The 121,896-nt window shown below is 43.2% G+C and overlaps 4 protein-coding genes across 6 annotated transcripts; 2 read left to right on the top strand and 2 right to left on the bottom strand.

Moving 5' to 3' along the window:
* Positions 1-322: 322 nt before the first annotated feature.
* On the bottom strand, positions 323-8,376 carry LOC141940027 (high affinity choline transporter 1-like). Its single transcript, XM_074860798.1, has 8 exons — positions 7,741-8,376; positions 6,555-6,668; positions 4,821-4,976; positions 4,184-4,332; positions 3,530-3,673; positions 2,380-2,533; positions 1,293-1,510; positions 323-844 (listed from the first exon to the last, which is right to left on the bottom strand). Exons 1-8 carry the CDS (start codon positions 7,916-7,918, stop codon positions 323-325), a joined length of 1,635 nt encoding a protein of 544 aa, XP_074716899.1. The 5' UTR covers positions 7,919-8,376.
* Positions 8,377-12,688: 4,312 nt separating this feature from the next.
* Positions 12,689-28,494, bottom strand: LOC141939802 (transmembrane 4 L6 family member 1-like). Of its 3 annotated transcripts, none has more exons than XM_074860289.1 (6): positions 28,378-28,494; positions 25,214-25,396; positions 21,706-21,771; positions 16,222-16,367; positions 15,257-15,443; positions 12,689-14,742 (listed from the first exon to the last, which is right to left on the bottom strand). In XM_074860289.1, the coding sequence occupies exons 2-6, from the start codon at positions 25,382-25,384 to the stop codon at positions 14,722-14,724; spliced, it is 591 nt and encodes a 196-aa protein (XP_074716390.1). In that variant the 5' UTR covers positions 25,385-25,396; positions 28,378-28,494; the 3' UTR covers positions 12,689-14,721. The 3 variants fall into 3 exon arrangements, with proteins under 3 accessions (XP_074716390.1, XP_074716392.1, XP_074716391.1); XM_074860291.1 differs by having other exon boundaries at positions 25,214-25,393; positions 28,378-28,453; XM_074860290.1 differs by having other exon boundaries at positions 28,368-28,407.
* A 15,327-nt stretch (positions 28,495-43,821) lies between these two features.
* HEPHL1 (hephaestin like 1) lies at positions 43,822-81,597 on the top strand. The gene is made up of 20 exons (XM_074861049.1): positions 43,822-43,991; positions 53,297-53,541; positions 54,327-54,539; positions 56,333-56,512; positions 57,991-58,245; positions 59,270-59,438; positions 60,159-60,298; positions 60,468-60,599; positions 63,354-63,565; positions 63,987-64,137; positions 65,350-65,562; positions 71,457-71,670; positions 73,291-73,430; positions 74,238-74,378; positions 77,521-77,627; positions 78,071-78,293; positions 79,023-79,162; positions 79,761-79,920; positions 81,235-81,315; positions 81,395-81,597. The coding sequence occupies exons 1-20, from the start codon at positions 43,822-43,824 to the stop codon at positions 81,595-81,597; spliced, it is 3,489 nt and encodes a 1,162-aa protein (XP_074717150.1).
* A 3,637-nt stretch (positions 81,598-85,234) lies between these two features.
* Positions 85,235-115,911, top strand: PANX1 (pannexin 1). The gene is made up of 5 exons (XM_074860261.1): positions 85,235-85,481; positions 96,317-96,456; positions 109,513-109,736; positions 110,864-111,534; positions 113,548-115,911. The coding sequence occupies exons 1-5, from the start codon at positions 85,301-85,303 to the stop codon at positions 113,631-113,633; spliced, it is 1,302 nt and encodes a 433-aa protein (XP_074716362.1). The 5' UTR covers positions 85,235-85,300; the 3' UTR covers positions 113,634-115,911.
* The last annotated feature ends 5,985 nt before the right edge of the window (positions 115,912-121,896 follow it).

Here is a 121,896-nt window from a genome sequence, read left to right as displayed (position 1 = left end):
GACTTAAGAATGCCATCAATGTTGAAGTGTGATTTGTAGCCTTGCTTTCGGGTGGGGTACCAGGGGCACCCCGAGGAAAACACTGCTGGGGCCCAAGGTGCCCTGTGGTCACCATCACAAGATCGTGCTCCATCACCATACGCCTTTAATCACTGCAGACTTCAAGCTCACACATTCTCCTTGGATGAACAAAGTGAGCCTTTATTACTCTGCCAGGACTTTAAATAATTCATTACTGGAGAAAGCAAAGGGAAGAGCGATGCTGTTTGTACCATACTCTAATTGTTGAATGCACTATGACTTTTCAAATGACGCCCCACATCTAATCGCGATTCTCTTCTAGTGCAACTGTTGGTGAACCCATCTGTGTCTCCATCTGCTGCAGGGGGATGCAGGTGCTGGTTCCCCCCATGATATTGCAAACATCCCACCTGCAGGGAAGGAGTTTTCTCTGAAACAAAACCACAGCCAGGTGCGACACAGCAATGATCGTCCCCAAGGTGAGAAGCATGGTGAATGTTTTAAAGGGGAAGAGCTGACTGTAGGTCCCATTCACCAGGGAGCAGGCTGGGTAGCAGATGACAGGGGGAATGCTCAGGGCAGGCTCCCCTGCCAGCAGCCTCATGAGGAGCCCAACCAAGAAGCCGGCAGCCGAGCCATAGGTGTTGGTGCTGGGAGCGAAGAGGGCGCAGCAGAGCTGGGGGAAGAGCAGGGCGTACACCAGCTCCCCACTGAGGAACCAGAGGTCATAGACAGAGCTGGAGTAAAAAGCCAGACTGGCTGCCCCAGCCCCGAACACCAGCATGGAGGTCCTCATGGCCCATAAGACCTCTCTCTCTGTAGCCTGTAAAACAGAGATTGTAACGTTACAGACGTGGTGTTTACTTGTGGGGGTGACCAGCACTGCTCTGCCCTAGGCTGGTTCTCACCAAGCCCTCACTGCTTTCAGGCAGTGCTTGTCACCAGCAGCCACCCAAGGTAGGACTCTTGGAGAGGGAGCTGCCCTCTGTAATTTTAAAGGTCATGGTTTTATGCTGTTTGCTTTAATATTCTAGTCCAGATTTGACACCAGTCATTTTATAAATAGCAAAGCTCACCAGTGTAGGTATTTGTATCCCTACCAAGGATATGAACACCCCTGACCTATGTTTGAAGCTCTGGCTCCAGAACACAGTTCAGCAGCTGAAGGACAGATGCCTCTATTTGCAGACCACAGAGAATGTGTTTGAAATGGTCTTGAAACAAAAGCATCTTTCTTGACACCAAAACTACTGAATGCTGTAACCAAGTACCTTTTTCCTCAGGATTTTCCTGTATATATTGTGAGCAAACATGGAGCTGGCAGAGAGAAGAGCTGAATCTGCAGAAGACATTGCAGCAGCAGCGATGGCTCCCAAACCAGCAATGGAGATGTATGCTGGGCAGAGATAATGTAAAACAAGTGGCAGTATCATTGCTGATTCCCCTCTCTCGAGTGGACTTGGAAGACCATAGCTTGTCTGGTTCCAGTCTTTAAAACAGAACAAGAAAAAGTCACAAAAAATCTTTCACTGACATCTGTGCTGTCTTTGAAGCTGCCTTTCCACAGGGACCAGTCACAGCAGGGCTAAGGACTGAGACCCACTGGGTATTTTAGGACTTGCATTAATTTTCTGGATTCTCTTATGTTCTCTTGTGATTTCCCTTAGCATGCTGGAGCTCTCACTAGATCAAAGCTTTTCCTTCTCCCCAGTAACATCTATAGAAATAGCTGTGCTTTGTGTTTCCAGAACTGGGACAGTCAACCTTCTAGACCCTGCTCGTGAGGAGAAGGGAGTTTTGCTCTGATGACCCTAGTGACAGATGAATTAATGAGTTCAACTGATTTCTTTAAATGTTCAGTGATCTGTCTGCTCTTTAATTTTTGCTCACAGCCAACACAGGACTGATCCTCTAGGCAGGGGCTGTGAGTTTACAGGACTGAACTTCTTGATTCCTTCAGTCAGGTTTTCTTCAGAACCTTATTAACAATCTGTAGTAATATCACTGGGTCTTACATGTAGAAGGCATGCATATTTCTTGGAAAATAGGATTGTACAGGGTTTTACAGGGTCTGCCTTCATCTTTCCTTGACAGAAGATCCATGAAAAGACATTTCATCTTAATGAAATAGCTTTAAACAGGTCTTGGGGCCGTTTAAATGTCCCTAGGTAGTTGTGCACTGATCCTCAGAGGTGTCCACACTTCTGGTACAGACCACCTAGCTTGGCAACCAGGGCTACACTTTTAGGTACACAGGGTTAGATAATTTGAAGTCTAAATCAGGACTTCTTTGGATCCTGTTTTAATCACCTTTGACAAAAACATGTTCATTATTCAGAGACAAACAATTATTTTTACCTGTTGATGCTGCAACTGCACCAATGAGCACTGAGGGGATGGCCATTGAAAAGCACCCAAGTCCAGAGAGGTAGGAGATGAGCCTTGCCTGTCCCCGAGAGGCAGTGGAAAGCACTCTTTGGAAGTAAGTTTGCCATGGAATGCTCCCAAACACCTGTAACATTCAGATGTTACCAGTGGTACCCGGCAGGCTGCTGGCTGCTGTAGGGTATCATCCATCCATTCAGATGGATGATAATCTTTATTGTCACAAAACTCATTTCAAATGCATAAACGTTGCCCAGCTTTAACTATTGAGGATGATATTTCTGATGGTTGAGGGTGCCCTTTTCCTTTGTTTTCATTGTGATGGATGTGAAATTTTGATCAAAACAGGTTAATGGTTTGGCAGACTAAGAAAACTGAAAAATAGGTTGCTTGGCATAATGAAACAGGCACAGAGGAAAGAAAAGAGAAGATAAGTTTTTCAGGAATACAACTTTTGTAAAAAATCTACTCAAACTTAGCTAGACTATAGTCTAAAATTAAAAATAAAATCACCATTTTAACTTTCTTAGCAGACAAATTTCATCAGATAATATCTGAAGATTCTGTTGTCACCAAACAAGCTCAAGCTTTTGTGTGTTCCTATTACCAGTCTAGCAAGAGCATAACAACCTTCTGTAGTCTTGGCTATATTGGTAGCTCAAAAGTTGAGTTGTACAGTGGAGCCAATGGCACCATGCTTGCTGATGACCTTCAGCTGTGTAATTTTACTATTTTTTTTCAAATAGAGGGAATTTTACATAGTTATGTTAAAAACACACTATTGAGGCTGTAAGACCAACCTCTTGAAAGGTAGGAAATGCCTCATTTAGGTGCCAGGAGTGGAACTAGTTGCCTGGATGGTCTTACTCAAGAGGTACATTCCTTCACATGGGTTAAAGGATGGAGTGTCTCTACTGCTTCTTTCCTTCCCACAGCTGAGTCCTGGATCTCCCCAGTTCATTCAGTGTGCTGCGGAGTGGCTGAGACATGGTTTTACACACCACCCTGCTCCTGCCAACTGTGCAACACAGGGCTCCTGGCTGGAAGAACCCACAAGTTTTCCAGACAGAAAGTCCCCATGCAATCCCTTCTCCCAACCACCTGTCCAAGAAATACTCCATACCAGGTAGAAGAAGTCATCCAGCCACCTTCCAAGATACTGTTTTTCTATCTTCCCAATCCAAGGGTCTTGGTAAGATTGATGAGTTGCAGTGTAAGAAATACTTTCCGTTACAGAGTTCACCAGGGCAAAGGGGATACAGACCCACTAGGATAGAAACAGACATAGTTAACCATTTCCCCAGGGTCCTTGTTCTTGGAGAATCTATTCAGATATTGAAATTAAGGTAGATGTAGAACATAAAGTTACATAAGATTAAACCCAGACTAAGAGTCTTCCTTTCTCCCCTTCCTTACTCTAAATCTACATGTTTCTGGTTCATGGCATCATCAGGAACATGAGTCTGTAATTCAGGTCAATTTGTGCTTTCAGTAGACAGATCTCTCTCCTTTGCAGCTAAGATTGTTCTGGACAGGTTCTGCAGACCTTACATGTGAGCAGCTTAATTTACCCAGCAAGGCCAATAGATTGTGTGAGCACTGTCTGAAGTGCATAAGGACTGTAAGACATTTCAGGAGACCTGTTCTCCTGAAGAGGAACTGTAGGGTGAAGGCCAGTATTGGTGGAGTTATTTTTGGTCTGAGACATACTGAAAACAAGAGCAGGATTTTTTTCCTTAGTTAGGAAACAGGTAGCAAAGAAATGCACAGGACTTGCCAGGCTGAGGGTAATGAAAACCAGCTGGATGACATCTGTGTATGCAACAGAGTAGAGGCCTCCCAGTAGAGTATAGAGTATGACAGTGCATGCTGAGATGATGATAGCCAGTGAGCCTCCAATATCCAAGATTACCCTCATTGTTGCTCCTGCAGACAAGGACAGCAGTTAAGTTATTTAAGACAGATTTCATACATGCAGAATACAGAATAAATAAGGATATGTTATTCCCTTGATGCCAGCACACCACATTGTATGAGAAGCGCATGGTCTACAGACAGCGGACAGAGTGAGGACTCAGGAGAGCCCATATCTCTTTCTGCTCTTGCTGCTACCTTGCTGCATGGCCTTTGCTGAGGCACTTTTCTTTTTACATCCACTCTCCCACAGGCAAGAGGAAGGCACTAACTCATATTGCCAGACCTCTCTGTTATAATATCATGAATATATACTACTGTCATTTGTTTTAAACCTAAAAATGTATTTTCCAGAAATGAGAAATGATTGTGTTCCTCTCACAAAAGGATACATGAAGCACAAATTTCTACAGCTTAGTCCAACACAATTCCCAAATGTGTATTATACTCTGACAGTTGTGCCATGTAGCCTCTAACAAATATAACAGCAAAGTATTTACCCAGGGATGCCAGGATAGCTGCAAACCAGAACACCTCTCCTAGCAGTGGTGGAATGAAGAGTAAGCTTCCCATCACGTTCCCATAAGTTTCTTGAAGGGGATCCATCACTGTCACATAATTCTTGGATCTCATTGGTTTTACAAAGAAGAAACCACCTATCAGAAGTGATGACATTTTGCTAGAATTTTGCATGTATTATATTCCAGGAAAAAATGTAAGAATACTATGCCATTTGGGTATCAGACCAGTATAGTGAGTGTGGAATTCATACATAATGGACCCTAGAGAATGATGCAGCCAACCACACACTGAAGCCTCAATTCGCTTGCCTAAATGTGGGGTTTCACCCATGTGAGATGTCCCAGGTTATAAAAGACATCTCCTTACAGCTGACAGATATGACCCTTCAATTTTGGCAGACATACCTCTTTCTGGAGTGGCTACTGGAGACTAGGTAGGAGTCCCTAGGGCACCCCAAATGGCATAAGATACCTGTGTGTCTAACAGGGAATCAGCTCAGAGGACACCCACATATAGTCTCCTCTCCATCTCCAATGACCTACCAACCTGAGATACAAAGTTTTCTGAAATGTTTATTGTGGAAAATGTCAGTAGGCAGAGTGAGGCATAGAGGACTCATATTTGGCTAAAAAAGAGACAAACTTTTGTCCTTGACCATGTGATGCAACATGTTGATATATGTTCCTTTTCTGGTTACATTTTCATTTTGGTGGCTTCATTGTGTCTTCCCAGAACTATATTGTTTTAATCTGTACATTGAGCTGAGTCCCACCCGCCTTCATCTAAATATTAGACTTCAGACATACAACCATCTCATTAAAACCAAAGAATACGTATTGTGCCTAACCCCGAAGCCAACAGGACTGCTTGTCTGGGCACTACTGACCTGAGTAAAGATTGCAGGATCAGACCTGCACTCCTCAATTTCATTAGTAAGAATTACTCACATAAGAAATGCTGGCAGTATATTTCCAAGCCTGATTCATATTCACGTCAGTTGGACTCTTTTCTCTGACTTAAGAATAAAGGTTATTGTTCTTTCAGAAATTCCTGTGTAAGGTCTGCACAGGTGTCCTTGCTTTAATCATCCTGTGTCCCCAGACACTTATGGTATAACTCAATGTGGACTGGAAGAAACTTTGGTCTTGGCAAGACAGGTGAACCTCAGCATGAGTCCAATAATTCTTGGAGTTAGAAATGGCAATTTAGGTATAGGACACTACAAACTTAGCTTAGTTTCAAGAAAATAGTGAAGAACTGTAACGTGGGGTAAGCTGGATGCACTACAAATTCATCCTCAGATAAGACTACTCAGGAGAATGCATTTTAGTGGAAAAATCAAGATAGTATTATTTCATCACACAGAAATTTCAAACAAAAATTTAAAATTATACCAATACTCTCAACAGTCTGTGAATAAGAGACCTTGATAAAAAAGCAATATACAATAGCCACATGCTTCTAAAGTTCTCAGATAAGATTATTGTCCTATAAATTGCTCCAAGCAGGCAAAACTGTACACTAGCTCCAAGCTACCCCAGTTTCTTATGTTTCAGTTTAGAGGATAGCATTCTAAATGCTTATTCTGGATCTATGGAAGACTAAAGAAAGAAAATCACCTTTAAAATGTACTCTATACTCTGTCAGGAATCTTAATATACTCATATAATTTTTTTTAAAGCTTATGTGTCCTGATTATGTGAGTTATTTACCAATAACAAGGGACAAGGCAAATCCCACAGGTGCCTGGACCCACAATAGTCCTTTTGAAGGCAGGTAGACGATTTCAGCTGTGCCATTGATATATGCTCCTCCAACCCAGGTGGCTGTAAACATGGAAGATGGTAAGGTAAGAATTGTGAAACATATTCTCATCTAGTCTTGTAGAACACTCTAAGAGCTTGTAAACCTTTTTCTCATACAAATATTTAATCACACTTCTATTTTCTTTACAAAGTTTTCTCCCATACTGAGATGTGCTGCTGTGTACAGGTAACAGTATTAGAATATCACCCTAAATAATTTCCCAGGTTCAAGACTGAAAATCTATGTGTGCATGGAAAAGCTCTTGGATGCTTTGGAAAGGCAACTTGAATATACTAATTCAAGCATAAATTCAAGCAACTTGAATATACTTTTTTTTTTTTTTTTTTTTTCCCCCAGTGGAAGACTTTTGCTAGAGCAAACAGAATTGCCTTTGTTATTCTGCCATGACTGATAGACCATCCTTCATGAGCATCACTTACACAGTCTAAGAAAATAGATATTAGGGAACAAAATGCAAGCAGACATTGCAGTCAGAATGCAAACCTACAACATGGACTTAAGTGTCTTAGCTAGGCAAATATGACTTGGGAGAGCCTTCACAAAAAATGGGTCAGGGAAGCAAATTTCAGATGACGCCAGGCAGCAAGGAGAGAAAAGGGAAGTGGAGGGCACCAGTCAGTGGGGAGAACATTCTCTCTTTAGGAGAGAGCCCAATGTGCACCATGAGTAGCAATTTATTCTGCACAGAACTGGATTGTTCCAGGAGTAAAATTCTTCTGTTATGCTGGATAACAGAAACTGGTTCAAGATTAAGACCACAGTCTTCCTTAATGAAAAGTGTCATATTCTTCAGTCACTCTTAAATTAAACTCTTTAACTCTTAACTAACCTCTTAAATTAATCTCTTTAATTTAAAAGAATCTACATAAACATTAGGTTCTGCTCAGTGTGAAGAGGTTTGGAAGAATCCATCCCAAAATGATTCATGAAACCATAGTCCTTTAAAGCCACACTTAGGTAAAATCTGCCCTGACATTAAAGGAGTTCACTTGCTTTGAAAGAAAAGTCCCCCAGATCTATGTAATGCATGGTTTTAAGAAGAATTTTTAAAAGTCCTTTAAGAAAACTTACCTGTTGCAGTAAACAGTCCAATGAAAACATTTATATTCCTGCCTCCAACTATGGCCATTTCAGTTGGATTTCTGTTCTGCTGGTCCTTTTTGCTTTTCCAAGAAGCCCAAATTCCAGTAGCTAAAGTTAGCATAAAAAACACACTCAAAGATACTAAGCCTGGTATATTTAGAGACATTTTCTGTTGCTCAATTTAGATCATAGAGAGAAATAACGGCTTGATGATATATTCTTTGATTGAGTCCAAAATCAGAAAAAAATAGAAAAAAATCGGGAAAAAAAATCAGAAAAAATAGTGCTGTCTTGTAAAAAAACCTGCAAAGTATTAGTTTGCTGTACTTTGCAAGGAAAGATGCTGTACAAAACAGTCATAAACCCAAAAGTCTGGAGAACTGGATGCAAAGTCTCTGTCTTTGGAAGACTACTGGCAATTCTTCTGTCTTCCCCTTTCTTCAGAAGATATCCAATCTTATTTTTCTGAGGAGCAGAGAATAAGAGGATAGGAATTAGTGTTAATAAGAGCAATGGAGCACTGATGTGAGGGGTAATACTAGCTTGGCTTAAAGGAGGGGAAATGTTATATTTTGTCTGATATGCAATGGTATGAATATAATCTGTATTTCTCTAGGTTCTAGGCACAAGGCTAACACAGAAGATAGGGCTAAGAGTTTGTATGTTTAAAGTTGACTGAACTAAACCCACAATAATCATCAAAATAAACCTAGGAAACAGTAAAAGAAGATTTACCACTGACCAACTGAAGGAGCTGCGCCCTGATATTCCAATCGTGTATATCATTTCACTGCTGGAAATGGGCAGGAGAGCAAGGTGTTGTTACAGTCTGCAATAAAACTACAGAAAAGATACAGAATTTTTTAAACTATTTTGTGAAGCTCCCTTTAAACATGCATAATTCTGAGGAAAACTCATATATGCATTAAGAAATTCAGTTAGTTACATTTAATATAGAGTTGCAATACCAATATCTTTTTAGTTGCCCTGTGAATCTCTTTCATCTGTCTGGGTATGATTCTTCATAACCAATTCTATGCAAAAACTGCCCAATTTGGGGCACTTGTTTGGCTTTCCTGGACACTCACGTTCATCTGTGGAGCAGATAGCACCTTTCCATGTGGAAATCAGAGATTTCTTTATCACATATGAACTGAACTGGAGTTTGAAAACTTAAATATTTAGGAAGGTTTTCTGCAGTGTGCCATCTCCTGCAGACATCCAGGAGCAGCTGTGCATGGAAATGACAGTGGCACAGGTTAAGCATGTTCCAGGGACAGGGCATGGTGGGAACACATGAGCATGCAGGCGGTGGCTGCAGCAAGAAGGAGGGAGAAGTGCAGGAACCCCATGTTTTCTCTGACACCTCTCAGTACAAGGGAAAATAAGGTTTTTTGGTAAGTGATCTGCAGTGATCTGGTGGGAAGACTCTATAAGGATTGTTTAAAAATAGTGAAAATTTTAAAAAGTTGAAAGAGCCCAAGCACCACATGATTATCCTACCTTAGGAGAATTATTTATTTATATTTGTACTCAAATCCTATTTTGACTGAGTGAGGGGGTTTAACTTTGTCCCAATAATTTATGTACAAAAAGGGACACTGCATTTTAAAGGCACGTTTTCTGGGTGGTAATTAGAAACACTCCCTTTCATCTTAATTGCACCTGCTACAAAGTTGTAGAAATTGCAGCTGACAGTGGCAATGGAGACACTGGCTTCTCTGGTCTGTCTTTCTTGCACAAAACAGGATGTTTCAAAAATTTTTAAAACCCTATTTACACACAGACACACACTAAGTTTTTTTCTATGAACAAATGTTTTGCAGCGTATTTCCTAGGCAGGAACAAAAATGGGTTGAAGGTGTATGCAGAGTCAGCCCACTCTGCAGCCAGGCACTCCTGGGAGGAAATACCTGGCATTGCATACTTCATGTGGGGGTCAACTAAATTAAACGTGTCCAAAGCAAGATTTGAATTTGTTCTTTTATATCTGTAGACAATGTCTGAACTGACTGATTATTACCATCTCTTGAAAAAAAAAATGGTGACAGGCATAAAAATCTGCCGGGAAACTTCATTCAAAGATCCAGAGGGGTAGAAGACAGTAGGACAAAATGTAGGTGAAAACGTTACATGATGGGATGAATGACACTTAGAGAAAAAGTATGTGTAAGGTAGTTCATCTGAAGCTGGAGCAGTTTTGATGATATACAATGCATGGAAGAAGGATTGCAAAAGCATGAGGTTATACCAAGAAGCCCAATTCCTCACTGAATCTATTGTGCTCTTTTGCCACTAGACAACTGTCAGCTAATGCATCTATTATACCAAAAAAGAGAAAATCTTACTAATGGAGAGGTGTTTGAGTTGGGCTTCGCTTCCCCAGTCATGATGGAGGACTGCAGCTTTGGGTGCCAGCTGCTGTGCTGCTCATTTCAAGCTCCCTGCATAACCCGTGGGGAGAAATATGCAGTTTTAAGATGTGATGCACTGACCTATTTTAGGTCCTGTGAGGCATGACATGGCAAGGGAGTCTGCTGGACTCAGGGCTGCTTTTAAGAGCAGTGTCACTGTACCCAGTAGATGATTCAGAGCTTGATTTGGTTGCTCATGTAAAGATGACTGGTGTCACCTGAGGTCTGAGGCTCTAAAGTGTCTGAGATATCTACATGGGCAAGCAGATGTTACAGAGCCCCTGTGGGAGACACATGCCCTTCTGGAGCAGCAGCCAGGGTATTCTGTGTATCTCCAATGGTTCTGAGTATCTACTTGGGGGATACTCAGCTGAGCTTTTACTCTCTCTTTATCGCTTCACCTTGATGGAACAGACTCTGACATGGGTGGTTGATAAAAATAGGGGAGTGACTGAAAGAAAGTGAGGTGTGCTGTGTGCCAGGGAAGATTTCTATCTATGGTGGAAATGATCTGCACTGTGGTGAGCACTTACAGCTACTCAGCTTCGAAGCTAGCCAACTGGAAGAAATAAAGATGGACAAAACAGTGGCCTCTGTGTCTTTGATAAAGCCCTTGCCCTACCTTTCTGGGTTAAATGGGCTACATTATTGACAATGAGTTTTAGATGGCCCTCTGTGACCCAGGGGCTCAGAAGAAAAAGGGTGTTGTGGGGTGAGAGAGGTCCTACAGGGAAGGACATTTCTGAAGGGTGGCTGTTCCTTGTCACTCCTCTGGAAAGGGACAAGCCCAATATGCTGGTGCTCTGTAGAAAATGAAATAAAGTACTCTGAGAATGTGGAAAGGACTTTTTTTTTTTTTTTAATTTCTGTTGAGATATTTTTTAAGTTTGCAAAGAAGTGGTTCCTGTGAGGAGCTCCCTGTGAGGAGAGACACAGGGCTGGGGCAGTAGAGCAGAGGCTGTGGCACAGGGAGGTCTGCGGGGACCAACCGCTATGCTGGTTTGCTTTGCTCTGTGCACCAAGAAAAACCAAGCACTGGGGCCTGAGGTGTCTGAGCTATTTGCATCAAAATGATCTGACAGTTCCTCTTGAAATGAGAGTTTCCAACCCAGGTATTTGAATCATGTCCTTGTTCCTGGCAGCTGAAACACTGGGCCATTGGTCTCCAAACACTTACAATTTTTCAGATGGTGTCCTTGGTCTAAAGTTTTATTTCTATCTCAAGTCAACCCCAGGAACAATTTCTTCTCTTCCAACCAACACAGATTTGCATGTGGCTGATCTCCTGCATGAGTTTCAAATGCAGAAGCGAGAGGGATAATTTGATTAGAAAGTAACATGTTTTAACTCCTTGTATAAGAGCCTGTGTGGTGAGACTGCACAGTGAGTAATAAATATAAAAACTAAACAAATATTTTGTCATTATGCCGTGTGAGTTTTTGACCATTAATTATTTAAGATTGATACAAATATAGAAGACATTGATAGACAGGTAGGTAGGTAGGTAGGTAGATAGATAGATAGATAGATAGATAGATAGATAGATAGATAGATAGATAGATAGAAGATGAATAGAGATAAAAGTTAGATATAGAATAATATTATGAGTTCCTTAATTTTACTAAATTCTTCATGTGTACAATACATAAAACATTTCAGAGAAAAAATACCTCTTTTCCTTCAATAGGAGATTTCACTGAAATAATTCTTCCCATTTTGAAGAAAAAACAAACTAAAATCTGTAGTGATCCCAATTCTGTAAAGTGATATTTTATCTTTAGTGAAGCCAACTCTGTCCAAACCAAAATTATTATTATTGGTAGTATGTAGCCATTTTCTTACAGGTCTCTGCAGTGCTCAGTGCGAGGAGCCACCCCTGTTGTGATGTACCCACTGGCTCCCGGAGAAGGCTCTGGTGACACTTCTGAGACCTCAGACTTTGACAGGTGTAAAAGGCAGTTTGGGGATCTGAAAAGCTATGAGCTGAAATAATTTCACCAAATTTTAGCCACCTTTAGGTATCTTGGTTAAACTAATTTTTAACATCCTTGTCTTTGCAAGAGATTGGTGTTTGCTTTGGTCACCCACCCCTCTGTCTTGCTAGCTCCAGCTGAGACACTTGGGTCTCTCTCTAGAGATCTGAGAGTGGCTCTCAGGTGTGACACAGGATACTCAGGAGACCCTTGTCACCTCAAGTAGCATCTGGAGACTGAGCAGGATGCTTTGCTGCACTTCAGATGGCACCTGATGCTCCTGTCTAGGGTGAACAACTGAATCATGGCTGGAGAGGCAATTCCTCCTGCCTGCTTTAGACATGTCTCTCAGTATGGGCTGGGGGAAGGCTGAATCTCTCCATGGACTACATGGCTTGAAGTCTACCCCAGAAAAGACTCCTTTTCAGTGGTTCAAGTTAGACAAAATGAATTTAACTCTACTTTCTGTGTTATTCCATATCTCTTCCTACCAGAGCTAGTTTGAAGTCACAAGTCCTTTAGGTCACACAAATCAAGCCAGAAAATAACTTCAGAATAACAATCTTTAATATTTACATATATCAGTGAGGCCAGTGATTGCACAGTTGGCAAGATAGAGGGTGTCCCCATTAGCACACAGACATGACATAAACATCCCCAGGGCAGGACAGCTTGGGACAAGCAGAAGGCAGCAGTACAGTGCATTTACTTTCCTGTGCTGGAGGTGGTGTGTGCCAGTAGGTACCTCTCCCTCTCCTGGTGCTGGCCTAGCCCAAACTGGCTTTATCATAGAGATGAGAGTCAGGGAGACAAAACTAAAGGATGAGGGCAGGGCTGATATTTACGGGCTGTGAGGAGCTCATAGAGCCCCTCTGCTGATGAAGGAGTTTCTCTCGGTCTAGCTGCATGCTGAATATCCTTACTTCTAGCTGCCTCCTCGATTCTTTCCTGGTTGAAAGTGTTGGCTTTGTTTTGATGTCCACTTTCTATGGTAACACTGTCCAAGCTTCACTGCTGACAATGAACATGAGCTTTTTCAGCCACCTGGTAGGTTTGGATGTACCTAGTCATGACTGCAAACTTCAACAAGTCTTATGATCTTTTTACAGAAGGTACGTTTAAGTTTTATGGTCAAATTTCCTGCTTCTAGCAGTGAAGCTATGCTCCAAGGAAGTGTACGTGTGCTCCTCATCTAATCACAGCTGGCATTTTCTTCCCCATTTTGTACAAAGGGGTTTATGTGCTGCATTAGAGGACAACACAACCAACCAGGTGTGTCTGCAATAACTGTGTTCAGATAACTTGCTCACATGCTACAATGCAGAAATATGAACATTTGACTGAGAAAACATAAATGTCTCTCTTTGAAAAATAGACTCTAAGTGCTTTAAATATATTCAGATTTTCATTACAGCATATATGCCTTCAGGATGAATAAAGATTATCTTGCAGTTTGGCTGACTCAGGGAAGTCAGTGGCATGTCCAAGAATTAACCTTTGAGGAAGTCACTGAAATGATGGGGTTTCTGAAATTTGCTAGTCATGGACTTTAGCGTCAAGGGCTTGATCTTGAGTGATGATAGGGCATGACGCAGTTCCTGGTTGGAATTACTGTTTCTGTAACACTAAGACTGATGCAATTTTTTGCCTTTCAGATTATATCTTATTTGTTACTAAGCTGCACATAATTACTACCTGTATCAATTTAATGTTTATCTTTACCAGTTAATTGCTTGTCTGTGTGATCTATTCTAGAACAGCCCTATAGCCGTGTGTGGAAATTAGAGAGACTCCTATGCAGTCTCGTGAGGGCAAAACTGGTGCTGAGGTTCTCCTTCTTTTAGTTAAACTGGACATTGTTAAACTCTTGTTCCAACCCTACTGTCTATATTGACCCAAACGCCCCTCCAGGGCTACCATATCTCTCAGTTGCTCTTGAAGAACTGGTATAGAAATGCACTGGACTTTACTGAGCAAGATAGCAAGCTGCCAAATGAGCACAAGGGGCTTGGCTCCAGGGTGGCTGAGGGAGGCTGAAAACCACGTGCTTCAACTGCATCTGCGGTGTCACAAATGCTACTCTGTGCATCCTAATTTAAATCTGGGAGTGCCTGGATAGCAAGTTAATAGGAACAGACAGGTGAGCTCAAGGTGGGATTTAGAGGGGATGGGAGGTTATTTACATCCAGCCAGAGAGTACCTGCTTCGTGCAGCTGATAAATGCATACATTAACAAGGGTTTAGTTTCCCATATACACAAGAGGGCAGGCTGTGAACTTTGATCTGGGGACCTTTGTGTTTTATGCACAAGTACAGCAGTCAGGACCAGACATATTAGTGTTTTTGCCAATACCTGAGATTTAGCAGGAATATTTAGAGAGATGAAAATTTGGAGTCTCAGATCTAAATGATCTAGTTTTTTTCCACACTGACTTCTTTATAAAAAATTCATCTTGCCCCATGAAATTCCTGAACATTTTGGGCTTTCTTTGTCATCCTCCCATAAATACAGCACAGTTTGCTATCCTTATTGTATGTGAATCGGCAGCTCGGGGCTTGTCCTGGCACACCCTGTAGATCATTCACATTCCAGAAATATTTGTCTGAAAGGCAATGAACAAAAGATGATTAATTAATATTCCAGAGGGATATCAGACTTACTGCAAGCATTAAGTACAATGAAAATAAACAATGAAAAGAAAGCAGTGGTGATAAATTAAACTTGAAAGATGTTTTCTTCCATTTTGTAAAATGACATTTTTACTACTGTTGACCAACTAAAAACACCTTTACTTCTCATCTCTCTCACTTACAGATGCTGGCATGTCATAACACTTTATCAAAAAGGCTTCCTGAATAGGAACACAACTGTGCACCTGAGTATGTCAATACATCACACTGCTCCGCTGTTTTGAAATATCGTGGACCAGGTTATCCCTGACTACAATGTGACTACAATAAGAAACAGTGTGCAAATTCATCTGTACTTCCTCAGCCCCAAAGAGGAGCTCATTCAGGGGCTGTGCAAATCTCTCTGATCGTGTGCCATTCCCAGATCCTGAAAAACAGAAGTGGTAAGAACATAAAGCACTCTGGTATCTTTTACTGCATACCAACCTTTCTTTTCCTCATACATGTGCCACATATGAAGCCAGTAAGTCCACTGATGACTTGAATGAAACAGAGAATAGCTTCAATCACACCAATGGCCAGCAGAATAGAGAAAAGGACAATATTCCAAAGGATGATGTTTTCAGGTTCTTTGCAAATGCTCCATGTTGTCTGGTTGAACAAATAACATTCTCTGTGATAGAGAAAAATAATCGGTAATGTATTAGAAAATGAAAACGGGAGGATGCTTGCTGTGTTTCCTGGCATTACATTTTCTGAACTTGATTGCACAAAGTGAGTTTCAAATTTTACTATAATTGGTAAAAGATGCTGATTCTCTTCAGAATTGCCTTTGCAGAGGTGCAACTGATGACTAGGGAAGAGAGCAACATTTGTACTTTTTTTGCATGCACAAGAATCTTCCTGTTGTTTTATGGCAGTGCTAGTAACTAAAGGGAAAGTCCCTAATGGTTTTAAAATGTGTTTCCATATATTCCATTCTTGCTGTGTTATCTCAGCCCAGTCCATCCATCATCTCTAGCTCTGGCTTGAAGAGCATGGCTGCCAAGGTTAACTTTAAATAGTTAGAAAAGATTTTTGCTTTTCCTGTCAGAAGCAGGTCAAGTAGACTCAATTCATGATGATTTAACAGATTGATGTGTCATACTTATCGAACATTTCCTTCTGACTCTGGTGGGAGTCACAGCTCAGCAGCCTTTTGAAAGCATTGTGCAACTTGCATAAGGGGCTGTTGACAAACACAGCAGAAGAAACTTGGGCAGTTTGCCCAGAGATGATCCTTGGTCAAAGAGATGGCCAGCTGGAACATGCTGGCTAAGAGAAATGTGAATTTATTTGTAGACTGGGTGGACCATCGGTTCACTTTGGAAAAATTCATAGTTGCTATAAAAGGATGTGTGTGTGAGAGATTAGGGAAAGTAAAGTTGGAGGAGCCTCTAAGTCATACTCACTCCAGAGTGTCATTCCTGAAAGGGTAGACGTATTCTCCATCACCTGTGTCGCACAGAGGGCCCCCAATCAGCCCCAGTGAGGAGATGACTGCACAATATACTCCTCCTGCGAATCCCAGCACAGCCAGGACCACTGACAGCAGCATCTGAAAGGGAAAAGTTCTTCAACATCACCTGCACAGATGCATTGAACAGCATGGAAATCTTACACTGAGTGGAAAGGAAACGATCTTTATGTGTTTCTTACTATATGCTGAAACTCGTAATAATAGTATGATATTTGTGGTGAAAAAAAATAGCTGACTTCTTCTGACTAGTGCAGCTATCCTAGATGCGAAAGGATTTCAGACTGTAATTGTTTCACTTTTAAAAGTGGATAAACCCAGAGCTTTAATTATTGAGTTTTATACTTGACCAATCAATTATGAAAAATCTGGTGGTCTTCTTTCAAAAAGCCAATATGAAGCCAGTACTGGCTTGATGTGGTCCACATCATGTGCCTTGGCATTTCCACCTCTTCAAGAGCACCTTCCTCAGCCCTTGTACCGACAAACTAACAAGCAACTACCGAACCAGGTATGAAAGCAACAGAAGATGCATTAGTTGTTTTTGCTAACTGATGAGGAATGCAAAAGACCCTTTCGTATTGCTGCTTTTCTTCATTTTGCAACATGACATGTGGTTACTACTACCTGTGTTGAGAAATCTAATTGTGCTTTGTGTGGCAATGAACCAGCAGTGACTTCAAATTATATGTAATGCACCTGTATGTTTTACACTGGCCACTCCCACAGAAACATTACCTTCACTCTGTTTTGGGGTAGTTTTCTATTAGTGGATGGAATGTATCTGGTTGCTGTTTGTATATAGAAACAAGAATCTCAGGTGGGTGCTACTGGTCTTGTCTCTGGGACAGGCTTCCCACTAGTCTTGTTAAGAGTCCCCGCCTGCGGTTGTTCACAACTCTGCCAAGAAGAAGAAGAGAAAAGGAAACTCTGGAGCAGACTGACAGAGCCAGGGGAAGACCTGAACTAGGGCCAAGGCAGTAAGACTGCCTCAGAGTCAGGGCAGAGGCACGGCTGAGGAAGCACATGGGAAACACTCCTGTCCATGACTTGGGTTTGAAGCCAAACACCTCTGGCAACATTTCCCTGTTGCCAGCAAATACCAGTGAAATCTAAAAGCCCACAAGGAAGGTAGAAACCTTTTCCTAATGCCAGCTGCTCCACAGAGTGCTGCATTACAGAGTCAAGTGGAAATAACCACCATCCACATTGCAGATTTGTGACATAGTCTTGAAAACTATTCACTATCCAAACGTGTTCAAACTGGTGAATGCAGTTTCCAACTTGTCAGCTGATGACATTACTGCTTTCTATACAACTTTGCATGCTGCCTGTGTGTGAATTGACTCATTTTGTGTGCACTTTTGCCTCTAAAGCAATCCTTGAGTTGGAAGTTGCTGGGATTTCTCATGCGATTTATTTCATCATAACTGATTAATAACTGTCTTTTTTTGCAAAGCTGGACACTCTTTTTGTCTTTATCTGCATGTGGGCTGAGTTGCCTCTTAGCAGAGCTTCATTGTCAGCAAAATGTAGGTAATTTAGTATATTGTCCCAGACCAAAGCAGTGCTGGGATGTAGCTGATGCACTGTCTCTCATAATAAGATCACCAGCCATGCCTCGCGGTGAAGGTGAGTGACTGATACTCTGTCTGAAACTCCTACATATGCTGAACCACTTCTCCCCACCTATTTTCTCATTTACTTCAACTGTGCATTCTGAATCTTGGTTGAAGGATTTTAATTATGCTAATGATTAGTTTTAGCACAGCATAGCAGTATGGGCATCCTAAAGACAATTATGATAGAAAATGTCAAATGGTCTTTTGCTAATACTATGTTTTATGATACTGATTAGTACTAGTACTACTCATCAGTGCTATCTTTGATGACTATGACACAAGATTTTCTCATTTGAAATCTGTTGGCTGTATGGCTCTCCATCTCACCAGTTTCAGTCACTGTGCATGTTTATATAGACAAAGACTAGTCATCACTGAAAGAGGAGTCTGAAGTTGCTGCAGCTGTTAAATTGGTTCTCCTGGGCAGCTTTTAGACACACAGTGGCATTTCCTCATTATATGCACTCCTCTGGAGGCTTGTCCCATATTCTATGGAAATCCAACAATTTTATTAACTATTGCATCACCTCAACCTTTCAGCACTTTCTCTAGTTGCACCATCCTCATTTATCACTTTTTTTTTGAAAATATTTCCTCATTTGTGTCTTCAGTTGCAACATGGGGTCTAAGCTGGGATGCTTGAGTTTGTTGAAATTAATTTCCCATGGTGTTGGCCTGTTCTCTACCTCTTGCAAAGGTTTAGCTGATCATTTTTACTGATTTTCTTTTAATGTTATCCCTGCTTTATCCCTCACACAACTGGATTGTCTCTGACGAGCTGATGAAGACTTTTAACATTCATTCTTTGAGCATTTGCATCAGCTGCTTTGGTGAAGTTACCAAGTTCCTCCTGCCCCAGCTTGTGCTGCCCTTTATTGCCCTTGTTCTTGTTTCATGCACATTTCTTTCTTCTCTGTTTCTTTCTCTGGAGGTGTTTTTTTTGTGGAATTAATATCCTGTCTGGTTATCCAGATAGCTTTGCTTATCTAGGTTTGTTTGTCTGGAAAGCTGCTATGGCTATTCTTGTTCTACTAGTAACTCTTAAGGAAGACTTAGAGAGAAATACTGGAGTATGTTTGCTGATGCAATGACAGAAGCTGTATTTTGGGGCCCTTCTTTTCTTATTGTGCCAGTGCAGTGTATCCTTTCAGATGTGTACACACTAAGCTGCAAGATGTGGAATCTTTCTAAATCTGTCACTTTCCAAAATCATTACTCCATAATGTAAAGACAAGAAGCCATCTTGGTATGTTTGCAGGCAACCATTTAAAATGGATTAATGAAAAAACTTACTCAATGCAGCACATAATTACTGTGAACTGGAGAAGTCACTAAGGTGAATAAAAGGATGAGAAATTTAGTAATTATTATTACTGTTGTTGATACTTCAGCAGTGTGTAAAGGTTGTGATGAAACTATTAAAACAGGGATTGCACAAAATATAATAGGATAGAGTCCCTACCCTGAGGAAAACGGTTATGTTCAGATTGAATAATAATTCAGATCAGAATTAGTTCTTTAGCCTTTTTTTTTTCCCCTATGAAAAGCAATGCTGAGTATTCAGTGGAAATTCTAACTTTATACCTAAGATCCCCAAAGCAGAAAGGTTTGGAATACAGAGGCTCCTGAGTAGCTCCAGTGTGGGCTATTTTTCTGCCAGTGGGTAGAAGTTGGTGGACAAGCCACCAAGAGCTGGGGACCCCACAAGGAATTCTGGCATCTTGGTAAGTCACCACCATGATGCATGTTTGAACCAGTTCAAGGGCTCCTCTGCTCTCCAGTGCCTGATGATTCACACCATATCCTGCCTTGGGTATACAGCCCATACGGTCAGGGCACCTGAGCAACCCTGCTGTGGGTGTCCGAAGCAAGGTTTCCCTGAGGTTTCTCCTGAAGCAGCACATCATTAGCCTTCAGATCTCCCTGCAATACTCACCTCTTTTTTCATGCTCAGAAATCACTCTTCCCCAGCAGCTGTGCAGGGGAAATTGTTGTTTTTAATGCCATTCATAGACACTCGCTCCTTGTTCATGTCCCCATCTCATCTCTATATTGAGCCACGTTCTGTTTAAACCATAGAGTGACTTCTAGAGCTTCACCCCTTTCCACCTCAAAGAGGTGGGCAATTCCCACAGTCCCAGAAGACAGCATTTTCAAAGATACACTGTCCTCACCAAGTCTATTCTGTGGTTTGACTAGATTCATCACCTGGCCATCAGCTAGCTCTCTTTATACAAATATCGTAGTGCATAATCAAACTATTTTCTCAACAATGTCTGTTGTATTCCTCTATAACAGCAAATAAGGAAGAGGAGGAACAGCTTGTAGGTAACTGATCAGTGCTGGGAAGGTGAAGACAGGATACCTGACATCCATGTGCTGCTGCTAGGAATGGCTCAGAGAGCAAAAGGGTGGTGGAGGGGAATGGAGGAGCATGGGGGACCTGTGGATGTGGGCTGCTGAGTGGCACTGCGTCAGTGGGCTGAGGGAGTCTGGGGAAGTTTGACTCTTGGGTCTGTAATACTTAGTGCAGTGATGAGGGACGGAGAAGGGAGACCTGAGATGCTCTGTGAACCGAGTCCAATTCAGCTGGATTTCCCATGACTTACCACGTTCAGCAGAGCGTGGGAACACGGACGGTACAGCTGTTTTTCACCACCGCTTTCTACATTACTCAAAATAGGAGAAGCAGCTGGCTCAGGCACTGGGTTCAGGGTGCCTAGGCTAACATCTCAGCTCTGCAACTGGCCTACTTGGTCATCATTAGCATCCTTTCTATGCATATGACACTTAGTAAAATCAATGTAATGACATTTCCCTTGAGATGTGCTTGCTGACATCCTAATGAAGAATGTTATTTTGACATTATGAATAATGAATTAAGTAAAACATCCTGAAGAGGTAAAGTCTTCTTATGGATCAAACTAAATATTAATTGAAGAGTACAAAAGAGGCATGCTTTATTGTATAGAATCTCTCATTCCAGGCTGCAGACTAAAAAAAATTTCTAAGTCAGTTTATTCTTGCTAATAATGATAGCCACACATAAGTCTATGCCCAGAGTTTGAGGATTAATAGAGATGCCTGTATAACATGTTGCTTTATAGTATTATTAATTATCAAGGGAAAAAGTCTCTCTGGCCTTTCTCTGGATGACAGAGAGCCCAAATTGCATTTGCACCTTTCATGTGTATAATGCTTGGGCAAACACGTGCTATGGGTCAAAGCATGGGGACCAGCCTCCAGGAAGCGGTGCTGGATCCTTAGTGCCAGCTGCAGCAGCTCAGGCTTTTAGCATGGGCCTGCAAAGTAGGGGACCTATCTGCCCCTACAGAGGTAAGCAGGGATGAACCTGTGGAAAACTAAATGGCCATGGAAGAGCATGGAGGAAACAGGGCCAGGTAGAAGCAGAAGGAATAGGCAGATGTCTCAATCTTTAGGACTGCCTAGAGCAGGAGGAAGCTAGAGCCATGTTTTACTTTACATGGGGTGGAGTGAAGTAGCTTTGTACCCCTCTGCCCTCAGTGTTGTGCCTAAATGCTTCAGCACCTTTCCTGACTGAGGATGATTTCCTTCATGTCAGTGGCTGTAACATTATAACATTCTTGTTGGCTAACTGAGCTCTCAGCCCCAGCCCACTGACGCTGTAGATCAAGATACACTTCTGCATTTCCCTGACATGGCTGCTGATGGTAGTGTGATGGTTTGTCATTGTACATTTCCACCTGATGAGCCGCCATTTAAGAACTATTGCACAAACCCTACAGTGCCATTTCAACACATAAATATCCACTTACCCCACATCGGTTAGTGCAACATCCTGCTCCACCTGCTCCCAGCATCATGAATGCCAGCAAAATAACCTGTGAGAAAAGCACAAGCTGAATTGGTATGCAGTACTTCTGCTGGGATGGTTTTTAAAGTCTAGGAGCTGGGGCATCATGTTCCTCAAATGCAAACCACCTGCTGCCTCTTCTCTGTGAGTTACACCTGCTTAGATGTTGGTGCTTGCTGAAGAGTAACTCAGGAAGAAGTGTGGGGTTATGGCTAGAGCTGGCTGGCAAGTTTCTGGTAGAGTACTTCTGATTGCTGAAGTTATACTGCTTCTTTTCAGCAGGGTTTTGTTGTTTTTTTCAGGAACAGATGTGTTAGTTTTGAGAAAATGGAATTTCTGCTCAGAAAAGATGCATCACTAGAGTAAGAATTATGTCAGTTTAAATCTTCTGAGAATCCTGCTCTGGATTATAATTGAGAAATCAGTCTTAAACTTCCTGAAACGCATCTGACTTTGGTTCTTTGTGCTAAACTTCTGGAAAACCTACAAAATGGATTTCACTCAACAGGGAACTCCCAGTTGACATCACATTTCTCTACAGTAATTATCAGGTGGAGCTGGACTGATACAATGAAGCCAGTAAACATTTGTGTCTCAGGATATAATTCCACTTTACAGAAGCATTCTGGAGATAGGAAAAGCTGCATTTAGTTTAGTAGCCAGAGGGTAAGAAAGCTTTTGTGGGTCTAGCTGTGCAACCAGAGCACTCCTGCAGCCTTGCCTCTGCCCACCACTGCTTGTGTAGGCATCTCAAAGAGCAACGCAAGAAAATGAGTATTTGAGAAAGTAGGAAATGGTCCCTATAAAGTTGATGAAAGAAGGACAACCTGCCAAAGAAACAAACAAAAAAAGTGAAAGGTATAAAAACAGTCTGACTAGATGTTAGAGAGGTGTTGGCCCCTTTAGGGTCAGAAGAACAGAATGTCCATGGTGAATGAAGGCTCAGGAATTTATATGTGTAGTGTGAATATCTCTGTTAGACTATGTAGGAAAGTGTTATGAAATTTGCTTAGATTTGCAGGCCCCCAAATATTTTTCAAAGAATTTGCTTTCCATTGCTTTTTATGCACACTCCAGAGGCAGCCTCCAGAACCTGCAGTGGTCACTGGATCACAGCTGGAGGCCTGCAGAAGTAGAGCATTGAGGTTAAAAAAGTGTTTCTCTTCCTGGGAAGAAGTCAGCTCTTAAATAATCATGGGTGGTCCCCAAGGCAGTGTCTGTCCCAGCATGCCACTGTCTGGCACTCAGAAGGAGAGCTAATACCTCTGCCCATCAAACCAACACTCCCTTTCCTCCAGGGCTGTCTTTCTTCTATGGAGGTTTTGCATCTAAACTGCGAACACCGTTGTGTCATTTCTTAGCCTGGCTCAGGATGAAGGGTTTACTTGGCAGCTTTATTCTTTTGCAGTGTCTGATTATAAACACCTGCTTTTTGACATGGGAATGAGAATTTGCTAGATTTGGCGGTTGTCAGTAAAATGAAGGCTGCGTGTGAGCCATGGCTCAGTCAGGCATTTCAGGGCGTTGCACACAGGCTTTCTATCAGGAAAGACATTACTATGACACATGGAACCAGTCGTCCTCTCTTTACACCCTAAACTTTTGAAATAAGGAAATGGTGAGGTTTTCACGTCATATAAATTTCCATTAGAGAAGCAGCATAGAGGAGGAAAGGGTGGGGCTGGCTGCTCGATCTGTGTATCAGTCTGCAGATGAAGTTCCAGGTGGAGGCAGGTTTTCTGGCTCACAGAGCCAGGCCAGACTGTTATGAAGTTTCCCCCACAGTCCTGGCTCTGAGGCTGTGTCCTGGTTACAGGGAGATTCTCTAAGATCGGGCAACCTGTTGGTGTAACTTTCCTGAGTTTCCTTTGGAGAGAAGCTGGGTGCATGGGGGAATGTACTGCAGCCTGGTCTGTCCTCACTGTGGAGTCAGGGTATGGATCAGGCTCCAGTCATGGGGCATTCTGCTCCTTGCTTAGCTCCCTAGGAGGCCCAGAAGCCAGGCTTCATTTTTCCATGCTTCCAGCACCTGGAAAATGGAGCTGATGATAATGTTTTCTTTACCCTTCTCTTTACCTGTGGGCATTTGTCCTGCTGTTTTCTGGAAAACAGGTACACTCAACAGCATTGTTTGTGGATCAATAATTACCCCTAATGCTGTGTTTTGAAGGTCAATGCAAATGTTTCCTCCCCTCTCACTTGCTGTTCTCATTTTTGATGTATGTGGTGCTGGCCACAGGCAAGTCTGTGTGGAAGCCTTAAAAGAGGCACATTTTCAATGAGCCTGTGATGCTCTCATGCCTAACATCTGCCTTTCCTTTCATTGGACGCCAATGACTCCTGGGCTTGCAGTGATACGAATTTTCCACAGGTCTCTCATGTAGTTCCACTTCTTTTAGGCTTCCTTCCACAAACTCATGCTTACGTTCAAGCTCAGCATGAGTAATAGGCCCAAGTGGTACCTGTAAGAAGAAGCAGGCAAGCCGCTGGTGGAGAACAATTTATTGAGTGATGTTATACCATGTTTCTGGTTTGTGAAGTAGGAGTCTGAACCACATCCATTGTAGCTTTTCCACAGATGTAAGTGGTAGCTGCATCATAGCCTGACTGTGAATGAGTTTTCCTTTTTTCTGAGTTAATTATTCTTAAACATTCATTTTTTTGACACACAGCTAGTCAGCTCTGTGGCAGTTTACTATCTGCCTAGGCTGTGTAACAGCCAGTACTTGTCATAAGCATGTTATTCACTCAGCTTTTTATCTGCACTTGGATGGATAATTGGAAGAGCATAAAGGAAGCAGGCTTTCTAATGAACTGGAAAAATCAGTATTTGCAAAATGTTCCCTTCTAGTTATGGATATTCACAGAAAAGCGATCTTTCCTGAGTGGTGGAATGGAGAACTGGTTATAGAAGAGCACATACAAACTAGTTCAAACCCAAAAGGAGGTAGGTGGGTGTGTGGGAACGCAGGGGGCATTTGGGATTTAAGCCATTTGCAGTTCCACATTCGAGTGTTGGCTGGGTCTCTAACAAACACTTACTGAAACGTGTTTCAGTTTTGCCCTTAATGTTTTTTGTGAATTATGTGAGCATAAAATCAGTTAGAGGAGTAATGAGGGGGTGCAGACAATAGTAAAAACTCATCACCTCCCGAGCTTAGGACCTCAGCTTTGCTTTGACTCATGGAGGATGACCACCCATGTCACTCTTCTCAACAGCAAGAAGTCAGTCCTATTGCTTCCTCCTGATGGAGTCCTGGTATTTTTTTCAGGAATACCTTGTATTCCTGTGATGAAGGACTTTTTCAGTCTTGAATGCACTTTCTCAGTCCCATACCCAACTTCCCACTTAAGCTGCTCACATGTTTATGCGAAACACAAATGTTTTTTTTGTTAACTGAGGTTTTCTTAGCGCTGAATTTAAAACAAAACAAAATGCATAAGAAACAGTAGCAACACTTCTCTCTTACCAGTATCCCAGCTCCCACAATGCCATGGAAAAACCAGACCAGATCAGTTATCTCACTGAGCTGCAGAACTTGTCCGTTGGGGAAGTACAGGAGGATGTTGGAGACTATGGCACATGCTGCCAGTGGGAACAGAGTGATCGCAATGCACTTTGAACACTTCCTCGTGCACATAGTAGCTCTCTGCTGAAGAAAGGTGCAGGGAGGTTTGGGTTACTGTGGTGCAGGGAACATGGGATTTCAACAGTTTTCTTCTTTAATGAAAGAAGAATCAGTTTTGAAGCAAGAAATGTTACAGTTAAGACTTACACAGGTAATCCTGTTCTACAGAACATGTTCCCTTCAGAGATTCTATTTAAAATAGAATTATTAAAAACTGGAATGATTAATTGAATTTATTTAAAATTGCCAGGACTAAACATGTGTGGTATGAAATGAATGGAGAGTTTAATTTTAGTTGTTAATACACAATTGTCTGTCCATTGGAAACATCATTACCAAAACCATGGCCGCACAAACTGATACCCTGGCTGGAGGACTTCATGGTGGGGCTAAGGCCTTGGGTAGAAGGGGAGGTTGTTGCACTGGGTTGTCTGGGACCACTGTCTTGGGAAGCTATTTGAAATCTCCTGAGCTGAGGGTCTAGAAGAGCAGGAAATGTCTGCCAGGAATACCATAGAAGTGTTCAACCCTGCCTTGGTGCTGGGGCAGATGGGGGAGCCTCACCAGGGCCCCTACCAGCTGCATTTTCTCTACTTCAGACAAGAATACACAGTCAGCAAGAACTGGAGAAATTTCATTACTGTTTTCTGTGATGTGCTTATTTTGCAGATAAGGGTAGATAAGACTGTGGGTTACAGGGCTGTTTGGCACCCACCCTAAAATATCCAAAAATCTGGAAACATGTCTAATCCTGTGTCTATTTACTAAGGGCAGGTCACAAAGCCATCGCACCTCATTTTCAGAGATCTGCCATAGCGTGTAAAACAGCAGCTTAATATTTCACGGCGGTCAGGTTCTTCTTTTAAAATCAAAGAATCATCTTTTAAAATCAAAGAATCAGCATAAATGAAGCACTGATTCCTCCTGAAAGCAGGACCACCACCAACACTAGGTCTTTGTGTCAGCCATGGCTTTGTGTAGCTGAGCTTTGAAACCCTGCCAAGGATGGAGCTACCACCACCTCTCTGGGCGACCTGTTGCAGGGCTGCCCCAGCATCTTGGTGAAAAAGTCTTTTCTGATGTCCAACCTGAATCTCCCAAGCTGTAAACGTGGCTGTTGCTCCTCATCATATCCTCTCTTACCACTCCATCACCTCTGTCACTCCCTTCCAAGTTTGTTGTAGGCTGCTATTAGATCCCTCTTCACCAAAGTGAACTACCTCAGCTCATACGGCACCCATGCTGTGATCTATAGCCAAAGAGAAAAGGCCGATCTGTATAAAAGTGGATCCACAGATATTTCTCCATGCCAGGTTGGAAATTTTGGAGTGCTGGGTCAGAGACTATTAAACTTTCACACTACCATTATCTTTATGGCACAAACTGATCACAACTTCTTCATGATGTTTTATCATAGCTTCACTCCAGCTCAAGTCTTTCAAATGCATAAAAATGCAAAATATCAATCTGATGGTTTCTGTCATCAGAGAAAGCTGACAGTTTATGCTCAAGATGGCTTTGCTCTCCCGTAAGAAAGTTACAAAATGTAGGAGAAGGAAGAGGATCTGGACACACACCATTTCAGTACACACACCTGTGTTACACACGCACATGCGCAGCCATGCATGTGTGTATGCCTACACTTGCTACTTGCAAATAGTTTTTGTAATAGCTGAGGCAGTAAACAGTGAAATGTCCCTCAATTTAGTCATGTGCGTTGGCTAATACTCTGTTTTGTGACAGAAGTTGGTGTTGAGAAGGTATTAAGCAGGTTAGGAGTACAGAAATCAATCAAGGTTGTGTTCCCAAGCAAAAAAAAGCCCAGGTGAAAGACAGAATGAAGATACTTGAGAAAGTCAGAGACAGGCTGAAACCAGCTTCGTTGACAGAACGAAGACGGCAAAGAAGTGAGGTAAGGCATGAAGACAGATCAATGTCCTCAGACCTCTGTAACAGAAAACAAAGACTTTATGGGATGCCATGTATTGCTGAGAAGTAGCTAAGACTGTCAGAGACTTCTTCTGAGTTTGCATTTCTATAGCAAAAAAATTGCATTGTTCTCTGCTGCTATGAGTTTAATAAGAGAACTGTGCTTATATGCCTTTTCTTCTGAGCACTTTTATGCTCTTTAATCCAGCTTTAAAACAAGTTAACTGGCATTAAACTACTCCAGAATGGGAAAGTTTTTCACAGAAATACTTCTTGGTTTACAGTCATTACCTATTGTTTATATAGTGATCAGAATTTGGCAGGGCATTTTGCAAGCCTCTGGAAAAAGCCCCAGCTAAAAGAGTGAAAAATCTAAGCAAACCATCAATGTGCAAATGAAAGATGAAGTGGGGTAAGAGTGAAGGGAAATGGAAAGAATAGCGGATATTTCACTCATCTTTCTCTCAAATACCCAATGCATTTGCTACTTTTTTTTACACTGACTTTTGTCTGTCTGCTTTCTTGTCTCATTCCAACTTTTGCTTTTCCATGTGTTTGCCCAACCTCACCTACTTCCCTTCCCCAGAGAGAAGCAAACAAGCACAGACACAGCCTGGCCTCCTTCTCTAAAACCTAAGTCTTGTAGGCGAGTTATAAATTCTCTTCTGCATCTTTCGTACATAGCCAGAGGGCCCTATTCTCACTCAGTGCGACGCTGCTTTGGCTGGAAGAACAGGGGTTTACAGCCCATTCTCTCTGACCTATCTCAATACCACTTCAAACTGCAAGAAGAACTTACCTAAACATCAATCACTAGACCTGGAGAGAGCCTTTACCACCAAAATCAAGGCCGCTTTGCTACCTGTGTACATCAGAGGATCTGACCATGTTATTACAGCTTAGGAAAACACTCTGGATTGCCAGAAGCACTCAAAATGCTTTGTTAATTCAGCAAACAAAAGCACTTTCTACAGCTTCGTTAAGCAGGGCAGCTAGAGTAAGCTTCTAATTTTTAACTAGGGTTTTAGAAAGTTCTGCTTTTTAATGCTGAGGGAAGCAGGTATACCTTTGCTTACCTTCTACACGGGCTAAGATGGCCTCCAGGCTCCAGAGTTCCCTGCAGCCGGCTTCAGGCTTTCCAGCTCCTCTATCCTGAAGCGTGGCGATCTGAGGGAGGCCCAGCGATGTTCTCGGGCAATGGCCTATTTAAACAAATAGCTGTTTTTCTCCAGAGAATGAGGAAATACCCAAAGTTATCCCTGGTTGGTCAGTGCGAGGTTGGCGTCCCACCCAACATTATTGATTACTTTAAGGCAGTGTTCCAGTGGTCAATGCCTTGGGCCCCGGGGACATGCAGATCAGAGCAGTGGAGACCTCTTTACAGCCACAACCATTTCATCTGCGCACAGTTTAGCAGAAGAGGAGAGGCACTGATGGCAGCAGTGCAAGCACATGAAGAGGAGCAATGGGCAGGTGACAGAAAATGTGGTTGAAGTGTGAGGTGGTGGCACAGCAAAGTCTGGCCATCAGTGTGGAGTTGTCTTCTGCACAATGGGTTGTGGCTGTTAAAATTCAGAACTGTCTTTGCTCCAAAGTGTGCTGCTGAGAGAGCTGGGTGAGGAGAGTGGGGCTGGGAAGGGAAGGAAAGAAAATTCTCAATAAGCCAGGGAAAGGAAGAGGGAGAAGGGTGGAAAGGCTGGAGAGAAGGGAGAGGTGCAACCAAGGGAAGAAGCAAGGAAATAAAAGCACAATTCCAAGGAGCAGAGAGTGCACATTTGCTTTGGCAAAGGAGAAGAGAAAGGTAGAAGAGACACTAGGGATGGACCAAGAAATGAAAAACACAGCAAAGGGTATGAAGAAATGTTAAAATTAAACTGGGAGAAGAGTCATACTGGAGGAAAGAGGGATGTAGCCTTTTTTTTTGATAGAAAATGTCATAGTAATAACTGTTAAAATATGTTCAAACACTAAAACATAGAAATACATATGTTACTCAGTAGGTTAGGTTTGCTGGCAATATGCTCAGTGCTCTCTTCAACTGAAAACATCCCCTCTGGCAGGCACCTGCCATTGCCTTGGTCTCAACATTCAGATGGAAGGGTGATTTGATCACAAAAACATCAATGAAAGGGGCATGTGAGTGAAAGCAAAGATGTAAAATATTCCACTCTCCACCTTGCTGTCTCTCATCTTCATTCTCATCTTTGGAGGAAATTTCTCACTATGAAAGATTGATTGCATAGGGTGGAATTAATTTCACATGACTTTAGACGTCCATGAGGTAGATGTTACCCTAGACTGCCTTTATTCCTATTGAGAGAAACAGACACTTCTAAGGAAAAAATCACCAGATCTATTTTAGGAGCTACTGTAGGGTTGCAATAAATCATTAATGGTGAAAGAATCTCAACACTTGTTCGGACTTAAATGTTGGCATTTGTGGTCAGATGAATCCCACCCATGAGGACTCCCAGCGTGGCAGGGTAGCTGCAAAAGCATAGGGGCAAACCTGGGACTTCAGTCCCCAGGTTGCATATTTAATATCACCAGTGTCAAAGGATGCAGGGAAGGTGGTTTTCATCACTGATTCACAGCTAAAATCTTTAAAAAGCCCACAGACTGATCTCAGGCAAACAAACTTCATTACAGTACAAATGGCAAAAAGAAGGGAAACTGAGCTGAACCCACTGAGCCCAATGCCCCAAACTTCAGCTGACGTCAGTGGCAATAGCATTTTGCTGTGTTTTATGTAGTGGTACTTCAACCACAAGGAAAAGGAACAAAATAAGTCTCAGACAATCTTCAGACAGGGCAAAGGCACAAAGGTCTAATGGCATTTAAAGCTTTTTAAAGAATTAAATTTAGAACAACTTGAAGACCATCAGCAATTTGCACTGACAGCTGGGACACCTGGGGGGAACCTGTCAGCTTATGTAGAGAGTTAAGAAGCAAATAACGAAACTTCATAAAGACACTTAAGATGAACCCTCCCCCTAAATCTCATATCCTGGTTGCTTGGAGTTTTTATAGACTCTTACTCTATAATATCTCTCAAGTACCACCTTACCCATCCTCACACAGCTAACACTCTCATTTGGGCTCAACATCCTTGATTTTGACTCTGTTTTTCTCTGATTTTGCCCAGCTCATAGTCCTCCAGAGTGATATGCAAGGCTCACCTCTGTAGTTTCTCATCTGTACTGTCCCCAGCACTATACATTCCTTTACTGACCATTTTAAGTTTCTTTTCTTACCTTCTAAAGCCTATCCCATCCTACCATACTTCATCTATCACTTATCATTTAGTGTCTAGACTTGATACCTAGACTTGATTGTGTCTCTTAATTTCAAATACCTCTCAGTGCCATTCTCCACTGAATGCTTAATAGTTTTTCAAGCAAGTGCACGGTGAGCAGAACCAATAATGTATTAGTATGGGGTTTTCCATTTGCTTGCAGCAATATGTTGTCTTTTGTTCTACTACATAGATTTTAAACTATTGGAACAGGTTTAGTGTTTTCATCTAGGTTTGTACAACACTGTGCTCAGGGCCTTAAGCGAAGACTAGCGCTTCTAGCCGTTACAGAAAAATAAAAATACTGGTAAGCTATATTAAATGTAATTCTCTTACTGCTTCAAGAATATCTTTAGATTTTCTCGTTACTGGGTAGGATCTATACTCAGTGTTTGATGAGATCTGAACTGAATACTGCTCATTCTGTGGTGCAGAAGGAATGCCAAAAAGAACACAGTAGAAGTCTGTATTAACACCAAAGAGACTGACTCCTACCTGTTTTTCTGAAGTGATAGACTCATCCTAAAGAAATGAAAAAAACAAGCTCTAAAACACTTAGAAGAACGGAGTTTTGTCTGTGAAGTGTTTAGTGGCTAAGCTGAGTGTATATGATTGTGTACATCTATTTTTCCCCCTGCAATATTGATTTTGAAGGCAACAAAAGCATTTTGTGTTCCACTGATCAATGCTTCCTGATTATGTTGACTTACTGTACGTCAGCTCTGGTCCTCCTTTTATTTCTATCCTTTTAGCCATAAACTCTTTATTAATTTTCCAGTTACATGTAGTAGCACAGGTAACAAGAGAAGAAATGTAATTACACAAAAAATCCTGTTTATCACACAAGAAATGAAAACCATTACAGGCCTACAATTTCCCTGGGTGGTGCAATGTGTGAGCTAGAAACTGAAGAATTACAGCCCCGTGCAGGTTTTTGAAGGGCATATCTGACTGCCCACTTACTCTATTAATAGATATCCCATTTGGAGTGCAGCTGCAGTGTGCTAACGAGAAAATGCCCTTTTTGCTGTTGATACCCTGTGTAAAAAGGAGCCAGGCAGCTCTGTTCTCATTTATTCTAGTACAAATCTTAAGTGGTTCCTCTGAAGTCAAAGCTTTATTCCAGGTACACAGTGATACTCCACTCAATTTAATTTATTCCACTTTGGCACCGTGACACAAATTATCTCTTCCTGCTGTTTCCTGTGACACGTTGTTGATGATGTTTTCTTCAACTGAGGGAAAAGGAGGTTGATTTTGCCAAAGAAGGATCAGGAAGCAAACTGGTGTTAAGAGGCTTTTTCTGAGATGAGCTGGCTCTGAGAAGGTTCATGAGCTTGGGCATTGCACATAACCTTCCCCAGAGCCCCAGCTGGCTCTCCCTGCTCTTGCAGCAGGTACCCAAGTTAACATGTCTGCCTGTATCCAGGAGTGTGTGGATGCCCTTTTAAGGTAGAAACAGCAAGGTGGAAATAGCAGTACCAGTGTTATTCAGCTTTTCCTTTATCCAGAGTATCCCAGACCTACACAGACCCAGATAAGAAAGAACTGATCGCATGACAAGAGCCCTGAGCAAGATGAGGGGCAGCTCAATGCAAAAAGGCTCAAGTCGAGTTGGATCAGAGGTAGCCACAATAAATAACATTAAATAATTGAGTGGTGCACGTTACAGTGCTTATATTAAGAATATATAAGAGTCTGAAGAGGTGGAATGGGAGTTGCTCTGGACCAAGTTTGAAATAGGCTCTCTGCACTCTTTGGGAGTATGTTCAGTGCATGGTACCTTCACACACGTGTAGTCCTAACACACAGCTTGCTCTGGATGTGCACTTCACAGGGACAACAGCTTAAATATCACCTGGATGGATCTTCTCTTCTATTTTACCTATTTTTCTGATATTTTTTTCCTTCTTCCTTTTCCCTTGTATCTCCTTTATATGCACAACTCCAGGCTCTCTCTTCTCCCTGAGATGACATCCAGATCTTTGCTGAGCAGTTTTCTCCCTCTGAGGATGGTGCACACTTCATTGGCTCTGGGGATGCTAGTGCCACCAGAAAGAGACCGTCCTTTAGGAATAAACCCCGTGGTTATCAGTGACTCTGGGAGCCTGGGCACCCTGTGTTTGCACAGCCAACACTCTGCAGAAGCACCTACTGGGATGAGGGGGAATGGTGCAAAAATAACACCCAGCAAGCTCTGCCCTTCCAGCAAAGTATTACCCGCTGCTTGCTTGTGTGTATGCATGTTCATCTGATTTATCGCAAAGCTCATTTTATTTAATTACATGAGTGTTTTGTGGAGGGACAGCACTGTGGCAGCCCCACTATTTTCTAAAATAGCAATGAACCATGACCTGTGGCCAAGGGTTGTTTGCACTCCTAACACAGAACAACACTGTCACTGTCCAATATTAAAATAATTAGAGGTTTGTGCTTTCGTTTCGCTGGTTTCGTGCAACACTTCTCTCTGGTTTTGGCTGAAAGACATTTCTCATCCCTGTGTTTTGTCACTGGGGTTTGTCCAAGTAGGTGCTCAGGGTACAGGTGAATTAGCAAAGCAGTACCCACTGGAAGATGCCCCTATTTACCTGACCAAATGGGAGAAATATTACTTCTGGTGGTCTTTCTCCTCCCTTCCTAACTGGCCCTAAACTGCCCTGTGTACCCCAGGAAGCCTTCGGTAATGAAGACTAAATATTGGGGATATGCTGAAGAAATGTGGGTTTTGTTAAAAAATGTTCATTGCATTTTTTAGAGCTGTTTGACATTGTCAGGAGGCAAGGTTTCTGCAGTCCAGGGTGGTGTTTCTGGTCAGACAGAAAGACTCTGGCTCATCCAGGTAACCTGTGAGAGATCAAAAACTCCCATGTGAGGTTGAGGCACCTGGAGCAGCAACTCTGACCAGAATGAAAGAGGAGGGCAACAGCCAAGAGATTAGGGGTGACCATTAAGTGTTTTGTTATTCCAAGGGGAACCGTTCAGTCATTAACCATTCCCATCTGGTTTTGTGCCAAAAAAGAAAAAAAAAGAAAGAAAAAGAAAATCAATACTAATTTTGTTGGTGTAGTTGCAATATTTCAAACATGTACATGAGGCCAGGTTTGTAGCCAGAATTACTGCTTGCTAGTAAAAGTACTTACCACTTACTTTGCTTGTATTGGAGAAACTGATATACATGGAAAAATTGGATAAGCCTTTGGAAATATATTTGGTCTTCAGATCCTGAGGTCTGTTTTTTCCAGCTGGTGCTGGCTGGTTGAAGAAAAGACAGTCCATCCTCTTGCTGACCCTGAAGTTGTGAGTTTGGGTCCATTGTGGGACAGAAGAGTGTTTTAAATCTCCACATATCTTATGTAATAGAAGGGCTGGAGGCAATTTGGGCTATATTTCCCAAAATGCGAAGTGCATTTGAACATTTCTTAGCACTGTCTGGATTTCTGAAAGTGATTCCCTTCTTGCACAGACAACGGCATCACAAAATTTTCCCAGAAATGAAGCAATCTCTATCTTCAAACTATATATACTTTTCTGCCCCTATGTCCACTGGAAGGCAGTTTCAAGGCTTTTTTGAGGGTGAGAGAATATTGAGGAAGGTGGACTACACACATTTTTGTTTGTTGTCTAAAATTAGGTACCAAAAGGAGACATAATTAAAGGTCCTTTCTGAAAATGTATGACCTGTGAAGATAAATCATCTCCATCCTTGAAAATACTCCAAAGCCATCCGGACGTGGTCCTGGGCAGCCTTCTCCAGGTGGTCTTGCTTGAGCAGGGGGGATCTACTTCCACAGGCCCCTTCCAACCTCAGCTTTCTGTGGTTGTGTGTATCTATGACGGGCTGTGATATATCAGGGAGGGATAACAGTACAGCGCTGGTGTGGCTCAGGGGCAGCTGCACTGCTCTTTGCCGAGCACCACAGTCATGTTGGCAGCAGTGGCACTGTGCTGCCACGCGGTTTGGTCCCTGGTCCCTGTTGCAGAGCTGGCTCAAGTCCACAGATCTTCCACAAATGACATGAAGATGATATCAAAAAGTTGGACTTAAAAAGACAAACAAACTGTCTGGCATATGCTGCTGTCATTCCTTGGTGGTGTAATCCATTCTTTATATTAGGGTGTGGGCCTAAATTGAGCTAAGAGAAGAACATGCATTAACTCTGAGATGATGTCAGGTCTTCAGAGGCTGGGGAGAAAGGCAGGAACCTGGGGAAGTGTTAAGAGGGAAGATACTGGGTGGAGACAAGATCATAAAAGAGCTGGGTGAGAGACGAACCCACACACATTAAAAAAATAAAAACCTGGAGGGCTTCCTCCAGTAGGCAATCTCACCCTGTGCAATGCTGGGGCTTCATGCTGTATCTTGCCCCACCCGTGGCACAGGGAGGCAACGAAACACGATGTCTGTGGCCATTAGAGGGAGCTTGGTGAGAGCCCGAGGATGAAATACAGACCTGGAAAGCTGAAGCAGTGCGTGGAGGACAGTTGATTCAGCTTTTTAAAACTTATTTTTTATATCCTTATGATGCTTGTAGTATTGTATATGATTATTATGAAATAAGGATGCACTTCCCTATGATCTGCCAGAAACATTTTTGCCTTTTCCTCAAAAGAATTGCTTTTTTGAAAGAGGCTGAGATTCTTTTAAGAGTAGTTTAGTAGTTTCATAACGGCTTGCATCAGGCATCCTCATCTCACCATAAGCTCACCAAAAAATGCAGGTGATGTTGTCCCAAACCTGTTCACCAGCTGATATTAAATGAACTGGATACTTTTACTTGGGAAAAGGCAAAGAAGAAAACCATATGGATTTGTACAGCAGTCAGAAGAAGGTTCAGTGGTTGCTGGAGTCACCCGGGATGTTGTGGATCCAGCTACAACCTCCTTCCACAGATGGGCTGAAACTGTCTCTCAAGGAAGTGAGGGATGCAGTTGCCTGACTGCTGAGTCTGGTACTCCCTGGCCCAGGCTCTGCCTCCGTGACTCTTCACACTCTGAAGGAAAGGTGAGATAGCTCAGATTGGCGCGTCTCACCCCAGAGCATCCCAGTCCCGCTACACTGCTGGCCTCAGCCATACTTCCCACCCCCTCTGATGAGCCAGCACCAGCCCTTTCACAGCCACGCGTGAGAGGTTTCAGCATCTGGCTGGAAGCCACTTGTTTTTTTTACTCCTCTACCCATCGGCCTGTCTAGTCAGGCATTAGATAAAGGAACAAATTACTGTGGAGCATCTCATCACTGCATGTAAACTCCTCTGTGGTGTGCACCTGGCACCCTGGGGAGAATGAAAACTAATTGTGAGAGACTCACTGGGCGCCTGGGAGTGAAGAGGGATGAGCTACCACCAAGCCCACACTCACATCCTTCCTGCTGAGCAGCTGATTGACAGCAACCTGTTACTGCCAGGAATTTGTCTTACATATCCAAATACTTCAACTTGTTCTTTCAGAATTTTGACTTCTTTTTTTAAGGAGTGAAATATTTTCAGTCCTTGTGGCTGCAGAGAAAAACTTCAAAGCTTGATCTCCTTAAAAGTCAGAGGCCAAATAAGGAGAATTAGCATTTACTAGCTTTTATAAAAGTCTGTTCCTTTTTTGATAGCCTGACTTCTAGTTTTTAAATACCCCAGAAGAGTGATATTGTGCTTTTTGGGTAACAGGGCACTTATAAAAAGCAGCTGTTGCAAAAAAACGTTGTGTGTGGTAAGTCACTACATGCATTCCTTTTCTCTGGGTTTGTGCTCCTTTCCTTGCTCTTTGTCTGGTTTATCTGGCTGGTAAGATTAGGAGCACTGCAGGGCAGGGAGGGTCCCTGTCTGTGTATTTACACTGTGTCTTGCCACTTGTAAAGGAAGCGAGTAATCATCACCCTTGCTGCTTTCATGTCTACTTGCACAATAGAAATAATTAATAGTAATAGCAATGCTTTGCCTATCTGCGGCTCCTTTCATCTGAAGACCTTAAAGTTCTTGACAAGCATTAACTAAATTAACTTCCAAATACCTGGAGAGGGAGTCAGATATAATGATCCCCACTTTGCAGATGAGCACACCTGAGGAGAAGCGAAGGCTAACTGAGTGCTTACAGTTAGTCAGCTGAAACCATGTTTCCTCCATTTGGGGAGGTTGCTCAGCACTTCTGAAGCTCAGGCTGTTTTCTCAGGTGGGTTTTGATGTCCACTTTTTACTTCCAAAACATACAGGCTGTGGACCTGTGTGATCTGCCCCAAATCCTGCAGGAGCTGGAGGAACCATTTCAGGCACCGTGATTCATGAAGTTTCCTATTTGAATTACTAACCTGGCCTAGGAAAGGAGGAAGCTCTGCTGACACCATGTTGGCATCACTGTGAGCAGGCAAAACAAGGGTGACTCTGTCTGAGTTAGTCCTGATTTCAAAAAATGTAAGTGGACTCCAGCACAGAATCACTCCAGCTCTGATCCAGGGGTGGTGCAGCCACATTTGCATCATCCTGCCTTTCACTTCATAACCCTTTTGGAGAGGGATCTGCATCCGAGTTGGCAAATTTGCTCAGTTTTGTGTGCACGATGCAGGCTTACCAGGCTGCATCCCTGCCACAGTGTTCACAAGCCCTTACTTGCAAAGAAGGATGCCAAGAGCCCTGACCCAACTCTGAGGTGTTAAGCCACAGTTATCTTGTCTCCTGCATGTGTCTGTTAAACCAAGGGTGCTCTGCAGCTCTGTGCCTCCCAGGATTGTGCCCAGCAAGAGAAAGGAGAGACTGGGCAAAAGTTGGGCAGAGGAGAGAAGAAATCCTCAGTAGGGACAATATAAGATTCAGTACTAACTCAGAATGATGGAACAAAGGCAAATGATGTTTTGGAAGACCACAGCAAGATCTTGAAGGTGATAATTTGGTTGGTGGAAGGAAGATGTTTTTTCCATAGACTGTGGAATTTCTAATTCTGTAGAAATCATTTTCCTTTTTAATACCAGACCTGAAAGGTTTCCATTCCAGGAATGGCAGTCTGACTGTAACATAGGTTTCTTCAAGTAGGAAGCAACAGAGTCACTGAAGAGTGGTAGGGCTGCTCTTTATTGCAAAGCTTCATAGACACAGATGAAAGACACTAAAATTGTTGGCAGTCATCTGCAGATCCCATAAATCACATCATTTCACTGCAGACAATCATGCAGGCTTCACAGGGTTGTGACATTTTTCCCACCTTCTTCTTTTCAGGCATAGAAACTGGACAGAAAATGTTGTCTGGACAGCAGGTAACTTCTATTAGCTCCTACACCACACATGACGCCCTCCCATTTAATCAGCAGACCCCAAGCAAAGTGTCACAAGCCTGCTGGGAATTTGCAAGTTTATAACATTATTGGGGATGGCTTGCCTGGCAGAGGTGAGTTTGCAACAGTTTGGAAGCCACTTGTGCAGATGCAATCACACCACTTCTTTCTTTTCTTCCTGCAATGCTCGATACCTTCCTTTCTGCTACCTGCTTTAAATAGTCCCAGTTAGTTTTCCAGTGCTGGGATTTCTTACCACAACTCCCCAATTCACCCATAAAGAAAATGGGGCGATGATCTCATAGAAGGAAAACAAATGGGCCACATTTCCTCTACAGTAAGTAGGTCAGTGCCACAAGACGTGATGGAAGAGGATCCCATGATGCCCACGGAGCGGCTGGAGGAGGCTGGGCAGTGGAGCTGCTCAGGGGAGAGCTGAGGTAGACTTTGGCACTGGCTCTCCTGGCTGCTAGCAGGCAGCAAATGTGGGTATGAAAGGGTTTCACCATGCAACCGGGTCACTCCCATAAGCAGTGAAAGTGAAACAAGACCCTGGTCTCCACCATCCTCATGCTCAGAGGGAAGGTGGTGGGGCAGGAGGGCTGTCGCCTTGCTTCCAGCACTGGATGGAGAGCCAGGACACCGGGCTGCCTTCCTGCACGAGCGCCTGAAAGTTACCCAGCCTTCCTCTTTCCTCATTTGTATAATAGGGTTAATAAACATGCTCTGCCCCACAGTGATGATGTAAAGTTAAGCTCTTTCATGTTTGTTAGGTACTACAATGGGCAGCACTATAGAAACCCATAAATAATGTACCTTGAAGTTCTGTCAAGGTATTAGCCTTGTTTTAACAGTGCAGATATTACATGAGTTACCACACGCACGAAGCTTCTCTTAATTAGGATCAAAACTTCCTTTTTTTAGCTTTGCTTTAATGGCTTTTGAGGCTGAACACATCTCACTTGCCCAGCCTATTTGGCAATTTATTATAATCTCTTCAAACTTGCAGCTCCTTTCAGTAAACTCTTAAATGCCTTCCTTCTCATTATTACATCTCTTTACAATCTTCAAATTTAAGTGGCTTTTTTTCCAATGTATAATTAGTTTCTCTAAAGTGTAAGTCAGCTACAGTATCACCCTGTGTTGTCCATGTGGCAGATGTAGGGTTTGGCTCAAACCCATGATGGAGAAGAAAGGATCAGCGGGCTGCTTCTGATATAACAGGAGCCCTCTTTTCCATTTCACAGCTTGGCTCAAGATTTGTCCACAACTGGTAATGTACCAAAGTAGCTGCTCTGCAAGGGGAGCATCTGCACAGAGATGTACAGAGAAAATTATTCTGCCCTAATGATGTTCAGAGAACCACTGTGGTGAATGTCCAGTGGTGATCCTGACTGAGCTGGGTGCATGGACTGAGCCCAAATGGCTGGAGGGCAACCCCAGGGCTCTGACATGGGAATCTGGAGGGCTGAGTTCAGTCTCCGTCCTGCCACAAAGACTTCTGGGCAGATGTGAGTCAGGTACACACTGGACCACCTCTAATATAGGCCACAGCTGCCCTTCTAATATCCTCACTGATTTCAGACCCTTGTTATTCTTGGAGTTTCAGAGTCTTTTTTGTCTTTCTGCCTCTAACAGTTACAGCGCTCAGACTTGGAGTACTCCTGGGAAGTGCTGTATATGCCAAGGAAGCCTTTCTTACCAAAGCCCTATCCAGGATTGCAAATAGAAGCGGTGTCTGCCTTGGAGGGCAGATGGTTTTTGAGATTTTCAACCTACCTGTGTGAACTCAAAAGATTCAAGTAGTTCACAGAATCACAGAATCATCTAGGTTGGAAAAGACTTTGAAGATCATCTAGTCCAACCATTAACCTAACACTGACTGTTCTCAACTACACCATATCCCTAAGCACTATGTCAAGCCGAAATTCAGATTAATAATTCAGATACACCTTGTGTGATTATCATTGTAACATGAGGTTAACTATAACATGAGGTTTGCCTTCTGCTCACTACTGCTGCAACTCAGAAAATGATTAGAAAGTGAAATAGAAATTGATTAGAAAGTGAAATAGAAAAGAAATAGAAATAGAAATTGTTTTTCGCAGATATACTGTGAGGCTTTTGTATTCAATACGTGTTCGTGGCTGGAGAGTGTGGGAAAACTGATGAAGCGGGAGGATGGCTTGGTCAAATGAGTGATGTGAAACTTGTGAGGGTGTAACTCAGTTCCTAGCTTTACCACAGGCTTTACCATAGTTCCCAGCTTTACCTCAGTTCCCACAGATTTACCCCAGTTCCCACAGCTTTACCCATCACTCTGGGATGGTCACTACAGGCACAGCTCCAGGTTTGGTGGCAATACCAAAGGGTAATCTTATGCTGGAAACAGACTAATTCCCCAGCCTGGATTGCACTGCAGACACAAAACCAACATAGCAGAGGGACCAGGAAGGACTGTCTACAAATGGGAACTCTACTACTATCAAGAAGCAGCAGAGGGAACAGGGTAGTCATTCTGCTTGAACATCAGCTCATCATCTGCTCAATGGCGAATGCAAGCTGGATTTCAGTAGTAGGCAGTCTGAATAAAGTGCTCATCACTGAACTCATGTTGCCTAATTTCAAGGAACTGCAGAAGATCAGCACATCCAGCATCTCTCTCCACTGACCTTATGGCCATTGCCAGGTTAATTTAGGTATTCTAGTTAATTCACTAACATTAGTTGGCACAAGTCAGGGCTTTAGTGGATTAACTTAAGCTAATGATTGCAATCATTCTTGATGTACTTACTTAAAAAGAAAGATCCATTGGTGATGTTTCAGGGCTCATTCACAAACTGGTACTCAAGGTGTTCACTCTTCAGACCTATGAACATTGCTCCTCATTACAAAACTTCGAAACCCAGCCATGCACTAATTTTAGCCTTCAGTGGGACAGAAAGTGTCAGAGTGAACCCTTTTGCTGAAAGGATTCTGAACAAAGCGACAAATTTAATCCCATTACCTCACTGCCTGAGGGGAGCTTCCCAGAAATTTTCCTGATGCAAGGGCAAAACAGCTGTTCTTTCATCTTTTTCTGAGTCATGCCCACAGCACCTCTCCGGAATGTAAATGTGCCTGGGTTTAATGATGTGACAAGGTAATTAAGTGTTAATGTGTAGATGCAAAGGGTATACAAGTTGCTAGATCTAGTAAATGCTGAAGCCAAGCTAAGGCGTTTACCAGGCTTACAACACATTGCTGATATAGGGTGCTAATGCCCACACATTATTCCTGTTACAAAAATAATTTTACAGTAATAGACAAATAAATTAACTTTGTATTTGAATTTTGAATAGATATTCTAGCAAGAAAGCAACCAGGACCCAATCCTGGGCACATAAGAAGCAATAGAAAAACTAGGACATAACACTATTATTATTTAAATTCTATAATGCAGTCAGGTGCCAGCTCAGAATTGGACACTGCCCCTTCCTATTCCCCATTAGCTCGATGCACTTGAATTGTATCAATCCACATATATATAGATTTATGTTAAACATATAATAGAATTATTTAGTTACAAAAAACCCAAACAGGCCATAGAAGAACTTTCTAGATGAAATTGGCCCTGTACGTGGTCTTTAAATATCTCTAATGCCATGCAAATGTCTGATTTAAACAATTGAACTCTATACAATCTCATTCAAAGTGCACGTTACCCTTTAAATAAACAGATTTCCTATTCAAATACAAACCCCTTACTACTTTATGACAATGAATATTTGCATAACAGGCACCCAGTTCTGTAAACTCAGGTGCTTGTGTGACAAGAGATGAAGTCTGTAGCTTGCCTGGGCTCAGGACAGCTACTCTGGGCAATGGAAGTACTCACTGCAGGAGGCTGCATGGTCCCAGGCCATATGCAAATATCACAGTGGAGTCCTGTTAACCTCCAAGTGTTACCTTGGCCTTTTCACAGCTTCATAGCCCACCAACTGTCCCATCAGTCCCACCACAGTTGCATGTTTGATAGCTGTGCCACCAGCTGTCAAAGCCTCTGCCTGTCCTGCAGTAATTGTCTTTTCTTTTGCTTTCTAATTATGCCTTTTAGAGTCACAGTACTATTAGTTGGCATCATTTGAGTAACCAAGTGATACAACAAAGTATTGGAAAAGGGAGATGATTTCTAAGTACTGGTATTTTGGAAGAGAGGATGTAGATTAACATGAGAGGCCAAGAGGTTGGGCAGTGTGTGGTTTGCAGCAGAATAATGAAGAGATGAGCAAGGTCTTCAAAGTTATCAGGAAATCTGTGGGTGCCACTTCTGAGGATCAGGGTCTCTGTACAACATCTGTATTGCCCTATCACTTCTCCTTCTCATTGTTCATCAGTTAACCAGCCTGAGATAATGAACATCAGCATGTATCAGAGAAAAGCTTACAGCTGAGGGACTCTGGCTTGTACAGCTATGTTATGCTGACCATTTACAACTGTCTGACTGGATCTTTACCCACGTATACTGGGCTTCAGTCCTTGTAGCTAAATAGATGCAAAGCGTAGCCTAAAGAAACTGAAGGCTTCTTTAGTAAGATACTCTGTGTGTCTGTGTGTCTTGTCTCTTAATTTAGATGAGACCTGCCACAGTCTGGGGGGCTGGAGGCTGGGCTGCTGTGAACCTCATCTGCTTTTGGAGTTATTCGCTGTATGACTTCAGAGACACCTGCACACCAGTGACGGAGAGAGGCGTTTGGCACAGCTGACAGTATGTGTAGCTGTTGCTGTCGCATGCCAGAGGGTGAACCACATGGGACTGCCGCATAAAACCACATTCACATCACTGAGCTAGATCTTGACTGATGACGTGAAACCTGTGGCTACCAAAATCGTTTGTGAAGCCTCTTGTGCCCCTAGTCATGAGTAATCATTAGCTTCAATGGGAAGAAGTCAGATGGTTCTGGAGCTGAAAGGGGAGTTTCACAGCTGTTAAAACTCTCAGTGAGTCTCAAGAGTAATGCTGTATTCCAGAACTGCAAATTTTTATATCTTTAGTTGGTTAAAAATTAGTAAGACAGCAGTATGATTTTGCAAAGTGTCTTGCCACCTAGGTGATTTTCTTGGGGATGTTTCCTAAGTGGTTTAGAATATCATATTGTGTCATACTTGTATAGGTTTACACTTGGCTTTACCAAGATGGCAGTAGAGACGTCCTCTTAGAGGAAGTTAAGCTATAAAGGGAGGGACTGATTTTCTAGAGAGCTACGTGGGCACGTTAATTACCAAGGTTAATAAAAGGGTGATCTCTGTGTGTCTCAATTCTTAGGTATCCAAATGGAAAGACTTTACAAGGGCTCTAATTTCCAGAAATGTTTGTAAAAAGGGCCTTATTTTGGGCACTCTAAAACTGAATATATTCAGATCACTTGTAATATTAATAAATGTATCAGAAAATCCTAGAAATTAGAGAGTTACTGGCAAATTCTTTGTCTGTCACTGATAATGCTGGATTACAACCTAGTATCATGTCACTGAAAAAACCCAATGAAGGCAGGAAGATGACAGCTCCCAAAATCACAGACATGATAAAATGAAAAATAATTTTTAAAAAAGGGTTTTGACAGGAATGGCAAAAACACTAAAAAAAACCCCTGCCCCAATATGCCATACCACCTAGTCTGGAAAAAGGAGGACAAAAAAACGTTCAGAGTTCCAAAAACCACCAATTTGGTCTAGCCTGGACAGGTAAGTGAGCAACTTATGCATTCACTGACGGATTGGCAAAGGTCCTGCCATGACAGCAACCTCCTCCCTAGCCCTGCTCTGCATAGCTGGGCTCTCTACCTATCCCAGTCCTAACCTGCTGAAAAGGAGGAGCTTTGCTCTGTCCACTCCTTATTTATAACTTGTCAAGGGCTGGGAGGGAGGGGTGAGCTCTTTGTGGTGCATCCTGCTGTTGCCTGCCCGCTGCCAGCCTTGCAGTCACAACTACAAATGCCTCCCGTGCAGTGTGGTGGCTGCCTTTGTGCTCTTGGGTTCTTCTGGCTGTTTGCAGTGGTGGAAACAAAGACCAGAACCTATTATCTTGGGATTGTGGAAGAGAACTGGGACTATGCACCGTCTGGGAAAAATCTGATCACAGGAGAAAACCTCTTAGAGGACAAGTAAGTTACTGGGCACTCTGATAAATTGGAGATGTATTGACAGTTCCAAAGAAAATTGACTAAGGGGGCTAATGTTGCTGTAGATGTCTTAAGATGGCCTTTTTCTTGTTTTTCTTCCAATGATGTTGTCATAAGCAGGATTTTAGCTTCAAGGCAAGAGTAGACTTTGGTTGACTTCTCTTCTGTCATGGTTGATTAAGCAAGGAGGTAGATAGTGTGTATTTGAAGGTGACATTAAGGAACAGATATTTGTCAAAAAAGTAGTGGGTAGTAGTGGTAGTGGGCTCAAAATCCCCTGTGTGTGTTTCATGGAGATGCAGGTATTTCTGAGACTTGTTGTCCAAAGGCAAATTGCAACTTGCCACAGTCAAGCACAGCTCTTTGGAATAAGACATAAAAGTCTGTTTAACTGGCAAAATATTGTAAGTTTTCTCCCTCTGAGAGATAAAAGTTGGGGGGCTTAGTATGACATTGTAAAATTAAGATGTGTATAGTACCTACGAATGAGATGATACAAGTAGATGGTCCGTATATCCCTGCAATGTATTCAGCTGTGGAGACCTCCATTTAGGAAATCCATTTAGATAAGTGCTTAACTATACAACAGTGGCTGGTCACACTGAATTCCCAGTGATCACCTGTGCTGAAACTGGAGTCCATAGGTAAACACTGTGATGGATTGTGCCTTGACCAGTGGAAAAGTGACATCTGTTCTCATGCCTGCAGTGCTGGGGTTGGCCGCGTGTCTCTCCCACACCAGGAGAGTTGGCCTGGACATTGGATGGGGATGGCACAGATCCTTGGTGCCTCTCTATAGTGTGGTCTTCAAACATGTATGGGAATATTTTTAAGATTTAATTAATATCTTTGACACCCTAGAGATAGTTTGGGTGTCCTTACTCTCAGTCTAGGCTTGGGGTTGGGGTGGGAGCTCTGAGCAAGTGAGGAAGTCCTGATGTACGGAGGCATACTAGGAGCTGGATGTTATGTCCTGAGAGTTAGAAATGGAAACGTCCTTTCTGACTTTTCAGGAAATCCCAAGCAATGCTGGACTTTTCTCTAGTGGCCAGTAATTTCAGAATCACTCTCAGTTGGATTTCATAGAGGAAATTATTTTTCCACAAGCAGGAGGCAAGAAAGAATTTTATTTTTCAACACAAATTTATGCTTATGCTCTTAACAACTAGAGGTCCCAGATAGCATCCAAGTCAATGGGTGTTACCTTTTTAGGTAGAATTCAGGGTTTGTTCCCAACCCATGAAAACAAGCTTTGCTGGAAAGGTTATTCTTCAGTTGTGTTAAATACTTGAATTTCTCACTTCCCTACTTCCTTTAGCGGAGGATAACTTTCTCCACTTCCTGACCTGGAGGACTTCTCACTAAAAATAGTTCAGCTTTAAGTGAAGGACAGCTACTTGTAAATCCACCCCAATACCAAAGAGAGACTGGAATCTGTTCTGTAAATTGTACTTTTAACGCTGTCTGCACTTTGTGCTCCCTGAAAATCAAGTGGCACGTTTATTTTAAAGTCTGTGACATAAATGCGATGCCTTTACATGTCACGACAGGGAGGGAAGATAGCTTATGTCTTCAGTCATCGCTGTAATGTAATAATTACAGATTGTTAATTCCAAAGGGTTTACCCACAGAGGATTTTAATGGAGACTATACATTCAAAGCTGGGGAGCTGTTTGCAATGAACTCCCTGTGTGCAGAATAATAAAGTGATTCTTGTAACTAATTTACTCCATTTCCAAACTGTATTGAGTTGACCCAGAATAAAGTGCTGTATTCTGGAATGATAGTGTGTCCGCATAAGCATGTGGACTAAATAGTGAACCAGCAATAGCTATTTTGACTATTTAGCTCTTTAGGACAATCTCTAACGCAAATTTAAAGCAGTATTCTAATGGGTTACCTTTCAGCTAATTAATTGGTTCCTGTGGATATATCCATTCCTGTCAAAAATATAGTTCCATAAACAAAGTTTAAAGATCAGCTCCTAGGTAGGGACAGGAATGCATTTTGAACCAGCTGTGTTCAGAAGCAGCGATGCTCAGGCTCGCTGAGCCTAGCACTTCTCACCTTGTGATGCATCCTCACAGCACTCATTTGATGGGGCATTATCCCAGCTTTATTGATAGGGAAGTGAAGATAAAGAGGTTGCAGACAAACTGATTATCTTTAAAAGAGTTCGTGCACACACATAAAGGAATGCTCCCTTTGATTCCAGCTAGCCCACAGAGATATAATCAAAACCACTTATTCTTCACTACTTAATAAAAATGCTGAATCGGCAAGTGTCTAATGGAAATTGTTGCGTTACCTGGATCAGATAGTGAGATTTAAGAGATGATTTTCAGTGTTGCTGTGCCAAATAATACCTTCCTCGGCCTTTAGTTTTTAGCAGAAAAGAGGAGAAAGCAGACTTCAGTAGCTGAGACACGGGGTTGGAAATCAGGTGAGCTGGTTCTGGCACCAGGCATGGCTACACTGCTCAGTTCCCGCTGTGCTGGTGCTGAGTGAGCTGCCTCCCGAGCCAGGAGCCACAGACCTGCATCAGCAGCTCCCTGGGTGTGAGCTGAAAAGGCTGCCTCTCGTCAGAGCTGATTAACCCAAAAGCAGGCCTGTGTTACCATAACTATTCTGCTTGGATGTTAATTTTTATTATGCCTTACATTGCTGCAGTGCTCAAGGGCCAGCCTGCTGCTTGCACAGTGCAAGTATCTTGCTGTGCATCAGTGCTTCTTATGTAAAGAGAGTAATGAGGCTGTTTGCTTCTGCCATTTATCTTGTCTACTTGAAGCCTCGAGCTGTTCCACTAATTCTTGTAATTTGGAGTCTTATGAATGAAACCAAGATATTTCACTCCCGGTTCTTCCTTCAAAAATTAAGCTGACATTTTCTGAAGCACACAGGACTTTGGACAGATCCAAATTATGGCCACTGAGTACAGGAAATCTGGGAAGGTGTTCAGTATCCCCTTCCACCTAATATAACTGGTGAAAGAGTTGACATTAAACCATGGTGGTCTTGACATAGAGAGTGCAAGGTGCTGTCAGTGCTGCTGGAATTGCTGCAGATCCCAGTGAGATTTTGTGGGTTAGGGCATGAATATTGCTGCAGTAGGAGCGTGAGCTCAGACATTGCCTGTTCCCTTTAATGGTCACATAGGCAATGGCCCTTCAAGAGAAAAATACACCTAGGTCTTGTGGCTTGACATACATCAGTCTTTCCCTCCCTATTGCGGCTCAGCCCTCAGGATCAGAGTTTGTTTGATAATCCCTGTAAATTAATTTGGGGCTAGTTTATGTGATGGACACTTAAATCTTGCTCCGCTGGTGGTAGATGTTATTAAGTCTTGCCTGATGTAGTAGCTCATCCCTTCTCTTTAGGCCACCAATCCTACTTTTATCTGGGCCAAGTCTTGCACCCACCAACACTAACGGGTGTTTTTTGATACCACAGCATCAAACACAGTTTGTGCAATTTGTCTATGAGGAGATCCCACCCAGATAAATGACAGTGAAACTGTCGTCAGAGATGCTAAACTAATGGCTGAGTCATCATGCGGCCAAATGACCCAATTGCATCAGCAGAGATGATCACTGTGGGAAGGGTCAACATCAAAAACACATTCGAGGTGAAAACCTAGCTTGAATGAAGCCTGAGAGGAGTTTTGTTATTTACTTCAGGTGAAGCAGAAGTTTATTCTAGGAGAGAAACCATTATAGCCACACTTAACCAGTGACACCTCAGAACTTCGTTTAAGATTTTATGGGTTTGATTGACCTCTTCTGTGGCTCATGTGGGTCAGAAAAGGCCTAAAACATCCTTTGAGGACACTGTGTGTCTCTCTTTTGAAGACACACAACTTACTTTGTTGTTTAATGCTTTGTGGTCGGGGCACCATCTACAAATGTGAGCTGGCACCACTGGTCCCCCTCCACTGGCCATCCCTCTAGAACATTGCATTGGCCTTGGCATGTGAGTCATGGTTTGGCAGAGGGTTATCCTGAACAGGTTACGTGACCCAGGGGTTAAAATGACTGAGGCAGCCTGGAGCCATGGGCACTGTCCTGACTTACTCCAGCCACAGGAAGAATAGAGAACTCTGGGGAAACAAACCTATTATAAACCCAGCCATGGAGTATCTAGAGAGGGTAGAGAGTAAGGAAGGTTTCACCACCAACAGATTTTAGGGAACAAACCCATAAAGACAGTTGCTTAAATGGTTATCAGTGTAAAATCTATAGTACTTTAGTTGAACAATGGTAATAAAAGAAAGTTAACATTTGCTGACAGTTGCATCCAGAAGCGTACAGTGGCTATTGGGCATGTTAACTGCAGGAGAATATTTGGGACTCCACATCTGTTAGTTATTCGAAGTGCTGAGTTTTCAGTGGTGATTACAGTGACAAACTCAGTAGGCTTTGAAATTGTATCAGCGAGGGATCTAGCTCCAGTCTACTGAGGAGCTGTTTGTTTGACCATGCACAACATATAGCTCTTTCCATTTCTTACTTCACACTGTAACATAGTACTCCTGTAAGCACTTCTTGAAAAAAATAACCTCTGTTAGGTTGTAGCTCTGTTTCTTAAGATCAAAGGTTACATAAAGACAGTAAAAATGTTGGCAAAATACTTTTTCTATGTGATAAAAGAAATAGGTGTAGAAATTACACTTAACTCATGGTCCTACCCTAACTTGTGGTCCTACCCTGAGATGGCAGATTAACTGCATGTCTAGTCTTGATTTGAAGTAGAACCTACGTGACACTCTTGTTTTACTCTTTCACTTGGAAGAGTTGGAGTGCTCATCACTGCAGGGAGATGGATGTCTGTAATTATGTTAATACTTACTTTAAGGAATTAGAGTTAATTCCCTATTAATAACTCCTTGTCCCACTCATGTGCACTGCCAACTTTTCTTGGAGTTTAAGAACTGCTGAGACTGGTCAACTGGCAAAATGAAATCAGACACAGAAATAAAGGCAGGATTTGCATGGTTTTCTTAGTCTGAACAAGATGTTTTACGCCCTGATCCACAAGCCTGCTTACCTCTATATGTAACCTCAAGACTGGCCTGACTGGAGGAGATGAAGGAGGGAATTTAGGAAGCTTGCATGGGTACAGCTCCAGAGGATGGAGTATTACCCTTTCCTATAAGAAGTGGGACTGGATGATCATCGTGACTTCCTGTACATGAAGTGCAGACTGACAACTGAGTTGGAGGGAGATAGATAGGCAAGATTTAGAAGAACAGCTCTTACATCTGCACAAGACCAGAAAGATGGAAGAGGTTCAGGCAGCCATATCACAAAGCCACCAGGAGAATGAAACAGTTTGAAGTGAGCAAGGGAACATGAAAAAGTAGGGAGAAGATTTATCTTCTTGTGACAAGAGAGGAATGACAGATAGGAGACATTCTGACAGGGGATGCCTAGTAAAATAGGCACATTGTGACCACTGGAAGAAAGAGACAAAGGCAGATTCAAAGAATTGCATGTGTTTAACCATTACAGCATTTGGAGAAGCCACTACTGCAATAACATATTGGAAAGTCAGTGGGTGGAAAAGAATGAAACAGGAGATGTAGTTGAAGGAGATGTTTAACTCAGTGACTGAAAATGTGAAGTGTTTCCCAAGGAAGCAGATGCTATCACAAGAAGATGGGGAACGGTGTTTGAGAACTGTTGTCAAAGACAGGAAATGAGAGGTCAGCAGGACACTATCCTGAAGCCAAGAAAATCTCCAAGGAACTCTGGAGATGGGTGGTAAGGAACTGCAGGGTGGGAGATGCACTACTATAAATGGCACTGGCAGCAGAGACTTCATGGTGCACTGAGAAGAAGCTCTCATTGAAAAAAAGAAAAGGTACAGGGGGAAACCTCTGTGTCCCACTGACGGAGCAGCACGTGCCGTGGCACTGAGACTGTGCCAGCTCCCTCTGACACATCTGGTGGCTGCACTGTGGCACTGGGTAGAGGTACCAGCCCCACGGTATGGCCACATGCCCATTATCCAGACATCTGGGAGTAGAGAGGAGCAGTCATTCAAGTCATTCACACCCATGCATCCTTTCTGTGAGCTTCCTGTGGCTGATAACATTAGCTCCAGTGTGGGTAGTCTTTCTGCAAAAGACTTTAAGCGCTGTAACATGCAGCACAGCAACACTTGTAAAGAGGCGCAGAGCTACCAACTACTTGCAAGGCTGAAGTGGGCACCCAAAAGTCCTCCTGGATGAAATGGGGCAGTCTGGACACTTAGAGTGGGACTCGCAACCAGTGTGCTTGGTTTTTGGGTACTGAGGGCAACCAAAAGGACATGCTGAAAATACACATTTCTGTGTAGGTAGAAGAACTGAGCTCTACCCCTTCCAGGCAGAAGGAGGAGTGAGGCTGAACTGTCTGCCCTCCAAAAAACTCCCAAGCATGAGGGCATTTAGGGTAGAAAACTATTCTGCCCTTTGGAGAGTGTGGATCTAGAAGGAAAGGAAGCTGTGAAAGAGCCTGAGTCTGTAACGCAACCGCAAGGGCATCAGTGGCATGTAGGACTTTTTTCCCAGAGCTGATCGGTCATTTTCTTTTGGACAATGATTAAGCACTCTCATAATTAAACAGGGCCAAGAGGCCAGGTTGCTCCTTTCGTGCTGTGATGCCTTTCTGGCTCCATGACTCCTGCATTGCCTGATGCCCTGCACAGAAGGGTATCACCTACATTGTGACTGGCTGCAGCCAATACCCATTGCACTGACAGTGGGCTCTGCAGCTCTGAACGGGTGGAGGATTTGAATGGGCCTCCTTTCAGAAAGCTGGCACTAAAAAGATTTCTTTTTCTGACTCCTAGATGGCTTTAAGTAGGAGACAGGCACAAATGTAGCCAACAGAGATGCTACAGCATGGCTTTAGGCACTGAGAAAGGTGCCTAAACCTACAGGGTTTTCTCAGTGTGATTTCTTGAACTTCAACAACTAACTGGATTTTGGGATCCCTGATCTATACATTTAAAGGAGTTAGGCTCATATCAAGCATTTCACAAAGCCTCATCAAGAAGAGCATTTTTCTGGGATACAGTTCTTCTGCAAGAGAGACAATGTATCCCATGGGTGTGAAGTTAGGGGAGAGTGTGCAGTGTTGTCTGGCCAGAAAGCCAAGGGCATAAGGGCACTGTCATCATGGGGAAAGCATGGTGCCACTGCAGCACCTCATTTAAAATATTTGGTGTCTGATGAAAATGGAAAAAATTCTGCTGAAAAATATCTCCTGAAAATAAGTACTTTCTGAAAAAGAAATCTATTTGATTTTTTTCTGGAGAAAATTTCTTATAAACCATTTAAAAAATCAGTTTATTATTTGATTTAGGGTATAGCCACATGAATACATCGCCATGAGGTAAGGAAGCGTGTGCATTTACACTGCACTACTACTGACACCAACTACTACTCTGTGGTAAGGGCTCTTGGAGCAGCTCTTTCCCCCAGGCAGTGGAAGGTATCTTCTCGGTGAGCGTGGTGTGACTTGCCAGATCTTGCTGTGCACTCAGACAGTTACCACAGACCTGCTAATTCACTGAAAATCCAGACTTCTTGGCAACTTATTCCTTAACCACACTTTTGGGATGTATTTATCTGACATACATTATTCTGTGAAGAAGCAGACTGAGAAGCTTCTGTCCCTTCCCCTCCATCCTAGCCAACTGTTTCTGCCACAGCAGTATCATTGGCAATGTTTTTATTTGTGCCAAAATAGCTCTTGGTTTGTTATAAAGCACATTTTTCAAATGAAAAAATGTTCTTTATGGAGGCTTTTATATCTGGATCACTTCAGGGATCTGGTTTAGACAGTGGTCACAGAGGTGTAATGACCACAGATAAGGGATGTTGTGAGTTATGGTGTCAAGCAGAGATGGCTTGAAAAGGAGGAGCAGTGGATTTTATGGTGAAGAAATTATAGCAAATAATACCTTTCAACTCATGTGACATCCAACACTTAGGTTGCTGGCACTGCACAAAAGAACCTAAACAAAATGGGTTCAAGCAGGTGAACTGACCAGTCACAAAAACTCACTATAAGTATGAAATAGCTATATTTCTGCCAGTGATACTTCAGGAAAATTTAGATCAGCTTTTTTATGAGTTTGTTAGGAAGCATGAAAGTTCAATCAATCTTCAGTGGATGCAAAAACTCATGGAGCAGTCAACTGTGGTGAAATTGGTCCTACAGTCCACTGCAGATTGTGTAGCAAAGGGGCTCATTTCTGCCCTCTTTGTGTGGGATATTTAAGGATGAAGATTTTGTATCATACTTGTTAGCTGTAACCTGGAGAGAAGTAGAACAAGATTTTATATCATAACAGATGGGATGAACATGGGTTGCCAGTATGACATTACAGTTAAAAGGGCAAAACTAATTTCCAGTTGTGTAAGAAATATTGACTGGGAACACCTCTGGTTTTAGCTGGAATATTACTTGCCTATTGTGTGAAGTTCTTGTGTTCAGACTTCAAAAGAGATAGACAATGCTTTCAGAAAGGAGCATTGGGAAAGATTTGTGGTATAAAGAATGTCAGTGTACTTGATTTGTCCAGAAAAAGGGTAGGAGGCAATTTAGTCAATTAATAAAAACTTATGCAAGTGCCTGCATAGAAAAGAAGCTCTTGATGGTATGTGGCTTCTTTGATCTGAGAGAGGCTTGATGGGAACCAGTGGTTGGAGTGTGGAGCTAGATGATATTAGACTACAAATGCAATTCAGGATTCGAAGGGAGTAGGTATTTAATAGCTATAATATGTCAAGCTCTGACCATATGGTAGTCTCTCCATCACTTGAAGTTGCTATAAACATAGACTCTGGAATGTAGAAATGATGTGTTTGATGAAAAAAATATTTCATGCTACTCTTCTGGGGTGTCAAACTAGTTGATTAGAATTGCTCTTATTGGCTTTAAAAAAACAGTTTGGTTTTCTTTTCCTTCTCAACGGTCATGCTTTCAGATGTGAGGTTTCCAACCTTCAAAAAAGGGAGAAGCTTCTAAAGCTGTACAGAAAGGTCTGAGTGGCTAGCCCTCAAGTGAAGACTTGTAGTAACTGTGCTAAAGATCAGACCTGCAAGTAGGATGGCTGTTACGATACAGAAAGGGACTTGGACCCTGTTAGCACTGTCCAGGTTTACTCCTCAGCATTTATTCCACCAGCTATGTGATGAGTCCCGGGAAACTATTTATCTGCACTGGAAGCATCAGTTATTTGATCAAATCTTAAAGGGGTTCTTTTGTCTCTAAATTTTTTTCCCTCCCCAACACTAGGTTTGCAAGTGTGTATGTGACAAGAGGAGCCAACCGGATAGGACGTGTGTACAAAAAGGCTATTTTTAGGCAATTCACAGATGACACTTACTCCCAGGAGATTCCCAAAGCAGCCTGGCTGGGGTTCCTTGGGCCAGTCCTGAAGGCAGAAGAAGAGGATGTCTTTATCGTCCATCTAAAAAACTTTGCTTCCCGCCCATATTCTGTGCATCCACATGGGGTCTTCTATGACAAGGACTCTGAAGGTAAAAGCTGGTTTGCCTTTTCCTCTCCTTTTTCCCTGGAGTAGCTAATATCATGGCTAAAAGTTTATCCAAGTATTTATTGTTCTGGACATTGACATCAGAGGACTTTAGATCACCCTCTCATAAACTCATCAGTAATTGCAGCTGATGACTAAAACCAGGAACTCCTTCGTCTCTTAAAACTTTTTGCCACAAACCTTCGACGCCTGGGATAAATCCAGTACCGAAACAGGTTAGGTGGGTCTTTTTTCCTGAATTATTTTCCTGAATAATAAGTCACCAAAGCATCTTCCCTCCTTCCTTCTACTACTAGCCTGTCTGAATAGATGGAGTTCTTGTAAGTAAATGTTTTCCTCTCTGTAGGGCTATAACAGGCATGATTTAATTTTCAGAATCCAAAACCTATGCATGAGTATTTTGGTTAGAGGACTGTATAGATTTTCCTACATTCATTGCTCTCATCAGTTTTCTGTGAGAAGATACACAATATTAGCTGACAAAATGTGTAGATGAAAGATAAGAGTAAAGAGCCAAGGAAAAACTAGAGCCTGTTAATCAATTTTTAAAGATTTGTCTACTGAGAAATAATGGATTTTAACTCTCAACATTTTTTTGATTGTTTTACCAGAACTTCTGATTTTTTTCACAATTTCTCAGTCATTCTGTGTTTGTGAGTGTTATTATTATTTTATAAATCTGTGATAAAGTAGATGAAATTACAAATTTATTTAAGGAAAACAGTTAAGGTGGGTCTAAAAGCTTCCTTTTTCCTTTTAATGTACTAGGAGCACTTTACCCTGATGGAACCGGAGGTAAAAGCAAAGAGGATGACTTTGTTGTTCCTGGTGGAAATTACACGTACACATGGCCAGTAAGGAAAGATTATTCCCCAACTTTGGCAGACTCAAACTGCTTGACTTGGATTTACCATTCTCACATTGACACACCAAGAGATATTGCATCTGGTTTAATTGGGCCACTGCTGGTTTGTAAAAAAGGTACTGAGCTAGAAGCACTGATAAAGCAAGCCCCTCTGCCAAGCTTGGCATCTTAACAGTCATTTTTGCTTACAGGTATAAACATGATGGTCTAGAGTCTATCCCTACATAGCCCATAAAAAGGGGCAAGGAATAGCTGGGCCATTCCAGGAGCATCCCAGGGTAGGTATTGTAGCTCTGGGACAACCCCCTTCCTGCTCCCCTTTGGCTTCAGAAGAGATTTGCCTCGGCTGGTGGAGGGACTGCAGCATGCTCTGTGGCCAGGCAGTTGTGGCTGAGACCAAAAAGAAATGTTCCCAAACTGGGATCATTTCAGGACAAGCGAAGTACTCATTGCCCAGGAAATTAAATTAGGGCTGGGCGGGTGACTTCGGCATTGGAATTTACATATTTGAAACCCCAACATTCTTTGTCATTTTTTTCCCCATAGAGATTATATATTTATTTTTGCTCACAAGTTGTACATCACAACCATATGGGAATCTGCACTGAACAGCTGAGGTGACAGCCTGTCCCGTGTACTTTATAGCCTGCTAATTTTGTGCTGGAGCCATAGGGACCCTGCACCAGCCCTCTATCCTCTATCAGCTGAGCCGTCGTCCCCTCTCCCCTGGGCATGTATAACTCTGCCACCTCTTTCCAGTACATACCACAGTACAAAATCAGCCCTGATTTTATATACAGAGAATATATGTGAAACATGAAGAAGAGAAAGTCTTCAACATGGAAAGGATAGGCCTGGTCTCCAGCTTTATTCACACAATTAAAATGTCTCGGAATGTTATTGTCCTGGAGAGACTTTGAAATCTGCAGAACTGCCTGAACTGAGCCAATAACTATGCGATAATACATGAAGCTAGGAAGTAGCACATTCAAAACAATCCTAGCCTGAAAGGTCAGGTTATCTGTATGTTTGATCTTAAATTCATCAAGGCTGATATCTGCATGATGCTATTGCTGTAGTCCTCTGTCCAGCAGCAGTGGGTGGCTTCTTACAGGACTGACAGAAAGGCTCTGTGGCTCCCTCCCGTAGGAGACAGGGGGAGCAAAGATTTTCATGGGTTTAGAGCTAGACTGGATGATGAGATGAAGTCTAAACCTGCCAATGGTTAATAATAGACTACTCAGTATCACTACTCTTATAGTTTAAGGTTGTTCCCCAAGTGGTCACTCATAATGATGCTGAACTTAGCCTGAATAAATTATATGCATTCTGCCTTCAGGCTTTTAAAATTTAAGGATCTAGTCCTAGATAATTGCTGAGGCTTCCTTGTTAGTCCATGGAGAATGAACCACATTTAGTCGGCCATTCTGAGGGTATGGTTCATCAGTCGCTTCAATGCAACAGAAATGCAGGCTACCACTTGCTTCTCCTTAATTTCTGGTCAAAATTTCTGGTTTCTGGCTGGATCAAGCCCATGACCTGGCTCACTGTGTAGGCACACAGATGTTAACACTGACTAAAGGGCAGGGTTGGGTGCAGTGGGCCAAAGATGGGGAAAATGGGACCACAGATATTGGCAGGTACTTGTGCTTATGTCAGATCAAAGAGAGCCTGAAGTATCAGCTTGACTGAGATGAGATGAACTGCCTTCTGGAGGCACTTGTCTCTTAAAGGCTGTTGGAGAGGGGTCAAGATGTCTTAGAAGAGCAAAATTAGGTGAGATTCATCCTGCCCTATAGATCAGGGGCAGAGCACTGTATTTTCTTGAGTGCTCCAAAGTTATTGTCACTTTTAAATTCAATCCCCTCCAAGGCTTTTTTTATCACTTTCCTTTTCGTTTGCAATTTAGGAACTGCAGATGAGACCTCAATAGAAGGGACTGGTGCTGTTAATGCTTTTGCCCTGATGTTTAGCATTGTAGATGAAAACTTCAGCTGGTACCTCGATGAGAATATAAACACCTTTTGCTTAGAACCGGCAACAGTTGACAAAGAGGATGAAGGTTTCCAGACCAGCAACCGAATGCACGGTGAGCAGGACTCTTGAGAAAATGGTGACCTACAGCAGTGACCAGGGTCTTTTCATTTCAGTGGACTTTCTGTCCCTTGTGATGTCTCTCCTTTGTGTCAGCAAGGAATGGGTCAGGATGTTGAAGTACTGTGTGATAACAAGCCTCTTCCTAAATCATAGAGTCATAGAATGGTTTGGGTTGGAAGGGACTTTAAAGAACATATAATTCCAACCCACCTGCCATGGGCAGCAACGTCTTCCACTAGATCAGGTTGCTCAAAGCCCCGTCCAACCTGGCCTTAGACACTTACAAGGAAGGGGTATCCACAACTTCTCTGGGCAACCTGTGCCAGTGTCTCACCACCCTCACAGTAAAGAATTTCTTCCTTATATCTAATCTAAATCTGCCCTCTTTCAGTTTAAAACCATTACCCATTGTCCTATCCCTACACTCCCTGATAAAGAGTCCCTCCCCATCTTTCCTGTAGCCCCTTTCAAGTACTGGAAGGCCACTCTAAGGTCTCCCTGGACCCTTTTCTTCTCCAGGCCGAACAACCCCAACTCTCTCAGCCTGTCCTCACAGGGGAGGTGCTCCAAGCCCCTGATCATCTTCATGGCCCTCCTCTGGGCCTCAAGCAAGTCCAGCGTGGGTACAACACAACACACTGGTTTGCAGAAAGGAGATTTGGCTTTCAAGTCCAGCTCTGCCACTTGTTTAGCTTTTTATCTTAGGCAACAGATTTAAGCCATTTGGTGACTGTTTGACCATCTGTGAAAATAGAAAAGCAATTTGCCGAGCACTTTGAGATGTGTGTTTTGGAAGAGTCCAGCATTTCTCAAAAGCCCTTGCGGATGGTGGGCTGATTGGTGTAACCACTCCTGCCCTTCAGATCCATTGGCCAATAGTACTTTATGCCATTTGGAGATCTGGTGTAAGAAGATAAATCCAGATATTTCACTGTATTTTGGTTGTTCCATAGAGCCTAGGAGCTAAAATATTTTGCAAAATATGAGTCTCATTCTCCTCATGTCCTGATACATTGTCAGGTGTGGAAGCTGAGGAAGAGAGAGCTGACTAGTCTGATTTGACTGATACTGTAATTTTCAAATCTAAATTGCTTAAGCCTGGCATATAATGGTATATTTATGACTCAGAATAAGAGGAAATAGATTTCAGACATGCTAAATAGCTGCAGAACAAGTTAACTTCTTTATCAGGGCCTTTCGGTAATGACTTAGCCTTTGCAACATGTAGATATCACCCAAGAAGTTTTTCAGAGACCCAGCCAGAGAATTTGGGCCATTTGATCATCCAGAGCTGTAATCTGTGTGTTCAAAATGTTACTCCTCATCAAGGAGCCTTTGAGGGACTTATTCAGTGTGAACATTCAGACAGTGTCTTTTCTGTGCCAGGAAAGGATCATCCTTAGAAATGGGGTCAGAGGCATTTGGCACTTCTCTTTCACCTCTCATAAAGTCTCATACTTTTGTTTTTAGCTATTAATGGTTATATTTATGGCAATCTCCCCGTCTTGGAGATGTGTGCTGACACCTCCATGTCCTGGCACTTGTTTGGCATGGGAAGCGAGATAGATATCCACGCCGCATATTTCTATGGACACACGTTCACTAACAGAGACCAAAGGGCAGATGTCATCGGTCTGTTCCCAGCAACATTCATCACAGCGGAGATGACTCCTGGGAACCCTGGGAGGTGGCTGATAACGTGCCAGGTTAATGAACACTTACGAGGTATGCTGCTATAGATCTCCCTGATCCTTTCAGAAGTTCCAGCCTCTATTACCCTTGGAAAAGAAAACTGAGAGATAATTCCAGAGGAAGCAGGGTTTGACACTTTTTTTGTGACTAACTGAACACTTTGGAACTATTTTATCATGAATATGACTTTAGTCACCAGTGGAAATTATGCATGTTGGGCCAAATCTTCAGCTAGTATGAATGACTTAGCTGTGTAATTCATATGAGGAAGGCTTGCTAGACCCAGTACTGCCACCACGCTGTCTATGTAAAATGGAGACTTTGATGAACGAGAAGTCTTCATCATCACTTTTTGTTGTAGATAAGTACTTACACATAAAGAACAATCATGCCAGCTGAACACGTCATAGCTTTTTTCTTTACAGAAATCAGACAAAAATTGGCGGTGTTTTTAGAAAGCTTTATGTGAAGGAATTTGATGATGATGTTGTGATATTTGTGTGGTGTGATGCGAGAACCTGAAAGCACATATAATAAACTAGGTCTCATGACAGCAGGCTATGTATAATTATATCAGAGATGACTTGGGAGAATTTTTCTTTTAAGAACTTGCACATTGATTTCAGTGAGATTTGCATCAGGCAAAACAACTTGATTCTGGCAAGCAACAAATATGTTCAGTGTGGTAATAACCAACCTCTATCTCAATGGAAATCAAGGGCAGATGATATAATTTTGCACACTTCAGGAGTCCCTCTGACCTCCAAAATAATTCTGCCATCCTTACCTAGTTTAAGGAATTGAATAAATAAACCTACTAAAGAGTGTCATTGATGTCAGTGGGTTTCACCTGTGGCATAAAGTACCAGCTTGCAAGAGAAGGGTGCTAGCATCTGGCCCAGCCTAGGCAGAGAAAGTCTTTAAAAATAGAAATTTACCCTAGTAATTGTTTCCAGTCCATGTAGCTCCTAGAGCATTTTGAATGTGCATTTGTATCCATGAGATTGTTAACTCCACAGCTGCCCAAGGACTGTCTCCAGACTGTTTCTCATCCCAGGTGGCATGGAGGCATTATATGATGTTCAGATCTGCCAGAAAAACCTGTCACGGCCTTTACCACTCAGTCACAAGAGAAGATACTATATCGCTGCTGAAGAAGTGCTCTGGAATTATGGACCTGACGGTTATGATAAATTCACTGGGCAGGGTTTAAACGCCACTGGCAGGTAAGCTTTCTTGTCCTCTCCTGTTGTGTTTTAATTTCAGGAGTCTGGGTGAGACTTCCCCAGTGATTCACCAGGGCTAGGTCCAGCACTGTTATTAATTTTAATTGAAAGGGGCAGGGATTTAAACAACCTTGTCGGGAAGATAGATTCATAACTGTGATACTCAGAGTTGCCTTCTGGAAGCACTTATCTTGCTCCATTAAGTCCATGGAGAAAGCAAGCCCTGGTGAGGTATGCAAAGTTCAACAGAGTTAATGACCCCACATTGAAACTCCTCAGGCAGCTTTCACACTTACAGTCATGTATCTCAGAGGTGCCATAATGGTAGATTTTTTCCTCCTGTAATTACTGATGAAGATGAATTGCATTACAGTATCTCCAAGGAAAGCTTATGAGGATTAGAAACATGTTGTGCATAGGTAATGGCACAGGTCTTGCCCTAAGGGGGTTAGGGGTAAGTTGACATACATGTCTCCCTAAGTAAAATGTGTTTTAATGTTAATGTGTTTCATGTTAAACACATGAAATTCTAATGCACAATGAAAGTTCACTTGTTAGCTAATTTATAACTGTAATTCAGACCCTTTGTCTGCTAGAAAAGTGTATGCAAACTAGTAACTTGGGAGGTCATTTATCCTCTGAAGTAACAACTTTATCTGAAATGAAGGGTTCTGCCTGAACCTCCAATTATTTAACTGGTCTGATTTATTAATTCCACAGTGAATCTGCAATATATTTCACTCAAGGGACTGACAGAATAGGAGGGCAATACTGGAAAGTTCGTTATGTGGAATATACTGACGCAACATTCAGTGAGAAGAAGATTTGGTCAGAGGACATGAAGCACCTGGGAATACTTGGTACAGTGAATATTTCCCCTCCTGTCATTACATCGGGTTTGAATGCAAATCCACTTGGATCCAGAGGGAAATTTTGTGGATGCAGCTTCCAGTCAGTCCTCTCTTATTTAGATGGAAATATGTTAGAGGGTAGTTCTTCTAATGCCTTTCCTCACTCTCTTTTTTTAAGGCCCCGTTATAAAAGCTGAAGTGGGAGACACAGTGCTAGTTACTTTTGCCAACAAAGCCAAAAGAAGCTATAGCATTATGGCCCATGGTGTAAGTTTCAGCAAGCTGTCAGAAGGTGCTCCCTACTTAGATGGTAAGTTTTGACTGTACTGCTGTATCATCACATCCAGATTACCTGGGTCTAAAGATCTTTTGTTGCTCTGCAGGTTTGCCCTTTTTGTGGATGCTAAGTCACAGAAGGGATGATTTGATTAGTTTGCATTTACCCTACATGTCATAACCCATGGGACTCCCCAGTCTGCCAGTGTGCTGTTTCTTCCCCTTGGACATTTGCCAGACAAGGAGTCTAAAACTAGCTAAGGTCCAAGTTGAGCAACAGTCACAAGCACAATCCAATTTATATTAGTTCTTATCTAATATCACTCAAGTGCAGTCAGTGGAACTCCTCTGGATGTGCTCCAGAATTATGAAGCTCAGGATCTGGCATGATGCCCCTGCTGAGTCTTTGGATATAGCTATCCACACGGCCTGTGTTGCTTCACTCCTCATTCTCTAATCCAGGTTGGGCATTGCCCTTGCTTCACAGTCAGGATAGCACTGTCAGGGTCAGAAGCAGCTTTTATCTGACTGACCTGGAATGTGAAGCAGTGATAATCCTTAATAATTCTCATCAATATGTAAATGCTCAAAGAGAGTATTTACCAAAGACTTCCTCTCATTTTGTGCAAGGACCAGATCTTTATCACCTAAATTTAACCATTAAATGTTAAATGGCATGTTTAATTTGTAGGCATCTTTTTCAGTCAGTGACAAGAAAGAAACCCTTCAGATGGTAAGAAGTCCAATTTACTTTGAAGACCCATTTTAGGAGACAGTAAGTCATCCTCTGGAGATGTGTTTCTGTCTTCATCAACTACAGAAGAAGCCTAGAGTTTGGGTTAGGAACTAAACTTTAGATGGCTCAAGTAAGGTTAGCTGAATCCCATCCATAGCGTCTACAGAGATAATATTGTGGTCTCTGACAAAGTTTTTGCTGCATTTGCAGCACTGAAAAGAAAGGTAGGTTTCTTGTTGTCTAAATTGTTTTGTTTCTACTACAACACATCAGAAGGAAACTCACAGGACATAATCCCTTGTTTGAGAACTGTGCTAAGAGAATTAGGTCAACATGTAAGACTCATAACATCATACAATAAAATCAATATAAAAGGCTTTATTAAATTCTGCTGTCTCTAGTTGCTGACCTTGCAACAGAACAAATTTGCCAACAGGGCCCAATGCATCATGAAACAGCTGGCTTGAGTTCAGCCTTGAAGTTAGCTGTACACATCCTAATGCCACCCATGTCAGATGTAGTTCCCTGATGGAAGTGCAGCTTCCCTCTGTTTGCAGTCTTGTCATGCTTTCATTTAATGCTCCCCAGTAATAGCGCCCATCAGCATTGCATGGTTTGTTGTGGAGCAAAATCAAACCAAATCCTAAAATTCAGCATCAGTGTGTGCTGCACACCTCTGCGTCTTTGGAGAGGAACCTGACTCCAGATTCCACAACAATCTTTCTTTTCCTTCTCTCCTTGTAACCCTCATGTCTTGGATTTCCATCACACCTATCTACATGTAGATAGGTACATGTATATACATGTAGAAGCCCTACAGGAGCTATAAGTTTACACTGAAGGTAAATGATTTTTCAAAGACTGTGCAGTGTCTGAGTGCAGCTTATTCATGTGAAAATACTGTACATAAATGTACCTACAGACATCTACAGATGTCTGCAGACATCTTTTTCAGTTGTGTTCTCAGGAAATACTCTTCCATGTTGCATTTGACATTTGTCCAATCTCACAGGGTTTTTACCTCCAAATCAATGATCTCCTTATTGAGCACTGTTGCAGGATGAATCCAGTAGTATCAGATACTGTTGCAGCAGTACTCTGTATTGCAGTTTGCAGCAAATAGTATGTATTCATATGTAATACTACTATTTTCACTCATGTCTAAGTTTTCAAGAAGATTCTCTTGGGGTATTAGACTGGTGCAGTCTGCTGATGCCAGACCATGCTGAGAAAATCCAGTCAATAGATGCCTAAGTGTTAAAGAAAATTTCTGATTTGATCTTCCTCATAGTAAAGACCAGAAAGGTTACTTAGCAATTTTTTCTACAAACAGTGCAGGACTGACCTCTTTTCCCAACTTTCCTTTCAAGTCCCTTTTGTCAGTCCTTTCTCAGTGGATACCAGCACTTTTACAGTAGTAAATTACACGAGTGGTGTAAAATCCACCCTGTGCACAGCAGCAGACAATGGCCCAAATCCTTTAAAAGTAGTTTCCAAAAAAAGCAATAACAACTGCCCTCTGGAGACTCAGACAGAGGTTCCTGTGCATTGCTACAAATTAAAAAAGAAACAATCACCTGGATCATATTTGTTTTGAATTTCTAAAGAGACAGGACTGCAGCTTCGCTTACTGATGTAATTGCTTTGTTGGTGCTTAATGAAAAGCTGGAGTCTGTGTTCGTGCCACAGATGAATCTCACAATAGGGTAGGTAAGGTGCAAATATTAGAGGAAGCCATTTAAGCACAAGGATGAGCTCTGTGTGTCTTGGCTGACTGAATCCAGATAGTCCAGATAGTGTGGGAAGGTGTCTGGGTGAAGCAGCAAAACTTGTTCTGCAGGGAACTGGCTTGGTTGTCCCCATGGCCCAGGACTCCAGTGAGATGTCCCCATGGCATAAGTGCTCAGACTATGGGATGGTGCTTGAGCTGTGGCTGCAAGGGGGAGCTCACCCATAGAAATCAGCAGCTATGCCTGACTCCCAGCTAACGCTTGTATTCAGGAAGACAAAACCTTCCTGTAACCTTGGTGCTTCTCAATTTTCTCTCTGCAGGCTATCTGAAGCCAGGAGCCCATGTTAAGCCAGGTGAAACCTTCACATACAAATGGAGGGTGCCTGAAAATGGAGGTCCAACTGAGAGTGACCCCCCATGCCTGACCTATCTGTACTACTCAGCCACCGATGCCGTCAAGGACACCAACTCTGGCCTTGTGGGACCTTTGCTGGTCTGTCGGAAGAACACACTGAATCATGACGGGACGCAGGTGATCATCTGCTTGTCCCTAACAGCTGGGTGGTCCACTGGGGGGGTTCTCAAATGGGTCAGTTTGCCCAGTTCCCAGCTCAGTTTTAAGAGATTAATCAAATGTCGTTCCTCAGGGTAAAAGCTGACCTAAGGGGATGGTTAGGAAGATTAAACTGCCATTCCCCAGTATTCTGGCTTGTCCCTAGGTTTTCCATCTTTTCCATTCACTTATTAGCAATGAATGCATCTTTCCACCGTAAATAAGTAATATCCTTCTGGATGATGGAAGAGTGCCAATCCCTGTCTCTACGAGGACATAGTCAGAAGGCAGCTGCAATTCTGGGAGGAAAGAAAGCTTTGTTAAAAAAAATAATAATAATTTTTACTTGGGTAATTTTGCACGGACTTTTTTAATGTCTTGGCTTCTGTCTTGGCTACAGAAAGGAATAGACAGAGAATTTTACCTCGTCTTTTCAATATTTGATGAGAATGACAGCTGGTATCTGAACAAGAATATTGAAGCATTTACTGGTGACCCTTCAAAAGTAGATGTAAATGATGCAGATTTCAAGGAATCCAACAAAATGCATGGTATGAAATATTTAATATATGTTACTGATACCTTTTTGTCAATCATATTAGGAAGCTGAGTTGGCAGATTTTATCATAATTCATAGCTGACTGCAGTGCACTGGAGGGGGACGTGGAAAGCTGTCAGTCAGCTTATGGCCAGCTCCTGATGCCCTTGGAGTGCATGTTGAAATCCCAGTCACATGAACAATGGATGGATCCACCTACTAGCTACACCTGGAGAAAGGGAACAGAGAATAGCTTTTAGATACAACACTCAGGTCTATAAAAAGGCATAATGTCAGAGTCAGGCACCAACTGCAGAAGAGGCCAATGTTCACTGGTGATTTAAAGTTCACTGCTGGCCTTGGCACTGACTCAGACAACAAAGGTCCACCTGCTCTGCTCTGCCAGCTCCCACTTGGGCAGTGACCACCTCTGGAAGAGCAGAGGCAATGACTAGGGGAATGGCCAGTAATATTTTAAAACATCACTTCTGGATGTAAGTATCTGACTTCAGCATGGACCTCCTCCAAGTTATTCCTGACATGAAAGACTTGAGCAAATCGCATAACCTCTCTTTGCTTTAGTTTTCTGAAGAGCGCTGAGAATGTATATTGTTAGAGAACCTTGGCGTTTTCTGGACACATCTATTTTATTCTTCTCTTATGAGGTGGTATCTCATTGTTCTGCCATAATATCTTTCACCCACTGGTCACAGTGAACATTTGAAGATTAGGGAGTTCAGCCTCATAACACCCTTGTGAAAGAAAGATACATTTTGGAAGTAAAAGTGGAAATCAAAGGTCAAAAATCACATAAAAAGGCTCCATCAGAGTGAATTTATAACTTAGACTCTTTATGGCCCACTCCATGGCCTTAATGATCTGGTTATACATTCTCCAGGTTGAAAGGAGGTACCTAATTTATACACTTAACTGGTGTCTGTAAGGGACCCTGAAAAGCTCAGAGGAGAACTGCTACACCACTGCAAAGGGATATTACAAGATTGTACAGGCTTAAAAAAGAAAAAGGTAGAAGCTCAGAGTTTACAGGAATAACATTTAGATATTAATATGGTGTCACCCAGTGCTACCTTTTCTTCACAAAATGCCCCTTTAATTAACGCCACAACTTGCTGAGTTGTGAGTCTCTTGCTGGGAAGGTGGTAGGAGGCTCTGTGATGAGTTTCCATTGACCTGATGCCAATTGGGCTCTTTCCTTCTCCTCCAGCTGTCAACGGCTACCTGTTTGGTAATCTGCCAGGCCTGGCCATGTGCAAGGACGACAAGGTCTCCTGGCACCTCATTGGGCTGGGCAGTCATTACGACATGCACGGGGTTCATTTTCAAGGAAACACCATTGACCTGAGAGGGACGACGAGGGACGGGCTGGCCTTGTTTCCTCATTTATCAGGGACAGCACTGATGCAGCCAGACCGTGTGGGTATGTTCATAAACTTATCTTGGTGGTGTGGCACGTGCAAAAATCAGGCAGTCTAAATAAGAGTTGATGAGATGCTCTGCTCTGCATAAGGGAGCCTGAAAGCATGGGGACTGTGGGGACCTGGAATAGCTGAAAATTCAGGCTGGGCTACTCTTCTGGGAAAGTGCTATAAATAAAATATGTATATGCACCAAAGAGTGGAAGCATTGATGACCTTGGGATAGGCAGAGCAGCAGGCAGAGAGATAGCTAATGGGATGTTCACAGAATTTCCATAACTCCCAAAACAGGCTTTTTTAGCAAAGATAAAATTCACTGCTATGTAGATAGTCAGCATCATTTAAGGTATTTTAGGAATTCAATAATAGTCTTTCAATAATAGTCTTTAGGAGTTTCTTCAGAAGTATATACATTAAAGATACTTTTAATTCTCATGTATAATCCCATCATATATTCTTCAAACTCAGAAGGGGTGAATAGTTTGTTGGAGACACCAGATAAGCTTCATGAGAGTGTAATGTTACTTTTCTTTACATTGGTGCAACTCTGTTTAAATCAACAGAGTTATCAGAGTTGTGCAAGGCTATGCCAAGGGCCATCCTTAGCGGGAGCACTTGGCAGAAATATCTGTTGGTGTTGTGTACGTGCCAGGTTAGACCTCTGGTGCTGGTGTCTATAAGACAGCAGATTTTTTTCTTATGCATATCCCATACATTTCCACCATCTGCCATGAAACCACTGCAGGACTCACACTAAACAATATACTCTGGTAGATGATTAATTTTTGCCAGCTAACTTCTACTGGCAATGAGGGAAATGGAATGAATTATCAGATCTTTACAATCACCAATGCATGTGATATTCTTTAACTGCATGTTATTTTACCCTTTTCATCACTTTTGCCCTAGAAATACAAGGAATGGACTGACATCCAGTCTGAACAGAGCTATGCTTCCAATTTTGGTTCCATCACTGACTCACATACAAAGCAGCTGTGAAAGTGCTTTCCTCCTTCACAAGAGTGCTAGCAGGTGAAATTACACAGGATTACACTGTGGTCAGCTCTCCTTAAGTAAATAGGAAGGAGAGTACAAATGTTAAAATCTGCTCATGGACATGTCAAAAGATGCTCCCACTGTCACTTCAGCCTTTGACCACCAGAGCTACAAAAAAACAGCCCATGGTGTTTTGGCCTTTCATGGAGAGAGAGCAAAGGGTTAGAAAGCTGCAGTTTAACTCAATCATTTTTATACCATATAGGTGCATATAAACTAATGGTTATAAGCAGCATCTTCCTGTTTGTTAGAGGCATCCTTGTATAATGGGTCTGTATCTGTATTGCAAAGTCTCTAAGAGGCCTCCATTAGCCTGATAACAACAGGACAACTGCAAGGGCTCATTCACCCAGGGCTGGAACAGCAGCTCTGTGCTCAGGGACAAGGAAACAGCATCTCTGAAACACAGACCCTGTTTCTCTATGTCTTACTGGTGTCTGCAATGTGCACTCCTTCTATGTCTTCTTGCGCTCCCTGTGGGCATGTCTGCAGGATGGGCAGCACTGGTGAAGGCCTACTGGCAAGCTTGTTCCTGCTGCCAGACGTCTAATCAAGTGCTTTTCAGAACTCCCTTGGCTAAGCTAATCTAACTCATATAGTTAGGAGTAATTTATGGACATTTCTGAGTGAAGATGGAGCTGGCTAGTGTTTCCTACAGAGCAAAAAGTTACATGGTGACTTATGGGTCTCCATTTGTATCTGCATTCACATTTTGCTTTTAGTTGAAGAACCTGTTGTAATGTAGGAGTTACAGGCCACAACCCTGCAGTGTCTTATGTGCATGTTTACTCTTGAGTGTGTGAATGTCAGCCTGAATCCCCATCCTCTTATATCTTGGGACCGTAGAGCATGAGATGACTAAAAGAGACAATTGGTGCATACTCATTTTATCAACTAGTTTCTCCTTCAGTTCCCTTAATTTTTCAAAGCCAGCGGGCTCTAAGGCGAGCAGCTCTGGTGCTGACATGGTTGGCAGTGGAGCACTCCAGCATGGTGCACAGCAGGTTTCCCGAGCCAGGGAACCACCAGGAAGCAATGGCACCCACCCGTCAGAAAGCCATGGCCTCTCTGAGCTCTGCACCCACCACGACTGACGCAGCTGCCCAGCCAGAGCTGCGGTGGGAACACGCTGCCGCCCCGGTGCCAGGCTGCGGGGTGGGCCCTGCTGAGGAGTATCAGGAAGTGAGAGAGAGAGAGAGAGAGAGAGAGAGAGAGAGAGAGAGAGACTGCTGGAACCGCACCCCACCTTTCCCGGTACAGGCCCGACAGGAGACAGGACACATGATGCAGAGAATTCCCCATCCTCTCTCCACCTGGCTGAGCACAGGGACTTAAGGGACAGGGGGCAATGGTGATGAGTTCCTGCCTGGCGCAGCAGGAACGTCTCCTCCGTGACTGCCCCACCTCCCCACGTGCCCTTGTATCATAGGTATGAGGCTCTGCAGGTGGGACCAAACGGTAACGAGGACGAGGGTTCATCTCGCTTGTAGGTGTTGCTGAGGTTAAGTCGGCCCACGCCCTGCACCAAAACCACTTCCATAAAGAAATAAAAGGCGGGTCATTGATCTAGGAGACTCCCTTCTGGAAGGAACAGAAGGCCCAATATGCCCCCTAGAGCCACTTAGGGCAGTCTGCTGCCTCCCTGGGGCCCACGTTAAAGATACAAAGAGAAAGCTTCCTACCCTGTTACAGCCCTCAGATTATTATCCATTATTGATTTTTCAGGTGGACAGCAATGAAGTTGCAACAAGAAGTCTGAGGGCAATCAAAAGAGACTCCAGGACCTTGGGACAACTGGTTAAGGGATCAGGAGCACAAGCAGTGTTCTCTATCCTTCCAGTTGCAGGGAATGATGAGGGAAGAAACAGGAAGAGCCAGCAAATCAATACCTGGCTCCGAGCCTGGTGTCACTGGCAGAATTTTGGTTTTCTTGATAATGGGTCAGTTTACATGACACCAGGCCTGCTGGCAACAGATGGGGTGCACCTGTCTCAAAGGGGGAAAAGGATCTTTTCACAGGACTTAGCAGGGCTCATGGCAAGAGCTTTAAAAGAGATGTGAAGGGGGAAAGGGACAAAACCAACCTTGCTAGAGATAAGCCTGGGGACAGCATGCCAGTGTTTGAGGGACAATGTGTCAGCGAGGACCTTCGGTCTGCTGTCTTGGTGGAGGTAGGGGATGGAGATCCATGCAGCAGCAAAAAGGCAAGGGTTATTGATGTGTTAGAAACCACGGAAGCGCCTGAGAATGATCACGTAGGAAGTAGGGCTTCTCCCCAAAAAAAGGTGTCGAGATCAATAGCCCAACTGACGTGCATCTACACTGATGCACACAGCATGGGACACAGACAGGAGGAGCTAGAAGACCTTGTACATCAGGAAAACTATGATATAGTTGTCATCACAGAAACATGGTGGGATGTCTTGCACCACTGGAGTGCTGCCAACTAGGGCAGGTGCCCCACTGGACCTGTTGTTTGTGAACAGTGAAGCACTTGTGGGTGATGTGATGGTTGGAGGCTGTCTTGGGCATAGTGATCACAAAATTAAAAAATTTTTGTTTCTTGGAGAAGTAAAGAGGGGGGTCAACAGAACTTCCACCCTGGACTTCCATAGGGCAGACTTTGGCCTGTTTAGGAGCCTGGTTGGCAGAGTCCCTTGGGAGGCAGTCCTCTATGGCGAAAGAGTCCGGGAAAGCTGGACATTCTTCAAGGAAATCCTAAAGGTGCAGGACTAGGCCATACCCATGTGACAAAAGACAAGCCAGTGGGGAAGAAGACCAGCCTGGCTGAACAGAGAGCTTTGGCTGGAATTCAGGAAAAAAAGGAGAGTTTATGACTTTTGGAAGAAGGGGCAGGCAACTCAGGAGGACTACAAGGATGTTGTGAGGTTATGCAGGGAGAAAATTAGAAGGGCCAACCCGACTAGAACTTAGTCTGGCTACTGTTGTAAAAGACAATAAAAAATGTTTCTATAAATACAGTAGCAACAAAAGCAGGTCTAAGGAGAATCTCCATCCTTTATTGAATGTGGGGGGAAACATACTGACAAAGGTTGAAGAACAGCCTGAGGTACTTAATGCCTTCTTTGCCTCAGTCTTTAATCATAAGACCAGTTGTTCTCTGGGTACCCATCCCCCTGAGCTGGAAGACAGGGACAGGGTGCAGAATGAAGGCCCCATAATCCAAGGGGAAATGGTTAGTGACCTGCTACACATCTGTGGGGCTGAATGGGATCCACTGAGGGAGCTGGCAGAAACACTCACCAAGCCACTTCCCATCATTTACCAGCAGTCCTGGCTAACTAGGGAGATCCCAGTTGACTGGAAGTTAGCAAATATGATGCCCATCTACAGGAAGGGCTGGAAGGAGGATCTGGGGAACTACAGGCCTGTCAGTCTGACCTTGGTGCTGGGAAAGGTTATGGACCAGATCATCTTGAGTGCCATCGTGTGGCACATACAGGACACCCAGGTGATCAGGTCCAGTCAGAATGGGTTTATGAAAGGCAGGTCCTGTTTCACAAACCTGATCTCCTTCTATGACAAGGTGACCCACTTAGTGGATGAGGAAAGGCTGTGGATGTTGTCTACTAGACTTCAGTAAAGCCTTTGACACCATTTCCCACAGCATTCTTCTGGACAACCTGGCTGCTCGTGACTTGGATGGGTGTGCTCTTCACTGGGTAAAAAACTGGCTGGGTGGCTGAGCCCAAAGAATTGTGGGGAAAGGAGTTAAATCCAGTTGACACTGGTCACAAGTGGTGTTCCCCAGGGCTCAGTATTGGGGCCAGTTCTGTTTAATATCTTTATCAATGATCTGGATGAGGGGATCGAGTGCACTCTCAGTAAGTTTGGAGATGACACCAAGTTGGGCGGGAGTGTTGATCTGCTTGAGGGCAGGAAGGCTCTACAGAGAGATCTGGACAGGCTGGATCAATGGGCCAAGGCCAATTGTATGAGGTTCAACAAGGCTTAGTGCCAGGTCCTACACTTGGGTTACAACAACCCCATGCAATGCTACAGGCTTAGGGAAGATTGGCTGGAAAGCTTCCTGGTGGAAAAGGACCTGGTAGTGTTGGTTGGCAGCCCGGCTGAACATGAGCCAGCAGAGTGCCCAGGCAGCCAAGAAGGCCAATATCATCTTGGCTTGTACCAGAAGTCTTGTGGCCAGCAGGACTAGGGAAGCGTTTGTCCCTTTGTGCTCCGCACAGTGAGGCCACACATTGAGGTCCTGGAGCGTGTCCAGAGAAGGGCAATGAAGCTGGTGAAGGGTCTGGAGCACATGTCATATGAGGAGTGGCTGAGAGAACTGGGGGGGTTTAGTCTGGAGAAAAGAAGGCTCAGGGAAGACCTTATCACTCCACAACTACCTGAAAGGAGGTTGTAGTGAGGTGGGTGTCGGTCTCCTCCCAAGTAAGAAGTGATAGGATGAGAGGAAGTGGCCTCAGTTTGCACCAAGGGAGGTTAGATTGGATATTAGGAAACATTTCTTCACCAAAAGGGTTGTCAAGCATTGGAACAGGCTGCCCAGGGAAGTGGTTGAGTCACCATCCCTGGAGATATTTAAAAGATGTGTAGATGTGGCGCTTGGGGACATGGTTTAGTGGTGGACTTGGCAGTGTTAGGTTAATGGTTGGACTTGATGGTCTTAAAGGTCTTTTCCAACCTAAATGATTCTAGGATTCTGTATAAACATGCCCTTGCTTGACTTTCCACACAGCATCACAGATTACATTTGTCTGAGGACAGATCAGAGATGTACAAGGCACAGGACTTAATCTGCCAAGCTGCTTTTTAAGGTTTTTTAAATTGCCTAAATCTCATGCACTTTCCTTTCCAGGCACATTCAAAGTGGTTTGCAGGACTTTTGATCACTTTGTCGGTGGGATGAAACATCTCTACGAGGTCAGCAGCTGCCGTAATACCACCCAAACCCAGCAGCAGCACGGAGCCATGAGGCTCTACTACATCGCTGCAGAAGAGGTGGAGTGGGACTATGCCTCAAATAAGAGCTCAGCGCCGAAGATTTACAACATCAGCAGCAATGAGGAAAGGTACTCAAAGCAACAAATACCTGTGGCCATGAGGCACACTCATAGTGAAGGGGAACCTTTGAAGCATCCTTTCATGAAGTCAGCCTCATTTGCTGAACAAACTCTTTGCTGAACAAAATAAAACATATTTATAAAATGACATCCTCTCAGACTAGACATAGGCAGCATTTACAAATGTTTTCCTCTCAGAATGTCTTGTGATGCTGTTGAACCCAAGAAGGCTTCCAAGTCCTTAAATCCATCTGTGTGTTCCAGCCCTGGGTTAACCCTACAGTGATGTCCCCCAACCCCCTCCTCTCCCTTCCTCACTCTCCCCAGTGTCCCCATCCCAGTCTTCTGGTTTTCATAGAGAAGAAACCCAGGTACCTGTCCCAGACATGAGCCCCTGCAGGCAGTGCAGATGCACTAGGGAGATGCCTAGCCTGCTTCACTGCAGTTCAGTAGCCCCTGGCTCCCCTGGAAAAGTCAGAATGCAGTAAGCACTGCAAGTGAACCGTGTCTACACTGCACTGTGTTAAGGAATAAAAAGCATGTACAGAAGATACATGTTCCAGATTATATTGCATAGGGACGTCTCTGAGACCACCTTGGTGAAAACAAAAAGGAACAAGGAATTTATTTCAAAAATAAACCTTAAAAAGGTGGCTGGGAAACTGCACCCTGTAAAGAGGAAGAGTATGGGGGAGCTGGTAGAAAATATACCTGAAGAGTCACAGGTGACGAAGCGTGTTTAAAGAAAATACTAACTCCAGTATTGCCAAAGGCTGCTGTTGTACACACACAGCATATTACTACAGTAACCAATATTCCTGGGGCATTTTTTGGTTTTATTTAGTAAGTTGTGAGCCAACTTTGCAACTCCCCTGCCAGGGGCACCTTGGAGATGAGCTGCCAGGAGACAGAGCTGCTCTCAGAAGAGGGTGAACGCTCTCCTCCGCAGCTGGTGACGAGTGTCCTCTGCCGGCAAGTCAGCCTTCTGGGATCCCTCAGGAGCAGCAACAAGCTGTGGGTGACTGTGCAAACCTGGAGGGCACAAAAAAGCATCCTCTGCAGAAGGGAAAATACATTTCTCACTTTATCTTTATGCTGGAAAAGTATCTAGCCCTGTGCAGTACCTAGCAGCAGGAGGGCAGGGTAAAGCAGGTCCCTCTTATCTCAGATGATGACATTTGCTTTTGCAAGGTTAAGCTTCGATTGTCATCTTCCTATGCTAATAGCCAAGATAGTGAAAGCAGTCATTGTGATAAAAGGATTCAGGTTTGCAGGGACAGGCAGTATCTTTTATTGAAGTGGAGGATGCAGCTGGTGAGAGTGGCCAAACCCACTCTTAGCTTGAACTTCATCCAACAGCTCTGGTGAAGGATTTGTGTTCCCAAAAGTTTGTGGTGAGTGCAACATATCTTCAGCTTTACCTGTTTGAAGAGGGTGTGCATTTATTGAAGATCATCACTGTTATTTTTTGCTGTTTAAAATCTCTTGCAGCACCCAGGGTTTCAGCATCAATCAGCACATCGGACCAAGCCATATATCCTTATCACATCTATTGTGAATAATACAACAGTTACTAGCCTTTAGATACGTAAAGTTTAGTGCTTTTAATTTTTGCTTTTTATTTTGCAGCTATGGGCATGTTTTCCTGAGCCAAGCGGAAGATCTGATAGGTTCAAAATACAAGAAGGTGGTTTACAGGGAGTACACAAACAGCAACTTCACGCAGCGCAAAGTGAGGACAGAGGAGGAAGAACACTTGGAAATCCTGGGCAAGTAGCTCCCATGGCTCACAGACTGAACCTGATAAGTGAGAGGATTTTTTCCAAAAACTAAGAGTTTTTCCAGCTTTGTTAACATGGAAAACAGGGAACACTGATGCCTATTTCAGCTTATCAGTGATATACCCAATTTGTATAATTGCTGAGTGTAAAGATGCTTTCCAATTTAGGGAATTAATTCTCAAACACGAATAAGGAGTTTCCTGAGGAGTACTAAGAAGATGCCAAAATGGCAATTCCAGGATTCACCTTAACTTCAGAGCATGTAACTTGTGGGAGACTCTTGTAGGCAGATTAAATCAATATTAAGGGGCTGGATTTGTGTTGGAAATTGGGCAAGATAAAATTTTACACATGTCATAAAATAACCATCAGCTCATGTTTTTTATGGGGTGAGCAGTGGGCAACAATTGGTCACAAAGTATTCAACACACTCTAGAAATATATTTGACGTTTCCTTTTTTGCAGTACAAAAGTAAAAAATAGTTTAAAAATCTATTACCAATTTAAGAAATAAAATTTTGGAAGATACAAAAACCATCTACAGGAGCTTTCCTTAAAAACAAGCTGTCCGAAGACCTGTCTCCAGAGTGAATAATTCTTCTCATTGACCAAAAGAAAAAAGAATTTTTTTTCATGAACTGAGATAACAAACCAATTTTGATGGCTTTGCTGAAAGCATAGAAAAGCCCAAAGTTTTTGAGAAAGACCTTGGCTCCTCTCCTAAGCCAAGATATTGAACATTTGTTAAATTCAGAAAAGCGGCATTAATCACTGGCATCTTCTGTTTTAATTTAGGGCCATTACTCCATGCTGAAGCTGGTGACTCTGTACTGATTGTATTTAAGAACAAAGCCAGTAGGCCTTATTCGATAAGCGCACATGGTATAGAAGAAGTAGGTTGTGAAGAACAACCTGAGACACCAATTACCCTCCCTGGTAAGGCTTTTCTGGGTTTTTTTATGTTTTTTTTTTTTTTCTTTAAGCTACAAAGGCTGTATATAAAAGTATTTTAACACATGAATGATAATCCCTCTTTCAAGCTTACACATCCCCATGTGTTCTTCCAGGCATACTATGCTCAACGTTTATTCAGATATGATTCTGTGATGTTATACATGTAGGTTCTTGATCAAGTGAGCATGTTTGGGCAGAGAACAAACCTTTGTTCCTATCAAGGGTAGAAACTGGAATGTAGTATCACTGAAAAACCTCCAAAAAAGGCAAGAGCAGGCACATAATCATGGCAAGAGAAGTATAAGACAGGACTGCATTTGGCTCCAGACTGACACTCTTAACAATGTTTTAAAACCCGAGAAACTCAGTGGTAGAGTTGCAGTTGGCAATGTTAACTCTGCCTCTCTCTTAATCTACGCAGAATTGGCATTTGCATTCAGAGCTGATGCATAAAATGCAAGATGTAGCTGTCATGTGAATTAAAAGTCTTTGAAAAAGCGTATCAAATACACCTTAGTTTCTAGTGAGAAAAATAGTGGAAAATAGTTCTCACAGCACTGAAATTTTTCATACAGAAAAATACCTGTTAAAATTTTTGGACTTCTAATTTATGTTGGGTTTTATATTCTAATAGGAAGTCAGACTCGAACCCAGGCATTATTGTCAATCCAAAATGTACATACCTTTGCTTTCCATCGCTCATGCAATTTTTTTTCACAGTATTTGTCAGCTTCAGTATGAAACTAAATGAAAAGAAATTCTGATGTACTAAACCTCTGCAAGTTGAAATTTCTTTCCTGTAAACAGCTGTATTAATACAGTACAATCACACGGAAATTCATGGCCAAATGTGCCTTGCTGGAGTTTGACAAAAGAATACCTTTAGTTAATATATGAGGGGAAAAGGAGCCGATTTATACGATTCTCTTGCTTTGTTATTTGCTCCGTGATGTTGGTGATGCTGTTGACAGTTGAGGTGTAACACTGGGAACACTACTGTCATGTGTCCCGTGGCCACATGGGAGCAGGCTTGGGACGAGTTAGACCAAGGGAGGTATGCTTTTGACAGTAAACCGAAGGAAAGGACTCTGCAGCAAGATCTAAGGACAGACTTTTCCTTAGGAGTTTGAAAACAGCTGTTAATACGAAAAACAAGTCCCTCAAAACAAGAACAATTCCTGGGCACTTCAGTCCCCACCACCACCACCTAGAAATCCTCGCTGTCTTCCCAGGCCAGACTGGACTGCTCACCCCAAGCTTCCCAGAGCCCATCTAGTTTTACTAAATCCTGAACCAGTCATTAGTTAGATTTGTGTCCTGCTAAATTGTGTCCTGCTCCCAAGAGCGATGCCAGCTCCAAAGGAGACTGTGGGTGGCATGGTAAAGAGATGCAGAGAGCAGATCCATAGCAGCCTAAGCCAAATCAGCTCTCAGCTGCCACAGCTTTGTCCCCTCCCTGTCCATTCCTCCATTTACCCAGCAGCAACAAGGGAGAAAGCATCTATTTTCCTCTTGTTTATCAGTCCTTTCAGGGGTTATGTTTCATTTGCACTTCAAAGATAGGTCTTTGATGGCATCTGAAGTGTCTCAGGTATTAGGCAGAGTGGAGATTTTCCCATCTACAGACTCCAAATGTCCCAAAGTGAGGAGTAAAAAGCAAGGAAGTGGTAAAGGAGCATGGCCAGACTCTCTTCTCACATCACGTCCTCTAAAAAGGGGTGGTGACACGTAGGTTAGATACAGGTGGATGACAAACTCTTCTCTGGTGTATGTCTCCACGGCATGAATGTCTCTGAGACTGAGGGGTTTCTTGTTACTGTTTTCTGGCCTATTAGTGTAGTGTGTCTTGAAAGCCTTTCGGATCTCTGCTGAAGTACATAGACCCATGCTGTAATGAACAGAAAGTGCTCGTCCTGTAAGATTAAATGGTATTGCAACATTTATGTTAGAGTCATCTCATATAGTACAACATTTGAGAGTCACCATTTATTTTTTTGTAGTTATTGCTGTACAATAAAACCCACTATTGCATGATCTATCAAACGGTGTAGTGCCTCAGTGACACAAAACTAGGCTCAGTCACTTCGCAACCATTTAAACTTGAAAACTCTCCTTTGCCCTGATGCCCACAGCTGGTGGCAGTTGTTGGGTTGTGGCTGTACTAAGACCATGGCCAAGAGTTCTGTGATTTCCTTGTTTTCCCCTGACTTGTAACATGTCCCCAGCTGTTCTTGGCTTTTGTCACCCTGGAAGACTTTCGGGCCAGAGACTGTCTGGTTCAACATTTCTCCACCAGTTAAAAGGGCAAGGTGCTGACCACATCTTCTTCTCCTACCCTTCCCTTCAGTACCAGCAAAAAAAAAAAGCAGTGAAACACAGCACAGGCAGATCATCTGAGCACAGATGTGTTGGTGTTCGGTGTAGAGAACGGATCCTCACCCGAATAGATAATTTTCCCATCAGATTGTTCTGGTTTTTTAAATCAGACATCAGGGAATCTCTGCTCAGGGAGGACATGGCAGAGGTGGTGGCTTTTATGAAGGGACAGGGGTTCTCCAGCAATTGCTGGGGAGCAGGGACTTAGCTGGAAGAGGAAAGGACCTCCCTGTTGCTCCCAGTCAGGCGGTTGGTACGTATTCAGCTCTCCTCTTCCGGCCCAGAGCTGATACATTGCTGCAGCACCATCTGCAAAATCCCAGTGGCAACTGCCACATCTTTGTGCCCTTTTCAACTGAGAAAGTCCAAGAAATGTTTTCTGGAGCTTGGCTCCCAACATCTTCAACTAACCTTAAGCGTCAGCATCCAAGATCATTGATCTGCTACAAGTTTTGCCCAAGGAGAAAGATGAAGAGTCCTATAAACTTCCCTCTGTGGGATGCCGCTGTTGCCAGCATCATTTGCAGATCTCCCTTTCTGGGGGCTAACTGCCTTCATTTACACCACCGGAACCTCATTGACCTCCTGGAAGGCAGAATCACATCCACATCCCGTTGCTGCATGCTTCCACAGATAGTTTTGATGTAGATCATTTTTTTGATGAGGAGGGTAGCAGATCTCAGTTACATACTATTCAAAGTCTCTTAATACCCAGCTGCTCTTGGTAAAATTGTTCTCTCTGTTTCAGGGGAAATAAACACCTACAGGTGGAACGTCCCAGAACGATCTGGCCCTGGTAAAACAGATCCAAACTGTATCACTTGGGTTTATTATTCAACAGTGAATTTTGTAAAGGTAACCAAGAAATGGTCGTTAAAGATTACACTGATTTGCCTAAAGCATCCTGCTTGCATAAATTTTCTGAAAGGATCTTGCTTCGTATTTATGCAAGGACCACAGGCTAGAGGAAAAATTTACAGAACTAGATGTTTTGTCCTCTTTGATAACAGTTGCACATGCCTGGTAATTTAATCTACTGAAATCCCTGGGGATACACTATGGTAATGTGATTCCCTCCTTAAAGACCAGTTGAAGGGAATTTGGTTGAAGGCAAAACATTGCTTTGGTATATTAACATAGGGACATGTAAGAGAAAGATATCCCTGATCAGAGTAATGATTTTTTTCTCATCTGATAGGAAAATGGAATTTCATCTATATTTAATCTGTAGTTAAACTGTATTTATTTCATAACTGAATGAACTGAAACCTGTAATGCATATATTTATTTTATTTCAGGACACATACAGTGGTCTGATTGGGCCTCTTGTAGTTTGCAGAAAAGGAACTCTAGATGAAAGAGGTCTAAGGAAAGACATTGATCGTGAATTTACTCTTCTGTTTATGGTGTTTGATGAAAATGAATCCTGGTATTTGAAAGAAAATATTGAAACATACCTTCATAAGAATCCTGATGATTTTAATTCCACTAAGAACTTTGTAGAAGGCAACAGCATGCATGGTATGTAGAACTCAGTGGCAGCAGCCAAGAGGACAGAGTTTTATTTTTCACAGCCCTTTTAGGAAGACATTGGACTTAGCCTGCAATTACCCAACCATGTGACAACTTCATAAACTGTAACTGTGGAAACAAAAAGTTTTCATGAAACCCAGCCAAGATATTTTTCTAACAAGATAGTTTAATTTTATACTCTGGCTGCCCTGCCAGACTTCCCTTGTCATCTGGGAGCTGCGTCCCTTGCAGGCTTGTTCTGTAGGAATGTAAGGATGACATTTTAAAACTGTGGCTGTAGTAGCAACCAGCTGAGGAGCCAGGCAGAACAGACTCAATGGGGGCAGGAACAGCCCTGACAAAGCAAATTTCTCTTTCTACAGATGGTACCCATTTTAGGCAACAACTCTTTTTCCATGTAGCTTCTCAGCATAAATCTTGTTTGTTCACGAGTCCAATCTCAACCAGTAAAAAACCTTTGCGATGCTTTCCAAGACAGAAAAACGGTTGCTGCTGGGCACTTAGGTGACTTGGAAAGTGAAACAAAAATGTGACTGTCTCCTTGCAATGGCAGTGGTCACTATGGAGAGTCCTTACCCTGGCCCCACATGCCTGTCCCCTCTCTGCCTCAGCATTCAGTCTTCCCGGGGAGAAAGTGCAAAGGGTACCTGAAGTGGAGGTTAACATCACCTGTATCATGGCCAGTTATTAATCAGTCCGTCTTTGTCATTCTTCCAGCAATCAATGGGAAGGTTTATAACAGTCTCCTGGGTCTAACGATGAATGAAGGTGATAGGACAAACTGGTATTTGATAGGAATGGGCAATGAAGTGGATATACATACAGTTCACTTCCATGCACAGACCTTCATCTTCAAGGTTGGTAAAATTAATCAAAGTAAAACCTTTATAGTGCGATGGGAAATTTCTGCAAAAAAGTCCAGGTTTTTCAGCTTGGGCATGGAGCCCTGGTGCTGATGTTGGTGGGAGTTTTGCATGTGAAGGATATACAAGATGAATGAGATCCTTGTAAAGCTTCTCTTACTCTGTAATTGTTATGGATCATGAATAAATGCCACTATTAGAGGACATGGTTAAGTGGATTAAAATACATGTTTACCCATGGGTAAAAGGGAAGAAAAAGGGAGGAAATCAGAGAGAGTTATGCCAGCTTAGAGTATGGTTTTACATTGTGACAGCTTGCCACTGGCAGGACTATCTAAAAAATCTGTCTTTCAAGGAAACACCTGTGCTCAACCAGCACTTGAAGTCCTCAGGAGGGGTCTCCTGTTGTTAATTAATTAATTGATGAGAGGTGTCCACAGACCTCAGTTTCCCTGCATGAGTCTCACTAGAAATGTATAACAAGAAGCGCTGGATCTTTCTTGAGGAGCTGAAAGTCTAACTGGAATATTTCAGTGCCCGTGGCAGGTATTTGAGACACAACTCTCACAATGCTGGTTTTGCCTTGCCACAGACAGATAAGGACCACAGAGGAGACGTATATGACCTTTTTCCTGGGACTTTCCAGACAGTTGAACTCGTAGCAGAAAACCCTGGAACATGGCTTCTGCACTGCCATGTAGCTGATCACATCCACGCGGGCATGGAGACGACCTACACCATCAATAAATCCGGTGCAGTATCAGAAACGTGTCCTAGGACTTGGAGGTGGTATCGCAGCAGATCGGACAGAAAGCAGGGAGAAAAGGAGTATAGCTAATGTCACCACTGCTCCCTGCACACGGGTTGGAAGCACCTGTACATTGCTGCCATGGCCAGTTAGGATCATCCAGGGACAGGACAAACACCCCTAATGACATGGCAAGGACAGTAATCTTTGCTACGCTCTGCAGCTTAAAAACAGCTGGTGCTATACAAAAGCCCTTCTAAGACAGTGGCAGCCTGCAGACCATTAGTCATCCACAGGTGGTGCAGAAAACAACTGCAAAGCTATTTTTCAGCCTCGGTGCCATGTGATGTGTGGGAGGGCCTGCAGACTGGCATGATGCTGGTTCCTCCCTGCAATCACTCCTGGCTCCCAGAGCTATTTGAGCTCCTGAGAACAGCTGAGATACAAGGTGCTCCAGAAAATGATTGTTCATCCTGCCCAAGAAATGGGCAATCCTTTGACTAAGAAAAGTTGGCAAACTTTTTGAGTGGTGCTGGTCCCTTCCACCACTTGTCACTGACGCCAAAAGTGCTTTGTGATCCTCTCCACATCATGTAATTTGGCTAAACATCTGGATCCAGCATGTCCTGCCTGGGTCACCTCTGTGCTTGCTATACTCCTCCAGAGGGTTTGCAACAGTGCCAGCAGGCACACCTTGTACCTGTAACCCTGTAGCAGCAGGATGACAAATGTAATGCCAGATGTAGCCAAAATACTCCTTCTGTGGATAAGGTAAATTTATTTTATATCACATATTCATGCAGGCTGTGAAACTTCAAGTGAACAAGAAAATGCAGAACTGAATCATAGAATGGTTTGGGTTGGAAGGGACCTTTAAAGATCATTCAGTTCCAACTCCCCTGCCATGGGCAGGGACACCTTCCACTAGACCAGGTTGCCCAAAGCCCCGTCCAACCTGGCCTTGAACACTTCAGGGAGGGGGCAGCCACAAATTCTCTGGGCAACCTGTGCCAGTGTCTCACCACCCTCATCATAAAGAATTTCTTCCTTATGTCCAATCTAAATCTATCCTCTGTTGGTTTAAAACTGTCACCCCTCATCCTATCAGTACAGTAAATAGTGAAGTAAACAGAGATGCCGATAGAGAAGGGGGATGTTGCCCACAGACGTGCCTAGAGTAATAGCTGTGCTGATCTAATAATGATTTTTCTTCAGATCAACAAGGTAGAAATACTTAAATAAAATCAGGACTGCTTTTGCAGAAGAGAAAAGAGGTTAAGGTTTTCAACTTAACTTTGTTTTTTCTCTTTCTGTGCAGAGTGGGAAGCTCCTTCAGAAGGAGGACTCACCACTGGAGCATATGACACAACTACTGCAAAAAATAGAACCACGGCAAAGGGTAAGGATTTTTTAAAATGTCGTTTAAAACTCTTCAGATTCATGCATAGATTTCTCATGAACTGCTTCTCTTTTAACAGATTATGACAGCAAAGGGGGCAATTTTTTTGGCAAAACTTTGAGTCCTGGAGAAGCCAGCCTGATACTCGGAGCCTTTTTTTTCACTGGACTTGTTCTGTTGTCCACAGTATTAATGATCTTCTGCCTTGTCATCCACCAAGGAAACAGGATCCATTACATGGCTCTGCATGACAAAAGTGCACTTCTAACAGATTCCCTGTAAATCCCCACTTTTAGCATAATTCACAGAGCCGCACTGGATTTCATGACATGCTGCTAAAAAAGCTGGAACAAGATATACGCTGATAGTCCTACCCCATAGCCAGTGCTCACAAGAGTGAACACGAGCTGAAGGATTCGGCTCCAAGAGCCACGTACCACCCATCACCATTTCTCTGGAGTTCAGCTGAGCTTTGCTCAAGATCAAATTTGGCAGCCTAGCAGAGCAGCACACCTCCTGGCATCCACACCGGCTGCACAGGATTTCCACGGGAGTAAGGAGCAGGCAGCATGGCATCCACGTGCTCTGTGCACAAACACGGGGTTCACACTAGGGAATAAATATCACCAGGGACTGTTTTAAGCATGTTGGCTTCTGAAGGAGCAGGTGTTAATCTGGAAGTCCCTGCAGTTTCCCAAAGTCTGGCTCAATGAATTCACTGACATTTAAGTGATTCTCCCCTTTTTTTCCCTATTAAATGAGGAAACTGTGCACTGGGGACAGATTTTTAAAGGCATATAGGGACCTACCAATATATTTTAGCACCTGATGGAGTTCAGCAGTGCTCCTGCTGTTAGTGTCTAACAGCTTTTGTTAATCCCTTTAAAAATCTAGCCCTGAGCATCCTCCAAGAAAGTTAGTTGACTTCGTAATTGCTGCTCACTGTGGTCCTGATTCTGTACCTCTTCCTTGCACTGAGTAGCCCCTCACTGCCTACCTGTAATGAAGCCATCAGGAGGCTGATCTTTGTGCTCTGCGAGGAAGACAGGCAGAATCAGGCCATGTTTAGTGATACTTGAATGTTTATAACTAATTTTTAATTAGATAGTGCTCATTCTTGCCTGCTCACATCAGCTACAGCTCTTGCAGAGGAACTCCAGAATAAACACGTCTGTGAAACTGCTTATCGAAATTTGATTTTGAATGTAAATTCAAGTTTCTGGAGGGTTTTTTGTTGGGTTTTTTTTCCACTTCTGTATTTTGAAGTATGTTCAAATGTAGGAAACTTTGCTGCCCATCACTCTTGTTTGTAGCTTGATGGTGTCCTGGATTGATGTCTAGTTAACCAATATGTTGAAGTTTCTTGGATGTTTCTGTTATTTCTTGATTCTTTGTTTTCCCCAGTCATTTTAGGAGCACACACATGAGGTAGAACTGCAGGTCTGAGCCCAAATAGGAGTTACACCATAGCAATAAACACTTCCAGACTCCTTCTCTAAATCTTCCCTTTGAGCTGACAAAAACAGATACTCTAAGCCTTTCATCTTTTTGTTTTGGAAATGTTAAAATTGAGGTCTCCTGTTCTGTGCAAAAACACTGTCTGTGAAGAACATTTGCTCTCTCTATACCTACAAAATTAAAGCCTTTCAATTAAACATACACTTAATAAAGGAAATTATTTGGTACTTTCCTTTTAGAGTAGCTAATGCATTTGACTTTTAGAAACAGAATCATAAATACCTTTTGATGATGGAATGTAGCCAAAGTGATTACAATGATAATAAAAATCCAGGTATGAACCTTCTGGCACAGTTCATTTCATCTGGCACACTTCTCAGCTGGATGACAGCTGTGAAACAAGAACAAAGCCTCCAAAGGTCTTCAGGGCCTTGGGACATCACCGCTGCTTGCCCAGGCAACACAGCCTGCCACAGAGAGCGTGAAGCATCACAGAAAGCATAAAGCATTGAGTTTACCACTGCCTGCCTGGCGCAGCCAGCCCCGTGGCCAGCCATGCCCCAATACCTGTGTTGAAGGACAGCAAGGTGCTGGGCTGAAGCACTGGCAGGAACAGCATAAAGCAACAAAATGAACAAAAGAACAAAATGAACAAGTAACCAGGGCAGGTGGGTTCTCCACAGAGTACCACAGGCCCTGAAGTATGAAAAATCTGGATTATGAACTTGGGTAGGAGTTGGAAACTGTCCTAGCACCAAAAGCTTGAAAGGTGACAAATGCAAGATCAACCTTTAAAAACTTTCCAGAGGAATAAGCAGCTCCAATGCCCACACAAAGCAAGTTGTCTGAAACTGTTCTAAAACAACCCGGAAAAATGGCCAAAGGAGCAAAATATCATGGAAGAATAGATTTTTTTTTTTCCTTAAAAAAAATTGTGCTTCAGAGAGGTTTCTAATGGACTCAATATATAGATGAGAGACCTGGATGAATATAGCCTGCTTACATTTCCGTAAGACATCTGAGAAGGTTCTTAGTTAAAGCTTCTTAAGGAAATGAAATCACCATGGGATGAGAGGAAGGGTCCATGGAGGTTAAGTAACTGGTTAAAGACAGGAAAAAGTGGCCAGATTTCATGTTGAAAGTCACTCATGGGATGCTTCAAGGACCCTTGCTCTTCACTATCTTCTGTAAGTGGTGTAAAGAAGGGTGACCAAGTTGAGTGACAGTCATAAGTATGTGTAGCATGAAAATGAGTGATAAAAAGATAAAATTTAGTAGTGATTCATTTACAGTAGTACTTGTGGAAAAAACCAATCCTAGCCCTATGTGCATCAGAAATGGGATCTTATTTGTAATAGTTTAATGACAACATTAGCTCCAGTGCTCTTCAGTGGGCAGAAAGGCAACTGAATATCAGGAATCAGTAGGAATGAAAAACAGAGCAAACCAGAAAATAACTTAGGACCATTGCATAAATGTTTGGGGCACCTGTATCTTGAATGCAGCATGAGTCACATCCCCCGGCCCCATCCAGGACAAGACACAGCAGCAGCACAAGAACAGCACAGAAAAAACAAGAAAGGGAATCAGTGTTGTGGAACAGTTTCCATATGAGGAATGATTTCCTTGGATTATGGCTTGGAAAAATAGAAAGGACAATTGAAAGCAGATAGGGTAGTGGTTTTATAAAGGGAGAGTTGAGTGAAGAAGGGAACGATTTGTCTTTTTGGCAGAAGTAGTATGAGCTAGGGGAGCGCTACATGCCAAGCACAGCAGAGGAGGTGGCTCTTTATGGGGGGGACAGCCACCTCTGTAACTCCTGGTCTGAGCGGCTGAGGATGCCCCGAGCTTACAGAGGTTCAGAAAGCAACTGGAAAAATATAATGGGGGAAATGAATGAAACGTGAATTAAGGGGGTAAATGAATTAACCCCACTGACTCCCACAAGAAGCAACTTGAGATGCGGTGGTGGTGACCAGACACTTTGGGTGGGGAAAATGCCACAGCACATGGTTCCGGGTAGATTAAGGGCTTGGAGGGCTTGGACGGGGGTGGGGAGGTGTGTGCTGAGGGCTGGGACTGCTCAGCCAGGAGAAGGGGTGGCTCAGGGGGATCTCAACACCCCATGCAAACAACGGACGGGAGTGCCGAGCGGAGGGAGCCGGGCGCTTCCAGCGGTGCCCAGCGAGAGGACCGCAGGCGGTGGCGCCAACCGCCCCACAAGAAGTCTCCGTTCTCGGGGACACCCCACGGCGCCCGGCACGGCCCAGAGCCGCCTGCTCCGAGCAGGGGGGGCTGCACGACCCCGCCTCCTGCCGCCCCCCCCCCTCCCCGCCCCGGAGGCGGCGAGGCCCAGCCCGCTCCCGGGCACCCCCCACCCCCCCGCACCCCCCCATCCCGGGCGGGGCGGGGCCGGGCGGCGGGGGCGGGGCCGAGCCGCGCCAGGCGGAGCCGAGCCGAGCCCAGCCGGGGCGCGCCGGGCCGTGCATGGCCGGGTCAGGCCGGGCCGAGCCGTGCCGAGCCCGCCATGGCCATCGCGCACATCGCCACCGAGTACGTCTTCTCCGACTTCTTGCTGAAGGAGCCGCCGGAGACGCGCTACAAGGGGCTGCGGCTGGAGCTGGCGCTGGACAAGATCGTCACCTGCATCGCCGTGGGGCTGCCGCTGCTCCTCATCTCCCTCGCCTTTGCCCAGGAGGTCTCCATCGGTAACCGGCCTCCCCGACCGGCCCCCCCACGGCCCGTGGCGCCTCCCGCGGCGGACAAAGGGCTCGGCGGGGCGGGGGACGGCGGAGCGGTGCGGAGCTCCGGGACGGGGGGGGGCGGGGGGGACGCGCTCCGTGGGGCTCAGCTGCCAGCTGCCGGAGGGGTTTCCACTTGGGGGTAGGGCAAAAGGCGCCATTGGGCTGTGGGGAGCGCGCAGGAGGGAGCGCGGCTTTCCTGGAGAGCATCCCTAGCAGCGGGCGGTGCCGCCGCGCAACCTTGTCCAGGAATGCCGGGCAGCCCGGCTGGCCTTTCCCGCCCTTCCCCGTGCCCTCCTCCTCCTTGGGGCATTCCCTAACCGCTGTCACGGTCTAACAGCTCCTGAGCCAGAGCCCTGTCAGCTCAGCTGCTGCATCTCCTCCTGTGGGTGTGATTTAAGGAGAGCGGTGGTGCCAGGCTGCTCTTTGTTTCCCAACGCTGCTCAGCCTTGAGCGTGAGCCACCGGCCGAGCTGTGCCTTCAAAACTGTAGACTGTTCACTTTACCCCTGTACTCAGCACTGGTGAGGCCGCACCTCGATTACTGTGTTCAGTTTTGGGCCCCTCACTACAAAAAGGACATTGAATTACTCGAGCGTGTCCAGAAAAGGGCAATGAAGCTGGTGCAGGGTCTGGAGCACATGTCGTATGAGGAGCGGCTGAGGGAACTGGGGTTGTTTAGTCTGGAGAAGAGGAGGTTGCAGAGAGCTGGGGATGAGTCTCTTTAACCAAGTAATAAGCGATAGGACAAGAGGTAATGGCCTCAACTTGTGCCAGGGAAGGTTTAGACTAGATATTAGGAAGCATTTCTTTCCAGAAGGGGTTGTTGGGCGTTGGAATGGGCTGCCCAGGGAGGTGATGGAGTCCCCATCCCTGGTGGTGTTTAAGAGTCAGGTTGACATAGCGCTGAGGGATATAGTGTAGTTGGGAACTGTCAGTGTCAGGTTAATGGTTGGACTGGATGATCTTCAAGGTCCTTTCCAACCTAGATGATTCTGTGATTCTGAAAACCGCCCGTGTGCCGCGGTTCCTGGTCCTTGGAGTATCTTGCAGGGAGATCTTGCTGTCGTTCAGCAGCTGTCAGGGATAGGTGCCAAGGGAGGGGGGTCTTGAAGCCCTGCGTTTGGACTGCGGGTGGCTCAGTTGGATGTTGAAGCCGGTCACCTGCTCCTCGGAGGTGAGGCAGGATGGGCAGTGGAAGTGCTCTCCAAAGCTTTCCCCTGCTCTGCTGCACTTCTGCAAGTGTTCCAGTTGAATTTCTGGTGTGACTCGGTAGATAAAGCTATGCTTTACAAAAGGGCCAATTTTCCTAGTTATGCTATCTTTTGTTTTTCCCATCCCCAAATTACAGAAGTGCTTGTGCAGCAGCCTAGTAGCCAGCCCTTTTAAGAGTCTGAAATGGTGAGGAGACTTTTAAATCCAAATGACAAGGACTTGTAACTTGGGAGATCACTTACAAAATCTATTTGCTTATAAGAATTTCTCTGCATTTAAATAGCACTATATGAATGAAGATTTCAAAGGTGAATAAACATTACTGTCCATTATGAGACAGGGATGAATCATAGGACTTCCACCCTTTCAGAAATGGTTTGATTTACTGCATGTACCTGTTTATTGGCATTCAGTGTTGTGTACCTGAGATACATCATCTATAGATTTGAGTCAAGTGAATGTCAAGAGAGTGGAAGCTGGAATGGGACTGCGAATTAGTGGTGAATCTGTGCAAAACCATCATGAATAGCATTAATCAGATACCAGATTGCTTAAGAGATAAGATGCCCCAGACTGCTGTATTTACATCTAGCTACACACCTATTGCCACAGGTGTGGTTTGACCCAAAGCACCCTGGCCTACAATAACTGTGCACAGAAGTCAAGGACAACCAGGCTGGGAATGCCAAGACCATATGCAAGCCCTGTGGCAGCTCTGGTCAATCAGAGACTGGATGGATACAGCAGTGTTTCCGTAATCTAACCGGCTGCTTTTAGTTTTAGATCTGCTAGTGACATGCACATTTCTTCCTCTTAAAGCAACGAAAAAGAGGGCTTGCATTCCTATATACTAGCTCGTATTTGGGCCCCTTAGTTCTTCTTCCTTCTGCTTCTGTAAAAGCGCTGGATCCAGTTTGAAACAATGCCTGTGTATCAAGGTCTCTTTTATGAGCTCTACAGCAGTATTTATTTCATTTTCCCTCCTTATGTAAATAGCTCCAACATGCAGTTGAATTGCAGAGTTTGGTAAAGTGTGCCTTTCTTTTGGATTAGTTGAGTCCTCATCTTCTCTAATCAAACATTTGGGCCTCAGTGCATGCTATGTATAACATATTTCAGTATTAAACTAATTCAAATTGAATCTGTGACTGCAGTAGATTCATAAAGCAAGAATTGAAGTGCATGCTACATCTTGCATGTGCTTTATTTTGCTTATAATCCTGAGAACCTGTTAGAAGAAAACATGGGGTTTAAAACTGAGCTCTTCTATTTGAAAAATAAATATGAAAATAAATATGAGAAATATGCCAGGCCTCTGGCATGAGTGAAACTACACCACGTGGTTTTCATACAGAAAGTGATACTGTATAGCCATGCTGCTATTACAGCTGTTGCCGGTTTCCTTCATGGTCCTTGTGGCTTAGCAGGCTGGCTGCTTACTGGAGATGCCTAAGCTGTTTCCATTAAGGCTTTTTAGGGGGCAGAGAGAGCCTTGGGGGCTGAATATGCCCGGTTCTGTGAGCACTAGTGTTCAGCCAGCGATAAAATAGAAAGCAAGGATTGGTTTCAAACACTTCCTGGTGTAACTGTGCTTTGAAAAAGCTCAGGAGTGCTAAACCAAGGGAAAATGTTAGGGTTCATTTTAGGTCTGAAGAAGAGCAAGTCAGAATCAGAAACGGTTGTGAAAGCGGTATGTGAGTCACAGCATGGAAATATCTCTGATTCTGGGTACAAAAATTGAACACCCTTTCCAAAAATGAATTCTCAGCTCCTATTTCTGTTGGGATAATTACATTCTTCCCATCTAAGATTCTCTTGGCACCTTGAGCTGCCACCTTCCCTTCCTGCTCTGCTTTCCTGTTTCGTTGCAGTGTGGTGTCAGATAAATGTAATTTTCCTCCTACATGCAGTTGCAGTTAATTGTGCAAAATCATTAAAATGTTTACAAAGGCTGCAAAGGTTTTCTGAACCCACCAAGTAACTTTTAGTTTTGATAGAAGTTTCAGGAAATAAATCAGGTTCCAGTTGGGTATCACAGAGGATTTCTCTGCCAGAGGCACAGAAAACCCAGCAGCCATGCTCAGCCAGTGAGCACTGCCGAAACTCCTGGGGTGTTTTGCCCCTTGACGGAGTCAACAGAAAGGACACAAACACGAAGTTAAAAAGGTAAGCTTATTTTACTTTAAAGCAGAAGAAAGGATAAGCAAGGTTCACTCAGAAGTCTATTCCTTGGTTCACTCAGAAGTCAGCTCTGGTTCGAGGCCTATGGTTCAGGCCTTTTTATGTCATGGGTTTAGTGACTGCACCACATTTCGGTGTCCTTCAGGGCAGGAGGAGAACTAATCTAAGTTTAGTCTTGGTTATATTTTAGAAACCCATGGTCAGCTGCAGGTTTGTTATGATTTTAAGCTGGTTCTGGTAGTGCTTAGCTGTGATTGAGCTGTTCTCTGCCAGCCCTAGGAAGATTTGCTGCTTGAAATCCTGCACTGGTTATCTCTTTACAGCTAGACTTTGTTTTATACAATTGTATATAATTTTATGTAATTTTATATAGTTTTATACTGGAAACTCAAAAATGGAAATAACAATAGGATTGTGAGGATTGTGTTGTGTATGCTTATATTTCTTATACTATGGCCTGATATTATTTCCTTATATTATTTGACAGTTCTTAGGGTAAATATACTACAGGTGATCAGGTAGTATGGTGACAGAAACCATAGAAATATAGCTAAATCACCCATCCCTCTTATAAAGGAAAAAAAAAAAAAAAGATAGGAGCACCCTCAGCAATGTATGATCCACAAATTAATAGAATTTTATCTGTGTCATTTTTCTATGACTGTGTTTTTGATAAGAATAGCTTTAAGCCAGGATTGAGATTCCAGTTTTTAAACCGTGTGTATATGATGAGATATGCTTTCTTACTGAAACAATTTAGCTGAAAACATACATATTTATTACCAAGGCACTGCTTGTAGCAGGATACCTCAGCCCTAAACGGGTACAGTCAGCTGAGCAGAGAGGAAATCGAAACAAAGCTGCTTAATTTTGGTTGAGGCTTTGTTTCCAAGTTAGTTCTGGGAAAGCTGTCAATGGCTGGCTTGGGTTGCAGCTGAAAGAAAAGCAGACGTGAGAGCTGTCCACTCGACATCAAATATTTGCGTCTTTTCCCATAGGAAGGGAATTGGGAATTGCTCATACGTGTTTAAGCCCAGTGGCTTGTCACCAAATGATGTCGTTTGACCTTCTGTATACAGCAGCTTTTGGGCACCTCTGTGCAGCGGGCAGTGTGTGCTGGCTGTGTTTGCCGTGGCTTCAAGTGGGGGGTGATGGCTGGGAAGGGAGATGAGGAGGGAGGGAGAGAGCTGGAGAGGGGAGAAGGGAATCTCGTGGTGGCCACCAGGAGTCCTTACTACATGTTCAGTTTGGGTGTTGGCTGTGCGTGGCTCATACATAGCTGGTATGAATGAATCCTCTTGGTTTAGCAGCTCTGTTTGTTTTATAATATAAGAAAACACCTTGGAAACCTTTCCAGCACAGAGAAACTGTCATGTATTGAGTAGACACCTAAGAAACTTGAGTATAATCAGCATGAAGGCCTGGGGAGTACTACTGACTTGTCAGTTGTGGCAGGATTCTGGGTTAGGAAGTGCCTGGCCATGGACCAACCCACAGCATCTGCATGAACCTGACAAAATGAAGATTTGCTGTTCTAAAAAAGTCTTATTTCCCTCTGATGCTTTCTGATGCTGGAGGGTGCTCAAAGGTGCGAAAGTGGAGCCTTGCCCTATGCTCTACACACCATGGGGTTAATGTCCCCATTGACCACTTTGGGCTTTCCCAGGGGTGACAATTCTTGCTTGCACTGCTCAATTTCCAGCTAATTTCTGGGAAGGTTTTTCTTCCCAATTTGTTCATTTTAGTTCCCATCCCCCCACTTGGCTGCCTGTGGGATTTGAGGTGTTTTGGCCAGCAGAAAACACAGGGTGAAGGGTGTTAGTGGGGAACTCTGGGTGCCACATCCCAACAATTTTTGTGGTTGCCTCGGGGACAGCAGTGCCCATCCTTTACGGGATGCATAATAGTAATGCATGCCTTATTTCATGTTCAGCTGAGCTTGTATCTCTATACAGGTTAATCATGTTTCTCAAACAGTCATGAGTATCAAACGTATAGAAAGGAAAAAAAAAATTGTGAGACTAAATCACAACAGATATACAAAAAAAATAGTCTTAATTCATGAATTATGTTCTTTTCCCCTCCTGCTACTCCCTTGCTGGCCCTCCCTGCTGATGCCCTTCTCCCTTCATATTCACAAGTTGCTGGGGAGGCTTTTAGGAAATAATCCTATCTTGTGACTTCCGTAAGAGCTGGAGGGCTAAAGTTAAGTTGGGTGTAACTAGACCAAAGACTATTACTATGGCAGCTGCTGGCTGAGAGCTTGAAAAACATCTCTTAAGTGTTGCTGAAGCAGGCTGTATGCTAATAGTTGATGTTTGCATACCTTGCATTTAGTTCAGCAGGATGCTCTGAAACCCAGGGCATTAATGACAGGACTGAGTCAACAAGTGTCTGAGTAGCATCAGTCTGGAGCAGCTAAACTGTGAACTTCAAAGTGTCTTTCATTAGAGGTGCAGACCCCAGAAAACAGCAGCGTATGCTGTGCTGCTCTTTGGCTCAGTAAAGAGCAGAAGTTACCAGCATCAGGAACAGGCCTGCCTGGGGAGCCAGGACAAACTTGTGAAAACATTTACTTTAATATCAAGTCTAAATTGTCTTTGGGTGAACATCTTCAGCTCTTGGTGAGGAGATTTTTTTTTTCTGTTTAATTTCTACAGAGCCAGGTTAACATTTTCTACAAAATGGTGGTAAGCTGCATTTGGTGCCAGAATTTATTTTAAAAGCATAATGGTCCTCTGGTGTTGCCTGAGGTTTGGGGTACCACCAATGTTGGCAGTGGAGCCAGATGGTCATTGCCACTGTTTTGAGATGTTTCTCCTTCAGATGAAGGGAAACTTTTTTGTTTTCCTTAAATCTCACTGGTGGGAATATCATTCACAAGTTTTTTCCTATGAATCAAATAAACTATCGTTCTGAAGGCAATGCTTGATAAATACCCAGCTCTTTTCCCACTGCACGATTTTGAGACTTTCCTGGGGGCTGGCAGCCCCATGCAGAGGGAAAGATACTTGCTGTCTCCTCTGACCCACTCTACTTAAACATTGCATCACCTGGGCTTTACATTCTGCTACTATGCCATTGCCAAAGTAAACCTCAGGGAACAGGTTCTTTTCTCCAGTGCACCCATTTGTGTCTCTCCATACTTCCTTCTTAAACATAGTGTTTATTCTGTTTCACCCAACCTACCACTTTGGTCCAGGAGAAGCATCTATAAATCTAATAAAATAATTCCTTCTGGTCCACTCTTGATGCATGTGTGTACACCCATACATACAGTTACTGCTTCTTTAGCATGTGTTGGGACATCTTTTTTCATGTTTTAAGATATTTTTTAATGTTGAGGTGGAGGATGTGCATTGCATGGTGCCTGGCAGTCTGTGCATTGTTTATGTGTGCCCTGATTTTCTTGTTTGTGGGTTTTCCTTTAGTGGCTGCTGATGTGGATAATTCTTGCTTGATAAAACGGTTGGGTGTCATGGCTAGTTCATTTTGCCTGGTGGAAAATTATAATAGTAATTAATGGCTAGGTTTTCATCCAAGCTTATGCAAATCTTTTTCCAGTGATTGCAGTGCATTAGAAACCAAATAATTACATACTGAAGGTTTAATCCTGTCAGCTACTGTCACCTGATCCCGGTTCAGGAAAAATAGTTCAGCATATGATTAACATTGATTCTTGGAAGTACTCTCTGTTAGTTATAGTTTCTTAATTAGATGTTTGAGTCAGAGAGGTGTGTTGCTCCAGTGGGAAGAAAACCAGTGCAGTTTACTGGGTTTATGCTCTCTCTAGTAAAGGATGCAGCCAGAGGATGCTGAGTCCTCTGCTCGTCTTGCCTTGCACCCCAGCAGAGCAGCTCAATGCTGAACAGGGACTCTGTCCTTCAGATTTGAGTTTTTCCTTGGGATTCTGGGAGGTTTTTTTTGTAGGTAGGTTTCTTTTTTGGAAAGCATCTACAGGGGCATTAAGGTGGGAAACAGAGAAGTGACTTGTATCCTGCTCATTTAGCATCAATACCAAAATTTCCACCTCCATTTGGGCAAAAGGAGCTGGAGTAGGCCCACTGCTTGCATCTCAACTCGGAGAAGTCCCAGCTAGGACTGGTGCATCTTTTTTAGACACCTAATAACAGGTCCTTCCCAAATGAGGTTGCAAGACTTAGGTAAAGTGGATGAAAAGCTGTTACCAGGGCACAGGATCTCCACCTGTAGGCAGTCCCCAAGCCAGTTTTTACAGTGCTGTATAGGAGCTGCAGAGGAACCAGTTGCAGAGGAAAAGGATTCTCCTTGTACAGACATGGAGGAGATAGCTGGGGCATGTTGGCAGAGCACACACGAAGACATGCTGCAGCTGGGTGGGGTGACAGCTCAGCCTTGCAGCTCACTGGCTGCAGTGACTCAGGCTTGTACTCTGCACCCAGTTGCATGCCTGCAAGTAATCAATCAGTTGCATGCCTGCAAGTAATTCCTGCCATCAGCAACCAACTCCATCTGATAATCTTAGTGCACTTGTAAAAGTGAGTGTTTATCATACGTGGCTGCGCAGCTATTGCTGCCTTAAGTTTATGCAGTGCTTTTGGGTGGTCTTTCTTCAGGGCAACCATAGTAAGTTGCATTTTTTTATCCTTATTTGTTTGCAAAAGTGTAAGTGAAATCCCCATCACTCACTCTCCAAAGTTGATTTCATACCAGGGAATGATTAAAAAAAAAAGCACATTGCCAAGTGTAATGATAACTTGGCCAAAGACTGTTGTGACAACTGCTTAATGAATGCAGTCACTTACTGTTCCTCATCCTTCTCACTGTGTATTTTATCTCCCTGTTGTTATGGGCTTGACTGCTGCTTTTCTTTCTCCCTTTCTATTACTTGGGGACTATTTCTATTACTAGGGAACGGCTTCATGTCACCAAGCCAGGAGGCTGTTCCTTTATAGCAGAGGACTATTAGCCTTTCATAAAATAGCCCTGTGCATGCATGTGTGCACAGAGGGTCTGTGGAAGGCGCTTGGCCCTTTGCCTAATTTCTCCTCTAATAAAAACTACAGATTTTCTCTTCCTTCAGAATAAACAAACATAAAGTAAATTATCTGTACAGATTTATTGCTATTACTCCTTTGGAGGGGAGAAGAAAGGAAAAAAAGATGGAAAATTGTGACCATTTTTAGATGCATTTAATAACCTGTGTTCTGTGTAGATTATGCACAAAAACAACCTCTCTGTTTAAGCCTTAACATTTCCATGGTTAATGCAAAGTTGTAATTTACACTAACAAGTGTTTACAACCAAGACTGCAATAAGTTAATTAAAAACCAGTGCAATAACTGGAGTGTCCCCAGCTGCTTCTTGATGTCGAGCTCTATCTGCTTGGCTCCCAAGTCAAGTTACCAAAGGTTTCCAACATCCCTGCTGAAACCCCAGGGAATAGAAGAGTGAGGTTCACTGCTCTGCTGCACCACTGGCATTGCTGTAGCTATTCTGGTATGAAGTTGTGCACACAACTCTTTGGATAAGGAGGCTGGCTGCCTTTTTTTCTCACCAATTTAAACACTCCCATCACTTTCAGTGGTTTCCCACCCATTAATGAGAATGAACACGTGGAATGTGTTACTTGTTGCAGATACACAGATATGAATAGAACGAAGCATCTTTCTGAACAACCCTATTGCTTGCCCCTTGAAAGGGTCACTTGTTTGCTGCTTCACACAGGGCACGGACAGCAGCTGGATGTTCGTTAAGTGATGAGAGCAGAGCATAAATGGTCTCTATCCAGTGAAGAACAGACATTCTGATTGCCTGCTCTTTTCTTTTTTTTCCTTTTTTTTTTTTTTTTTCCCTGCAGTGTATTATTTCTTGAGCTTCCACAGCTAATGGAAATTCTCTGGAAAGCAGAAACTCCCAAAGCTTTGGGAGAGTGCAAGTGCTTGTCTGGTGCCAACTTTGCTAAATCACATGAGCTCTGGTTTGATAAACAGTTATTTGTTTTCCATAAGGGAGGCTTGTGACAGATCAAACCATGTCCTTATGATACTACAGCCTTAGAAGTAATTATAATAGTGACTCATAAGGAAGAGCTTTTATTTGTAATGCTCCTTGACTATGCTACATTGTAAAAAGGCTATACAAGTTCCAAGGGAAACGTGGTTGGCTCCTGTTAAAAAAGAAGTTCTTATTCTCTAAAAGCTAAACCAGAAAAAAGGCACAAATGATACAATCTTACACAAAATACTTTTCCCCTATAAAGCACACAGTGATGCCATTAGAACTAATTTTGATTATTAAGGAAAAAAAAGTAGCACTATTTCCCCCTTGCACTTTTGATATTGGTGTTGTGTTGGAGGAAGCCTTGGAGGTTGCTCATGGAAAAGCCGTCTCCGCTTTGTGTAATTGTTCAGTGAAACAGCTATCCTATTTCAACATTTAGGAAAGCCTGCTGAAAACACATCTTTTTTTTGCTTTCACTACCAAAATTTCAGAAAGAAAATCAAAACCCCTCATCCTCTCTCATCTAAGGAGCCACTGATACTCCACATCGAATAACCACTCTTCCTTGTTGAGGTATGCTGTAGTAAGACTCAACTGCTGCCTGTAACTGGTCAGAGTAGAATTTGACCCTAAGGCTGAGGCTGGCTAAATAGCTGCTCTTGCTGTTAATTAGTGCCCTGGTCTTAATTTGAAGCTCCTGAGCATCTGGAGAGGTGCTGGAAGTGAGTGGCGATGACAGTGGTACACCTGATCCTGGACACAGCATGTCACTGTGCTGGTGAGGAGGGGTCTGGCACCCTTTGGAGGTGTCTGTGGGCCACAATTGCTCTGCTAGAAGTTGCATGAGGAAATCCTTGTTCTCACATGTGTAACTTGAACCCCTCAAAACTCTCAGAGGCAGAAGAAGTGGCAGCACCCTGGGCCAGACTTGCCCTTGCATCACTGCAAGGACTGATGAGCCACGGGAATGTTATCTGAGGTCATGTTTCAATAAATGTGTAAGCAGTAGGTTGTGCATTTGGGAAACACAGTGGCATGAGGGCATGTGATGGTAGTAGTTTTCTTGGGAAACCAGCCTTATCTGCTGATTCCTCTTTGGCCAACCTGAGTCAAGTGCAAGTGAGAGAGAGGGTCTTGGAGGTCATGTTCCCCCCAAAACTTAAGAAAATAGGCCTAAAAGACAGCTACTTCTAACAGACTGTCTCAACCCTTAGAAGTCATCAGAGAGTCCAGTCCCTGTGGGAGTTTAACCCTCTGAGTGCAGTGGGAATTCTGTGACTCTCCTCCCTTCAGAGCTGCTGTGTTTCATTCGGTCACTTAACCTAATAGCTTTGGATGCCAAGTGTGAGTTTTTCTTCCTAAACTTGGTTTCAGTTTTTTTTTTAATCTTCTGAGGACATGATAACTTTTGCTTTGTTTTCCCAGGTGCTCAGATAAGCTGTTTTGCACCCAGCTCCTTCACCTGGCGACAAGCTGCTTACGTGGACTCTTACTGCTGGGCAGCTGTGCAGCAGAAGCAACCATCCCAGAACAACTTGGAAAACATTCCCTTGTGGCTGCATAAAGTATGTACAGATCTCCTTCTCAAAAAATTGTCCCCACTTAGAATCCTGCCTTTACCTCACTTTTCTTGGTGGTCTTCTCTGTTATAGTCCTTGGCTTTGAGTTAACTCTATTTTTAGAGAACGTGTTTGCTTTCCCTTATTCCCAAAGAGGGTAGTGCTAGAGAAGATATTTTCTGCTTTTAAATAAAGGGTCGGTCATGCTATAATAACAAATATCACCAGTTATTTGACACAAGAGTAATGTTAATGTTTCTGTGTTGCCCTGGAGCTGAGTGCCTCACCTGGCTTTAGCCAGGAACTATTTTAAAATCAGGATACAAGACAACAAGTGCCCTAATGCTTGTATCAAAAGTTTACTTTAGGAAAACAGGATAGTAGAAACATTTAGTATTTTTATTGTGTTACACTTGGCCAGTTTTGCATGGCAGATAGGCATTTTGGGAGAGATGAAATTCATCACTGGTACCAACAGGTTTAACTCTGTTTCCAGTGTGCTCTTCTGAGCTTTCACAGGCTGTTCCCTTGCAAACTGTGAGCTGGCTTTCACTGCTCCAGGTAAAGCATCATCATACTGAATGCACAGCAAGAAACTTACTTTATGGGTAAAAAGTGCAGTAGGTACTAAGATACTTGAGCTGGCTCAAACTGGTTAGCTGAACTTTGGCAGGAGTTACAAACTCTAAGTAAATGCCATGCCAATGCCTGGAGCTGACTCAGCTCAAGAGACAGTATTGCCCTGCTTGGGCAGTGCTTGTGCCAAGGTGAGAAATGGTGTTGGAGCTCTGCAAATCTGTGCTGCCTTCCCCAGCCCTCTTATTGCTTGCCCCAGCAAATTACCATTCTGGCACCTGGAAGTGGAGGAGAACGTGGTGTTAGAGGGACCTGTAGCACCTGTATTTCTGGGTTTTGCTTGTGTATCTGGTACCTCAGCTTTTATTGTCCAGTCAGCTGGTGGTATCTCCTCTGAAAGACTATTCAGGGCTATCTCTGATTTGTTTGCTGACTCAAATCACTAACTATAGGGATTTACTACTGCCTTACCCAGTTTGTTCCACTCATAACCTTGACCCAGTGGTCTTGCATTTCATCAATATTAAAGCCAGACTTATTGGTTTGTAGCCTGAACTATTCCTTACTCAGTTAGTGCTCCACTTCACTTCAGCCAGACCTACAGAGGCCAGACAAAGCTGCTGGGACATCTTGCAATGCAGGCAGCTTGTGTGGGTGGAAACTCCACCTGAAAACCTGGGTATGTTGCTGCCCCTTCTCTTGAGGGAATGAGTTCTCGTTACCCCATTTCTTTGTGCTGAGTTTTATACCAGTCACCTGCTGATAGCTGTAAGCCTCCTAGTTTGCCAGCCATGACTAATAGCTTAAGTAGTCATACTTTTATGATGCAATCCATGTTAATTTGCTGACTGGTGCTGTCTCAGGAATTGATGCAGGGCCCTTCTTCCCACAGTTCCTCCATGATAGCTTAATGGTATGTGATGTTTCCTTGTAAATACCCTGCAGACTGGCTGCAAGAAGTACATCTGAACGGCTGAGTCAGAGCTTCTAGTAGAGGCTGGGTGCCTCATCTTAACCTCCTAAATCCATGCTTAGTCACCTGTCCTTCCACTGAGCCAGGCACTGGCAGCTGCAGATGCTGTTTGGAGGCCAGTATTAATTAATATCTTTATACTGGTTGTTCATCAACTTCCATGCTTAACAAGTTTCCAAGGAAGGAGTGGTGTTACAGCTATTAACACTGACCTTTGGTTCCCATTGTGGTGGGAACACTTGAAGGTGTTTGGCTGTTGTCTGCATCCAGGGCCAGCAGCTGCCTGCTGCACTGCAGGGTGGCTTGCCATGGGGGCCAATCGCTTCTGCAGGAAAACAGGGCTTGGGTTGTCTCCTGCTGCAGGCTGTGCACTGCAAGGTACGTACAGCCTCATTGCTCTGCAGATTTTGGCTAGATAACCATGTTTAAAATGGGCAGAGCAAAGCCTTTGGGAGCACAGTGATGTTAATGAGACAAGGGAGCCTTCCTAAGCTCAGGTGAGAGATTTGACTCCGCAGTGGAAGGGCAGAGGTGCACGTAGAGGGACAGCAGGGATCGTTAGGCCCAATTTTTCCTAAGACAACACTTGAGACTTTTTTTTCTGCTTTCTGGGCAGCACTGCATTTATTTGAAAGGATTTGAGGTTCTTTCTAATATTCTGACTCACTTAGCATTTCACTATATTGGCATGCTAGGAGGCTCCATAAGAAATGCTTAAGGAGGCATTAGATTACGGTTTTGGGGGATTGAAGTTGTAGGCCCCAATTCTTGATTGAAATGGATGGGTTTCCTTATGGCATGCTCCCTGTGCTCTGTCAGAAATGCTGTCAGAGGTTTGCGTCCTAGGACACTGCTCATCATGGTATAGAGTGGAAGTAGAACTGTGTAGCTCTTGGTGGAGAAACCAGATTTCAGCGACTTGCCCTGCTTTTGTTATAGGCATCTGGTTGCTCTGAAGGATTATCAAAACCAGGTTGCATTGCAGAAAAACTGAAACCTTCCCATTTCCCTCCTATTTCAGAGTACAGGTTTGCACTGGGATTTTTGATCAGTAAAATGTATGTTTCAATTTTGAGCAATCCCCAAAGCTTGAGCACCTTTAACTGCTGTCCTTTCTGCTCAGGGAGATACCTCCCAACACTTGAATTTATCAGTTTGGAACCTTGTTTTGGAGTGGAGAGGAGGAGCGTGCTGCAACTTTCTGGGTTCCCTGCCTCTCTAGTGGTCTATGCACTCTCAGAGGGTGTCCAGGGTCTCTTTCCTTGGAGAACAGGATTTTTGAAATTTCCAGTGATCTGGAATAACTCTTCACACTGGATAACCCTTAGCGGACAGCAAAGTAAGTTGTGTACTCAAATGCACAATTCAAGAAACAAATTATCTGCAGATAGATAAATGGAAAGAAGAGACTGCGGTATGTCCTGCCTATATACTTAGCTTAATGCTAAGATTTCCTTCTCCTTGTCAGTGAAAAAGCTGACAAAATGACTATATGGTTGAGTCCTCTGACAAGACTCATCTTCAGGTTTGTCATTGATGAAACTTAGTCTGGTCGGGCTTCGCTCTTCTGTTGTCTCTGTTTTCTTCTGGGGTTTTCCATTCAGGCTTAATTCCCTCAGGAGGTTTCTTGTGTATATCTGAAGTGTCAGAGCAGAGATATTTGTTTCTAAAGATGAGTGGTAAAGAGAGACAGTAGTGATGTGGGATGGAGAAGTTATGTATTTGCTCCCTCTGTGCAGATAGTTTGGTTTTTGTCTGTAAAAGATGAATGCTCCACCTGACAATTTATTTTGATAAAACTTAGCTTGATTCTTAACTGAAATAGAAACAAGCTTTTGGCCATTGTGAGTGGGCAGTCCTTGCGGTCTAGTGGAGGAGGAGACTGCACTGCAAACCCTTTTTAATTCTTAGCGCACAGAGAAATTTATACAAACACATGCAGGAGAACAGTGAGCATCATCTTACTGGCTCTTGGTAGCCACCAGACATGATAGCCTCCAAGCAAGCTGAGGAGCAGTTGGACATGGAGTGATGACCTCTCTCTAGCCCTGAAATCTGGATTGCTAGGATGAAGGCGGCTATGATCAAAAGAATTCTAGGGATTTTTTAAATTATTGTATTTTCTAGTCTATTATTAATTGGAGAGAATCAAGGAGGAAGATAAAGGTAAATATAAAGGTAAGCAAAGCAGAGGTAAAGGGAGTAGATGGTTCTTCAGAAGGAGGGAATTCGTACCAGTGTGAAATGCAGGCAAACAGCTAATCTGACTGACAGCAGAAAGAAGAGGTCTTCACACATGGCACAGCCAGAAGAGGTCAGTTGTGAGGCTCGGATCTCTGTAAAAGTGCAGGGCAAGTGCTGTGGGACCTGCTCAAAGCATTGCATACAAAGAGTGGGTCTGAAGTCTTTGTATGAAGTGAAACTTACCTTGTTGAAAATACTCACTTTTCGTAACAGAAGTTAAGATTTACCATGGACCTGTGGGTTGTTCTTTGAATTGCTTGTCTGTAAATACACCAAAAAAACCCCTGAGGTTCTTCATTCTGTTGTTGGTATGCTTATAATCATGATTGTTATCTGGCTCTTGTTACTCACTGTACAAGTTCTTAGTTGACTGAAGACTCCTCATGTTTCACCTATAAAGTCCCACCCAGAGGGATTAAGGCTGTCAGAGCAAGGAAACCTGGACATAGATACATTTATAAACGATTCTTTGAGAGTGTAGTGTTCAAGCTACTTCAGTCACATTAGTCTTACTAATTGAAACTGGAAAAATACAGTTTTTAAGCTGTATCAAAACAGAAAGTAAATAACAGGTTGGGTAATAAAGGTCATGTATGGTTTGGGATTCACTTTCAGGTCTGGAGGCAGGATAGTATCTCAGCCAGAATGATGAGTCACTTACAGCTCATGTTTCTGCCCTGAACACCAGTGAAGCATCTCCCATCGACTCAAACAGGAATAAGGTCATATCCAGAGGGAGCTTAATACCTTTGCTTCTGGTAACATGTCATTGCTGTCATTAGCCTGTTTGGGGGCTGGTGCCTTTGCTTAGCATCTTCCCAGTGGCAAATAGAAATTTGGAACTGAAGAAGCAGACACTTCACCATGATCTTATATTTTAATGAGAAATATTTTCATCTCGGGTGAGTGAAGACACTTCAGTGCTTCCTTCTTTGTTGAGTACTGTATGCTAATGTATTTTCTCAAGGCTGTAATTCAGACCTGTGCAGCCTAACAGTTCTGCGCTATTGTACTTAAAGTTACTGTTTGACCACTGTTAGGTATATGGTAGAAGTCAGAATGCTTGCAGTCTAATTTAATTACTTTATTTTCTAGTCTGTTATTAGTTGGGGAGAATCAAGGAGGAAAATAAAGGTAAGCAAAGTAGAGGTAAAGGGAGTAGATGGTTCTTCTCTATTTGTAGTAGTTAGTATTGATTTTAAATTGCTCAACCCGTTTATGGTCAGTGATGTAAGAGAACGGCACACATCTATGAAGTGTAAGCATTTTGATGTGCATAAAATTTGCTTTGACGATAACCTTTATAGCTGCTTTTGCAAGTGTAGAACACAAGACTGGAAACAATGTTTTGTGCCGAGATGGGGGATCAAGGCTCTGCATCATAACACTACTGGACATGACATCCTATTTCCTAAGCTCTTGCTCTCCAGAAAGATCATGCTTTCTGTATTGCAGGGCTTGGTGGAGTATTGTGCCACAGGCTACCAAACAGCCAGTGTCAGATCTGGTCCTGTTTTCATCTTTGACTGACCTATAGGATGTGTTACTCTCAGAGTACAGCTGTGAGATAGAGACACGAATTCTGCAGTTCCCATTTCAGTTACTTGTTGCAGAACAGTGATGCTGAGCATACACGTCTTTAGCCTGGAGGGAGGAATCCTTCTCTGCACAGATTTCTGCTCAGATAAGGCTTGGATTTCAGTGTCTCATCAGTACTGGTTAACATGGGCTTTGGCAGTTTCTGATGTTGAGTTGTCAGACATGTCCTGCTTGGGTATTAGGTACTCTTGTCTTTCAGGAGGAGTGAGGGTATAGCCTGTAATGTATGCAGAGCTCAGAGGTTTGTCAAGTGAAATGAACAGCAACGGTACAGAATGAGGGGCAGTTGACCTCTTGGCTTTCTAGATTTGAAGGGGGCAAAACACCAGCCCATCTGAAGTGCATGTATACCAATGCACACAGCATGGGTAACAAACAGGAGGAGCTTGAAACCATGATGAAACAGGAAAATTATGATGTCGTGGCTATCACAGAAACATGGTGGGATGTCTCCCATGACAGGAGTGTGCCAACTGATGGCTACAAGCTCTTTAGGAGGGATAGACAAGGAAGGGGAGGTGGTGGGGTGGCGCTGTATGTTAGGGACTGTTATGATTGCTTTGAGTACAAGTGTAGTGAAGACAGGGTGGAGCGTCTTTGCGTTAGAATCAGGGGGAAGGCCAACAGGGCAGATGTTGTAGTAGGAGTCTACTATAGGCCACCCACCCAGGACAGAGGGTGGATGAAATATTCTATAGGCATTTAGGAGAAATCTCACAATAGCTTGCCCTTGTTCTTGTGGGAGACTTTAACTTCCCAGACATCTGCTGGAAATACATCACAGCAGAGCGGGACCAGTCCTGGAGATTCCTGGAATGTGTAGGAGACAACTTCCTGATGCAACTGGTGAGAGAACCAACCAGAGAAGGTACCCTGCTGGATCTCCTCTTTGTGAACAGAGAAGGACTGGTGGATGATGTGGCGGTTGGAGGACAACTAGGGCACAGCGATCACAAAATAATAGAGTTCTCTGTTCTTAGAGAGGCCAGGAGAGGGCTAAGCAGAACTGACATTCTGGACTTCCAAAGGGATGACTTTGTCTTGTTTAGGCACCTGCTTGACAGGATCCCTTTGAAGACGATCCTGAAGGGTATAGGGGTCCAGGAAGGCTGGGCACTCTTTAAGAAGGAAGTGTTAATGGCTGAGGAGCAGGTGGTCCCCAGGTGCTGTAAGAGAAGCCGGCAACAGAGAAGACCACCCTGGCTGGACAGGGAGCTTTGGCTGCAACTCAAGGAGAAAAGGAGAGTTTACAGCCTTTGGAAGAAGGGACTAGCCACTCACAGTGATTACAAAGAGGCTGTGAGGCTATGCAGGGAGGAAATCAGGAGGTCTAAAGCCCAGCTGGAAATTAATCTGGCTTCAGCAGTCAAGGACAACAAGAAATGTTTCTATGTCAGTAGCAAAAGAAAGACCAGGGAGAGTCTCCATCCCCTGCTAGATGCAGGAGGAAACATGGTAACAAGTGATGAGGAGAAGGCTGAGGTGCTTAATGCCTTCTTTGCCTCAGTCTTTAATAACAAGACTAGTTGTACTGAGGGAATCCAGCCTCCTCAGCCAGAAGACAGAGACTGGGAGAATGACCCCCCCGCAATCCAGGAGACAGTCAGTGACCTACTGCATCACACAGACACACACAAGTCTATGGGACCGGATGGGATACACCCGAGGGTGCTGAAGGAGCTGGCTGGGGTGCTCGCCAAGCCGCTTTCCTTCATTTACCAGCAGTCCTGGCTGACTGGGGAGGTCCCAACAGATTGGAAACTGGCCAAAGTGACGCCCATCTATAAGAAGGGTTGGAAGGATGATCCAGGAAATTACAGGCCTGTCAGCTTGACTTTGGTGCCCGGGAAGCTGATGGAGCAGCTCATCCTGAGTACCATCACACAACACATGCGGGACAACCAGATGATCAGGCCCATTCAGCATGGGTTTATGAAAGGCAGGTCCTGCTTGACAAACCTGATCTCCTTCTATGACAGGGTGACCTGCTTATTGGATGAGGGAAAGGCTGTGGATGTTGTTTACCTTGACTTCAGTAAGGCCTTTGACACCGTTTCCCACAGCATTCTCCTGGCAAAACTGGCTGCTCGAGGCTTGGATGATCGCACGCTTTGCTGGGTAAAAAACTGGCTGGATGGCCGGGCCCAAAGAGTTGTGGTGAATGGAGTTAAATCCAGTTGCCGGCCGGTCACGAGTGGTGTCCCCCAGGGCTCGGTTTTGGGGCCACTCCTGTTTAACATCTTTATTGATGATCTAGACAAGGGGATTGAGTGGACCCTCAGTAAGTTTGCAGATGACATGAAGTTGGGTGGGAGTGTTGATCTGCTCGAGGGTAGGGAGGCTCTGCAGAGGGATCTGGACAGGCTGGAGCGATGGGCTAAGGCCAACTGTAGGAGCTTCAATAAGGCCCAATGCTGGGTGTCGCACTTGGGCCACAACAACCCCCAGCAGTGCTACAGGCTTGGGGAGGAGTGGCTGGAGAGCTGCCAGTCAGAGAGGGACCTGGGGGTGTTGATTGACAGCTGGCTGAACACGAGCCAGCAGTGTGCCCAGGTGGCCAAGAAGGCCAATGGCATCCTGGCTTGTATCAGAAATAGCGTGGCCAGCAGGGACAGGGAAGTGATCTTGCCCCTGTACTCGGCACTGGTAAGGCCACACCTCGATGACTGTGTTCAGTTTTGGGCCCCTCACTACAAAAAGGACATTGAATTACTCGAGCGTGTCCAGAGAAGGGCAACGAAGCTGGTGAAGGGTCTGGAGCACATGTCATACGAGGAGCGGCTGAGGGAACTGGGGTTGTTTAGTCTGGAGAAGAGGAGGCTGAGGGGAGACCTCATTGCCCTCTACAACTCCCTGAAAGGAGGTTGCAGAGAGCTGGGGATGAGTCTCTTTAACCAAGTAATAAGCGATAGGACAAGAGGGAATGGCCTCAAGCTGTGCCAGGGAAGGTTTAGACTAGATATTAGGAAGCATTTCTTTCCAGAAGGGGTTGTTGGGCGTTGGAATGGGCTGCCCAGGGAGGTGATGGAGTCCCCATCCCTGGAGGTGTTTAAGATTTGGGTTGACATAGCGCTGAGGGATATGGTGTAGTTGGGAACTGTCAATGTCAGGTTAATGGTTGGACTGGATGATCTTCAAGGTCCTTTCCAACCTAGATGATTCTGTGATTCTGTGCTCAGCTTCCTCGGGAGCTTGCTGTCCCACCCAACGTGCCATCAGACTAAGGGACAAGCAAGGCAGGTGAACCTGCTTCCATCAGCTTTAGCTTTCAGGAGATCAGCAATACTTAGTAGAAAATAGGGGACTCTAGTTTGAGTCCCTGGTGCATGCTCTAATAGTTTTGTCTGTCTCATGCTGAATATTAATCACACAGTACCTATGCCAAGTACCTTCCAGAAACTTGGATTAGCCTAGCTGAAGCTCTGCTATGCTATTTTTGAGTGCCAAACTCGATGGGCTTTTGCCTGTTCTTTTCTCCTTGCAGCTGGGTGGAAGTGAAGACTCAGGGCATCCAGGCTGAAGCACTGTGTGGTAGCCCTCTGTGCACTTTCACTAATGAAGTTCAGAAAGGAGCATTTTGAATGATAGGATATTGTATCTACTCTAATGTATCTGTTCTAATCTGCTTTCAGAGGACCTTTCTTTAATTATGCATTCTCATACCATCTTACATCCAACATTGTCAACTTGCCATTGAAAAGGGCATTAATAACTAGACAACAAAGCATATCTTTGATCATACAGTTCTTGAGGTCCGTGACACTTCCCATTTAACTTAAATACCATGAACTGTCCAAGACTGAAGTAGCATTTCTACCTTGTGTATTTGGTGCCTCGGAAGTAAATACATAAGCCATAAAAGAACAGTGTATGGCACATGATCATCTGTGTATGAATATCATGGAGTCCTCTTCTTAAAATGGGAAGTCATTATGTGTGACTGTAAAATGTCAGATGAGCTGGATAATCTGAGTCTGTTGCTCTGAAACCTAGGACTCGTGCCAGATGACTTTGCATTTTCACTTCTGCCTGTGGGTTCAAGGCCTTAAATTTTAATGATTCAAAACAATTTGCCGGTTATCTAAGCCTACTGGTAACAAATAGAACAAGCGTATCTTTCATTTTTAAAAAAGCCAGAATCCGAGAAGGATGGAGTTGTGCATCAAGTGCTGTGGAAGGGCTGACAAATACAGACTTTTGTTTCCAAACAAAAAGAGCTGGACTAATGGTCACGCTGCTGCTCTGGTTTTGAGACCATTCAGAAAAGAGCTGCATAGTGTTTTCTCATGCTGCCATAAGCTACAGCTTTGGGAGTGATGAGAGCCTGGTGAGAGGAAGCCCAGTAACCAGGTGGCAAATGTGCCTTTGCCCCAGTGGTGTGATGCTTCTAGGTGAAGAGGCAGTGGTGAAGGAGTTGGGGAGAGGAGGAGGTGCAAAGGAAGGTGGCAGAAGCTGGTTTTCTTAAGACAGCAGTCTGTAATGAGGCAGGGGAGATGGGAGGGATTGGAGGAGGTCTGGGACAGAGCAGTAGAGCTGATGCCAAGGTGCTACACAAGTGCAGAATGTGCCCACAGAGTCTTTTTCTAGGTACAAAGGAAGAGATGGGGACTGGGATAATGGAGGTTTTGGCTGGTGACTTCAGTGTGTCAACTGTCCTGCCTCTTGCTGCATGTCTCCTGTGGGCCTCAGGATAAAGTGATCTCAGGGATTAATTGGATACTGCTGGTGGCATTTGCAGTTTTGACAGTCAGACAGGGAATTCATAAATCCTCTGATGCCTGTAAAATTTCAAATGAGTGAGTAGTAAAGCCAAGTGGTATAAACCGGTATAAGCAGCTTTGGTTACTCCTTACTAAATCAGATTTTTCTTTGTTGTTTCTTTCCCTGCCTGGCACCAATAGAAGGGTGCTAAGAGGTGTATGACAGTAAGTGAAGGCAAACAGGCTTTGCAGCTGGCCTTTGTTAAGGCCTATGGAAAGGGTGTTGAAGCAGTTTAGAGGAGTTTAGATATGTGTAAGCCGTGTTCATAGATAGATCATTTCTATTTTGACATAATACAGAATTCAGAGGCCTGAAGGAGCCTGGACATGAAACCATAAAGCTTTGGGTAGACCAAGGCATCCAGGACTTAGACCTGTGAGACCTGGTGGCACTGTGATAAGTATGTGATAAATATGAAGGGCAGATTCTTGAGCTGTTGGGTTTGAGTTGAAGAGATGTCTACGAAAACACGCTGGGCATGCCAGAGCTTTACATCTCAATTGGAAAGGATAGACTGGAAAAAAGCAGATGATCTGAGGTTATCTGCTGTGTGCAAAGAGGGAAGAGAGGCAGTAGTGAGGGCAGGGCTCTGCACAGTCTCTACAGGGCTGCTGGGGGTAGGGGAAGGATCTTATCAAGGGTATAGCAGAGTTGAGAGGTGGCAGCCAGTAAGGATGTGATTTTGAAAGAATGAGCTTGCTCAGTTTGGGCGAAAGCAGATAGCAGTTCAAAAAGAAGAGCAGCACCCACACCCAAGGGCTGTCTTGGCAGCTGGTGTAGGTCAGAGCTTTGAAGGGAAGAAATTCCTAATGGTGACTATAGACACTCCATTCAGCGAGCGTGGTTTAGTGGTGCAGAAGATAGCATGGATTCAGTGGGAGTACTGGGCAGATTAGCAGTCCCCAGCAATACCAGGATGTCAGAAGGAATCCCCTAGATCCCTCTGGCCTGTGAGGTCAATCCCCTGCGGTGGAGAGGGGGACAGACCACAGCTCTGGTATAGCAGCACAGGGTTGATGCTTGTTCCTTGCTGGTGAGGAAGAGCTACCTCTAGTGGGATGTGTGGTATAATTACAGTCAACTCTGCCTTGCTAACTTAACTAGGTTTTTGAAACAATCTTGTTACTTGGTTAGCCCATCCCTGCAGGATTTCCGTTTCAGTTTTAAAGGTGAGCCTTTCTTGAAGTTTGCTTTCTCAGGAGATTACCTAGAGAATGAAGTAGCAATTTTGGCCAAGTTCAATTATGTTGCTACTGAGCAGAAACAGTTAAAGTATGAATTTATAAGAAGGGTTGCAAGGGAAAGCTGACCTTTAAATATAGCATCCTCAGTTTTCTGTGGCTATTTCCTGCTTTTCCTGGCTTTGTCTTACAGTGTTTCACAAATTTCCAATCTGACTGCTATGTAGAGAACATGCACATCCAGAATGATGGTTTGTATTATGGTCTCCAGTTGCTGATGCAGTTCCTTTAAGAAGTCAGTTTTTATTTATGTGCTAATACGTCGTATGCATTGCTAGTATTAATAATAACATAGGATTTCGCTTTAATGGTAGGTGCTATTAGGAGTAGCTTTCCTGGGTAAAATGTTGAATAACATCAAATTATTTATTTTGTGCATAGAAAAGTTTAATCTCTCTTGCTTAATACAAACACAAGTTAACATATTAATATTAGGGCCAGATTCTCATCTTGGTAAGTATCTACAAATGTAAACGGAGCTGTTCCACTTGCACTGATTAATGACTTCAGTCCAATTTTTCTCTAAAACTCTCCATTGGCTTTTCCAATGAATGTGCATGTGTGCATGGCTGTAACATTTAAGATACCTTAAATCTGTTTCAAACTTGTTCACCACAACTAATTTAAAATTCCTTAGGAACTGACACTAGATTTAAGTGTGCTTGCTGTCAAAAGTTGAATGTAATGAATTAGAGATTAGTCAAATTTGCAGTACATTTTGTTAACTAACTGCTTGTCTGACTAGATCTTACATCATGTCTCTGTAAGGGTAATGTTACGTATGAATGTACGCCTTGAATGTCACAGTAGATAGAAAATACCATCTTTCCAGCAGCTGGAAGGAATTAGAGACTAAATCTCATGGCGAAAAATTCCTACTTGTCAATGACTCGAAGAAAGACAGAAAGACTTCAAGCTCTTGTATTTTCTACCTGCTTCAGCCCTTTCCCTAAGCAGTGGGGACTGTGTAAGGGCTGACTTTTCAGTGCTATATTAACACCAGACCGTTCTGATGCCTTGTGTTGGTTTCCATTGAGGAGTTATCTAAAAATATTTAAATACCCTTAAATATTACAACCACACTCACATCCTTTAGAGTCACTATATGTCATGCACTCTGAACAGATGTGTGTGTGTTTGTAGGCGGTTACAGCGTTATAAAGGGTCTATTCATTAACCTCCTGACAGCTAATAGAAAGCAGGAGAGATTTTGCTGGTGTTTGAAGCATTTTAGTTGCTATGAACAGTGGTGACACGTCTGGGAGGGAGAGTTATGTGACATAATCATCTTCTTCCAGTCAGCGTCTCTGATAGCTGCTTTGGTTGCCTTTGCTATCTGTTGTTCTCCAGGTTAATGCTGCCTCTCTCCATTTCAGCTCCAGCAGTGCAGTTCTGAATATGCAATGAAAATGTTACTCGGATCATGCTAACTTTATTCTGCCTTTTTTTTTTTTTTTGGCAAAGCTTTAAGCAGCAGCAAGGTTACTGGACCTGTCGGAAAAGAGATTTTGCTTCCCTGCATATCCCAAAGAATAACAAAAATGGGTTTTACTAAAAGCATTTAAATAAAATTATAGGGAATTTAATAGACTTATAGGGAATGATGGTGACTGGATGACTTATTTTATGTACAGTTGGAACCTAATCTGAATTTTTTTCTCCCTTCAGTTCTTTCCATACATCCTTCTGCTCGTTGCTATCCTGCTGTATCTACCATGTTTGTTCTGGCGCTTCACCGCAGCACCTCACCTTTCTTCAGACCTGAAATTTATTATGGAAGAACTTGACAAAGCCTATAACAGGGCAATCAAAGCTGCTAATAGCATCCGCAGTGGAGACCCCAGGGACCCTACTGATTTGGTTCCAGCTGTTAATGAGAACTTGACACAGAGGTAAGATGCTGGGGCTTGGCTTTCTTTGCTCTTTTCCTTAAGCTCTTAACAGATGACACCTGCGCTCTCTTAGAAATTTATTGCAAAAGTTTGAATGGTGGCCTGACACACTTTTAAAGTTGTTTTAAAAAAAATAAGATATCTGAAATCATTATTGTGAGCACTTGAAGCTGGAACTTATAACTTTCTTTTTTCAAAGAAAACATTTGATGAGCTCTTCAGATTACTAATTACCTGAGATATTCTGATTTCTTTAGTTGTAGTAGGTGTTAATTAGTTTTACCCACCACAGTGTAAGAAAATGGGGATGGCTGAAGTTCTCAGTTCTCAATGTTCTTGACAGTCGCTTGCACGCTGTGAGCAAAGTCTTGTCATCTCCTGTCCTTTCAGATCTAGGTTTTCAAAGCTTCTGTTTAAAGAAAAAAAAAAAACAACAAAACAAAAACCAAACACCAAAAGCAAACCCCCCCTCCTCTGATCAAACTGGTGCACTGTTCTACCCAGACCCAGTTTCTGCTTCATCCTAGGTGAGGGTAGTTGTTTCTCTTTGCGTGTAGGGGTACAAGCAATGCAATAGGGATGTAGGTTTGCTCTTTAGAGTGTGGAGTTACATCTTCACGGAATCACAGAATTGTCTAGGTTGGAAAAGACCTTGAAGATCATCCAGTCCAACCATCAACCCAACATTAACAGTTCCCAACTACACCATATCCCTCAGCGCTAAGTAAAAATCTTGAAAAGTAAAAAGCTGTCCAGTCTGCTATTATTGAACAAGTGCTTGGGAAGTCTGCTTTTCCTCATGGGTTTGTTGGCTATACCTGTTTTGTATTGAAAAAGAACAAAACCAATTTTTTGCTGTGAGGTCAATGCTTTTTTTCCTTTTTCCAGTGTCTGAGCTCTTCTGTCTCTTAAGTGGCTTTTCTGTATTAGAGTGTCAATATTATTAATTTATCTGCTATTCTGTTGTTTTTGTATTGACTTCAATAAAACTACACTTGATTTACCCCAGTAAGAGGGATTCCAATCTTGTGTCTGTTTTAGAGTACTAGGTTTCTTTGAAATTTGAGGGAGATGAATGCTCCAGCATCTGATCTATGTGCTTTGGTTTTTTTCTCTCTCTCTTTCAGTTTGTGGGAAATATCTGAAAGCCACTTTAAATACCCAATTGTGGAGCAATACCTGAAGACAAAGAAGAATTCCAAATGCTTAATAATTAAATACATTATCTGCCGTTTACTCACGCTAGTAATTATTTTCATTGCATGCCTCTACCTGGGCTACTACATTAGCCTCTCCTCTTTGAGTGATGAGTTTCTCTGCACTATCAAAACTGGGATCTTAAAAAATGACACAACTGTTCCAGAAGTGGTTCAGTGCAAGCTTATTGCTGTTGGTGTCTTCAAGGTACTCAGCTATATTAACCTGCTAGTCTATCTTCTAGTGATGCCGCTGGTAGTGTATGCAATGTTTGTTCCATGGAGGTGGAATTCGGGTATTCTCAAAGTGTATGAAATCTTGCCAACTTTTGATGTTCTGAAACTTAAGTCAAAGTGTTTTGATGACTTAAGCCTTTACCTCCTCTTTCTTGAGGAAAATGTGAGTGAACTTAAATCATTTAAATGCCTCAAAGTGCTGGAGAACATTGCAGTTTCTGAGAAGTTTGATGTCATGCAACTTTTGGTAAACCTTGGTACTATTAAGACAGATACTGTAGATGGGAAGCCAGGAACAGCTGTGTTGGAGAAGCCTGAAGAAACAAGTACGGAAGAGCTGGAAAAAAATGCAACAGAGCTACAAGGTAAGGTGACCTGCTCTTTCCTTAAAAAGAAAGATCAAGTAAATTAAAACCACAAAAACACCACATCCAAGCCATAGAGAGATAAGGAATCCATTAAACCAAAAATTCATTAATGCAAACCAGCAGGTGTCATCTAGATGTATATTCCCACAAAACCCAATATATTCTACAGGAAGATGGACCTGCTTAGACCTTGCTATGTTGTCAGCAGTATAACTGCTATAACTTCATGTGTGTACCAGAAGACTGTGGTGTTGCAAGTCAGTGGCACAGGCTAAACATTGAAGTGTCTGTTAAGTTGGTGGTCCCTGCTGACATCTCTGCTCTAGCAGTAAGAGGCTTCAGCTGTCTGAACTTGAACTCCTTAAGACCACCTGCACAGTAGAAGAGAACTAGACTGGTCTACAGTAGGTTGTTCTTGAAGGGAGAAAGCTGGTGGTTTCAGGACATTTGTTTTTCAGAGATTAGCTCAAAAGAATAGTAACTGCTGCTTCTGCTTTTCATTCAGGCTTTGGCAGAAATCGTAGATGAATGTAAAAATAAGTCTGTGCTCAGAAATGCCTCTGGCAGAGGAACAGAAAATGACAAATGCAGGGAAGTGGGACTGGGACCAGTGAACATGCTCCTGTTCCTCTTACGCAGGAAGAAAGGAAGATTGACTGTAAAGTGATTTTTGCCAAAATGGTCTGAGTCAATCTGGATTGGTGCAGCTGTTCTCTGAATATTCCCACCAGTTCCCAGACATGATCGGCCCTGAGTAATCACTGTTATATGTAGACTTAACAATTCTGTGCTAAAACATGTGACATATTTTAAATGTGATTCTAATTCCCTCCTCAAATACCAAATTAGAGAAGAGAAGCCACATATCCAGGGAGAGGCATAAATGGATGGAAGAGCTTTCTTCCCATTTGATGTGAGCGTGACCTCTGTTGTAGCTGTCCCCACAGCAGCAGGATGACACCAGTGCCTACTTCCCCTGAATGAAGTAGTTCAGAATCTGTGGGCTCTCTCTTCACAGTGTCATGGAAGGGAAGATACTTTAAAATGTTTAGCAGCTGACCTGAGTAGGCAAGTACAATGCTGAGGGCAAGTTAAAGAACTGTTTCGAAGGTGGGAAAGGATTAGACCTATTTTCTCTTCAGAAAGCTATGCCCTGTGCTTAATAAAAAAGAAGCAGCAGCACCCAGAGGGTAACTGTTCCTCTGTCCTTTGGTCAAGAAGTTCTGGTAGGCTAAGGTTTGGAGGAGAAGTCAATTTATACAACAGAGGAATTCAGAACAAACAAGCAGAATTATTTTCAAACTAGTAGAAGCACCTGTGGCAGCCAGCTCTAGTACAGCAGTTTGGACTAATTCTGACAGAAAATAGTTTTCCTCTTAAATGTGTCCCTTTTTGAAATTACAGGTGGATGGGTTTTGGTAGGAGAATTTAAGAGCCCAAGGTGGAGGTCTGCTCAAGGAGCTGAAAAAGCTAATAGAAAATCTGACTCATTTTTATCTGAAAGCAGAAGTTTTGAGACTGTTTTCATCTCACAAAAACACTTCAAAGACTTGTTTTCTTCCAGAGTAGAACAAACTCATGCTTGAAGCTCTGTTAAAATGCATTGCAGAAAGAAGCTGCCATTTCATGACCAGCTCTGGCTGGTGCAGCCCTCTCCTTCTGCCTGGGTGCAGCTGCAGACTTCACCACCCATCAGCAAAGCTTTGCCGATGGCTCATCATCTTTCCTTCTGTCACTAGTGGCATCAGCATGTTTTAATTAGTAACCGTGTTAACAAACCAGTGGTAGGTGCTGACTCTGGACCGTAAGGGTGGGAGAGGCTGCAGGGCATCCTGCCGCGGGGTGCCACATCTGGACTGCACAGGGGCAGCTGGAGGCTGCTCAGCAGCTCCAGCGCAGCACAGGGCAGCCAGCCTTGCAGCACTCGCTTGGTGGCAGTTCCTTTGTAAACAAGAATGTGTCAAGTGGTTTGATGGCCCTTTCACTTCTAAAGGTTTACTTTCTCTTTAGTTTTGACAGACCATGATGCAAGTGGCAACGTGAGTCCGAGAGAAGATAAAAAACTTCGCCAAAGGCTTATAGATTCTTCATGCTGATGCTTTCCTGCCGCAGCAGGAAGGAGCTTCATACTGCAGGAGGGCTTCTCCTCTGCCTTCGCTGCGCTCAACACAAGGTGCTGCTCTTTGAATGCACCATCTTGATAGCCTGACAGTTCCTCAGTGGTCAAGCTGGTTTACAGACTACATGTTGTATAATAATCAGCAATCATGTACCTGAAAAAGCATGTTGTAGCCTTTCATTATTTATTAAAAAAACCAAACACACAAGGAACAAGGACAAAAATCTCTATCATGAGTAACAAGTGACATGCCTTGAATGCAACTGAAGCTGGCAGCAGGAAAGAACTAGCACTATGCTGTACAGGGATGGGAAACATAATCCTGTAGGTAAAAAGAGATGGCCATGTTGCATTCTGAAGTGTTGCTCTGCTGGGAGCAACCATCTCAGTTCTGGGGTTTAAGTGAGGCATCTTGGGGCTCTCAGCCCTGGAAAAGGGGTTTTTTTGTAGTTGTTTTTTTAATGAGTCTGGTTACTCTGTACCAGGTGGTGGCTGGCCACTGATATTGGCTGTGTATTCACAGAAAAAATACAGGTTGCTCTGTTCAGCCTGAGATGTCTTCATTAGCCATCTCAACATTGATGTCTGGGATTAATTACTTGGCACTGATGGAAAAGAAACTACAAACAGGCTTATTATAAGGGGGTACTGTAAATGTTAGGGATTTTGAATTTTCTATGTATTCATAAATTAATAATGTCTTAAAACTTTTTTTTTTTTTACAAAATGTAATGATACGTAAGCTAAATGTTAGTTTAATTTCTATTTCTCAGTTGTTTTGGTCTTAGTAACTAACAAATCCGCCTCGGAGTTTGGACTGAAGATCAGTGAAGTTGGATCCATTTTTATAATGGCTTGTGGAAGCTGTTTTGTAATGTTTGTATGTGTGGAATTTGTTTCGACGTGTTTGTAGTATCAAGCGCAGTATTAGTCGTGCTGTTTTTCAAACCCCACTTGAGAATACAGTCTTATTTCTATTACAGTAGCATCTGAGTGCTTCAGCAGAGCCAAGCACCTGATACCCAAAGTGAGGTAGATGTAAATACAATGAAAGGTTTTTCTCCCCACACACCCTGTGACTTAATTTTTAAGTAACGATAAGATGCTGAAGTGTATTGGAACAGACAAAAGGGGGAGTGTTTGTAAATTGGAAAACTGTCCTGGTTTGTTGTTGGACTGTTTTGGGAGAGTAGCATTCAGCTTTAATGTCATCCCCCCTGCTCAGGACCTCTACCTTCAATGAACGTTAAAATTACCTTTGTCTTGAATTTTAGATACAAGGTGAGGTGGGTGGGGGTTTAAGCACCAGTGTGCTTATGGCAGTGTGTATCTTTCACAAATGTTATATTTGTTTTTCTGCATTGTCCATGTAACTGAAATATTTTGCCGGTCACCTCTTCCAGGTTGTCTTTTTAGACAAAGTAGTACCTCTTTTATAGCTAGGCAGGACTTCCATTTTCCAGTTCATGTGTGTTACCTGCTGTTGTATTCTTGACTGTTAGCATTCTCCGTATGGCTGAGGATGAGGGGGAAAAAGAAGTAATTGGTGTTACCATCTTTGTGCAGAACCATTTATGATGTGCTGCGGCAGATTTCAAAGAGATAGTGCACCTACATGAATTTGGCAGCTGTTGTTAAACAAATGAATCCCAAAGTGCTGCCATACTATACTTTGGGCTAGTATTATAAGAACTCTTCAGTTATTATATGGCTTTCAGCTCAGACAAGCCTTATTTAAAAGAAAGTCTTTAAAGCCATAGTATTATGCTACCTCTGCATAGGACAGTAGCACAGCTGCAGTCCTAATGTCTGTTGCATTGCCAGCAAGAAACAGAGCTTGTGTTGGATACTGGTGGTCCAAACTGCTCAGTTTTACTGCCCTACTTCTACAACCTACAACACCTCTGACCTTTTCTAGATTGCTTCTGTCTGACTGTGCTGATGGTCCTTTATATGTGGATAATGCAGATGCACATTGTGCGTTTTGAACAAGGAGCTATAGTGCAATAGAAAGATTTTGTGATACAGATGTGTTTGAACTGTTTGATGTAAGTAGAGTTCTCAGTCTTTAAAATTCAAAGCTACTGAAAGCAAAATGTTTGTGTTTCATGTTGGACATGAACCTAACTTTTTACTAATTTCCCTTTTGTATTTAAAAGTATGACTTGCAGCAGTGAATCTCTCATTGTCTTCTAAAGTACTCGATAAAATATGTATCAATTCTTGGTTATTTAAATAAAATCAACTTTGTGAACTACAGCAGCGTTAGTGACTGAAGGTTTCAGGAACGGTTGCATGTCACCATCTGAAAACCCGTAGTGCAATAGGTGTGGTCTGATGCTAAACCCTCAGCAAACTTTTTGGACAGTAGTTATGACTGTATTATTTTAATTTTTGTTCTCATAAAATTGTCAGAGCAACATGAATTGGTTCAAGATCTATTTAACCTTTAAAAACTGTTGAGAAAACATCAGCACATGATAAATACCCTATCTGTTGTGTGAGTTACTATCTAAAAATTGGCCACAGTCTCAGCACGTTTGAGCTTTTCAGCTATATCTTGCTGTTTTAAGATGTGTTTCTGCAACTGCCCAGCTCAGTTCCACTTGTTTTAGTGGCACTGCTCCTGCTGTATTCTGCTGTTTTCAAAAGATGGGTTAAATTCCAATTTTGGTCTTAAGGAAAAGAGACCATCTTCAGCCTCTTCATCACTGCACTCTCTAGAAACAGCTCCATCCATCTGTCTTTTTTTAAATGCTCCAGAAAGTAAAATGGCAAAGTGGAGATTCAGGTTTGGTCCATACCATCTTTTGTCTGGCCCATCTCTTTCCATCACTAGGATATTAATAGTCCTCCATGTGCAGGAGAGTTGCAACTAGCTCCTCTGCATGCTCTTTGCCGTATAACACCATTCAATAGCTCTTAGCCATATTGTGAGATTTAAAACTTGTGATACAAACTGCGTTACACAGAGAGTAAAAATGTTTATTCCAGTAGAAGATGATGTGCCTCTAAAAGCAGCTGTACCCTGCTGCTTTTCCTCCTCTGTATGTTGTCAGTCACTTTCAGAATAAAGAGTATATTTTAGGTCCATGTTTTGTTTCTCTTACTGGGAGCACTGGGTGGTTTTTTAGTAGGAGTTTCGATGACAAGTTTAGGGCCCAAGCGTAGAGCCCCATTTAATAAGCCTACGAGCAAAGCATATGCTGGCTGCACTTCGTGAACATGAAGATAGCAATCAGGTCATGAGGGAAGATGGAGGTGGTGAGAGGGATTCAACTCCCACCTCCTCCACCACCACTCACTGCTGTCTATGGTGGCTTCTGTCTGTCTGAGCTAAAATTTTCTAAGAAGGAAGCCACCTGGTGTAAATCTTTATTTTTCAATAATGAGTGTCATGTTGCTGATACGAATAATTAAAATTTTGCTATTGTGCCCTATGGACTAACTAGTTATCTAACCTTATCATATCTGTATCAACTGGACTTCCTCAACAGTGCACAAGCCACAGGAAGCTCATTGTTCATTATTCTTCTCCACTGAGTTCCCATTAAGAAATATAAGCTGATTTTATAATGCTGGGTACTGGCTTGATTTTTAGAACACCTGAAGGGAAAACTGCATCGAAGCCATGCACAGCCAACCACTCCAGAAGGGACAGCTGTAAAGCCAGGAGTGGTGTAGCTCAGCACCACCACCTTGGTGCTGGGTGTGGACGGGGGCACCAGCAGAAGCATGGAGATGTGTGTAGTGTGCAGGTAGGCTGTGCTGTGTGGGCACAGGAGGATACTGAGCTGGATCACCAGTCTCTATTGAGCTTTGTGCCTCTGTCCCAAGAATGCACCATGTTAATACCTCCTCATAAATGTGGAACTGGCCTTTTAGGTGACTATGTATGCCAGCTGTGTGGCCCAAAATGGTGGGAGGGGACTAAGGAAAGACCTGGAGAAATCTCGTGCAGATGCTTTATCCCATGCTGACTGCTCTAAAGTCACATTGTGTACAACTCTTGAACTTTCAAAGTGATATGATTGCTTCCCTGCCCAACTTAAATCAAACTCCTCAGGCATCAAAATCTGAATTGTCTAAATTGTTGTAAGGGATTTTATTAATTATAAGTTACCTTGATCTAAAGGAGCTGTATATCATATATTCTTCTAATAATGATGTTAAAGAAATCTCCATGCACTGTGCGTAAAAAGAGATGTCTCCACTGAATGGCTTCTGCTATCATGGAAATGCAGTATATTCTAATGTACTAAAGGAAATTAGGAATAGTTTGGACTTTACATACACTGAAAGGATTTTGTCGACCTGCCTTTCAGGGTTTTTTCTGCACCTAGGCTTGTACTGTAGACTTGCTTTCAAAAGCTCACAGGAACAGCCTTGTTTCTAACCTGTAGATCAAAGCAATTATTGTATTTTAAAAGGTAGGTGAAGTATTATGTCTGTCTTAAGGAAGTTTATAATTCTGCTTTTGGTGAAGTTTAGACTATATTCACCTCAATGAGTGGTTGTCATCACTACACAGGTGTTTTCATGCTGCTGTGACATTGCTGGATTGTTGCAAACAGAGCAAGAACAGATAGAACAACTCAATAGTAAGCACTCCCAATGTCTGTGTTGTGCTTAAGACTATCTTGCCCCACTAAGGCTCTTATTGAGGTCCTGGTGTTTACTCCTGGAATAAGAGTTAAAACAACATGCTAGGAGAAGCACAAGATAACACTCACACTCTATGAAGTGAGCCAAAGAATAAGACTCTTATTCAGGAATACTATTTATACTTGTAGGTTTGAAAAAGTCTAGGGTTTGGGTTTTTTTCTGGTGGTAACAAGAAGATGAGGAAACAAAACAGCATAACTTCCTGCTAAGTACCAAGAAACACTAAGGAAGGGATGTGCTAGGTGAACCCACCATAACCACTTCATGGCTTGTGAAAGAATTTTAGAAAATGATCTGTCTGGAGATTTTATGTAGCCTGTTCGGTCAGTGGCCAGCTCAGAAGGCTTCTTGCCTCAGGGGGTGATGGGGTAGGGTCACCTAAGTGATAAAGAAGGCAAAATCCTGGTGGAAATCAGAAGGGTGACAGCTGAGGCAACAGAAGTGCCCTAGGAAGGACAACACCGGGGAAGAGAAGACAGCTTTTGTGGTGGCAGTATGTCCTAGAAGCGTGCAATTAGCAAAAGCCGTGGTCTATCAAATAGCCTGATACAGAATAAAAAGTGAAGATGCTCTTGTTCAGAAGTGCAATCAGCAGGAAGCAAATATCTGCATTAAAATCAAGGCCAACAACACTCCCATGGCGCCTCTCATTCACCACTGAAGATCCTTTCTACTGTGGGCCCAGCACAGTGTTGCAGAGCAACATGCCCATTTCCAGATGCAATGGGACCCTCAGCCAGAAACTACTTCCAGAGGAGTCTCACATGAGCACTTTCACCAATCACTTTTCTTGCAGTCCGTTGTTCCAGCAAACGGGCCTTACAGAAGACATCGTCATAAGGACAGTCAGGATGAAAATCCATCTATTATCTGTCCTGGTATCTTGTCTTTCAGGGTGGTCAACAGTAGCTACCTAGGGGACAATAGTAGGTATAGGTCAAGCAGTGGTAGCTAATGGCCAAACACAGAGCTATGCTTTCCCAGAACAGTGTCACCACTAAGGGCTTCCTGAAATGGAGGCTGGTATTAAACCTTTTTTATGGTAATTGCTGGTAGATTTTACTTCCAGAAATTTCTCCAGCTGCTTTCGGAACCCACTTAAACTTTCAACATCCATAATTGCTAGGAGCTCCATAGCTTGATTAAATGTCATGTGAAGAATTATCTCATTTGGTGTTTTCAGACTACCAGTTAACACCTTGGTGACCTGAACAAAAATTATTCAACTCCAATTTCTACCAATTTAAATCAGTAACACCAAGAAAATCATCTGAGGTAACTTTTCCTCATGCGTTAGTGTCCCAGAACACACTGCTCAAATACCTGCAGATACTTTCCACCAACAAGAGTCTTTTACACCTTTAGTAAGCCCAGCCAACACTGATACACTAGTTCAGATGTTCCCAGCTGAAAAATGGACCAGGTTATTTCTTTGTGGAGGTGTAATGTTAACTCCCTGGTGGAATTCCCTCAGCAGAAATTTCTAAGAATTCAAAGTCAGTATTCCTGCAGTAGGGTTACTAAATATTTTAACCTAATTCTATGGAAAATCTACCTGTTCCCAAAGACTGTTAAATTAAAAAAAAGATTTGTACTTCATTCTAGCCAGCAGGGAAATACGGTCAGAAGTCAGAGCCTTTCAGTGACTTTAAGCTTGAAGTCCTGTGAATGCTCATATTGTAACATCAGCCTTCTCTGAAAACAGACAGTGTGCATTTCATTATTAATTGGACAGGGACTTTGTTTCACTAGTAGTTTTTTCTTCATTTGTTAACTCTTTAGGGCTCCTCAAACGACACACAATGTGTGTACAAACACACCAGATACCAAAGAGCACAGCCATACATGTTTAAAGTTGAATGTGAACCAACAGAAATTTAGGATTTAGACATAGAAGAGCATTTAAATGTTAAGTGTTTTTAGGGTTTTTTCCAAACCTTTGCAGTCTTCAGATCTCCTCAGAAAGAAATTTGTATTGAAAAGGCAGTTCATTACAGAGAATACAGTTTACTTGGTGACATAGCAACGGTACTCAGGAAGTAGCAACTTGTGTCCAAGTGTGGTGGGGTTCGAAGGCAGTTCATACTACTTGACTGGCTGAGTCACGAGCTTGTACTAACCACTAAATACCCAAATCACAGGCTTGTTAAACCTAAATCTTTTATTTTTAATTTGTTTCTTTACTAGTATTTTGTGGGGGTGATTCTGTAGTCAGATTTGCTGTCACACTTTTGAAGAGAGAGAACTGTGGGTAGCAATAATTCCTGTGTGTTGGAGAGTTAAAAAGGAGGGAGATTAAGGAATTGTATGACTTTTCAGACTTAACAGACAGTATTTCATTAGTATGCAGCAGTCACAGGCAGAAGACTAAAGGAAGAACTCACCTCTTTAGAAAATGATCTAAATAAAATCAGTGGGTGGAGAGACAGAAACATATGCAGTACATATTGCCAAACACAGCCCTAGAAAGTTCTTCCCACAAGTGTTACGACTTTTCAGATCAGATTACTTCTTTTTATGTGTATCTGTTAAGCTCTTGTCTGCCTCTCACAGCAGTTATGAAATACTTGTTCTTGCAGGATTTTAAGGTACTTTCCAAATGCTACCCAAGCAACATGATCCTCTGTTTTCTTGATGGAGGAAGAAGAGTTGAAGTGACTGGCCTATAGGAGTGAATTTTTCCAAGAGAAGAGTTGGGTGTCTGCGTGTCTATTCCTGGGATCTGCAATGTTTTTATTACAGTACTCTGATTAACTAAGGAAATACAGTCAAAGCTAATGAAAACTCCTGTGTTTCATTTCAGGGGAGGGGAAAATGCCATTACTCGTGCTTATTTGGTCTTTCTGTATGCTAAAAGAAAGGCCACATTTTAAAGATACTTTTCTGTGATTCTCTGCTGCAGAAGTTAAATTGATCCTTGTTGCTGCTTATGAATCTGGCTCATCTTGAGGACTGGACCATTCAAAAGTTCACAGTGCACTGATGTACCCTTGCAATGCTTATGTGAACCCAGACAATTTCCACCTTTCAGAAGACACTAGGTGAGGAAATTACAAGTTGCACAGGAAAATTGTCATGGGATTTGATTAATATGCTGATGTATTTAGTCCTTTATCACCCTTTTGCAACATGTGCATAACGCATCCAACAGCTCATGGAGCAGCACAGCACATAGCCTGGCACACTGGTTTCCTGCACACCTACGCTTGCAAACCAATCCCTGATCCACAGAAAGAAGTGGAGCTACTGGCTGAATAAAATAATGCTCAAAGGCAAATGACAGATTCTGTTGTAGTGGCCAAGTCAGTGGGCCAGTTCAGTAAAGGTAGAGATGAATCTGTGTCATGGAAAGGAGGGCAGAATCAGAGCTGTCTATGGAGTAAACTTTTCCAGAAATCTTTTGTTTGAGCACCACTTTGTACAGCTCAGCTTAAAGTGGCACAAAAGAAAATCTAGCTGTCTGTTAGGGACAATTTGCATTTTGTGGGTTTTTGTCCTGCAGGCTGAAAGGCTGGAAGCTCTGGAAGGGTGTTGCAAAAGAATAGAGACCTCCTATCTTACACTTCACGGTGTTC

This window comes from Strix uralensis, chromosome 2 (genome assembly GCF_047716275.1).
Source record: "Strix uralensis isolate ZFMK-TIS-50842 chromosome 2, bStrUra1, whole genome shotgun sequence".
Lineage (NCBI taxonomy): Eukaryota > Metazoa > Chordata > Aves > Strigiformes > Strigidae > Strix > Strix uralensis.
Note: the sequence above shows the minus strand (reverse complement) of the source record. Positions and strands in the feature narration are given on the sequence as shown.

Bases quoted from the DNA above. Each gene is read 5' to 3' on its own strand.
- LOC141940027 (XM_074860798.1), bottom strand. From the start codon at position 7,918: ATGTCTCTAAATATACCAGGCTTAGTATCTTTGAGTGTGTTTTTTATG. The intron at 6,669-7,740 runs GTAAGTTTTCTT...CCATGTTTACAG, and splicing joins TGGACTGTTTACTGCAACAG to CCACCTGGGTTGGAGGAGCA. The intron at 2,534-3,529 runs GTATGGAGTATT...TGAATGTTACAG, and splicing joins TGGATGACTTCTTCTACCTG to GTGTTTGGGAGCATTCCATG.
- LOC141939802 (XM_074860289.1), bottom strand. From the start codon at position 25,384: ATGTGCACGAGGAAGTGTTCAAAGTGCATTGCGATCACTCTGTTCCCA. The intron at 16,368-21,705 runs GTAAGTGGATAT...TTTCCCTTTCAG, and splicing joins GTTGCACTAACCGATGTGGG to ATGCTGCTGTCAGTGGTCCT. The intron at 14,743-15,256 runs GTTGGTATGCAG...ATTGCCTTTCAG, and splicing joins CATGTATGAGGAAAAGAAAG to ACAAATATTTCTGGAATGTG.
- HEPHL1 (XM_074861049.1), top strand. From the start codon at position 43,822: ATGCCTCCCGTGCAGTGTGGTGGCTGCCTTTGTGCTCTTGGGTTCTTC. The intron at 58,246-59,269 runs GTATGCTGCTAT...TTCTCATCCCAG, and splicing joins GGTTAATGAACACTTACGAG to GTGGCATGGAGGCATTATAT. The intron at 77,628-78,070 runs GTAACCAAGAAA...ATTTTATTTCAG, and splicing joins CAACAGTGAATTTTGTAAAG to GACACATACAGTGGTCTGAT.
- PANX1 (XM_074860261.1), top strand. From the start codon at position 85,301: ATGGCCATCGCGCACATCGCCACCGAGTACGTCTTCTCCGACTTCTTG. The intron at 85,482-96,316 runs GTAACCGGCCTC...TTGTTTTCCCAG, and splicing joins TGCCCAGGAGGTCTCCATCG to GTGCTCAGATAAGCTGTTTT. The intron at 96,457-109,512 runs GTATGTACAGAT...TTCTCCCTTCAG, and splicing joins TTCCCTTGTGGCTGCATAAA to TTCTTTCCATACATCCTTCT.